The sequence below is a fragment of the Phoxinus phoxinus genome (genome assembly GCF_949152265.1).
Source record: "Phoxinus phoxinus genome assembly, chromosome: 11".
In the NCBI taxonomy this organism is placed as follows: Eukaryota; Metazoa; Chordata; class Actinopteri; order Cypriniformes; family Leuciscidae; genus Phoxinus; species Phoxinus phoxinus.
In genome coordinates, this window is record NC_136886.1 from 7,921,756 (window position 1) to 8,065,934 (window position 144,179).

At 37.6% G+C, this 144,179-nt stretch overlaps 1 protein-coding gene across 1 annotated transcript; it reads left to right on the plus strand.

Moving 5' to 3' along the window:
* The first annotated feature begins 39,090 nt into the window (after positions 1–39,090).
* cntn3b (contactin 3b) lies at positions 39,091–105,828 on the plus strand. The gene is made up of 23 exons (XM_079629351.1): positions 39,091–39,675; positions 50,911–51,050; positions 53,082–53,217; positions 60,612–60,787; positions 66,246–66,341; positions 70,893–71,096; positions 72,797–72,899; positions 74,398–74,582; positions 77,260–77,396; positions 78,649–78,778; positions 79,239–79,389; positions 79,476–79,603; positions 81,833–82,008; positions 88,284–88,401; positions 89,060–89,218; positions 89,832–89,981; positions 90,326–90,396; positions 91,607–91,841; positions 96,089–96,198; positions 98,235–98,421; positions 99,164–99,276; positions 100,121–100,286; positions 101,446–105,828. Exons 2-23 carry the CDS (start codon positions 50,996–50,998, stop codon positions 101,538–101,540), a joined length of 3,081 nt encoding a protein of 1,026 aa, XP_079485477.1. The 5' UTR covers positions 39,091–39,675; positions 50,911–50,995; the 3' UTR covers positions 101,541–105,828.
* The last annotated feature ends 38,351 nt before the right edge of the window (positions 105,829–144,179 follow it).

The following is a 144,179-nucleotide window of genomic DNA, read 5'->3' on the forward strand; positions in this document are numbered from 1 at the left end:
CTTGAGAAAACAGAAGCCGCACTCGACTCAGCCATCAAACGAATCGTTTACCTCGAATCAAAGACTGATGACTTGGAGAACCGGGGCAGAAGGAAGAACCTGCGGCTCTATGGTATTCGAGAGGGCGCCGAGGGTCAGAAAACTCTCCTCGAATTTATAAGCGAGAGGTTGACACAATGGCTGGGACCAGACAAATCATTCACCCTAGAGCGGGTTCATCGCACGCTTGCATCTGGGAAGCCCAACCAAAGCAGAGCAATACTCATCCGCTTCTTAAAGTTTCAGGAGAAAGAATTTGTCTACCGTGAATCAAGGCGGCGAGACATAACGCACGACGGGGTCAAGATATCCTTTGCACAGGATCTCTCAGCGGAGACGGTACGGATTCGACGGGGATTTAATCCAGTCACGAAATTGTTTGTTGATATCAACGCTTTCCGTGGATTTCAGCATAACCCTTGCAAGCTTCGAGTGCTACATAACGGCAAGATACATCTCTTCTCAACGCCGCAAGAAGCTGAAAAGTTCTACAAAAGCATCCCAGTCAACGTAGAACCTAACGTTTCAGTTGGGTGATCTACGTATTAAACCAACAAGTAAAAAATTTTAAGCAGCTGAGCTGTGGATAACCGCGGACAATCGAGATGTACAGCAGGCGTGAGTTTAAATAACTCGAAGTATGCTTCAGTTGGAGTGTGCGAAGTTTTAAGTATGCCTATTGTAATAATTTTCAGCGCGACGCGTCGGGTACAACTGTGTTAACGTTGTGTTATAGTTCGCATGTTATGGATATTAGATAAATAAGTATTGTTTTGAAATGGCCAAATTACATAGTCTATTCTTATAGTTAAAAGGGGGAGATTAATATACTAAATTGATGTGCATGGTTGATAGGCACTGATTGTTTTGTTGGGATCTTGGGCTGAGCTACGCTGGCTAGTTGCTCCTCAAATATTGTGGATCAGCGTCCCTCAGATTCTCATTTAAGGGGAGGGGGGGTAGGCACTTCAGTTGGAAGTACCGGGGTTAAAACTCGAACAGTTCGATGTTCTGAGTGTGTGTGTGTGGGATGGGAGGGAGGGAGGGGGGGGGGGGGGGGGGTATTCGTGTACACTTGCATCCTTTTTTTATATATATATATTTTTTTCTTCTTCTCTCTTTCTTTTTTTCTTTCTATTTTTTTCTTTTTTTTTCTTTCATTTATATTTCAAAATATGCTATAATAATTAATGGAAAAAACAAACAGTCTGGATATTAAAATTACAAGTTGGAATGTCCGTGGAATGAGAAAATTGACCAAACTGAAGCAAATATTGAATAGGGTAAAATATCTAAAATCTAAAATAGTCTTTCTACAAGAATCGCACTTGGTTGCAACAGATATACACGACTTAAATAAAAGATGGCCAGGCCAAGTATTTCACGCTACTTTTAATAGTCATGCAAGGGGCGTAGTTATCCTCATTCATAGATCATTGTCATTTCAAGTTATAAAAACTATACAGGACCATTCAGGAAGATATATTATTGTTCAGGGGAGTATTTTGACACAAAAGCTAAATCTTATTAATATTTACGGTCCAAACGATGACAGCCCACTATTTTTTGAGAAATTATTTTTAACTATATCTTCTTTGGAGGGATTTAATATTATCGGTGGAGATTTTAACTGTACCCTCGACCCTGTTTTGGACAGATCCACCCAAATTGATACAACCCATATACAAACTAGAAAAACGATAATTGATTATATGAAGGATCTAAGATTAATCGAAGTTTGGAGAATGCTAAACCCAAATAGAAGAGAATATTCCTGTTACTCAAGTTCCTATAAAACTCACTCGCGCATAGATTATTTTATAATATCAATGGAACTATTGTCTAATGTGAAAAAATGCTGGTATAATAGTATAGTAATTAGCGATCATGCTGCAGTATCTATGGATATACATTGGGGTAGATTTCAGCATTGTTCTAGATGGAGGTTGCAAACTTATTTGTTACAAGACTCAGCGTTTATTACATTTGTGGGGAATTGTATTGATAAATATTTTGATCTAAATACGAATGAAACTACGGCAAGTATTAGATGGGAAGCGTTTAAGGCGTACATAAGAGGAGAAATTATTAGTTATACAAGTGCTAAAGCCAAACAAAATAATCAGGAATTACAAAAACTAGAGGATCAAATTAAAAAAGTTGAAATTGAAATAAGTATTGATAATAACCCTGAAAAATTACATAACCTGTCTGTCATGAGAGCTAACTATGATAAATTAACAACCGACAAAGTGGCTAAAAGCTTAATGTGGACTAGGCAAACATACTATGATCAGGGGGAAAAAGCAGGTAAGCTATTGGCCTGGAGGATAAAGAAAATGCAATCTGAAAGAACAATTAACTCTATAAAGCTGAAATCTGGTAATTTAACTATGGACTCAATAGAGATAAATAATAATTTTAGAGACTTTTACCAGCAGTTATATAAATCAGAATATAAAGCAAAAAATAAAACAGTTCAGAAATCTTTTCTAGATCAGCTGCAATTTGAGACCATATCAGAAGATGAGAAAACAGCATTAGATAGTCCATTAACAATAGAAGATCTTAGTGAAGCTATAGGGGATATTAACAGCGGTAAAGCGCCAGGGCCGGATGGGATTCCAATAGAATTCTACAAAATATTTAAAAAACAGCTTATAAGACCATTACTTGACATGTATGAGGAATCATTTATTACTGGAAGGCTCCCAGATTCATTAAGACTGGCTATAATAACTATAATATTAAAACCAAATAAACCCCCAACTGAATGCTCATCGTACAGACCAATTAGTTTAATGGGATGCGATACAAAAATACTTTGTAAAGCACTTGCTAGAAAATTAGACAAATACCTTCCCCAATTAATTATTGACGATCAACAAGGCTTTGTTCAAAAAAGACAAGGTTATCACAATATCAGAAGAGTCTTGAATGTACTATATGAGAGACACAATGAAAAAGACACCGCAATGTTATCAGTAGATGCATGCCAAGCATTCGACAGAATAGAATGGGACTATCTCTTTGATGTTCTTCCAAGATTTGGATTAGGTGAAACTTTTCTGAAGTGGATTCGGCTGTTATATACGGACCCAGCTGTTGAGATACTAACTAATAACACCATCTCAAGATCATTCAATCTGCAGCGATCCACCCGTCAGGGGTGTCCTCTGTCCCCACTGTTGTTCGTGTTGGCAATCGAACCCCTAGCTATGGCAGTGAGAGAACATACAGGAATATCAGGCATTACAATTGGGGAGAAGGATCATCGTATCTCCTTATTTGCAGATGATATTATATTTTTTCTCACTAATGTGAAAAGTAGTATTTCCAATTTGATGAGATTAATCGAAAATTTTGGAGAGTTTTCTGGATATAAAATTAACAACTCTAAATCAGTATTATTATTTCTAAATAAGGAAGAAAGACATAGACCCGTAATAAATACCCCCTTTATGACAACTACGGAAGGCTTTAAGTATTTAGGTGTCAAAATTACTCCCGACCTTAGTGAAATCCTCTCAATAAATTACGATCCCCTGGTGGAAAGAACCACTGAAGCATTGAAAAAGTGGTCAAATTTACCAATATCCATGATCGGACGAATTAACATAATTAAAATGTCTATTCTACCCAAATTCTTATACTTTTTTCAAACACTCCCATTGCCATTACCAAACATGTTTTATGAGAAACTTAACAAACTAATTGCTCAATTTATCTGGAATGATAGAAAAGCTAGACTTCGCCTTAAGCTATTACACCTGCCCTATGAAAGGGGAGGGCTTCAACTTCCGAATTTTAGATGGTACTATATGGCTGCCCAGCTGACTTCAGCATTAAACTATTTTTCTACAACAGTGCCTCCAGCTTGGGTAGACATTGAACAAGAGTCCATCCCAGATATGCCATTAAAAATATATCTATACTCCTCAGATATTAAGTCATTGAAGAAAAAAACAAAAAACCCTTTCCTTAAAAATACTGTTTCAATCTGGCACGCTGCACATAAGCATATTGGTGATATGCCGAGATTATCCCAATTTACTCCTATTTGGGGTAATAAACAATTTATACCTGGTAATAAAGATGGTGGATTTAAGTTATGGAATATAAGAGGCATTCAGAAAATTATGGATCTATATGAAGATGGTGTTTTACTTTCATTTGATCAGCTGTGCCAGAAATATACAATCCCCAAAAAGCATTTTTTTAAGTATTTGCAGTTGAAAAGTTACATGTTATCAAAAGAAGAACAGATAATCTGTATGCCATCTTTATCAAAATTAGAAGAAATAACTCTTGTAAATCTAGAAGGCAAGGGTCACGTATCTGTGTACTATAATTTAATGGCCAAACACAGTACTGAATCAACATTGGACAAATTAAATGCCTGGAAAATGGATATAAATGAAGATATAGATGAGGCGGACTGGAAATATGCATGTCTTAAAGCACAAACACAGACAATAAATACAAGGTTTAAATTACTTCAATATAAATGGTTAATGAGAACTTATATAACACCTGTCAAACTTCATCAAATGTCCTGTAATATTCCAGATGTGTGTTCTAAATGCTTGGATAATAAAGGTACATTATATCATTGCCTCTGGGAATGTCCAAAAATACAAAACTTCTGGAAGGAGATTATAAAATGTATGTCAAACATGTTTAACATTATAATTCCTTTGAATGTAAAACTTTGTATTCTTGGAATATATCCAATGGACTTTATACAAACACCAAGACAGATTAAACTTATTGACTTTGGTCTGCTTCAAGCCAGAAGAGCTATTGCATTATGCTGGAAGAGTATGGATGCTCCATCCATGAAAATGTGGATAAAGGAGATATCAAACTGTATCGGACTGGAAAGGCTAACTTATATTGCTAAATGCAAGAGGAAAGACTTTGATCAGCTGTGGGAGCCATACATAAATATCATGTAAACTGGGAATGTAGATCGTACGGAAAAAGACTCTGTAAACACTGTTTGTAACAAATTCATGTTTTATTATTTACTTATCTCTTTTTATTATTATTATTTTTATATTTTATTTTTATTTATTATTATATATATATATATATATATATTTTTTTTTTTTAAGATTTTTTTTCTTTCTTTTAAGAAGTGTAAATTGAAGATGTATATGTGAAAGGGTGTAAGCATGTGTACTTGTTCTGTGGTTATAAAATGAGAAAAGAACAATAAACATATTGAAAAAAACTTTGGACCTCAAAATATGCAAAAACATGCTGCAGGTCACACTCATACATAAAATTAGCCATTTGGTGCAGTGACCACTGAAGCACTTTTACACAGCATGTGGCCTAATTTTCGACCTTCGTGGATAGACAACCTCCACAACCCCCCTTATTTGAACATTTATGGCAAGCATGCTGTTAGATCTAGTAACACATTTGATGTCACTGGTAATTTAGAAAAAGTAGGAAATATAGAAGAGGCCATCTCCCTATCAAATATCAATGATGCCACCTGTCAACGTTTGGGTAGTCTCATGCCAAGAACCATCTGCTAGCAATTTGCCAAATTTAGAAGCCATTGTTCTTGAGGGAAAATATTTAATTATGTGGAGTTCATTAAGCACAAACAGAATGGGTATTGTCTACATCTACACTGCATACAATCCTACCCTTAATGAGTATCTCATTTTAAAGATCAAATTTACTTCAAAAAAAAAAATTTACTTGTCAAGACTAATTAAATATTATATGGCTTTTTTTTTTTCAATAACCAAGTTTTTGAATATTTCTATTAGCTTTTTATTGGATTTTTACACCTAAAGCACCACACTATGTTGTTTTAGTGGAACCAATGTTGTTTCCACAGCTTTGAAATGTCACAAACCCTTAAAGGGGCAGTTCGCCCAAAAATGACAAGTCTGCCATACTGCCCGTCAAGTTGTTTAAAGTTGTTTATCTGTAATCTCTATTTGAGTCAAAATCTGCGAAGGAGTAATAATGGAACAACAGCTTTACAAAGTGATTTTTTTTCTGCTATTATTTACAAAACGATCTGCATTTTCATGGGTTTCAATAAAAGATGTTTGTTATAAGAGACAATAAAAAAAAACTTTGTGCATCAAAACCACTCCTTTTCTGGTATTTTATAGATTTTTTTGGCAAAGGCTGAGTGTAACATTTTTAACAAGCGAATCATGTCAGTCTCTGAATAAAACATTTTATACCTTAAATAACACTTTACAGGTGATTGTTATAAAATATAGTTTGATCACTATTTTCTAAGATTCATAACATATTCAAGGCAATTATCAAAGTTTGATAAAATTTTGTTTCATTTTCCAATAAAAGATTATCAACTTTTACATGATTTGTTAATTACCCCTTAGCATATTTGACTCATATTTCTTTCTTCTAAAAATAGAGTTGAAAGATGTAATTTGCCCACTAATCATTTTTTTCCACTTTGCTCCCTGCATTTGCCCACTAAATGTTGTTTTGGACCCGATTTACATTTTATATAGATGTAAATTCATACTCCATTTGATTTTTATACGGATTAACCAAGAAAATGTTCATCAGGCTTGATTTGCGGAGTGAATTTTAACCATCATAGTTGGGCAATATCACACGGACACAGTAAATAGCCAGTCAAAGTGACATGGAGTCTCTGCCTCCTCTCACATGACTGTATTTTGCAGTCTATGTCACGATTCAGGACCTCTATAAACGTAATGAGCTGAAAGATTTAACCTTCATTTATATAATGCTTTATACAATACAGATTGTTTCAAATCAGATTTACAGTGATAACAGGAAAATGTTTCAATGATGCAAACAGAGTTCATTTCGGCAGTTCAGCAGCTCTAAGAGAAAATAATCCCATTGTTCAGCTAAAGTTAATTCAGTGTTGATTTAGTTCCGTTCTAAAGATCACCAATCATTAAATGTGTTGATATCATCTATAAAGCAGTTCAGCAGAAAACAGTGTCATCATCCAGCTCAGTTCAGTTCAGTTCTCATCCAATAGTGTCAGTGCCATCAAATCAATAATATCGTTGAATATTAGGTGTCCGCAACTAAGCAAGCAAAAGCCGACAGTGGCGAGGAACCCGAACTCCACCAGGTGACAGAATGGAGAAAAAAAACCTTGGGAGAAAACAGGCAATGAACAAACATGGTGTGAAAAGAGATGATATGCCTCCCTCTAAAACTTTATCCGTTGCTGTTAGACAGTTTTGCTTTAGAAACATAAATGGTTTAAACGCTTTTTGATTTCTTATGTTGTAATATTAATTTGCCTCCTCGTGGAAAATGGCCATGCTGAGAATGCATCTTGGCCCACTTCAGCAGTCCTAACAAGACCATCCATGACGCCAGTTACAACAGTAATGGGTCCAAAATTGGTCTTGTTTTGAACAGGGTGAAAATGAGAGTGCAGTTGAGGGTAGTTCAGAGGGCATTTGATTAATCTGTGAAGTCAGTGTGAATGGCAGGCAAGGCCTACGGGGAATTGGGATCCCATGGGGAGCGAGAAGGAGAAGGAAACGGAACGAATCAGGGAGTGAGGCTTGGCTAGGGAGCAAGAGAAGCGACTGTTGACAGTCCCTCTCCTCATTAGAGGGGCAGTGGCAGGGCTTGGCGGTGCATTCTGCTGGAATATGTCTCTTCTGCAGCCCTTGAAGCTCTCTGAAGCCTGCTGGCGCACTGCGACCATGTCAGGCTCAAATTGAAGCCACTGGTGCCCGATACCACTGCACTGTTTTGACATTAATTATCAACACTGACAAAAGTTTGCGCAAAACTTTGTTATTTCCATTTTTATACTCTATGACACTCTATGCTTCTCTTGCTACGACCCCTCTAGAGTTTTAGTTTATTGACTGCAGCGAGGACACAAAGATAAAAGTAGAAGCGAGTGTCGGGAGTTGACGAAAGAAACTGTGGGATTAAGGGAGATGCATCAAAAGTCACAAAAAAAACCTAACCAAAACGAGTGGAAAAAAATCTAAAAGTGTCCAAGTAAGAGGTTGCGAATGTCCAGGGGGGTCTAACAAAAGAGGATGCAGTTATTTTGTGATCCTACAAGGTTTTTCCGATTCACTCTCCGCGTGAGCTCAGCTTGTGCAGGGAATCGTAGGATTGGTGGTGGAGTAGAGCAAACACAAAAGTTGAGAAACGCTGAACCTAATGCAAATGAGAGGCAAAAAATGCCAGAAGGCAGCCGATCGCTATGAAGTGAATGCAAGCCAAGGTCACCATAAACGACCTTGTCAGTCATAAGCATTTCAGAATCTGTTGCTCTGAGCATGCCAAAGCATGGTGGTGGTGGTGGAGGAGAGACCCCTGATATGATTATAAAACACTTTGGATGTAAAGTAGCACATAATAAAGCACTATATAAATGCCGTAATTCATTTCAAAGAAAAAGTTTTATAACTGCATAAATGATGACTTTCATGGCAATGTATTGAAATTAATCATGGACCACGCTAAGCACAACTATACTTCCTGTATATTTTACAAACACACCCATAGCAACAGACTCTGGCCTTTTTGGGGTAGTGTTAATGGGATTGTCATCATTTAGTCACCCTAATGTCATTCCAAATCTGTATACTGTATCTGACTTGAAAATAAGATATTTTGAGAAATGTCTTTTCTGTTTATAAAATAAATGTCAATGGGCTCCAATGTTTTCTTTTTGTTGTTGGTGTTATTTTTTTTTCACAGATGAAAGAAAGTAATAGAGGTTTGGAATGCCATGAGGGTGAGTTTCATGTTTGGATGAATTATCCCTGGATCTGGAGGACATTGTGTATGAACGTAAGGAACTTGGTTCGTTTGTGACTACGCTGATGCAATAAAGACCAGACCGATGCTGACTGAAGGGAAAACGGAGAGAGAAAGGATAAGATTTATAGATGTGTAGAAGTAGGATGATGACATGTGAGAGAGAAGTAGCAAAAATAGATAAATAATATACAGCATAGGGTTCAAAACCAGCCTGCAGATACAAAAAAAAAAAAAAGAAGCATGTTTGCTATTGCATATCAATGAATACATATCAGAATCGGGGGGCGTATGGTTGCATTTTATTTTGTTTCACTGGGACGAAGAGAAGAAGTGTTTGACCTCTCAAGACAATGGCTATGCTCAGAAAAGCATATTACCAAACTCTAATATTTGCTGCTGTATCCAATATGTATACTGTGCAGAGTATGAAAATATATATATATATATATATATTCAGCAAGAACATGCTCCATCAGTACGGTTCAATTTCTATAAAATAAATACAAATATCCCGCTAACTGTCACTAATTTAGCAGACTGTTTGAAAGAAAGCTATAAAAAAAAATAAAACACAGAACAAACAGCAATGTTGTCTAAATTTTGGGCGAGATATTACATTTGATTTATAGATCAGACTGCGGCTCAGATCTTATTTGTGATCAAAATGACCTGACATAGGTAATAAAAACATTTTCTGCCCATGGCCACTGATATGCATCAACTGATTATTGCTCAAAATAAAACCATGGCAAGATTGACCACAAGTTTAAGGCTGGTTTATTAAGACCCATTAGTTACATTTATAGGGCCTGCAATCGGCTAAATAAATACATACCCAAGCATATCCTGCCAATCTCGTCAAGTGGTGCCACTTTCTGTGCCGCCTCCATTCTCCCACCTGCAGTCTTCTGGTTTCTGGGAGTAGCCTAGAAGGGATAGTTCACCCAAAAATGAAAATTAGCCCATGATTTGACCCAAAACGTAATGACGAACGCGGTTGCCCAGCCCTATATGTTTGAACTACGAGAGGCGTCAAAGCTAACGCTACTCCTACATCTACGCCATACATCGTCAAGTCAACTTGCAATATTTTTCTTACACGAACGCATCACGTCACTTCAGAAGGCCTTCATTACTACATTGTTGTAGACCTTTTCTTTAAAAGCAAATATCTTCCTTTGCTTTGAACTTTGAGCATTGTAACTTTGCAGATGTTGTTTATGCTCAAACAGCAACATTACACACTAAAGTTAGAAAAGTGAAATCATACTTTACCACCCCTTTAACATGCTTTCAATGCTAAACTGTACCTTTATAACCACAAAAAAATAGTTTTAACAATTATGTTGTTTTCATAGCTTAATGGGAATTTTAGCAAAATTATATTATTACTTATTTTGTTAGCTGTTGAAAATGTATCGCTATACTGCATCCTGCTTATGCTTTATAGCATTTGAAATCAAGCAATACAAATGAAAATTTGAGGGATATATTGTACATCAGAGACTGCAATGAATAACACATAATTCCACTTAAATGACGTTTTCATTTGCTTAGATGCCAAGAGAACAATATAGAAGGGTTTACATTGTATCCTCAAGGCCCTTAATATAGAACAAAAACAGCCAGAAAATTGCTTTTCTCATATTAAGAGCATTTAGACTACGTGAGTGTGCTTCTTTGCAAAAAATACTCTATATATGCACCACGACAAGGTCCTCTAATGTTTTATATTGAGTTTTGGCAGATGTCAAGGGCCTCAGAATCAAATATGGCCATGGTTTGTTGTGATCATCCAGTAATTTTATCATTTGAACGTCTCTTGAAGCAGACTACCCTGTTAATTGGCTTTTCCAGTACAGTCATACTGCACCTGCGTCCTGTTACACAGGGAGCACTGCTGGTTTGAAGGGTGCTTCACTGGCTGGTTGAGAGCTTTAAATAGTCTGATGTTTCTTCTTAGCGCTGAGTGAAGAGACCGGTGCCGGCTCACAGATCTAGGGTGCTATGCTGCAGTATCAGCCATTATTGAAAAGGAAAAGAGCCACATAAGAGTCACTCGCACAACTCTATACAAGCTGCGCTCATAGCAGATGTTCCTCAAGTAGTCATCAATCATAATGCAGACGTTTTACATTTGAATATTAGTGTTTAAAGACTTTTTCATTGAAAGGTTCAAAGCATCCTATATATGATTAATGGTGAACTAAGACTTTTTCTTTCTTAATTTGCAAATGTGATTGATTCGTTTTGGCGGTCTGTAACAGGATGCGTTCTCCTGCTGGAAGTAGCCATCAGAAGATGGGCACAACTGTGGTCATAAATGGATGGACATGGTCAGCAACAATACTCCGGCTGTGGCGTTTAAATGATGCTCAATTGGTACTAAGGGGCCCAAAGTGTACCAAGAAAATATCCCCCACACTATTACACCACCAGCAGCAGCCTGAACCGTTGATACAAGGCAGGATGGATCATGGATCATAATGGTGTTTACGCCAAATTCTGACCCTACCATCTGAATGTCGCAGCAGAAATCGAGACTCCTCAGACGAGGCTATGTTTTCCAATCTTCTGTTGTCTAATTTTAATGAGCCTGTGCAAACTGTAGCCTCGGTTTCATGTTCTTATCTGACAGGAGTGGCATCCGACGTGATCTTCTGCCGCTGTAGCCCTTCTGCTTCAAGATTCTTCGACATGTCGTGCATTCAGAAATGCTCTTCTGCAGACCTCGGCTGTAAGTGGGTTCCTGTTGCATTTACATCAGCTTGAACTATTCACCTCTGACTTATGGCAACAACAAGGATTTTTTTACCCACAGAACTCCCGGTCACTGAACCATTCTCTGTAAACCCTATGGTTATGCATGAAAATTCCAGTAGATCAGCAGTTTCTGAAATACTCAGACAAGCCTGGCTGGCACCAACAACCATGCCACGTTCAGAGTCACTTAAATCACCTTTCTTCGCCATTATGATGCTCAGTTTGAACTTCAGCAGACCGTCTTGATCATGTCAACATGCCCAAATGCATTGACTTGCTGCCATGTGATTTGCTGATTACGGTAGATGTTTGCATTGGTCAGTAAGTGTATATTGTGCCATATAGGGAACAGTGAATAGGTAAAAAAAAAAAAAAAAAAAAAACAAGTCATACGGTTTGGAATGGCAAGAGGGGTGAATAAATTACATTTTAATTTTTGCCAAATTTTTGCCAAACTACATACTTTTGCCAAACATTCAAAAAAAAATTTGCTAAAAATTGACTCAACCCGATGTCATCCAAGATATCCATGTCTTTCTTTCTTCAGTCGAAAAGAAATTAAGGTTGTTGAGGAAAACATTCCAGGCTTTTTCTACACAGAATGGACTTCAATGGCAACCATCTATCCCAATGTTCAAAAGAAGGTTCAAATGTCCGTCTCAATGCAGCTTCAAAGTCTCTGCAGCGAAACGATCATTGTCATTTTCTAAAAAAAAAAAATACATTTATATACTTTTTAACCACAATTGTTCATCTTGTGCTGGTGTGCGACACGCCACGCATTACGTAATCACGTTGGAAAGGTCACGTTCACGTCATCTATCCAAGATATTTGTCTGTGTACTCCGGTTTAAAAAAGTAGGGGAGGGCGAAAAACTCCATCTCATTTTCTCATCCAACTTCAAAATCGTCCGACATCTTTGTTTTAATTTATGTTTATTTATTTTTTTTCTTGACCTTTCCAACGTGATGACGTAATATGTGGCGCGTCGCAGGCTAGCACAAGATGAACAATTGTGGTTAAAAAGTATATATAATTTTTATTTTATTTTTTTAAATAACAATGATAGTTTCGCTAGATAAGACCCTTATTTCTCAACTGGGATCGTGTAGAGACTTTGAAGCTGCATTGAGACGGATTTGAACCTTCTTTTGAACATTGGTATAGATGGTTGGTGTGTTGACAAATCCTGGAATGTTTTCCTCAAAAACCTAAATTTATTTTCGACTGAAGAAAGAAAGACATGGACATCTTGGATGACATCGGGGTGAATAAATTATCAGCAAACATTTTTTTTAAAGTGAACTAATCCTAACTGCACTTTAATCGCCAAAAAAATGGGTCCTTATCCGTTCTATTCCTGTTTTAACACAAGACAGATACCTCAGCAGGTTCAGGCTTGCTTTGGATTTGGGCATCTCAGGTGAACCCACTGATGTCCATTTCCAGAGTTCAGTCTCAAGCTACTGCAGCTGCAGTCTAAAAACACAAAGAGAATATGGAAGCAGAAGCAAGGTCTTACATGTGAGCAGTATTGCTTACTGATGCTGCGGATTGTTTGAAGATTTTGCTAGACTCAGGCAAGGTACACTGAGGTAAACTGTTAAACAATTTTCTGACTTTCCTGAACCTGGTGTAATGAAGAAATTTCTCATGTCACATAATTAAAGCGAGTCATAAGAAAGACAAGTGACATAAATTACATGCTCCAGAGATCATAAGTGGGGCTTTGAACTATTCAAGAAAACATCAGGAAAATAGGGATTTAAACTTTCCCAGAGCTGCAAACATGAAAGTTATCACTGACACCGTAGCCATGGTGACTATGAACAAAACAATGCTGTGTTGAAACCCACAGGAAAGCAGTGAGATGTCTATAATCTCTCAATTGTTCTCCTGATAACAAAAGTAACATTTTAAGATTTCAAATATTAAAGCAGCACTAGGTTACTTTTCAACCTTAATGATATATTTCCAAGTCTCTTGTGATGGTACATCGACTTACAATAGGTTGAATGACACGTCTGCCATAGCCCGACGGGGTCTGTAGCGTTTTTAATCGTACTTTTAAACTTCGGGTTTCGGGTAGTAACCGGCGAACAAAGAGAACTACAAAATTCGACTGCTTTACGGCATATACGTCACTTCCACCACCACCCCCACTTCCTTAAAATCGGACGTGCGAGCCAAACTAGCGTTTGTTTGCCAAATGTTATAGTCATAGCCGAAGCAGACAGAAAAGCAAGAAAGCAAAGGTTTTGTCGGAGGAAAGCAACAAGAGGAAACAAGAAAGTGATCGTATTAAAGGCAGAACAAGGATCAACATTGGGCCAGCGTTTCCTCGCTGGCGTGAGCTGAAGGAGGAGGAGGGGTGCTCGATGTTTTCCAGTGATTATTCGTTTTTTTTGTGAAAATATACTTCTAAAGTAGAATTTCCTGGTTTCAAATTAAACCGTTTCCATCTACCGCTACTGTGTTTTCTTCATAGTTGTATACAGTACATCCAATCCTGTGTCCGTAAACGGGTAAAAACCATGGTAAAAACGGGTAAAACAGTGGATTGGCCAATGCCAGGCGTTTACTTTTATTTGATTAGAAGCTCAACTTATCGCCTAGCAACTGCCTGTGCTGTCGGTCGGTTGCGCGCGCGCATCAACACACATCCAAGATGATACAGTGTGAGTTTAGTTGCTAGCTAGCTTTTTAAAAACTGTCTATTTACATCTATTGTGTTAAAATGGGGAGAGAGACGGACGAGGAGGATAACCACTGTCTATGAGGATAACACAACAAAGTCGGATGAGCCACCAGTGTCAAAGAAAATACTATTTACAACCTACAACTCCGACTCGGACCCCAAAAAATAATAATAATCTGAATGTCCCGGTTTTTCACAAATCAAAGGTGGCAACCCTATGCTCGACCGATGCGGACTTTCAAATATCAAATGAAAGCCTATGTCTAAACGGCGTGTACAAGTTTGATAGGGGCTACATTCTTGCAAGTAAATATATAAGATGTACAAAATAATATTTTAGGATACCTAACATGTCTGTGATATTTGTTTATTTGTAAACAAATAAACAAGCTATAATGCAAATCGATTTGTAAAATTTGCAGATTCATCTATGGTAGCTTGATATTATAATATTTACGATATATGGTTATTATCTACCACTCAAACATTGCATTGAAGTATCATATAGATTCAGTAAAACGGTAACGAATAGACTAGGCTACTATAATGACGCTGGCTTGTAAACGTGAGCATCGCGATAATTTGTCGTTTGAAAAAAAAATAAAACCCATGAAATTATATTCATATCATGACATGCTGAAATATATGCCACTGTACCTGGATGAAGACATTTCACACGCGACGCAAGCAGAACACCTGCATGTGAACTCCTACAGTGTTCAGGGCTATCATGGTTGTCAACAAATGCACGTGCATGTATGACAGAGTTTACGACAGTAGTAGAGGACAATACTGTTTCCCAACTGTAGGGGGACCCCGAGAGCAAAAAAAAGAAAAGTAACCTAGTGCTGCTTTAACAGCGTTTCTCAGAAATTGCTCACTGCACCTTTAATGAAACAAAACTTCATTAACATTCCTGAGCTACAAAGAAATAACTTCTGCGCGATATTCTTCGCTGAAGACGAAAACAAGGGTTTGTGATGCCACATGCAGAAAATGTAATCTGTGAAATTGCAGTGTGTGTATCCATCTAATCTGAAATGTAGGAGGCAGTCGCATCCTTTAATATTCTTTTATTAAGGGTTTCCTGTCACCTCATGTTACTTTATGACAATGTTTGGAGACCGGTGTAAGTTGCAGCCTCACTCAATCAAATCTGGCTTCTATCCACCCACAATGCTGTGGAAATGATTTAGCAGCTGTTTCACCACTTCAGTAGAGAACAATAATAGTTTGCCATCAACCACCAAAGAATTATTTCACTTAAACAAGCCTACCTGTGTGAGAAGAAAAACATTACCGTGATTTTTAAAAATGAAATGTGTGTCGCCTGGATAGATGGATTGCTTATATATAATGCTTGTGTATAATGATTGGTATGCCATCACTTTTCAGATATGTGGAAATTTTCAGAGCAGTATGAATGAACTTGAGTGGCAATAACTGCCCCCAGGACAAATGTTTTTCAACTGCATCCAAACCTGTCAAGATATTTACCCGTACAACTACAACATTTGTCATTCAAGACGTCGACAAAAAGGGGAAAACTTTATTTAATGCTATTTGAATAGAAGTTGCTTGTGATGGACTTCTGAAATAAGCAGGAAATTCTCATCTTTGGGTATTTTTAGTCCAATGAAAATTAATTTTCCAATTTAATTCGATGTGTACTCTGTTGCCATTTGCCCAATAAATTGGAGTATATACACTGTATACTCCAATTTGATCCTGATTTGATTTAGTCTGGAAATAATTATATTGGTGGATCAAAAATAGACAAGGTACCTGGCAATGTTGTGCATTAAATGCAAGTTGCTTTTGTTTAAAAGCATTATCACACTCGCAATCGTGCTATTCTGACTATCTATATAAATATTAAATGCTATTATAAAATAAGAAGCTGTAATAGTAGTATGTTTATACGTATATGCACATATGTTTATTAAAACCAAGTCAATGAATATAAAGTTTATTTTTTTTTATTTAATCTATTAGCTCACACACAGTTCAGCATTTAAAAAAAGCATTAATTTATATAATAAATTATACGGTGTGATGTTACTTTCATCTGAAGCTGCCTTCCTTGGTCCTTTTGAATAAAGCTTTGCATACCACATGCATTCTCTACTCACACATATATGCACCCAGCCAGCTGGCTATTTCCCATGATGAATTGTAGGGTTATTTTCAGCCCTTTCTCTTGGCAGAAACACCTGGCACTGATTAAGGATCAGGTCACATTGGCACCCTAGATCAACTCATGAAGCAGGAGTCCGGGTGAGACCGGGTGCTCTGGCACTGGGCAGGCCCGCTAAGGGTGCTTGTCTAGGACACCAGATGGAGAGATCTGCATATTTCTAGCACAAGTGACTGTTTGGAAACTGAGAATGGATCAATAGGATGGCTCAACTGATCATTGATGTGAAAGTGTGTGGCTTTTTTTATTATACCATTTTAATATTATATACATACACAATACAAGCTATTATCCTCACCAAGGCTACATTTATTAAAATATACGTTTTAAATATATTTAAATAGTACTGTCAATCGATTCAAATCAACTAATTAAATCACACTTAATAGTTTATATATATATTTTTATATTGTAATCATTTCACATTTAATTTCCATATTAATGTAGAAGCAACAAAGACAGAAGACTATATTTTAAATATTTAAATCTTTAATGAAAGATGGCCAATATCACCATGCTGATGAGGTCTATAAAATAGATTTTTTTTGTCTCAATTTTAGACATTAATTATAGCCATTCAACATTACAGTATAATTGAGAGCTATATACATTTAATGGGCTTTCAAAAAATATAACAACTTATAATTTAAGTGAACTTAAAACAATCTTCACATAAACCCTTTAATAATGTCAAATTTACTTGCCCTTCAATATATCAGAGCTAATTTTTTTTCTAATGGCTCAGTCAGAACAATTCATATTTTTACTTGCTCTGTCAAAATGCACACAACATTATTGTTTCCGTTGTTTTTCACCCATGTGACCTTGTAAACAGTGCTTTTTCAGGTAGGTCTAACATGACACGGAAATGTAATTAAGATATCAAGCACTTCAAAGTCTGCACTGCATAAATAAGTTAAATATAGATTAATCCTTATTAAAGCTACAAATGTTGTTCAGTCAAGAGAAAGATTTTCTCTTTTTTTCTTTGATAATCTTTAAATGACAGACAGCAGAATATTTATTAGTCTGCTGACACTTTAAGACCTGCCACACATTTTCTCAACTCTTTCCGACGGGAAAAATGGTTGGCGCGCCCAGCGTGTCCCTATTCTCTTAATGAGTAATGGGCCCGTAATGAGTATGAGTAATGAGTGTTTTGGGCGTTACGTGAAATAAACCAACCAGAGTCTCATCTCCAATCTTTTACATTCTAATCCTTTTATTTTTAATATTTGGCATGTGTGTGTGCTGCTGCGCTGTGTGTGTAATAAGCAGTGTACGCGCATTGTGGACAAGGCTCTAGGGTCTCTTTTGAGCCAGTAAGAAACTACCAAAACACCTAAGAAGCTATATTGCAAAACCCTGGCATCATGGCAGCGAGTATACAACACTCAAATTTCCTTTAAAAAAAAGAAGATTATAAGCTATTACTAGACCAATCACAACCCTACAATACACTTTTTCAGCATTTTTCTGAGGACCAGGGTTATAGATTTTCAGACAGTTTATGGCCTACCCTAAGAATAGCAAAATCACACACAATCGTCTGGCAGTTTTAAATTCTGCTACCAGCTTATATAGTGTATAATTTAACACCCACCAAAGTGTGTGCTTGTATGTGTGTGTGGCCACACATGTGAGAGTGAAGTGTTCCTGACAGTGCGCCCACTTTTAATGAGAAACACCTGGCCCTCATTCATAATGGAGGGCGGATTTCAAATTAATTTGGTGGCACTTCTGTCTGTCCTGGGTGATGTTCAACAGCTGTACAACTCCACTCTCAACTGCATAATGAATCACGCTTCCCTCTCGTTTGAACCCAGAGGCGGGCTTTTCATTGTTCATCTTCTCTGGGTATTGAGGGCGGCCACCTCTATAATGCCTCTGACATTATTGTCAGAAAAGTTGCTAAACTTGGAGTCTGATTTCAGCCATGATGTCTGGAATAAATGATGTATGTCTGTGGAAATCTGTCAATCTAGAGTGAATATTGGAAAACCTGTCAAGGAATGAAGATGATGAAGAAAGCGAAGGAGAAGGAGAGGGAGAGGGAGAGGGAGAGGGAGGAGAAGATTATCATATTTTGCTTTAACAAAATGTGTAACACTACAATAAGTTTCAAAATCAGTTATTTATAATTAGTTAAAATTAAGTAATAAATTAAATTAATAAATTATAAAATTAAGTTATATCTCTTTTTTTTTCTTTTTTTTTCAGTGTTGCCAAAAACAAACAAAAGAAGAAGTTAATCTACTATTAGGACACTTTGTTTTTGCTATTTTGCATTATTTTAAGGACAAATTAGTAGCCAACAGTTCTAAATATTTCAATGATGATTTTCATTAATGTAATCGTTATTTTACATCAATTGTTTTTAAATCAATTAAATTATAAGAAAAGGCAGTACACTTAATGCCTTTATGATGCAGAATTCTTTCAAATGTATATATGAATCATTTTATTCTACTACAGTAATAATATGATTCCATATTTTGAATTACAGTAAAGACAATTGTCACAAAATATGTCAATGCAAAAAAACAACAACAACTAATAATAGGACTTTTTCATTATGCTAAAGTTATTTAAATATTTATAAATACAAATATTTCATTTTTAGAAGGTTAAATGGTGACCTGCACACTGTCTGGAATCGGTCTTAACATCTAGACTAGAGCATGACATCTTATTCAGCAAGCTTCTGTTTTTTAGTAAATGATAAATAAAAAAATAATAAATAAAATCTACTCCAATATACTGCAATACTTCCTTGCACTTTTCTGTCTCCTAATAGAAATTCTTCACAGTCGATGTTCCCTGATTGTAAGAAACTACATGGGATGATTAATGAAATGCGAACGCTGCTGATGTTACATGGCCTTTCCATCAAACGCCTGTCACCTATGACTTCACAACTGTCTTTCAGTATGTGCACGACAATTAAGTCAGAAAAGTAAAACGGCTGCTGTGCCTCTGCCCCGTGTGTCCTTGTTCTCTGAAATACAATATCATCAAGAACTCAAGCCTTGAGTTTAATTCCACATTCACAACTTCCTAACCAAACCAGACTCTAATCAAACTAACTGAGAGTGAGACTTAAGTAAAAAAATAAACACGTGACTAATAGCATTAAGGGCACCATCGTGTTTTAACCAAACGTGAAGAAGATTCCTAAGAACAAGGATTGTATCAAAAGCCTTTCATTATAGTATCAGTACACCCACCTCGCTAACAGTCACATACACATACGTACATACTGTAGCTGCTTGTCAAGTGCTGCATTTCTGACATAAAAGTATTTCTGTGGACATGGATTGCAATTCCACTTCAACTTCCCACATCGTATACCCTCTCTGATCTCCCTAAGCAGCTTGCTTTTGATGTCACAATGGTTATAGGTTTAAGGAGCAGGATGTCACATCTCCTTTGAGGATTTTGATGTGCTCTGCTTATCTGCTCGGCATATTTGCATCCAATCTTTTACTGGTAATGGAAGATGTGTCATGTCCTGATGATGCATGCTGATCATGTGATCCGCAAGTGCGTATTTCTTTGAATTAGGAGGGGGTCAAGGTTTGGCTGGTTAGCATTGGCTGAGTTAGCTGCTGGAGGATGTTGTAACTATTGTATAACATTGACTGCATACAGCATTTTTTGCCCATAACCCATTGCAAGGACTTATTATGTTTGAATACTTCCACTTGTGTCTTATTATCTTGTTAATGCCTGCCTATTTAAGCCCTGTGTGTTCATGGCCTAATGGTTAGAGAGTCGGACTGGTAACCCGAAGTGTGTGGGTTCGATTCTCAAAACCGGCAGGAAATGACTGAGTTGCCGTTGAGCAAGGCACCTAACACCCAATTGCTCCCCAGGCGCCAGAGTGAACTTGGATGGGTTAAATTAAGAGGACAAATTCAGAGTATGGGTTACCATACTTGGCCTTCACTTGACAATTATAATTAAATGTCTTTACTTGTTTGTTTTTTAATGCCATGCCAGCTTTATTGGCTATTTTCATTTTGGAAACCACCTAAGTTATTAATATTTTTAAAATAGATTTTAAGATATTTAAGACCCATTTTCCTAAAACTAAATTTGGTTTAACTAGATTAAAACCATTTTTAATGTATCGACATAATTTTCTCAAAGGAGTAGGAATTTTACAATCCGATAAAATATTTTCATAGACAATGAGCTCTGACATGATGTACATCATGATGTGTTTTCTTCTGATAATACATATGTCTTGATAATAGTATTGTGTGTCCTGTCTTACTGAAAATAGTGGAATTAAATGTATTGTAAAAGTGCCATATTAATCACAAACATTTCATTATAAAATAGTAGTTGTTTGTTCAGCGCTTGTTTTTTTTAAGTGTAAAATAAATTTTTATTTTACCCTGCTCAGGCTTAATTTGTGCTTTGGAAAAAAAATGTCTATGTACAGAGACTATTATCACAGAGACTTGGAAGTGGTTATTTTGAATTAGGACAGTAAAGAAGAATAACCTAGCAACCACATAGAAACACCCTAGCAGTCACCCAGAACACCCTAGCAACACACTAGCCTCAGAACAACTGCATACCAATGTGCTAGAAACCACTGAGGCACACCTTATAGAAACCACATTGAAAAGCAAGAACATTTTCGTTACAAGTAAATTCTTTACAAAATTACAAGTTTGTTATCTCCGTTTGATTTTTACTGGAAAACAATATTGTACAAGTACACATCAACACAGTGTCACTGTCTCTGAAATGTATTATTGGCGGATAAATATTGGTCAACAAGGAACAAATGTTTTTATTTTGTCTATGGTCTATGTCAACCAATGGTCTATGTCAACCGTAGTGATAATGGAGACATTGGCCCTGTTTACACTTGTTATCAAGATGCATTAGCTTTCATAGACCATGCCGGATGCTGTGAGTGTGTGTTGGAAATCAGGAATGATGAGAAAACATTGTGCTTGGTATGTTTTTCGTCTTCAAACCAAGCTTGGGTCTTCAGCTGACAAAGTTTAAATCACATCTGTATAGCGCACTTCCCATAATGTTTATGCATTAAGTCAGTAGGCAGAAAGTAGGTGGTCTTTTGTGGCTGTTTGAATGCATTTGACCACATGAGCGTTTACACAACGAAAGCAATCCAGTCGAATGTGATTTGACTACCTCTGGAAGTGGTTGGAAGTTGACAATCTCAAAACGTGTTTGACCCCGTTTACACTTGTATTTAGCATTGTCTATAGTTGTGATCTGATCGACTAAAACGCATTTTTAAACAGTAAAATGACTTTCATACCTTAATGTAACGTCCCTTCTGGCTTCATGTTTGAGAACGGTCTCATATGATCTGCATATTTTTTGGAACTGTATTAATGCAGGTGCATTAATAGTGGTTTAGATGTCTGAATCACAGAGATTTGAAGACCAAAGCCTTGATGTCAGAAGTCTTATTCTGAATATCTATATTCTAGGATGTAAACAGGATATTATAAACATGAGCCAGAATTTTTGAAACCAATGCAATCACAGATGGGCAGAGAACATACAGACTGAGTTAACAGATCTTTATATGAAGCCAGATCCATCTGCACACTGCATTTCAGAAAAGGCAAATCTAGATGTGGATTGAACAGTGTTTTACTGCATATTCCAAATTCTATGAGCCCCTTCCTTATCCTTTTACCTGCCTATAACTTATATGCCTATAATTTTTCACCCAAAATTTATAGCATTCTGTCATCAATTATTCACCCTCATGTCATTACAAAACCGAATGAATTTCTTTCACCTGTGGAACACAAAAGGAGACATTTTGAAGAATTGTACTGGTCACTCTTGTACATGCATTTAAATAGGGACTAAGATTTTCAAGCTTAAAGGAACTGTTAACAGTTCTAAAAAAAAAAAAAAAAAACATATTTAAGCTATATGTAAAATTATTGATACGATTGTACTAATGACATGTATTTGCTCACGGGTGATATTTTGTATATTGTAGACCTTTTTAAAATCCTAGTGCAAATGACTTTACCTTTCCTAAACATCCTACCTGAATTTCATTTATAAATAAATTTACTTGTGAACAAGCTCAGGTGTCTTGATAAAGAGAGAGGAAGCTGATTGGTGTTTCATGGTGTTTTTATTTTGTGTTTGGCCACTTCCGAAAAGGATTTTATTTTCCCATTAATGCTAGATGTAATTGTTATTGCACTGGACTAAAACTTACTGACTTTGCTCACACAGTGTATAACTTCCCAGAAATCAGGCTTTTATTCTCCCACCTTCTTACATTTGTGGTGTTCCCAGTCAAATAGGACTGGCCTCCAAAAAAAAAAGCTTGTAAATCTCTCGTTATGCTGTTATTGCCTAACAGGCTATCAGATTTGATATCTTTTTATCAACTTGTTTTCTTTCAATTGGTACAGGTTTTGTATTTCTTTTTGGAAATGATTGATCGTAGGACTCATCGATCTGATCTTACGCCTCACTTTTTTTGGGTGAATAAGCTTGAGTTAACTTAGAGTTAGCATAGAGTAAAGGATTTTCAACAGCACAAGGGTTAACACCAACTTCATGATAACAGCATTAATGCTAACTCCCTGGTAAGCTGTTGATAAAGGGGTATTTGAGCCATACTGATGGAGTTCTGAGGGTATACAAGACAACAATATAATGAATATAACGCTGTTTTTTTCTCATAGAAGCTTATTAAAGCTTAAAGCTTTGATTTTCAGTGCCATAGCAGACAAACTTTGTAATGCTTTGTAACTAAATCTCTGTGATTAAATGGCCACATTGAAGGTCAACACAGCTTTAAGTTATTGCACACAATCATTTCCAGGCCTTTAAATACATTTGATGTGCCTTTCTCAACCCTCCCCACCCCACAATGCTGATAAAATAACAATTTCGAACCATTTCTTCACGTCCACAATGGTTATTTATCCAGTATGTCTTAGAAATGACCTCCCCAATTCAGCCACTAGTACCTCCAAAATAAAATTTCCACCTATTGGCCTGAGATACCAATCAGAGCTTTGTTCCTTTGTCGTTATTTCAGCTAGCAGAGTGCAGTAATCCCAAACACTACTCGAAAAAGCTGTAATGACAGCAAAAGCGTGATTCCGTAAGTTCCTCAAAATCCTGGTTTTGTGATGAAATGACGTTGTGAAAGTACTTACAAGAAGCTTACACCAAGCAAAGCATCAATGAAGCACTAAACACAACCCCATTGTCTCTATAAAGGATTACACAAGCCAGTGATCTCAGCCCAGAATGTTCCTGAGATGCCTGGAGAGGCTCTGGGTAACTGCTGCTTTCCTCAGTCTCTATAGCATCAATGTTCATGTTACACCCACTACAGATGTTTTTGAAGCCTGTTGTTTTACTGTCTGAAAATGTGATAAAATGCCTATAGCCAAGTTCAGTGTTGCCTAGTGGTGCAATACTACAAAATATAGGCTAGTTGTTTTATATAAAAAGTTTGATTTTACATTTCTCATTTAATAAAACTACTGTGTATCTAAGATTTCTGAAATTTTGTGGGATGAAAACAGGTAAGGTGTTGAGCATAGTCACGTTTATATATGTTATTGTGAAATATTGATATTAATCCAAATATAAAATCAAGAAATAAAAAAATATTGATATTTATGGAACATATATCTCAGTCCTTAAAGCAGGGCTATGCAGTTTCGGGAATTTCTTCGCTGTATTCTCGCTTTTTGCTCGCAGGTTACTCTACAGAGCTCCTCCTACAGCTTCGGAATAGATATTTGAGAACACTGTCGAAAAACTTGTTGGCGACTCTCAGATACCAGAGGCTAGTAGATCAACGACATCAAAGCACACGTGACATTCTTTAAAACGTGGTCTTTATTCGGGTTCGAACATCGTGAAGGAGCGGAATAATGATAGAATTTAGCAGATTTCTTTTTGCCATAAAGCAATTCTTTACATCGCGAGACCTGATATCACGCGATACTTCCTGACGCCGCATCCTTAAAGTTTAGGCTTAAAGTTGCAAGTGTGTTTTTTCCGCTCACAGGCGATAGGGGGGTGCGAAACGACCACCATTCAACCCGAAAAAAAAATATTATAACCATTCCAATGACTCCGAAGCTGTTCAGTTAAGGTAAAAAAACCTGCGTAGTTCACCTTTAAAGGGATAGTTTACCCAAAAATTAAAACTCTGGCATCTACCCACCCTCTTTCTTTCTTCTACTGGACACAGAAGAATATACGTTTTTGAGAATGTGGGTGAATCAAACCATTTTGTTATACCATCAACTTCTACTGTATATGGGCAAAAACAGTTTCTTAAAATATCTAATTTTAGAAAAGTCACTGGGAACATGGATGTCATGGAAGACTGTCTTTTAAATTCAAATGTAATGTCTGAATTGTAAATGAATTTGAATTGAGGAAGCAAAAGGGATTTAAAGAATGTAAAGAAATTCAAAAAAATAAAAATATCCATGCAAAGTGCATGGCCTAAAAAGGTTTGAGAACCATTAGCCTAGTTAGAAAATAAACAGCATGTGCATTTTACCAAAGTCGTCGCTGAGTGAACTGACTTGCCTAAAAGTACTTTGGTTTGTTTCATGGACATGCAATATTTAAATACTAATGGTTATACTTTTGAAAAAGTGCAACAATGGCTGTGACAAATATTTCAGTTACGGTCAGAACTTCGTTGCAGACTAAAATTCATTGCAAAGGTATCGAACTGTCCATGTGAACAAGTGAATTAAGCCTGATTATTGCAATAAGAAATATTTACGATCACTGAAATTGTGTGCGCAAGATTTTTGAGTTTATACCACTATACACAGCCACACTGATTGAATTGCTCACACCTTTATTGTATACTCCATCAAGCAACACATTCTCCATCAGAGATAATCCAAATCAGATTGAGAAATTATGTGATTAACTGCAACATGAAAGTCCCCATTCTCATATAATGTACAAGGGTGGTGAGAGGGTTTATTCGGATTCCCACATGCAGCAAAGCAGAAAAATACAGATGAAGGACAAGAACAATGTGTTTGTGTTCGTCATAGAGAGCAGGTGTAATTTCTTAGCTTTTAGACAGCTCGTAAGAGCATGCATTGAAGAATTTGCACACTATCTTGATCAATCAGAGAAATGAAGAAATGACTGCAGCTAATTACAATCCTCCTATTCCTTTCATTTCCACAATGGCTTTACTTAAGGTAAATGCATTGCAGAATAGCACACACATGAATGCAGAATACTAAACAACAACTTCACAGTGCAAGTCAATACAGCATAGCAATTCTTCAGCAGCTTTAATGTATGCAGGGCTTGTCATAATGCAGTCCAAGGCATTAACCAACCTTTTAGTCATAGTCACGAGCACATTTTATGGATTCTGTGGGGAAGTGTTCACAGAACAACACATATGCATTTTTTTTCTAAGCTTTTAAGCAAGTGTTGAACTTCATGATCAATTTTAAATGAGAGCTTTTGAAAAAGTTTGAAGCACTGAAGTGCTGGCAGAGAAAGCCTTTCTCATTTGCCTCTGGTATATATTGCACATATTCTGTTTTTAAAGGCGAGTAGGTGTGTGGCTGAGGATGCTTAACATGTTTTAGGAGAAACTTTCTGTCCCTCGGGTCTTATTCAACCCAGAAAGGAATTCAATTCTGCAAAGGCTATTCTGCATACATCTAAAACAAGACAACTGCTTTGGAGAGTCTGAACCAAATTTCATTTGAGAGAGAGGTGTGGAGAAATCTGCTTAAATTGACTGGCCTTGGTGATGCTAGCACTTCCTCAGCAAACACCGAAATACAATTAAGAACTCTAGACTTCACACAACTCTCAGGCTACGGAGAGCCTTGCAGGCATAAACACACAACACTGCTTCATTTCATGTTTCATGGATTTTAGGTTTAAATCAATGTGCTACTGTAGATAAACAAATACATAGTGACACACCATACCACAGAATGGAAAATAGTATAATATTAGTCACTATAGTCACCCCTGCTATGCATTTGCATTTAAATGGAAACAACAATAAAAATACACCAGATAGATTTTCCACTGTCTGACTTATGCTACCTAATTCACATGCCACCCATGGATAAATATGGACCCATATAAATAAATAATTGCACTAAAATAATCTCTGAAATTGACAACTCTAATAATATATTTAATAAAATAAATAAATAAATAAATACACATTTTTATTATTATTACATTTTCATGTTTTATTATTATTCTCAATTTAACAGATTACTTTGGTGCAATATTATTATTATTTTTAAATCTGTTATATTTGTATGGGTTTGCATATGCATTTCACTTTAAAGTGCTCAGAAAGTGATACAAAATGAATATATATTTGTATTATGTGAAGGAAACGACATTGCAAAGAGTTAATATCTGCTTTATTTCTTTAAAGAAATCACTCATTCAACAGTTTGAGGTCAGTAAGATTTAAAAAATGTATATAATGTTTTTAAAAGTCTTCTAGGCTGCCTTTATTTGATCAACTGTACTGTAAAACTGCAATATTGTGAAATATTATGTGATGTTCTCTATTTTAATATATTGTAAAATGTAATTTATTCCTGTGATGACAAATATGATTTTCAGTAGCCATTATTCCAGTCTTCAGTGTCACATGATCCTTCAGAAACCATTATATTATGTTTATTTGGTGCTCAAGAAATATTTCTTATTATAATCAATGTTGAAAACAGTTGGCTGCTTATTATTTTTGTGAAAGCCACAATACATTTAGTTTCATGTCTTTACTGTCACGTTTGATCAATTTAATGCTTCTTTGCTGAATAAAATATGAATTTATTTATTTATTTTAAATCCTGCTTACCACAAACATTTGAGTAATATAAATTGCACAGTACATTATTGTAAATTATTGTGATAAAAACTAAAAGGAAAGGCCCATTTGATAGTGACTAGTATCATCATTAATGTAACTGAATAGAAATGCTCCTTATTCTCAATACTGCTCTACTTACTATATATAATAATATATTGATATGTAAATTAATTCAAGTTAAGCCTCATGGGTGCAGATGTATAGCTGATGTTACTGATTATACCTTACATCTTATGTTCATTTGGGAATGAGGGCTGACACACTGTTTAAGCATGAACGTCACAAGATTTATTTAAAGACATGGAAAAAGTAAAAAAAAAAAAAACAACTATCCGTACAACCTCTGGGTTACTACTAAGTGACCCAGCAGCAACGCTTTACTACTCGGGATAATTTCCACAAGATTCCATTGAAAACTAACCAAACACACAGGACTTTCAAAGACTTCCTTTAAGATCAAAAACTTGTCTGGTATTAGTGCGAATAGCCACAGTTGCTAAGGTAGGACTGGCCATTAATGTTGCCAGGCGGCAGCAAAATGCATGCTAGGCAGAAAAGCACAACTGACAGAGATTAAACAAATAATAGGCCAAGAGAGAAAAGAAACAAACAAATAGACAAAATTCTTTGTGATCACAGCTAACTTTTACAGTCAAGACTATAATGAAGTCCCCCCGCGCCGTGTTGCCGCACTGCTGTGGGGACGGATTGTGCCTCGGTCCTGTAGCATCTTTTCCACTCAAAAGATGCATCATCTTTTGTATAGGCAAAACACAATTCCTCTCTGTGGCGAGACTTTCTACTGTCTGTTCTTCGATCCCCATGTGCACTTGCAACCCTAGACCTCCGATTTTCTGCATTGCCTCCAGTCTCCATGCTAGCAGTTATCTCTGCACAGTTGTAGCTACGTTCTGTACCCTTTGTAAATTCAAAAGCCATCACCCGAACCCTGGCTAAGCTTTGCTATTCACAGCTGCGATGTGGATAAAGCCCTCCTCCGAGCTTCTCTCAGCAGCCTGTGGGCTGCATAATGAGCAAAATACAGTGACTGATTGCTGTTAGGATGCCAGCGGCTATTTGGCTAACCACAAGGCTTTTTCTAGTTTGAAAACGATGTGTAGACGTTAACATCATCCACACAGTGAATTTGTGTAATGTAGTGCAAGGTGCTTTCTTATCTACACTCAATTTTGTCATTTCGGGTTGTTACCATAGCATAAATCTTCCGCCAATCATCTTTAGATGTGCAACAATATCTAGAGCAAAATAAAATATGCAGAGGAAGTTGCATCCCTGGGCTCAGTAACTTGATGATGGTAACAAATGCCACCTTTCAGCCAGTAAATCTGGTATAAAAACAAGCAGCATGTGCCCTATTATTCATTCTCAATAGCCTTTTACCATGACGCACAATGATGAGCCAGTCAGAAGATGCAGAGGGGATGTTGGGATCAGTCCTGGGCCCGAGTGTGAAGTGTATATGACCTGATTGATTGTGTTGTTATTGTTAAGGACTCTTAACAAACGGGATTTTCCCTCGCTATTCATCCACTCGTCTGTTTGCTCTGGCTCTCATAAATTTCACAGGCAGAGCCGAGCTCTGCTGGGAGCTTAAACAATTGCCTTATTGATGGATGCCCACGTATGAGTGGAGAGAGAATCTTTACAGGAGCTGCTCCTTGAGGTCTTGTGGATCGTCTAGTTTGCTGGCTGTACATACCCTCGATATTTGTTCATTTTTAATATATATATGTTTAAAAAAAAGGATGGAATGTTTCACAGTGAGACCAACACAAACACCACATAAATGATAAAAACCATTGCTGATATTTATCGAGAATTGATTAGCTGCGTTCCCTTCAAAATGATGTGTGAGTGAAAAGGTTGACTGAAATAAATACACTGATTTTCAGTATGTGCGAGCGTTTGAATGCGCGCCTAATTGTTTCATTAATGAAGCGATAGACGACCTAAATGCTCCTCTCCTTAATGTCTCACCTCAGCAATGCCCTGCTTGTTGTGTTCCCTTTTTCAAGAACAAATACTGCTATAACATGTTTAATTCTTGCATGCATCAGCTCGAGGCACACAGTGAGTCAGTGGGGGAGCTGGCGAAATGGAGTGCTGAAATATTTATCAAGGCGTTGCATATTCAGCCTGAGGTCCTTTGTGAGTGCTCTTGTGATCTTCTGCAACACGTTCGCAAATTAAATATTGATGGCGTTTAAATAAATAGGCGAATGGCGCGCCCCGGCTCGAAAGGATGCCACGCTGAATAAGTGAAGATATCGGTGGCTGGGGTACTTTTTTTCATGAGGCACAGGAGTGATAAGGGGAGATTCGCTACTGTATTCATGGCCTGTCTTCCCTCTTCACATTGAGTAAAAGTATCGGTTCGGAGATAATTTTCGCAAGTGATTTGATCAAATACGGCCATGACAAAAAAAAAAAAAAAAGGTCAACTGTCCATAGGTTCGACTCATGTTTTAAATTCGGCGGATGAAAACAAGGCTGTGCGGAATTGATGTCTGCTCAATAGGTTGTAATGTTGTGATCACAGCAAGGCCGTAACCATGAGTGCTTCTCCTTTCTTATTGTGCATTCTCGTTTCCTTTCCTCGCTCTTAGCTCCACCCCCTATGCCTGTGTATCCTCGCTCAAGGAAGCTTCTTAACTCCTTATTCCTCACCTCAAAATGGCTGAGTTTGATAGGTTTCAGGGCCACGGGCTGGAGGACAGTGGAGTGAGGAAACGAGGAAGCATCAATTTGAGTCTCAGGCTACGTCTACATTAATACATTTGAAAACGGCGTTTTTCGTTTAAAAACAGTCTCCGTCCACACTAGCGTTTTCCAAAAGTTTCTCATCCACACGGAAACGTCTGAAAACGCTAAATCCACCTTACTGCGTATGTGTAAACCCTCACAAAAGATAGTGTGCAAAGTAACATATTTTAGCATCTGTGTGAAAGTGAATAGCACATAATAGGCACAATACCAGTATAAACATGAATATCTATTGGTACAATATGAGTCACGTGATTAAACTTACATCATTGGTTTCAAATACCTCCGGTTTCACAGTCCACACTACAACACGAAAACAGCGTTTTCAAATTTATCCACTTTGGAGAGCGTTTTCAAAAATCTTTATTTTCGTTAATAAAAACGCAGTCTCAGTGTGGACGGAAGGCCAAACCGGAGAGAAAAAGACGCATTTTCAAACGAAAACGTATTAGTGTGAACAAGGCCTCAGCCATCTTGAAAGTGTTGTGGGTTGTTACCACCTAAACAAGTGCATTGCTATTGATACATGTTTATTAGGGTTTTTAGTGGTTGGTTGCTATGGACAAAGTAAAAAAAAAACTTGGTATATTATTGCTCTTTGGTTCCTATGGTGTCTCTATAATATTGTTTCATATAGATATGATTTGGGTCCCTCATTCAATGTAATTCTATTGGATTTTGTTTGCCTCTTTTACTGTCCAACAGGCAAAACCCAAATTACACCTTTCCTTAACAAGCCACAATTTCAGGTAGCATGTATGATGTGTCAATGTTTACTACTTATGGTTAGGCGTTTTAAAAAGATCTATAGCCAAAATAATGACTTTTGAAAAGCACATTTCATAAACACTCCCAGTCGGATTTGCAGCAGACAGATGCATTTCAGTGATCTGATACATGTAATTAAACATTTGAAATAAATAAATACGGTCATATGCATAAACGCTAAAGAGCAACCAACTGTAATTTCTAATTAGAACTGCCATCAGAGATAGAAAGAAAAAGAGAAAAGGATATGAGAAATAAAACCCTGCATCCTGTTTCTTCCATGTTTGGAACGCAGCCAAAAGTTTAACACATGCACACATACAATTGTGCATAAATTTGGTGGTTCCATATTGCATTCCCTTTCAAAGGCGTAAACAAAAGACATGCCACACTATAATATGTATTGGTTCAGACAATGCTCTTCGAATCACACACACACCACCTGGGCCTCACACTTATTCTAACCTACATTGAGAAAGATAAGCAAGAAAACATCTGAAGCTCACTCACTTCCTGTTTTCCATAGAACAGCAGCACCATGGGAATACAGCATCATTTATAACACTTCATATTACAAACAGAGCAGGGTAAGGAGATGAATTCAAAGTGCTAGTTTGCATTAAGGTCTTGCTTTTCTGGATTCTATGTGCATATGATTTGTTGTTGAGCATATAAATGTAGTGATCTTTTAGCTGTCAGATGCAGGCTAGCAGGGGTCTCCTGGGGTATGATCCAGTTTTAAAGATCCCCTTAGGAAACTCAGAATCCCTAGTGATGATACACATGCTATAAATACGCATGTGTCAAAATATGTAGAATACTGTACACTAATATTTGACAGTTACTTTGTACCAATCCAGAAAAAGAGACTGAAAAAAGGCAAGCTGTTTATTTGCATAGTGTTTCAACAATATTTGAATAATGATAAATGAATAGTGGTTATCCTCAGCTATTAAGGAATAGGCCCATTACTCTCTGATAATCAGTTTAGTGAGGGATAAGTCAGCTCAATATCACATATATCACAAAATAATAGTGCTAGTCAAATAAATAAATGAAATGAATAAAACCCCTACTCATATGGAATATTTATATAATTATATTATCTTAAAACATGTAAAACAGATGTAAAACTCATCTCTGAATGCCATGAAGGACCAATTTGAATCAGTAGGTGTGTCCCAAGGGGATACACTTTTGTTATTGGATTTACAGTATGGATATACATAGTCTTGTATACATAGTCCTGCAACAGTATCGTTCACAAGATTGGGACAAAATATTCTCCATCACTTACAAACGATTTACACGTTTTGTTTCCAGTCAATGGACTGTAGGTAAATCCAGCATCTTATAAAGTAGGCTATCCCATCATTATTTCGGTGTGAGAAATCAGTGTCAGAATGAATCAAACTGAATCACAAATGATTTTAGACATTTTTGCAAACTTGTTTGGCCATTTAAATCAGGGGCAACTCAAGCCCTCAAGATCCATTTTTTTCTGGTTTGTTCCATCCCTAATAAAACACACCTGAACAAGCTAAGGAAGGTTTTTGGGATTACTAGACCGTAACAGGCAGGTGAGTTTGATCAAGGTTGGAGATACATTTTGGGGCCAGATCTCGAGGGACAGAGTTGCCCAGCCCAGGTTAAGATCAAAAGTGAATCCTTTACGAATGTGGTATCACTGCTGGTTCTGATTCTAAACAGCTGACAGTAACACACACATGCATATTTCTGAAATATTACCAAGGAAAATGATTATCAGGTCAGTATAGATTTATCTCCATCATCAGTCAAGGATTGATTATCAGTAATATTTTACCAGGGTACAGCTGGCACTAAATGACATATTGCTGAAGTATTTCAGTAAAAAAGGGTCTAGCGATTGTTTTATCACAAGATGAAGTGAGATGCAATGGATTGAATAGCTGGCACTGGATTTTTGAATGTTGCAAACATGCTCAGTCAAGGGGAAAATTCTTCTATCTGCCAAAAGAACCAAACACAGACACTAAACAAGCTCAGACTGTGCAGAGATAAGATTGATATTGACAAATGCGACACTCAAAAGGCACAATAGATATTTACGTTCTAAAGAACTCAACAGATGTTTTATGTGGCTTTGCTTATTGAGAGTCTGGGCCTATTTATTTATTTTTTTGTATTTATTTATTTAATAGTCCACCCAAAAATGAATGTTCTGTCATAATTTACTCACCATTGTGTTTTAAACCTGTATGGCTTTCTTTGTTCTGAGAAACATATACACACTTTTATTCTTGAGAATAGATTGGAATACAGTGTATTTTTTATTATTTTCAGCACTCGGGTCGATACTACGTCCGCGTGACCGCGTCTGATGAGTCAGATGACGGTGTCGGAAGGTAAACAAATAATTCCGATTTTCCATACTGGCTTTTACGGGACTAATGAATAAAACAAGTAAGAATTTTATTTTTGCTGAGATAAATGATCGTGATTTTAACGGTAAAAGACTACAAGTGAAAAACTGTTAATTGGTTAACAGAAAGTTTCCTTACTATATATACGGTAAATAACTGTGATCGATCTAATGGTACATTTAATGTAATTTTACTGTAAAATACCTTTAAATTGACAGTTTTTGAAAGTGAAAAAGAAAAATGTAGTGAAAACAGTGAAAAATGTAAATTGACATTCCCACAATTCCCTGCGTGACACTTCACATTTGATGTATTTTTGTTGAAATAACCTAAAATGTTGCTACCGTATTTAATACGGTAAATTACCGGCAACTGTTAATTTGACAGATTTTTTTTTACATGGCTACAGTGAAATAAGTTACTCTTGGGGGGGGGGGGGGGTATAAAACATTTGTTAATCATCAATGACCAATCACTCAGTAAAAGCTTGAAAGATTCAGTTCTCATTCATTTTAATTGCATGCAAAAGAGAGACAATCTTTAGAATTTCTCCTTTTGTCTAAATGGAAAAAAAGTGTATATTTGAACATCATTTTTTTTTTAAGTATGGAAGCAATTTTCTATAGTCAAGGGGGTTTGGAACAAAATAATTAATTTTAAACAACTCAGCAAGACTTTATTGGGGTAGAGTGTAAGACATTTCAAGAGAGTCCATGACCACAGCCGTGCTATAATTTACAACCTCAAATCATCACTTGGAAAACCATGTTGCCAAAAAGCCTTAGCGGGAGAGACTTAGGAGGGCACCTAATTGGGAGCAATGTCTGTCGTGGGTCAGAGCTACAGAGATCTCCCTCTCTTTTTAATTAATACCAGTGGGCTGTCACAGCCTCCAAATGAGCAGTCATAAAAGATGAGTGTGCAGTCAACCATTCAGCTTTTTTTTTTAAATTTGTTTTAAGGCACTACATGTGTTTGTACTGATGCCTTGTTCGTTTCTGTTCTTGCTTCTCCGTTCACTGTTGTGGATCAAACAATAGTCAATAGGGCTGTTTGGTGAGCTGGACACGTTCAGAAATGTTCCAGCAGCCCTTAGTTATGACATATACTGTACAATAACACACGCAATATGAGTCAGTATTGCATCGTAACTAAACATTGACCATCATGTCACTTCTTCATCACACCTGCGTCATTAAAGATCAGTGCATAACAGCAAAACACAAAGGGTTACCGACCGTTTGATCACAATATGAAACCCCAGCTAATTTTGCTTGACATTGTGTCAATGCACTTAATATGCACTACATTTTAATGACAAGGCGATGTAGCGGTTCAGGAAAACAACTAATAAAGGATACCAGCCACAGCAGCAATCGTTCTCCCCTCCACCATGCATGTTTAAGATTTGTGGCCCACCCCAGGAACTCGGGTATCAAAATTATCCCCGAACTTCCCAGTGGTAAATACTACTTGAGAGGGAGTTCATGTCCTAGGAAACTCGTATTTCTGATAATTCTGTTAGCAAGTGAAGGCAGCATAAGAACCTGATAAGCTGGTTAAGCTGTTTACGTAAACGGCTGATTGGCTGTTTATAGGGTTGAAGCTGAACTATCCAGGGGTGCGTTTCCCGTACAACTATATAGCTCACTGCTTAACTACCATAGTACGATGCATCGTTGGAGAAATCAACTAGCTCGTCACGACTGTTTCCCGAAACCGTATGTCGCAAAGTATCGTTCAACCACGTTGGTTTATGACGTCTCGCACGTGGTGGACTAATAACTTGTTTTAATTAATCTGTTTGAGATCGAATTAACGCTAGATTTTGTCATATAAGTTACAGACATGGCATCTGAAGATTTCTCAGTTATTTTGCTTTATTACCAGACTCAATATTTGGCTCGTTCGCACATGCGCAGTCTTCAAAAACGGTGCTTTAAATCTCTTGACAAACTAGAAGACGTAAATTACATTTGTATGTATTCTAAATAAATAACATGGGTTGTACTGAATATCAGCTTGCTTATTTTGCTAAAGATAAGGATTTATTCAGTCTACATCTCATGTAAACTAGAAACTATGCTTCTAACCACAGCTCGAGAGCTGTCGTTCCAACCACACAAGTTTGTGATGCTGTTTGCGAACGTTCGTTGGAACGATGGTTTCGGGAAACACCAAATCGTTGAACTGTGCTGCTAACGACAGAACTTGCGACCATAGTTGGCTAACGATGCTTTCGGGAAACGCACCCCAGGACAGTGGCCCTCTAGTCGCATGATTAGACACCCCTGACCTACAGTATGATATAGATTGAAAGCATGAATAGGTACACAGCACTCTGGAAATCAATGTTATTTACTTCAGTGGCCGCAGCCAACACGTGACACACTAATGATTAAGTTTTTTTGCTGATATTTTCACTGCATTTCATCAAATTTAGCCTGGAAGAAAATGTGGTCATAGGCGAAAACCATATATTAAATGGTTAAGACAAAATGGCATTTTACAGGTTTTAAATAATTTTTGCTAATGCAAATGCTAGTTTTTACAACATTTTTAAATAAGATTTTTTTTTAACTAACCAAATAAATAAATAAATATATATATACAGTATAGAGAGAGAGGTCAAGAATTCAGTTTAATTAAGTTTCCCTCAACAGTTTGATTATGATTGATGCTTATGGAATTCATGATTGATGACAAGTCATTAAAAGTTTCCCCAACTATTTGGTTATGATTAATGATGAGCCATGATTGACAGGTCATTCAGGAGTTCCATTACCAAATATATTTTTTAAAAACAGAAATAACGATTTTCTTGGAATTCAGGGCATTGTAAAATGGCACTGTAAACAAATTAGCAGATGGAGATTAATGGATCCATCAATAAAAAACATCAAACCTAACACCCCACTTCTTTGCTTTGATTTGGGACTTTATTTACCTAATTTAAACCCAATCCATGCATATGTGCTTTAAGAATATACAATTGTATCAATCAATCAATCAATATATTCTAACAGTAACAAGGAAACAATGTATTATAACAGTAAGATTGAGCTGTGGATACCAGAAGAGAAATTAGAGAAAACATATCTCAAGATATAACAGCTCATCTGTGTCTCAAGAATGCCCACGTAAGACATGCTGCACTGTCTAGAGAATAAAATGAAAAAAACGTCATGCTGAATAAGCAGCGAGGTGCCCTTGATTTACACAAAGCCTATAGGGGAACCAGATGGATCTGTGTCACCTGCCCAGCTTTGAAGTTCACAAACCCCTGCAGGATATCCACCAAATGAGGGATCAAATTCTGTTTGATGCCATTTTTCCCTCTGTATTGGAAGATGAAATAACGTGAGAAGATTTGTCTTTATTGCACATAGCCAGTGTCTTATCATCAAGATTGGATAATGAAATCTGAGGTTATGGCTGCATTTCATAATAATGTTTGCTTAGACCTTTAGATTGCTGATTCATATAGGAGCGCCAACCTGAAGTTATTTGTCTATTAAAGACTAAATTGTATAAATAGAATAAATAGTTCAGGGTGACAGTAATATTAATTCACTACATGCACTTTTAGAGTTACGGGTAGGGTTTGGTTTAGGGTTAGTTACTTATAATTAATAATCTTTGTTTACTTGAACTTTTTTACAGTGTAGTGACCAAATCTGTCAAGCTCCAAAAAAGCACCATAAAAGTATGTGACCAGTAGACAATATTCCAAATCTTTAAAACCATTTGATAACTTTGTAAGGGCAAGTCTTTATTCAATGATAACCCCACTTGAAATGAGAACTGCTTACATAATCTATTGAAAATGACGTAACATGAGGTTGGGTGAGTTAAACAGAATTTTATTTATGGGTGAATTATTCCTTTAATGTTTATGCGCTGCAAAATATCAGCTCATGCTCACCTCAAGCTAAATGTCGCGAGTGACATGCCATAACACTAGCCGATGCAGTCGACCATTCGGCTTCACTGACTTTTTCACAAAGCAGCGGGTCATGCGGTTGTCAACCGAACATGTTTTCTCCCCTAGATGAGGTGCTCCTCAAGGTCCAGTGCACATAATTAAATGAAAAACTGTGCTATTATTTACCAGACATTTCTCAAAGACCTTTTGCTCCATCTCTCATCACGGTCTCCTCTATTTTTCTTTGATTCTTAGAAATCACACTGACCTTTGACAAAGGGTCAAAGAAAAAACTACACCTCTGTGCCACAATACCATGCCATGAATGAATCCAATCTTCAGATACCTCATGCTTTATTGATTGACACTGTTAAGTGTTTGGTTCACTCTGAAAAATTATACGGAGGTATTTTCAGTTAAATATTTTTTTTGCAAAGACTATAAGAGCAGTAGTTGGGTGAATTAAATTGATTTGCTGAAAAATAACACCTTAAACCAGCCTTAGACCAAATTGCAGAAAAAAGTCTGGACAAGACCGGACTCAGACGCAAGTCCATATTTCAGGACCATTTAGACTCAGCCTCGAATAAACTGGTTTGATAGCCACAGAAAATTAGGCCGTGTACTCTGAACTTAAGCCGAACTTGATTCTAAGTCTGGACTTGTTCAAACTCAAGTACTATAACACTGCTTAGTTGGTTTTCAGTCTGGTTTAAGTTTGTTTAGCAGGTCTCTCAGCCTGACAAGGTGGCCAAAACCCTCCAAAACCATCAAACCAGAGTGGACAGCAGAAATTAGCCAGCTTGAACCAGCAAACCACCTTACTCTGGAATAAGCTATTTTTTTTCAGTGGTGTACAGCATTGAAGGACAAAGGTTGTGTAAGGTTCAGAAGAGGAAAAGTGACTGTGTTATGGTGGCATTCAGCAGTAGGGTGTGCTGTTTTGTAGCTGAATTCCAAATGACCTGGAATCGTAGGGTTATCTGACATTCACTAGTTTCCTGGTCAGTTTAAATCATGGGAGACTGGGGCTAATTGTCACACATGGAAGTTCGCAAGGGCTATATGTCAGTAGCTATAAGGTTCTGAGGCAAAAGTCCAATTGCATATTTTCTCTATAGCTGTGGCCTTGCATGTTGGTTACACAATCTTACTAATACTTATCTTACTAATACTTAAACAATTATGTCCTCCAAATTAAAAATCCAATATCATCTTATTTCAATAGTTAGTTGTTTCCTTTTCAAATTAACACAAAATGACAGTTTAAAAGTACGTTTTAATTTTATTGGGGCAAGTTGTCACATGTTTTACAGGTTGCAATTGTATTTGTAAATTACCTTTATTCATTAAAATGATAACGTATTGATAATGATAATATTCTGTTTTTCATAATTTTGCCGTTTCATGAATTTTGTTATAATGTGACAACATGCCCCATCGGGTTGATTGATGTGTGTTCAATGAACTGTTTAATTGCTTTTTTTTTTTAAACCAAGACTTGAAGGTTTGTGCCTATAATTGATTTTCAAAAATAAACCTGCCCTGAGAAATATTCACAGGAGTAAAAAGTGTGACAACTAGCACCCATCTCGTTCGAGCTGTGAACAAACCGAAAATGCTACAGGGAGGAAGCTTTCGTGGAACAAATGAATCTTCTTACATTTTAGGTTTATCCTGAGCTGCCCTTCATATCTCAGCATAGCACAGATAAGCTTTATGCAAATGTAAGTGGAATTAAAGCAGAGCCATTATGTTATTACAGTTCTAATATTGCAAATGAAATTGTTAAGGGTCCAGTTTATGACATCCCAATTTTTAATTACAATATCACAAACCAGAAATAGCACGGAGAGGTCAGGAGTTAGACAAGTGATGCAAATGATCACTATCACATACAAATCTTCCCTTTGAGGCACTTTGCTCATTGAATTTGGGGCGTGCTTACAGAGACACTCTTAGCTGGAGGGGCAGCAGCATGTTAGGTACCACAACTGCGCATTTTATCCACTGAGAGACTGCTGGAGGAGGGGATACGCATCATATATACCTAACCAACCGTCTTTTGGATCACTCTGCTGGTCGGAACCGATCACGGGGCACGTGTGTGCGGTGGATACGCCAGAGCGCTGTGATTCGTGGACTAATTGCGGGGCGCTTGCGGGAATACGAGGAGCATCTCTGTGCGCGAGAGGGAATAAATCTCGTTCTCCTGACCGTCTCCACACAGTCTTCGATTTAGAGGGCATTTATTTTGTACTAAAAGTGAGAGAACGATATCGGGAAAGATGTTGGCGGCGACATTATGGGGTTAGAGGTGCCGAGATTCATCCCATCACTGGATATGGAGTAAATTCCCACGTCTTCTCTAATTTTGACTCGGAATACAGTGAACGGGAGCCCATCACGGTGACTCGGTGAGTTGATTCATTAGCTAGTATGCACTGCAAGATTATTCAAAGTTAAACTGTTGGCCCAAGTTTTTTTCGAGATGCAAAATAATGTAAATTATGAATAATGAATTATATTAAATACGAAAATCAAGACCAGTTTTACACATGGAAAGCTGGCAACGACCCCTATGACTTCTAGAATGCAATGAACTGATAATTGATGGGAATTGAATTGAACGAATTAACGTTTCTTACGATTCCTCGTGTGATAAGCCTACTTTTAAGGAAGGAATATGAGGAAATAAAAAGAAATGCAATTATTAATTAATTTCGCCAACTAGCCTACTCGGCAGTCGATGCAATCATTGATTTAAATTGAATTATTTCAAAAGGCGTTTGAACAGAGATCAACTTTACAGACTTTTTTTTTTTAGCCTATTATAAAAAACACACAATGTGACATTCCATTAATTCAGTCATTTTATGCATAGTAACATAACTCATATCGTTCATGTGTCAACACTGACATTTGTGTCTAGCTGTAGCATAGGCTTCAACATAGACTCAGTTCCTGGTTTGTTTAGCTGACATAAAACGAATAACTTACGATTCAGCGATTAGTTCAACTCACAACAAAAATCAGATCAAGTCAGCCTATTCATTGCGAGCGGGTTACCCTCTATTGTATTTACTGAAAAGAATCATCACAAAAATAAATCGCTCTTTTTTACCATAAAAAGAGAATCAGGAATGTATTAGGATCATCACACGTTTTTTGATTCGCTCGAGAATCAGTCAGACTAAACAAATCTAAACAAACTTGATCGTGCGCGTGCTGCACAGTGTTTGGCTGAAGAATAGCCGGGGAATGGTATATTTACTGCAGGAAAATCTGTGTCCGAAACCTTGTAAGCTAGGCCTACTTTGAAAGCACTGAATTTAATTGAGGACTTACTTCTGGATCGATGATGGCCGTACTTCAGGTATGCGCGTGTGGTAGCGATAGTCTACATCAGCCATCTTGGCATGATTACCCTTATGTTCTGACCTATGACATATCAAATACAGTGCAAAACTATTTAATCAGCCGTTGTTAAACAAATTTAAACAGCTTTCTTTGGGGGATATAGAAAGAGAACACTTAAAACAAGCGCATTTTTGGCCATTTTATATACTGTAATTAGGCTATATGTTAATTCTGACAGCGCCTTATGCTTTTGTAGCAGCGGCACATGTGATTTATTAGGTGAACTGCACACTGATCTCAGTCATGTAGGGCAGAAGATCACATAGGGCACACACATCACTCTTACTGCAGATAACCATATTTCCTCAGACTCAAGATACAAGTGATAAAAATTAAAACTGGCAGGTGCTGTTCTTCAGCATCTCCATTCTGACACTAGTCGCCCGTAACACAATTCTCTTATAATGCATCCCACACAATAGAAGCTACATGTAGATGGAATTCCATGAAGAGAAATTTCAAGGGTTAGTTCTTCCATGCTCTGTTCTAAATATATAATTGGCTAGATATTGTTTTTTTTGTTTTTTTTGTAAACAGGATATTACGTGTCAGCATGAAAAATCATTCTGTCTGTTGATGGTCCTGTTGGAGCCATTTGTAGTTGTTTAATATAATTCCATACAGTAACCAGGGATGACTGGGAACACCATGGAAATTAATTTGTCAAAAAATCTGAGAACCCCACAATTGTCAGTGAGAGGGTAAAAACACATACGGTACTTGTAATACTTTTATGATAGTGATCTGATCTGGGTTGGTTTCTTTTGAAGTAAACCCTCAAACAAGTGTTAGGTGGATCAATAAACTATCAGCCTCTCCTCAGATCAGCCAACACTCCTTCTATCGCCTGGTTTATAATCTCACAAAGGTGTGACTAAGCTTTGAGAACTTTAGTGCCATTATGCATTGCAGGAGTGAGACAGAGAGAGGAAGGACTCACAGGAGAAAATACACATTCGGCTCTCTATCCGCACCACATCTGCTATTCAAATAGGAATGGGATCCTTCTCTCGTGTGTTCATGTTTATTTATGGATGCATCTGGGATGCATGTCTCATCCCATTTTGTTGCTAACAAGCACAGCCAAATTAGAGGTGAGAACACTGAGAAACAGCAATGTGCAGAATTCAGTCGAACCACTCCACAGCACAGCTTGGCTTCCTCCGAGACTATTTATTTCTCTCATTGTGGCGTATAAAGTTTATTTAAAGACAGACTAAAGATAAATTTGAACATGTGGGAGGAATCCATTAGAGATGAAAGTAATGTTAGTTTATATAAGTTTTTTTCCCTCTTTCTTAATATTCATCTTTCGAATTCGCTTTTTGCAGTCTGGATCACAAACTTATTTTTTTCTCTCTTGTTATCTTTGTGCGGTTTCCCTATCTTTTTTTTATTTTTATTTTTTATCTTTTATTGAGGCCTAAAGGAAAAGTTCACCCCAAAATGAACAAATTGTCATCATGTTCTTCTAAACCCATGACTTCCATACTTTTTTTGGAAGAGAAACCGAGAAGAAAGTCCATGGAGGAATTTACTTGGTGATGCTGTATTTTAAGTCTTCTGAATTTAAGTTGGTAATTTTTTCACCAATAATCTTCCCCTCTAGTGAACATATATATGGTGATGGTACAAACAGTAACAAAAAACAGGAGCAAGGTGAAGATATTGTAAAGTGCTGTCAGGTTATCCTTCCTCTTTAAATTATTTGGGTGTCAGATATCCACAAAGTCTTGAATCTTGACAAAAGGATGGTAGCTGCGATAAGCTCAGGCCTCCATTCTCCTCAGTTTTGCCCTTAGTGCAACACAGTTTGGGAGCAAACATCCCATGTGGGTGTTGCTCCCAGACTGTAAGACAGTGAGTTCTAATGTAACAGGCTTCATCACTGCTACAGTAAATACTGAGCCAGAAATGCAATCTCAGCTGGATTCAACCTGAAATATATTGTATATTTATATGCAAATCAAGCTTTAGTAATAACTTTGATTTACAAATGCTAAATATTCAGTTAAATAACTACAGAGATTAGTTACATGTTTACTTTGAAGGCTCCACACACATTCCGAATCGCCTCCTCAACATGGTCTTTAATTAAATGGACCACCCTTTTCGACAGCCAGGTGTAGTGAACACCACTGAGTTTGGTTTGTCTTACAAACTGCAGGTGGCACTCACCGTCTACTACCTCAGAAGCTTCCAAAGATCTTGCATTTTCATTCCACATAGCATTGCACTTAGAAAAAGCAGAGCATTATAGCTTTCTGTAGATCACATTCTGAGTTTCAGCTGCAGAAGCATAGCTGTTGCCACTAGGTTTAACAGTTGGCATGCACATTGCTGGTGTTTTGGAGGATGATATTCTAAACCAGAATCAGCTGCCAAAATGATACTCTACTTCCTCTTCATGTTCAGTGTCATCATCAGCCTCAGTGTCAGCTGCTGTCACGTCAGTCTCTTCCTGCACCCCAAAGACTCTGAAGGCCTTCAAAAAATTAGACCTACTGTCTGTAGTTGTTCTTGTCAGGGATGTGAGATTGGCTGTGGATATCATCAAGGGTAGATGCGAGTACGTCGAATGTGTGGCTCTCGCTGAGACGTTTGCTAGCTAAAGCAGCAGATCTCCGGTCTACAGTCTCATCAATCCAGTGAGCAGTGACCCTGATGTAGCTTCTCTGCCTCACACTCCAACAGTCTGTTGTTGTTGACACAATCTCCACGTTTCTAAGCTTAGCTGTTATGTTCTGACATGCAAGCTTCTTGAATACTCAAACGCACCAGTTAACCAGGGCCTTGACGGCAGGTTGTTCAACTACTGAGAATGGCTGAAGGCCTTCACAAATAAAGCTGATGACCAGCTTATCTGGCGTGCTCCGATAATGAAACGATCTGGTCAATTCTGCATTGCTTACTTGAAGATGTAGAAGATAGAGTGTCCTTTTTTCTTTTAATTCGCTGGGCAATGCAGTTTTCATAATCTTTCATTTTTTGTGGGTGCTTTCTCTTTAATGACACATTTAACTTCATTAAATATTAGTATGTACATTTTATAGCATTTTTCTCAATCAAGCTGATAATTTGCAGGGAAACATTTACAATCTAGCCAACTTGTTGAAAGTTTTATTCCTCTGATTGATAACTAATAATAGTGCAGGATATGCAGGTGCTTAAACTATGCTAGCTATGTAGTTTTTCAAGGCTTTTTTTTCATGATGATGAAATGTAATTAAAAAGCCCTATTTCAACATTTTTAACACAAAATTAGTACTTAAGAGTAATGCATGCCCTGTTTGATTTTGCCCTAAAGGCTCTAGGTAAAGTGGCACATACTGTACAGTAAGCACGGCGAACATCACATGCAGTTTTTATCCAATTATATAATGAATTTGCAGCCCAGTCGCACTAAGTCATGTTGGATTTGCCAATGTAATTTTTCACTGCAGGACAACCCCTGACAAAGATTGTTTATAAGCAATTAACAAATAAACGGGTTCGGATCTACCAATTTTATAAATATAATTTTACATTTTTGCAATTACTAACTTATTTTGCATATTTAACTTCAGCTTGCCAGTTTGCTAGTGACTTTCCTCAATTTGTTTGTGCAATTTCAGAGAGGAGTTGTGAAAGGCTGTTATTTCCAGATGCTTCGGCAGACAGAGTTTGCAGCTCATGAGGATGCTTTTATCCTTACTGCTTCGGAAACTGAATAGCGGAGAAAGATGCGTCCATTATCATCATCATAGGATCTGTTGGTCTCCTCTGCAGACATAGCCATTTCGCTGAATCTTTTTTTCTCTCTTTTTTTTTTTTTTTTTGTGCAAAGCCATACCTTATCGTTGGCTAGTGCCTTGATTGGCTCATGAATAGGATTAGAGCAATGAGGGATGTTTTTTGGTGAGAGATAAATGTGGGAAAGTTGAATACTTAGCTAGATAATTTCATGTTCATAGTCACCCTGGTGTTCTAACAAAATGTAATATTAATAGGGATATACTTCAGATATATTTTACTCATAAACAATTATAGGGGTGCCAATAATTTGAATGCAGATGAGCCAGTGGCAGTTGAATATCAGTTGCACAGGGACCGGAACTCGGCCATCTTTAGGTTTCAGCGCCATAGAGAAACATTGGAAGATCCAATACTCTCATTGTTTTGATGGTATTTATGCTACAAAAATGGTAAAACGATGTGGCTGGGGTACTTGTAACACTGATTCCAGGTATCCTGAGAGGATGGGCATGGGTATTCATGTTTTGAACCACCGTTCTGTGCATGCGTTGACCAGCTCGTTTCAAAAGTGTGATAAGATTTGCGCAAACGGACCAATTATCTGCGCAATACGACTGAAGCCCAGTGTATTTATAAAATCAAAGATATGAGCGCAGTAAAATGGTTCCCTAAAGATTGATTCCCAATCCCCAAAAAAGACGAAAACTTTCATTTTCTGGTTGTCATACTCTTATTAAGTTACAATTCAAGTTAGTGAGCCCATGCTAACGTACAAACCTAAATAGGTGTTCTCACGAACTGGTTAAATGTAAATGAATTGAATCTTACCCTGCGGTACACGAACAGTGTTGATCCTGAATGTTGTCATCTGCGATCGTGACGACCGTAACATAAGGCTTCTCTCGCTTGCATTGTAATCTGTAAACCCTCACTTCCAAATTAATCTTGTGAACCACCATATTTATTTTTAAATCTTTTATATATTCATATATTCCTCCATGCCATATTTAAGTCCCACTTGAATGCTCCTCGACGAGAGGTTGTCATTCTGTGTCTAAAATGTATCAAAAGCATCTTGGGACAAGGTTTTTACACTGACAGCTGTCATTGTAAGACAGTTAGCAAACCATTTTTAAATAACACGCAAATGAATTTGATGAAGAGCACACCAGAATCAACTTGAGGCTTTATCTCTGCAATGCTTTAACATATTCAGACCAAAATTGGTGTGTGTTATGATAACTAGCCTATGCCCTGATAATACCTGCACAGTTTCGGCATAGTGCCTCTTAGTGGTGAGGAGAAAACCAGAAACTGGTTTCTTTAGATTCGGTGCAGCATGCCAAGTCAAACAATACCCAATTGTGTGTGTCGGCCATTTTGAAATTAGTCGTAAAATCTGTCATGAACGTATCATTACTGATTTGTCTCAAAATGAAGGTGCTCAAATGGTTTCGAGACCACCATCTTGTCATCAAAAATTATAATGAAATAAAAAAAAAATGAATACAAAATTAGCTTTTGATTAATTTTGCCAATTGTAATGAAACTGGTCTTAATAGATTCCTTTGGTCATGCCGAGAACACAGATGCCAATTCTGCCGTAGTCGGCTGAACTTCCTGTCCACCCTTTTAATTTTCTTTGAAAAAAATACTTCCTAGACCATTTGTCCGATTTTCACCAAATGTGAGTCAGATCATCTTCAAACCATGCTGGCAGCAGATGGTCTTTCTACCTTGAATTGCAATGGTTTGATGGTTTGTTGAACATGATTTATTACCATTGGCTAAAACACAATATACAGTCAACTTCAGCATATTGTTACAAAAGCTGATGATTTATAGCAGGAGTATGAAACCAGCTCCTACACCAAATGTTACTACCAAGCAGTTGATCTACAGTAATTATAGTCTAAAAGTACACATAATGCTCAGGTTAAACTGACATTTTTCCCCAAAGCATCTTAAAGCACTTATTAAAGAGAAAATCCCCCTGGAGTAAACTAGGGTTAAGTGGCTTGCTCAAGAGCATGACGGGGGTGGTTTTAGGGCCTGTTCCCTCTAGAACTTCAGCTTGTCAAGAGATGACTGAGTTTGCCAAGTAGGATGTGTTCATTAATCAACATTAGTTTTTGGTTTTGGAACAACAATCCAGCCAAAAAAAAAACATTTTTCAGGGCTGTCTGGGTTGCAACTCAACAGATGAGAACCACTAGCCTACACCTAACCCTAAAATCTAATTGACTAAAAATAATCTGGTTTATAACAAATATGATGTTGATCTAGGAACACATTAGGGCTTGTTGGGTAGTCGATTACTTTAACCACTAGTCAGCGCTGTCGGAAGTCATTGAGTACTTGAGCACGCAATAACCATTCTGCATCCTTCACATGTTGACAAGCTTGTTTTTCTTAATGCAAACCACTGAGGCATGACAATGACCTAAGAGCGTATGTGGCAGGAGGACGATGACAGCAATTAGACTACATGGAAGGATTTTGTCTTTGTCTCTATTATGAACTATTTTTAACCGGTTGAGTGAAGATCTGATGAGAGTACAGATCCATTCTTTTTATACTGAAGACCTGTGAAATGTTATATGACGAGGCTAATGTTACATAATAGGCTAACTGGGCTAACCTTCAAAATTTTAATAATGTTTGCACATACAAAAAAGACGCGGATGTTAAGGTTAGAATGTTGCACAATGTTACAAACCCGTTATGTTTTTACAATACATGTAAGACAAATAATTGAGGCAAATATTGGGCTGAGAATTAATAAACACTCGTTGACACAAACTATTACTTTTTATGTCTTTTTTAAACGGTAACATAAACCATTAATTTACTAGATAAGTAATCTACTAACTGAGGAATCAGTAGACATCCTACTTGACAATATCGCCTAACAATGTTAGAATCAGATTGATGTAGAATTTATTGCATAACCAACCACAAAATCACCGTCTATCGTGGAATCTAATTTTATACTGTAGCTTCAAGTGGGAGATTTACTCAATGATTGGCTCAATATATCGTTTTCATCATCAACCAGTGGGCTGCTGGCCTATCATGCACCATAATGAGACCAACAGTGCTTGGCATGTTGATCATGTAATACATTGTGTTAGTGGATTATAATTACATGTAGACCTCATGTTGCATATTGGTCCAGTCCTCAGATCTTGACATGTATAAAATCAGCATGAATACCCACCTTTGATTCTTTAAAATAATTTATTGGGGCTAAACATCCTATGCCTTTAACCACTTCTTATATCAAATATATATGCCAAAACAATGTTCATGCTAACTAATACTGATCTTATTTACTGGTGCAATAGATGCATGCAATGGTGCATAGCACTGTTGCTGAGGTGATGCCACACTGCCTCATTATGTTTGCCAGTCAAATGCTCATAATTTTGCTTAATACGTTGGTTGGAAGCTTGTGGAAAAATCACACCTCAGCTCAGTTTTTTTGGGAGGATCATGAGAGATTAATTGTAATTGCAATTCATGCCCTGTCTCTCGTGTTGCTGGATGTGACATGCAAGCTATTTGAAAACTACATCTATTTTTGTTAACCCACATTTTTTTCAACAGAAATCTGCCCTTGAAAGCCTTGCTGTCAGGTGTGAGTTGTCCTTTATTTTGTTGATGTGCCTGTTAGTGTACTTTTTGGGGGGTTGCATGCAGGCATAAGCGTAATTTGCGGCTTGGACACCCCACCACTTTTTTGCCATTGGTTGATATTGTCCCCACCACTTTTTTTTAAAACATCTCGCAGCACTGAAGTACATAATACAAAATAAACATCTCTACTTGATTAGCAATTTGTTCGTTAGTGTTATATAATAGGCGCTCTGGCGATGGAATGTGTTGTTTTTGAAATCATGCTGAGTGCTTGTTGCCGCTGTTATCAGTGGCGGAAGGCAACAGTGTTCTCTTGGCACTCATGCAATGCATGTCTTCACACAGACGAGCTCTTCAATATATCGCTTAACTCTCCATTCATTCCGGTGAAATCACAAAACAAAATGCACAAAAAACGTTACCCTGCTCTTGATATATAATCACTGATGAACATCTTTGGTTTTAATGAGAATGTGACCCCAGAACCTCTGGCACTCTTAACAAAAATGCAACTACCGGTCCATTTGGACAAACAAATCTATAATCTACATATTTATTCACTAATGTAAATATTCTCGAGACTAACAGTATATTGTATTATAGTAGATGTAAGGATGGAACTATGACATTAAACATGGGTTTTATGTCAAATAATTAATTTAATAATTTATTCACATAGAAAAAATTAGCCCCCACACCGCATACACACACACACTACTGTCCCACATACTTCTAAAAACAAAGTTACGCCACTGCATTCAGGTTACATACAGAGGTCACAATGAGAAACAATGACAACTGAAATGCTTTTCATGGGAGGACTGTAGCTACAGTTCCTCTTCCCTCTTGTCCTGTGTAAAAAGCCGAGCTGTGTAATCCAATCTGACAGAGTTTCCTGCGGCATAATGCTCCCCCAAACTTAAAAGACGCCAGGCAAATCCTCCCAGAGACCCCCTGTCCCTGCAATTATGACAGACACCCAGCAGTTATCCCCACTAGGATACAGCGCTAAACAAGGGGCTCCTCTGAAGATTATGCAATTATAATGCAAAGATAGCAGATTACCCTTCCTCTAAGCCTTCATGCGTTTATTGATTTAAAGGGCCAGTATCCCAGAAATGAGTAAGCTTTATGAATTTGAACTGAGAAAAGAGTGTATACAAATGGTTTTAAACTTCAGGGTGTTTAAAAAAAGGCTGACTAACTGGCTCTGTAGACAGAAAAAAAATCACATTGCCTCAGGCCATAGAGCTGGAACTGTGACAGTTAGGGATTTTCAAAGCAAAATAAAGAAAATCAAAGAAAATCTCAAATACTAACAGGAGCGAGCTCCTCATGAAATGTTATAAAAATCCCAAAGTGCATTCCAGTCTGTCAAGAAAACATCTGGGCATTAATTAAATACTAGTAAATGTAGCTTTTTGATCCAAGATGCCCATATGATAGCATATTAAAGAGCAACATATAAAGGTTTATAGTGAATAATAAGTGAAATAGATGATCTATTATCTTTCTTTGGGTATCTATGGTTCCATATAGAACCTTTAACATCCTGGAACCTTTCCATTTTACAGAAAGATTGTTATAGAGGTAACCGGTTATTTTCTTTAGATATTAAAATGTTCTTCACACTAAGAAAACATAGCCGAATAGCCACAAAAGACTAATGCGAGGAACATTATGGGATTTAAACTTTGTCAGCTGAAGACCCAAATTTGGTTTGAAGACAAAAAACATACCAAGCACAATGTTCTTTCACCATTCCTGATTTCTAACACACTCAAAGCGTCCGCCATGGTCTTGAGGCTATCTGAGCAGAAACAAAAGCAGATGCTCTCAATATGTTTTGCTTACCGTATTATGTCCAATAGATCGAAAGATCTGGAAAAAACAACAACATACATTTACAACATACACACAACAACCCATGGACCCTCCTAGAAGAAATGAGGACAGATGAAAAGAGACGGATTAAAATACTAGTTTCAAATGGGTATTTTGAGGATGTGTTAAGTTTAAAGTTTTTCAACTTTAAAAAAACAACAACACTTTGAGGCCTTGAAGAATATTTCCTGCAAGATGGCAGCACATTGTAATTGAAATCTGCATAAACCTCATATGTAAATGGCTACATTTCTGGTAATCAAAATGAAAGGTCCTCCGAGAAGTCATTGCGAATTATTGTGTCAGATTCAACCCTACGCAGGGCCTCCGAAGATGTCATTTTGTCTGTATATGTGGGTGGAATTCTATGTGCTAGTGAAAGCGACTAACAGTATTTAGGTTGGCTTCTAGCTCCTATTAATAGTCAAGAGAAAGTAGCTTTTGAGGTCAACAAATTCCAGCCCCCTGAATTCTCTGATGTTGCAGGTTTCTGTTTGTTTCTTTGGTATTGTGAATAATAATGCATAATTTAGACTGCATCAGGCTTCACAACAAAAGCAGTTGTTATTTTCTTTTAAATGCGCAATGAATATTTTTTAAGGAGTTAACAGTTGGGGGAGTCTAACTGTCTGCTTTCTTGTTTTATTCTTCCATCGAAGCGACACTTCCATCTGTCATTTACACTCAAAATATCATTGCATTGATTTTCTGCACATTTTTGACTCTAGTCTCCCGGGGCTTTTGTTTGTAGTGCTTTAATATTTTAGTTGCCGTCACATTGAAAAAAACTCAGTTGTTAACTTTCTCTTTGATCCAACAACATTTCACCAGCATTTGTCCGTACAGTCAAGGTGATCACTTTTAAACAGGAGTGTAATATTTCAGATCTGTCGATAGAAGCAACGCGCCTGTCATATACTGTATGAATCAAAATGTCTTATTTTAATTATTTCTGTAATTACTTTCCCCCACAGATTATACTTCTCACATTCAAGGGAGAAATCATTCCATTCACAAGCAATTGGATGAGAGTCATACTTTTGCCCTTGGCAACTAAAGATGACGTTACTATGGAAACGACTTGTGGTGCTATCAATCATTGGCTGCCTCACAGGTAAATTATTGTCCTGCTGTTTTTTCTTTTTTTTCTTTTCTGAATGTGTTGCAATGGACTGTCATGCAAGAAACAATTTCATTATGATCTTAAGCCTTCGATTCATTCAGTCCTCGGTGGAGGTTTGAGACAAGGTGATGAGTTGATACACGCATTCATCTTGAGAATATTGTTGTTTTGAATATCGTTGAATTGAATTATCATATTATATCCAGAAAATAAATATATTGAGAAAGTAATCGTTTATTTTTAAGTATACTACAATTTAACAGGAAATCACCATTCACACACACAATATAAATAAATAGCACCTAACCCTAATTTTGATCCTCAAGTTATTTTTCATTATATATCTATATCTATAGTACTGGTCAAAAGTTTGGGGTTGTTAAGAAATGTATTGTATCTTTTTCTCACTTATTTAATTAAACATACAGTAATAAGAGTAATATTGAGAAAAATGTTTACCATTTTAAAGTCACTGTTTTTTTAAAATACATTTTAAAATGCAATTTATTTCTATGATAGCTAAACTGAATGTTGAGCAGCCATTACTCCAGTCTTCAGTATCACATGCTCCTTCAGAAATCATCAATTATTCCTCAATGCGGAAAACAGTTGTGAAACGAAAGTTGTGCTTACGAACAATGTGACAATATCCGAAACGAGTCGTCCTCAGAGCTTGGTTTCAATAAAAGCTGTTTTTAAACTAACAAGGAAGTTTTGAGTTTCAGGATGTTTTTAAAGTACAATGACCTCTTTCATGTCTAAATTTTAATTGTATTTCTCAATTCAGGACCCTTTTAATTTCTTTCAAAAAGCGAAAATCTTACTGAACCCAAACATGTGAACAGTAGGGTATCTATATTATATATATTTCTTTATTCTGTCCTTTTATACATCTATTTATGGCGCCACAAAGGCTGCAGGTAGGTTGTGGCCCAATACCCATGTTTGTCAAAGATGATTATGGGATAGGATGGAGGCTTGTCTGTATCTTATTATAAACTGCTGCCTCTCTGGATGCAGTGGATTGCAAATGGAACACAGAGGCCACTTATTTTTGTTCATTGGTGGCAGTATTTATAACAGAAGTAACATTTGATTAATGAGAGTGCGGATGCTATTGTGTGGAGAAATAAAGACTTCATCATTTTCTTTTCATCTTGTATTCATGAAACCAAAACACAGAACAATTATAAGCAGTACATGCATCAAATAACGTATAGTAATGGTGTGTAATTTCAGAAATGAAACGCACAACTTTTTTCTGTTGATATTTCCTCAACGGCAGCTGACACAGGAGTGTATTTTCCTGTAGTGTGGGGTTTCAGCATGGTTGCAGAATTCTCTGGCTCTCTCACAAATATGGCTGCAGGGTGGATCCCTGTATAATGTTAATGAATACAGAGAAAATATTGGCTGCTGGTGTTTTGAATTTATTTAGATAAATTATTACAAATGGAGCTGCAAAATATGTGTAAATAATGGTATTTATTGTAGGTCTGGATGTGTTCAGCTTTTCTTAAAATTAAAGCAGCTGTCATATGCACAATATAATCAAACAATATTGCCGTTTTGCATCAGTTTATCTTTTTTATCCATTCAAGCACTATATTTTATAATATAAGCACTATACTCTTTTGTAATATAGTATAATGCTTTGATCCCTGTTTTGTCTTTGTGGTTAAAGACTTATCGCAACAAACACCAGATTTGGATATTAAATGGATCATTGAGATACATTTATGCATCCAATCCTTAAAGGATATTAATGTCCTTCTTCTGTGGAATGCAAAAGAAGATATGTTGAAGAAAATGTGTAACCAAAAAGATGATGGGCCCCATTGACTTCCATAGTATGGAAAACATACTAGTCAATGGGGCCTATCAACTGTTTGGTTACCCATATTCTTCAAAACATCTTCTTTTGTGTTCAGCAGAAGAAAGAAAGTCATACATTGGATTCTAAAAAAATGTGTTTTACTTAAATGTAAAACAAATGTGATTCCTCTGTCTCTGTCTCATCAGCACAAGCAGAAGACACAAAGTTTATCGGTCCAAGCTGGAAAACGGAACCATATAACCTGATACTGCCCATCCATTCCCCTGAGCAGGAGGCTGTTTTAACCTGTGAGGCATCCGGAGTCCCTTCCCCTCACTACAGGTAGGAATGCTAGCAGTTTATGCATCCTTTCATTGCTATTACAAACCATTTAAGCAGTTGGTTTTGGCAAATTGGCAGCTTATTCCCGTAAGGATCAACTTGAAAAGGATTGGCACTGATTGCTATTGATTTTCCAGGTGAGAGGCAATTTATCTGTCCTCCGGGTTTGCCATTGCATAAATCCAGTAAACTACTGTATTCCTAGCAGCCTATCCCAGTGGCATCCGACTGTGACCCATTTCCATTTGCTTTCCAGAGTTTCACCAGTGTCAACAATTTTAAATGCGCATCAACTAGCTTCGCTAAAGACTGATCTAAAAAAATTACAAAAAGGCAATTTAGCCTACTTCCGAAGATATGTTCAACAATCCATTACTCTGTGTACACATCTCAGCAAGAGCTTTAGGAATTAGCATTCCAAATTTATCTTTCTGAGAGGGGTATGCATGCTACTGTAAGGACGAAAATTGGCTTTGAAATTGGGAGGGATCTAAATGACTAATTTGTGCTAGAGATTCTAAGATACTGTCCCGCATATTCCCTTGTGAGGCGTCTGCTCTGAAAATAGCAGTGTGCTCTAGCTCTGTGGTATATTGTGTTTCGTAGCTTGGGTCAGCATCATGTAAATGCTCAGGCAAGCACTAGGGAGGGAAATAATAACCTTGTGAGTGACATTCGATTTAAACGCTTACATTTCCTTTTAGTGCATCTTTGCGGAAAACACCAATTTAACTGAACATTACGAGAGTATCAATGTTCAAAAAGAAGAAGAGCACACTGACAGTTTAAGTCATGATGCTACCTTTACTTTTGAACAAACAATACAGCTGGAGTCTCCAAGGTCGAATGAGTTTGACTTTCGACCCAGATCCTGGGTTTTTTTATGCAGATATGTAACCATAAATAAACTCTGATGGAAAGGAAATGAAGAGACTTATTATGCATATATTCAACAACATGCAAAATAGTCATTTTCAGCTTTGTCACACTGAAATACACTGCACTCCCTTAATTCTTTAATTCTTTTCTCACAGATATTAGGTATATATTTGGTTTTGGATTGTCATAAAAATAATTTTCCTGAACCAGCTGGGTGTGTGATTGCTTTTAAACATTTTGTACATATAAATGTGTCATTTTTGCAAAGTAAAAGAGAGGAAACTGTCTAGCAACCAGTGTCGGGAGCAGCTAAAAGTAGCGGCACTATAACTACATTTGTCAGTAGCATAGTTCAGTTGTTTTTAAAATAAAATCCTTTCTGGTAACAAACTACTTTTTTTTAATAAGTAATAATGTTGCATGACCAAACAGCCATTTCTGATGGAAAATTCGATTTATTCGAAAATTTTAAGTATTGGAAAGTTCGTACAGTTCTTGTAAACGAACAAACAAAAAATCACAGATTTTCTGTGCAAAATTTTAATTCTTTAATTAAAAATGTTATTTAAATATTTTTCAATAAATGTTAAATATATTTTCTTAATAAATCCTCAATTTAATTATTTTTAGTTCCATCTATTCAAATTTCACATTTAAAAAAAATCTGTGCTTAGAGTAAATGTATCTGTTCAAGTTTAACGTGCCACCCTTATTGAGATTTTTTTTTTGCTTCCATTTTTTTATTAAATCATACATTTTCACTTGATAATTATATATTTTTAGTAGTTTGTATAACTGATTTAAATAAAAAATTTAAAAACGTGTTACTATACTTCAACTACTGTACTTGTGAAAATGTACTCCCTTAATTATGGCAAGCTACAGTTTCAAAGAAGTTTCCCCAACACTTGCACCAGCTGTGTATTGTCTTGCTTTCTGGGAACATTTTCTCTTTCTGTCTCTGATCAAATCTACACCAATCATTCAATGAACTTTACAACAATACACCCAGACACTGATAAGATTGAAGACACTCTAAAGATAATTTCTTGACCTTAAAAAGGAGACATTTGCTGAGTTCTCTCTGACATTAAATTCTTAAAGGCTTGTCTTATAACATCCAATCTGGTCAAGAGGCACCAGAAAAGTTCAGTCCTCCCCAGCAGTCATTTCAAGTGTGTTAGCAAAGAACAGTTGAGGCAGCTAATGTTGTCTGAAGGTTGGCCAATTCTGCTGCAAAACAGTAAGAGGAAGAAGAGTCTCCAATGAGCATCCCGCTACTTTCTTTGTCAAAAGAAATTGTCAGTGTTCCAACAGAGACTGGTGGTATTTCAGTGTCTGCAGGGGCCGGTGTGAACTTTGAGAACACAACGCGCCAGGCTATTTTGCATCTCAGTTTCAGATTCCATAGAAAAGTAACTCAGCTGAGTCAGAGAAGTGCACTTGGCTGGCTTCGGCTCTTCTCTCAAGAAAGCTTTTTAAAGAAAATTGAGTTGCTGTAGTCTTTTGCACTCACAGGATTAAAACCAAGAAATGATATACCAAATCAAAAGTTTTTTTTTATTTTTTATAAATTACTTTATGCTCACCAAGGTTGCATTTATTTGATCAAAAAACTGAATTGTTTTTTTTTTTTTTAAACCAATTTGTGATTCTTTGATGACTAGAAAGAACAGCATTTATTTGATATAGAAATGTTTGTAACAATGTAAAAGTATTTACTGTCACTTTTGATCATTTTAGAGCTTTTTAAAGCTAAAATTTATTTTTAAAAACTCTTACCGAACTTTTGAACGGTAGTGTATATTAGTGAATGTTAATTAAGTTAAATCTAGTTCTGACTTTACCTTTGACTAGACCACAACTGATAGCTTCTAATGAAAATGTATGTTTTCCTGAAGGCCACAAACCCTTCCTCCTAAATCTCGCCGTTGTAGAATCACAGATGTAATAACAATTTAATTGATTTCCTCCTCCTAATATACATTTCTGTGAAAATAGCCCGGCTACTGTTACTAAGGTTTAACCATGATAAGTTGTTGTAAGGGTGGTGATGTGCAGTTTGAAAAGCCTTCATTTCTGTTGGTGTTTCTGCAATTTTGTCAATGCTGTTTACCAAGGCTGTCTAGCTGTTTAAGTGTTTAGCAGAGTTGTTTGACTTCCACGGTAACGCTTTAAAGATAAAACATTCTCAGTAGAGCTCAAATGTCTCACACAGGTTTAGTGTCCTGTGATGTGTTGCTAAGGCGATAATATTTTAGCATATCTACAGAACTCGCTGCTGTGCTTTATGCGACACTTGCATGTAACAAGGCTTCATTCGCCCCACTTAGATAATTGATCCGCGCTGTGAAGAACATTTAGCGCTTATCGTATAAAAGCACAGAGCATGCCAACATTTAGCCGGAAATGTACAATGCAGTAAAAACACTGACCTTTGTATCTCGCTAGTATTCTGTGGTTTGTTCTTTTTGGTCCAGCAAAAGTGAAGTTGCATTAATGTGGTAGTGTGGGTCCACAGGGAGGGATAAGGCAAGCTGTGAAGCAAATTGAGGCCATAGGACAACCATGACTCCATGACACAATCCTTTGTGGGGTATTGTGGTCGACAAGCACTCACACAGCAATCATTTACATGTAAGTTTTACATTAGTTTTAACTACTTGCATTCAGACTATACATTTTTTTATCAGCGTATGCTTTTCTTGGGAATCAAACCCATGACCTTGGCGTTGTTAGTGCCGAAAAGTTCTGTTTTACTCACATTAAGCCTCCCTTTGGTGCTGTTTTAAATCCTTTTAAAAAGCCAAGAATCTGTTTTCCCAACCTACACTTAACCTGACAGGTTGTTCAACTTGCCTAGCATGCTTTCGCGATTGTACGGATATGAAACCTGGTCCATGGAGCAGGCAGTCATCAGAGACGAGAATGTGAAGGAGAGCTGGTTAAAATGCAGAGATTACACTGAGAAAGTCAGAGGTGCTCCTGTGTCGGCCCTCATTAGCTCGGCTCTACCGTGATCTTTGTTGAATGCAGGTTGCTTTCCCGGTTGTAAGAAGAAGTGCGGAGCATTCTTTTGGAAAGATAATTGGAGCTGACTGTTTTTATTTTTTGCACTTTTCACATCCATTTCTCGTGATCCTTTTTTCTAATGACCAGGTGTAGGCTTTGTCTCTGGGCAGTTTGTTAATGTAGTCTGAAATAACATAGAGATTATAATGATAATTATTATGAGGGGACGTTAATAGTGACAGTAATAATAGCGGTGAGGATCATAACGACAGTGATGCTGATGGAGGCTTGGACAGTTTGCTGTGCGGGGGTAGCATAATTGTCCATTAAACTTCTCAGAGAACTTTTTTATACTCATTATCTGAAAATACTTTGGCTCCCTGTCACTACTAAGCCTTTTTGATTCTTGTTAAGGGGCTCCTTGGAGACTGGATTGTTTGTAATTATTTGTCTAGCCTTTAAAAACGATCCTTCATGCACCAATTACCATCAGGATGAATTCTGTTACCTTAACCTACCACTGTGATTTTTGACCATTGCGGTCCTTTAGTATGACTTCAAATAGAACTGAATTCAAAAAGACTACTTTATCCATGGAAAATAAATAAATAATCTTTGAGACTCAGAGTATGATATTAGGGTCTTTTGAATCGTTTAAGATAAACAGACTCAATGTGCTTGTCACTGGTGCTGTGCATTCTGATTTGTACCGGTAATGTTTACATGCAACTGTTAGTCTCCAAAAGTGTTCGAACCAGGTAAACACTCAACAGGAGCACAGATAAAGCCATAGGTGTCATCATGGAAACAACAATATGCACCCTTAAGGTAATACCCTGTATAGGTAGATATGGTACATCCCCAGTAACTGCCCCGCCCTACATTTTATTATTTTCGATAAACCATTTCACTCGGGATACACATTACAATACGGAAGAAAATATCTGACTCTTCATTGCATTGCAACTTTAAAGGGGTGGTAAAATGCCATTTTTACAAGATGTAGCACAAAATACCCCACAGATATTTTTATAAAGCATGGTAAAGTTGTCACTTTTTGAGGATTTGCAAAAACGCACCGTTTTGTGCATGGCCCTTTAAATGCAAATGAGCTGCTGCAGAGGGTGGGGTTTCAAGAGCTTGCGTGTATTAGCAGCTGCGATTACCTCACGCAGACACACTAAAATGACAGAAACTGTTCTGCCTTTAATGTTAAAACGGAGTCAGACAAAGATGGAGAGACTCAAGATGAAGTGACAACATGTAGAATGCAACAGGACGTCTCTGAAAGGTTAGTTGATGAATTTATGTTGCTGATGTGGAGTTAATTAACTGTCTTCAATTAGGACATTCTGTCATGATAATCTATAAATCGGTCGTATAGGAACTGTTGTGAGATGCACACAGAGTGACTTTCTATTGCATGTGAAAAGATGGATGCTAAAGTTTGAGCTGACTAACAAATGTACTCTAATACAACAACTCTTCCTCATCTCAACATGGACTGCGTGTTCAGGGGGCGGGGTTTATGTACATTTTAGACTTGCTGGTGTCACTAAACCCGGAGGAATGTCGTGTAGTCATTACCAGCTGTTTGTTGTAGTCCTTTTCTTTAAAAGCAAATATCTTCCTTTGCTTAGAACTTTGAGCGTTGTAACTTTGCAGATGTTGTTTATGCTCAAACAGCAACATTACACACTAACTAAAGTTAGAAAAGTGAAATCATACTTTAACACCCCTTTAAAGATACACATTTTTTTTTTTCAAATTATAGGTACACTAAGTACCTATAACAAAAATTTGTATAGTATAAGTATAGTTAATAAAATGAGTTTAACTTAAAAAAAAAAAAGATTTATATGATCGCTTGGATAATATGAAGAGAAGGGGAGAAGAAAGGTTGGAAGAGGACATGATATTTTTATTCGCATTCAATTATTTGTCATCATTGAAGAGTGACTGTATATACTCGTATAACTTTTCAGCATGTGTTAGAAATCAATAATTCCTACTTCCATATTTTTCTATGGGTATTGATCTTTCAGAAGTAGCCCCCAACCGAGGGCTGTGATATATCCAATCCTCTTGTTGAAACTGACAAGAAGAAAAAAAAATCTAAAAGTTATAGCTTAGCCAATGAAACAAACAGAACCAAGACTATACCGTGGACAAAGAGTGGAAAATCTGCATATTAACTCATCTGTTTTTCAGATGCTGCTCTTAGTGTTCTTGCATAGATCTGCAAAATGTCCGGTCAGGAAAAAAATGACGGTTTTACAGCATCATGATTCACCTTAAATACATTAGTTGAAATAAGGTGTTTTGGTAACAGTATTTCTCAAGTATGCAATCACAAGCATTACGTTTGTGAAAAAAATTGAGAAAGTGTTGTTGTGTTCAGGTGGTCTGTGGATGTCCTGGTCTGATTAAAGTTGCCTAAATTGTTTGAGAACCAAAAAAAAATAGATGTCAACATCATTTTGTGCAGGCGAATATGTACCAACACAGATGATATTAGATTCTTTCAGGATAATAGACCGGTTATTTCATTCATTTTATATACACAAGACCCCACCCTATGTTAGATGTAGGAGCTTTGTTGATTTATCACGCTATTGAAAGTGTAATGGAAAACTAGATTAGTTTGATGTTGTAATGTAATATTTGACTACTTTGTGAGAACACAAATATTGTCTGTATTTACAGCAAGCAGCCTCGCAGTAATCAACTGTGTAACCCTGCAGGCCGAATGTCACAGTAAATGATATCAAATACAGTGGGCTGGCTATGATATTAGACTCACAAATGATGACTAAAGGAGTCAGATTAACTCGACTGCCACACTGAGATCAATAAATAATGCAGTAGAAATGGGCTTCGAAGAGCTGCAGTAGATCTATTGTTGTCTGTCAGATCTGGGAGAAACCGCGTTGTCCACCCCACTGTTTTTTTTGTTTTTTTGTTTTTTTTCACACAAGTGGAATAATGTAGATCCTGCTACAATTGAGGGTGAACTTACTTCATACTTCCTTTAATAGTTGGGATCAGGTGTTTATACATTTTGTATAAAAAGAAATCCTAGCAACCATCAATGATTACTCCATGTTGAAAAGTTTCTATAGTACACATGCAAGTGTAGATAAATAACTGAAATCACTCTGAAAAATAATGAACCTTTCATAGTTGAGTGTGAAAGCTTTTATTCTAATTAGAACGTAAAACCAACCTACTCACAACTACAGTACACATTGCATATCTTCAGGGTCAATAAATAATTAGGCATTTCTGATTCTTGAGTGCTGTTTTGCTTTCTTTCATCAGTTATTAGTCAGACTGTACTGCAGAAGAACAAAGACGGAAAACAAATGTCAGCAATGAGCTTTGTTTCATGCTGAATCTGGCTGTATAATGAAGCTGGCTTCATCAGATCGATGCATGTGATGAATATTGGTTAGTTAGCTTCTCTGGAGACCACACTCCTGATTGTGTTTGTGTCTCTCCAGATGGTCTCTAAACGGAACGTTCATTGATCTTCATGGTGACGAGAGGCATCGCCTGTCTGGAGGTAACCTGATCATTACTGGCCTGGATCGAGACCAAGACAGTGGTGTCTACCAATGCACTGCGTCCAACACCCGGGGAACCATTCTCAGCAAGAGAGCCACACTACAATTTGCATGTGAGTAATGTAAATGCATACATTTTTAAAGATGTCATTTTATGTATTCAACAATGCATTTTTCCAAAACCACAATACATGCATACACATACATAGACTACCATTTAAAAGATTGGGATCAGTTTTTTGACCAAAACGTGAATAAATGCTGATAAATAAATTAATATATTCATCAAGGAATCCTGACAAAATTCTAGAAAAATTGTAAGCACCAAAACTGTATGCAAATGTTTCTTCATGATTCCTGAAGGATCATGTGACTGAAGAGTGGAGAAATGATGCTGAAAATTCATCTTTGCCATCACAGGAATATATTAAAATGCTTCACATTATTACTGTTTTTACTGTACTTTTGATCAAATAAATTCAGCCTTATTGGGCTTAGTGACTTTCAAAAACTTTTCAAACCCAAACTTTTGAATAGTAGTTTATAGCCCCTTTCCCACAGCAATCCCAGTAATTACCGTAAAAATTACTAGAATTACTTTTCCGGAAAATACACAAGCGTGCTGTTCACACAAGCGTTTTTACCAGAAAGATACCATTCACGGCAACTGTACTTTACCGGTAATTTACCAGTAAAGACTGTATGGGCCCTATTTTAACGATCTGAAACGCAAGTATCAAACACGAAACACAAGTAACTTTGTGGGCGGATCTCGACGCAAATCTAAAATGGGTTGGTCTGAAATAGCTACATTACTCATTGGTGTGGTTTGGGCGTAACGTGCAATAAACCAATCAGTGTCATCTCACATTCCCTTTAATAGCAGGCGCGCTTGTTCCATGGCGGATTGCTATTATAAGGACGGATTTTCCAGGCGCACGCAACTTACATGATGGTAAAGGTGATTTTGCAGTCTTCAGAATTTTGTTTCCCGGTTCTTGACGGACTTTGTCAGATGTCCTTATATACCTATGTGTGATAAAAGAGGTTTGGTCCATCATTACTACAATTACCGGTAGCCTGAATAATTTGGGTAAATGTGTAAGCTAGATTTATGACTATTTTTTCACATCTTCATGGACACCACAATGATTTCCCTCGTTTGGTAATATTTTTCCTTGTAATTATGTATGGTTTGCAAAAATATGAACTGCTGCGTCTGTGTAGATCAGGGTTCCCGCGGGGTCTTAAAAAGTCTTAAAAAGTCTAAAATTCTGAACTTTAAATTTAAGGCCTTAAAACGTCTTAAAAATGGCCAGATTTTCAGCCGAGGTCTTAAATTTAATTTAGTCAGGTCTTAAAAAGGTTTTACCCTCGTTCATTTCCTGAAATGCTGGCCACAGAAAGTTATTACAAAGTAGTAAAAAAGTATCGAGTCGTAGCCTTCAAAGCGGAGCTGTAGCGGGGGTCTCCGACACGTCGCTCTCGAGCTCCAGCAGCTCGTGGCCTGATTGGCGGTAGCTCGCCAAGAGGCCGTTCACATATTGCGTCTTTTGCGCGCTCAAGTTCGTTATTTCAAATTTAGGCGCGTGCCAAGCGCACTCATATTAGAAGCAATGCGCCATTTTTTCCAGGCGGAGTGAGATAAAAAAAAAAAAAGCTCAAGTTTTCAGAATTCTGCAAGCGCACCGCAGGTCATGTGACAACAACGAACCAATCCGCTTCACCCTTTCCGTAACAACATTGAAAGCTCAGTCAACATGAAGGATGGGGGTGCACCGTGCACCCAAACACTGCAGGTGTTTTTCTCTTCTCCGTAAATAATGGCTACAGCAAGCGTTTATGGGTGGAAATCATTAGCTACTAAAACTTATTTGTCGTTGTGGAGAGGGCAGTGCATGGTTGCATAGCAACGACAGACGCAACGGGAAAATCGGACCAAATCTTACTATTAATAATAAAAGAAAAGCTAATATGCATTGTAAATGTCAGTCATTTATCTTTTTTTGACATTAATTCTATAAAAGATTATTTAAAGGCTGAGATACGTGAGGTTTATCTTTTTATAAAACCTTTTTTGTCAAAACGTTATTTGAACTTGTACATTAGTAGATAACATGTTGCAAGACACTCTTAAAATCTAGCCATCATTTTTTACGTTATTATTTTAATGTTTATGTAAACAAAAAGTGCATATTGATGCTAATTGTATTTGTTATTTGCTGGTTAATGCGTCATGTAGGTCTTAAATTTAAATCTTTATGGTCTTAAAATGTCTTAAAAAGGTCTTAAATTTGACTTACTGAAACCTGCAAGAACCCTGGTAGATGAGAGAAGCAAAGTGTATGCATGTTGTGCACACGCTACATTATGGCCAAGCATGTGCCTTTAAAATAGCATCTGAATAACGCGCCACTGACTTTAGACTAGGTTTTTTCTGGTCTGTGGCGGAATTGTTTTCTCAAACTGCAAAATAGCACCAGGGAACGTTTGTGCCGGAACACGCCTCATCTTTTCGCTGAACCGCCCCAGGGAACGCAAGTTCATTCCCTAATTTACCGATGTGTATCTGTGGACGGAAAAGTGCGCTGTGCGTCGGGTGAAAAATAGGAATGATACATGCGTCGGTGTGCAAGATAGGGCCCTTGGTGTGAAAGGGGCTTATGTGTGTATATACATTAGCTCAACCAATGCCATTGAGTTTGGGGCAGGATTAAAAATGTGTCCAAACAATGGCATCTGGAAGGAGCGCTTGGATGTATATAAGCGACATTGTAAAAGCACCAGCTTTGGTATTTGGTATTCACATGGCATTGCTTAAGAAAGAGCAATCAAACGAGCTGTCAAATGTGACAATTTCACAGGGTGAAGCACCATTTCATCGACTTCAAACTCCATCACTCATTCTCATTAGTCACCAGCTTCAACAGCGTCTTTGTACGCTACGAATTGACTCGCAATATTAATACCCGTACTGTCTGCTCCTCAAAGTAAACTGCCAAGTGTGAGAATAGCCATCTATCCACCTGGCCTCTGTGCCTTTGATTTAAAATGCTGTCCTTGTGCATGCTTAAAGAAATCAGATGCTCAAATCATCTTTTCTCAAAGACGGGATTGTTTGAGATGAGAACACACCTGGCCACGGACTTCTTTTGTCTGTCACAAAGACTCCTCACTCTCATGCCGTCTACCTATTGATCCACACAGAGCATCATACGTCCCCCCTAGGAGACAGATTATCATCTTTATGGGTGGGGTAATGAATCTCACTTTAGGGGATTCGTTAACAGGACTTGCTTGACATTTATTTCCTATATTGATCATTGGTTAGTCAAAGGGGAATTATGATTTTAATAAGATGATAATGCCGCTGGCTTTGATAATATGTCATTGTGGCATTTCTTATCTTTCAGACAGCTGTTGAAAACTGCATCCCGTTGCGTTTGCAAGCCAGTGTGAAATACATGCTGTAAAATTTGTCATTGGGAGATTTATTCCATGGTGGCTTTCTATTGGCTGTGTATTGGGGTAATCCTCTCCTGGGGCGAGTTTGAAATGAGTACCTTTCTCAAGGGTGCAATAGCAGCAGAGCAGATTTGTGACCTGACAAACCGTGGCTCACACAAGCGCTCTAGAATTCAAAGCCTAGTTGTGACAACTGGGATTAGTCGGATCATTAACCAGTAGACTCTCTTATATATTGTGATGGGGTGATCACATGCATGTTTAATTTGTGTTTTTATATATTATACCCCCTCAATACCCCAGCATCCACCTAGAAAACCTAGCAATGCACTACCCACTCCACTTAGCAATCACATAATAATGTTTAGAACATCAACCACAATGCCCTAGCAACTATGGTTATTATTGGTTTAATCTATTTCAATTTAATTCATTTTTAATTTGTTTTACAATTTTCCATTTCAATTTAGTTTTCGTTAGTTTCCAATTTATCATTGTTTGTTTAGTTTTCTCATAACATATACATTGCACATAATTATTTCTCAGAGTCTGAAAAGATCGAAGATTCAGTCTCTCTAAACTCCTCCTTTCCACGACCCTACTCTGCTCTGATTGGTCAGACGGCCCAGTCTGTAGTGATTGGCCTACCGTTTGCAGCTCATGTTTGAAACAAAATGCCCATTACCATATCTAAATTTCAGCTCCGGAAGCTTCCCCAGGGCATGATAACACAGTGATACGAATGACGGCGTCGATTTTTCTGTATTACTTCCAACACGAGTACTTAACCTTTTGAAGTGCATGCAAAGTGGATTTGCAGCACTGAAAACAGCATCTTCTCGACATGTCGACAACACGAACCAAACTTTTCCAGGTCTTTAACAACTACAGTGTTTGAGGGCTGGTCAGAGTAGACATCTTACGTGGGCAGCCAATGAAGACCATAGGCTGGCATTATGCATATTTGTTACATTGTTACAACTGGAATTACTGATGACTCATTTCAGCAGTTCAGGATTGATTCTTTCTTTTAGGAGACAATAACTTTACTTGCCGTGAACTTTGATCTTTAAAACTTTGCAGACTTTGTACATTCACAAACAGCTATATTACACACTGCATGAAAGGTAATATTCGAAATAGCATAATAGGGGCAATTTAGCAGAATCTTAAAGTTGAATGTTCCGCCATCTTATTAGAAGAAATCAATAAAAGTAATCAAAAATGAATCCATAAACGCTCACATCTTGACCCTCACATATTAATGTTTTCCATTTATGAAGCAACGGCATTCACTGTGAAGATGTCTGACTTACCACCCAGTCTACAGCCTTCACATGAGTCCAGCCTTATAGATTTTAACACAAGAGACCATTAATCAGCATCTGTGGCTCTGCCGCTCAGGCTCTAAAGCCATTCATCCTGTTACCATGAGCCGAGCAAGTCCTGCTCTTTCCACTTCCACCACGGCTCAGTACTTTGTGGGACTTCTTTTCAGTCAGCAGGGAATCTCTCATTAATTTTTCCCACTGTTTTCCACCACCTCTCCCTAATCCTGATGTTTTCTTCTGCTTGTTTTGTTTTTCTGTTTTTTCCCCCCCTACAATGTAATTTGTCTTATCGGTCACATTGACTCTATATTCTTTGTGTTGGGGAGCCTGGCTCTTGGCTTGTTTGCTTAAGGGTGTGGAATTGGCACAGCAGGCCACAGTTACAGAAGGCCTTCTCTGTCACGATACAATGAGAAGGTTTTTATCATGCCAGGTATACGAGCAGGCTGCCAACTTCCTCTCCTCCTGTTAATTTGCGAGGATGAATCGTGTGGACATGTATTGACAGGGAAGCTGCTGGCTCAGTGGGTGAGATTAAGATATCTCTGGTAATGATGCTGGTAGGTGGAGGCAATGTTAGCATTGCTTTTTTCATACAGCCTCACACTGTTTCACTAGACTGCATTGTCAGACACCCACTGTATGCTTTGGACTTTTCTCAGTCACTGATTCCGTTTCCTTCTTTTTACTTTCTCAAATATGAGCACTACTAAACGATTGCAGTTAACTTTGCTTTTCCATTGCTTACTTTTTTTTCACATTTAATCTGTTACAGATCTGGAAAACTTCAAAACGCAGACAAGAAGTGCTGTCAATGTCAGGGAAGGCCAAGGGGTTGTTTTGTTATGTGGCACACCTTTGCATTCTGGAGGTAAGTCTGTCTATCTCGCCATTTAAAGCAATTTGAACAATTTGTCATATAGTGAATAATTAATTGGTTAGTCAAGCAAAAGATCTGTTTTCATAATCTTTAATAACAACACTGGGTTGCACAAGTTGTTAGATAATGTTAACCAATTGCCAAATAGATATTTAGGCAATTTTTTATTATTATTATTATTTATTTATTTTTTATTCAGTCTGGCTACACTCTGGTATGGGGGACACACTTCTCACCATCCAATCAGTTCCTTATGGATACAATTTCTGTCCTACATTTCTTTTCTTGTTGAATATCCTACTTTACTTGAAAATGTCAAATTATGGAAGTTAAATGGGTTTCAAATGGCGATTCACTTTTGACTTAAATAAAAAAAGTCTGAATCTGTCAAGCGTTGCATACAGACTGTACATGTACTTGCTCTTAAAACCATAAAATGCTTCCTTTTATCCCATTGCATAACATGAAGCCATTTTTTTCCTTGTTTCATAATCCCTGGGAAATTATATGAAACTTGCATAGAGCTTTTTTAGATGAACTGATGGTGAATAAGTTGGTGGGAAAAAAAAAACCCCAGCAACAACAACAAAACTAATGTTCATGTTGCCTCCATTGAAACTTCGAAGTATAATAAATAACACTCCAATGTTATTTCCAGGGGCGGATCTACCGGGGTGGCACTCTAAGAAAAAGCATTGCCACCCCATCTGCTACCTCAGATTCATCCCAGTATAAAATATAAATGTAAATAGTGTTTTCTGTACTTCATTTTTAGCAGCTGCGCTTTAATGTGATGACATAAAAAAGATGTACTCTGTAAAAATGGCATGAAAACACGTCTGATCCACGGCTGCTCACAATGTGTGTAGTCAACTTCATTAACAGGTGACTCTTATGAACAGGTTATTTTTGTGAGTCAAAAACACACAACAAAACCAGTGTAGCTCAATTCACAAACAAATTTGACTGTTTTTCCATTTGTTCGTGAATCCAATCCAATCCCATTCATATAGTCTGGTATTGCGGTATTATTTTCCGCAACGCTTCTCGCTTTATTGAAGTTGTTAGTAGTTGAAAGTCTCAGAAGTGTCATTTCTGCTTTGATATTTTTGCCGTTCTAGCGAATTCAAACGTTTTTGTTGCTCTTAAACTTGATGTACTAAAACTTGATTTTTTATGTCATCCAAGTAGTCTACATAATATTAGTAAACTCTTTAATGACAGACCTATACTTTAACAAGCTCAGATACATTTAGAATGTTTTTTTTTATTTTTTATTAATTTATATTGCTAACTGCAAATTCTAATCTAACTGAAAGATGAAGGCTGCAATATTAATGTTGTCCACTAGATAAGGAATCTTGTTAGCCTAATTTTCTATAATATTTGATCCCTTTGAAAGGAAATAAATTCATTGATAGTTCATTTGTATAGCTATTGTGTACTGGCAGTATAATTGTATATAATTAGTGTACATAGAAATTTGTGAAATGCTTATAGATCATTAAATATTTAACTTTTATTGATTTCAGTGGGATCATTAATCATTTACATGGGACATTGGTGCTTGCACCCCGATGATTGCCGCTTGCGGCTGAATTCTGTTTTTAATTATAGTATAGATGTAGTATATGATATAGATTGAGTATAGATGACTGAATGCTTGCTTGCTTTCGTGTTTCTCCCCCCACTCTCTCACAGTCCTCATGTCACCCCCAATAAATAATTTTCTAGATCCACCCTATAGTTGTTTCAGAGGCTGGAACCAGGAGTGTCAGAAATGCATGTTCGCATGGTAATTGTGCTTCTTTTAGGCATACATGTCCCTATCCTTAGACAAGACTGAGGTTGTAATTCAACCAGCTGTAATTGGACAGAAGTCATTAGACCCCAAGTGCAAACAAGAACCAGGCAGTGAGAAACATCAATATCAATTAGAGGTCGTGACTATTACCGCGACAAATGAGATGTCAGAAATTAGAAGATGTGAATTTGTTTGATAGGCTGGCAATTATAGTTTGCTGAGATACATCTGTAATTAACCATTTGTTTAATTAGAGAACCCAGCATTTCATATGAGAATACTCTAATGTTTGGCTTTAATGTCACAAGCGATTGAAAACATAGGCTAACTATGACGAAAATGCCAGAAATAAATAATTCAAAAGAGCTCGAGAAGGCAGAAAATTAATCAAAATACTTTGTTGTGAAGCAGACCCGTTTCTGAACCACTGATGGTCATTTTACTGGGTGTAAGCATGCTGGTTAGCATTAGACCTTCTAAAGAAACTCATTTACTATGGATCGCAGATCCTTCCATCGTTTGTTTGGCTTCAATTTGTTTTCTCATTTGGATCACTTTCTTTTCAATCAGACCTGAATCTGGAGGCAAATGGAAATAAAGACCTGAAATTGAAATCTCAACCCAATTAGTAGGAAATATGTTTTTTTTAGACAAATGCTTTTTTTTGTTTTGTGCTGAGTAGGTAATCAATTGTTTATCACTGAAAAATGCAAACAAGAATGCTAAGCTTTGCAAATTTCAAACTGATTACATTATAAAAGTTTTTGCTGTGCATAAGTTGAGGAATTACAATATAGTTTAGATCTAGGCTGCATATTGAACTCAAAAGACAAATGGGTTATTATTGCCAACCTGTTTTATTGTGGAAGAAGCTATATTGTTTTACACTAGTAATATTTAAAGCATCTAAGCTATTTTCCCTATGAGCAATGCTGAAGATTTGCATTGTTGTAAAACTGCATGTGATCAAACATTTTAAAAGCAAGTTTTCACTGCTCCACATTTGCAGTTTCCTGCTAGATCAAAATGTCTTGTTATCAAAGTACCCATGATCTAGCTGTCTATTGAGATTGCTGAACTAAAAAAAAAACAAATTGGTTATTATTACCAACCTGTTTTGTCATAGTGGAGGAAGCTATTATTCTACACTAGTAATATTTAAATAACTTTTTCCCAGGGCAACTGTTTTGTCTGTTGAAAATATTGTGTGTTATCAAACCATTTTCTCTGCTCTCTGATAAATCAAATGGCACAAGATCAATGATCCACATACACTACCGTTCAAATGCTCAAGGTCAGTACGTGTTTTCTTAAAGAAATTGATCATTCATTCAACAATTGATCAAAAGTGGCAGTTAAAACAATGTAAGATTTTGATTTTAAATAAATGCTGTTTTTAGAACCTTTGGGGGTGGAAAAACTATCATGGTTTCCACAGACAACTGTTTTTTTTTACATTGATAATAATAATAATAATTTATTGAGCATCAAATCAGCATATCGGAATGATTTCTGAAGGATCGTGATCATGTGACACTGAAGACTGGAGTAATGATGCTGACAATGCAGCTTGGACATCACAGCTGTAAATTGCATTTTTAAATATATTCACATTGAAAACAGTTATTTTAAATTGTAATACTATTCTATAATATTGCTGTTCTTACTGTATATTTGGTCAAATAAATTCAGCCTTCTTTCCAAAAGCATTCTACCCCAAACTTTTGAATGTAGCATTCAATTTAGCTATTCATGAATTGAGCAGTTACAGGCTAACTTAGAGTATGATTTTGTGGCTCTTTTTGTTGGTGAATATATGTTCTATGAATTACATTTATGGACATACATATTTTTAATGAATTGCATTCAGAGCATTTATCTCTTGACTTTGACCTTATTTTAACGCTGTATAGGCCACTGTCTGGCATCACTAAGCATTAAGCATCACTTCCTTACATTTCAATAATAAAGCATAGACAGCTCTTATATTGTATATCACAATGCCGAGGAAATGTACTTTCCCAGTGGTGGACTCTTTCATTGTAGTTCTGAACAGCAGGTTTGTTAGTGTTTTTAGTAACAATTCTCTCTTTTCGATTGTCGATCAGCGCATTTGCCAAAGAGCTCTGATGCAAGGAATCCTGGGCCAACCTGATCATAAAGAATTGCTTTTAACTTCACGACATCCAGCCTGCCAGCGTGTTTCCCATTCGTTTAATAGGCGGTGCGGTCTTGGGGGACACTTTTTGAGTGGCAGCCATCCCGTACACCTTTCCAACAGTTGCATCATGTGCACGAGCCTCTCTTTCCCGTTCCCTTCCCCCTCTTAGTCTCCTGTAGATGACACGCTAATGCACTGTGGCAGGGCCTTCGGTCTTCTCTGGTTCAGCCTTTTTCAGTAAGAGCCAGCCATGCATGAATGACGCCAGCAGAGAAGCCTTCGTCCCTAGCCACGGTGAAGCCGGACAGGGCATGTGTCATAAGAGTGCCAGTGAGGCGCTTTAATCTAGTTTGTTTCGCTCCCTTTCCTGCCGCCTCACAAAGGAAGAGTCACTCTGTTTACTGAACCTCACCTGCCCTAAGGAGGTCAGCCCGAGGCAAAGCGAGTGGTGTAATACAGACACTTTGTACGCTTTGTACTCAAGATTATAGTTTACCAAACAAAGTGACTCTACACCTTTCTGAAAGTATAAATGTCTGTGTCAGAATATAACTCTGTGTTTCTGACATCTTTCTAGACCTCACATTCACCTGGGTCTTCAACGAGTACCCTCACTTCGTCCTGCAAGACAGCCGGCGCTTTGTGTCCCAGGAGACGGGGAATCTCTACATAGCTAAAGTGGAACCATCTGACGTAGGGAATTACACCTGCGTGGTTAATAACACTATTACCAAGGAGAGGGTGTTCAGTTCGCCGACACCTTTAGTGCTGAGAAACGATGGTAAGAGGGTTGTCTGTCAAATACTGTACAGTTTATGCACTGTAAAAAGATAAAAGACTGTAAAAATGTTACTCAAAAAACCTGTTAATGGTAAAGGCCCCGATATACTTCAAACAATATCTAAAGACAAACTGAAGTCATTACGAACTAATCAGACAAAAACAAAGGACGTTTGGAGTTGGCAAAGCAACCTTTTTAAGAAAAGTTAACTTGTTTGTTTTGTACTACCATTGGTCCATGGCTCTGTTGGTTCATTAGTTCATTTGTTCTGTTCAGCCCCTTGAGGTTGGACATCCTGCTTTATACGAAAGCTGCTTTATAGTAGAAAATAAAGTTGTAATTCTAACTGAAAGCGACACTGTCACTGTTTTTCATGTTTAATACTGTAAAGCTGCTTGCTTTAAAGCAATATATTGTATGGAGTGCTATACAAGTAAATGTGACGTGACGCTAAATTGCAGAGCTGGTGCATATACTGTATATTCACATCGCTATGTTCAGATGTTTTCTGAACTCTTATTTTTACACTGCTGTCATTTTTGTTGTCTGTTAATTTGGTTGTTGGGAGGAAATCGCACAGCACGTATTAACATATTCATCTAAATGGCGCTCTCAGCAGCTTGGGCAGCATCATTAACAGTATACCGCAGTATATATTACCAGTATAGTTCATTAACAGTATACCGCTGCTCATATATTTCTTTTTATATAACAAAGAAGACATATTCCCTATGTATCGGGGCCTTAAGAAACCTTACTCTATATTGTGAAAAACTTGAATAGATATAATGGGACATTTCATCTAATTTTACAGTAAAATACAGTTAAATCTACAGTTTTTGGAAGTGCAAATCATCTTATAATTTACAGTGAAAAATCGTAAATAGACTTTCCCAGAATTCTCGGTGTGACAGCTCACGTTTTTCAATGAAATATCTGTTTCTTCTTAGTTTCAGTTATGCAAATTAAGGTTTTATGTTACATCTTATGCTGGTAAATTAATGTTTATTACATTATTTTAGTGTGTTACCATGATGGTGGTTTGTTTTAGAGTGCGTGAACTTTCTATATATTAGTACTTACCTCAGCTTGTCGAAAAGCTACTTGTCGTGAAGCTTTCTCTTTACCACCTCTGTGTTTTAAGGTGGTTGTCAGTATTTCATTAAGCTCTAAAACATATTTTAGTATTGGTATATCAACATTATTTCAGTTAATGAAATTTACTATTTTTTAACGTATATTTGTTTAGTCTGTAAAACTTAATGTTGCTGCCATTTTTTAAAATGGTAATTGTCTGGCAAACACAGATTTCACAGATTTTTCAGTTGGGTCAAAAGAGCATGTGTCATTTTTTTTGAGAGATCTTCATTCGTAAATGTCAGAGATGTATTTATGCCGCTGTCTTGAAAGCTAAACTGCCTCTTTTAAGAACACTAACCTGCATTCTTGACAATGTCTCAAAGGAGGCCACATTTCCATTTGAGATGGATCCTGTTTTTATTATGTGTGTTCCATAAATCTTTAATAACGTGTCTCTGTATTTTTGGCACAATCTTCTCGGTTCCCCAGCTCATTGACAGGTCTTTGTGTTTTGCCATTTGTTGTTGTTTTGCTTGTATTCTGTAGTACAAAGCTTGTATGTTATAAATCATGAATGACAAAGCCGTTTGCATCTGTGGTGTATTGTCTGCCCATGGCAGGAGCGATGGGAGAGTACGAGCCCAAAATAGAGCTTCATTTCCCAGACACCATTCCAGCTGCTAAAGGATCCACGCTGAAGCTAGAATGCTTCGCCCTGGGAAAGTAAGTCCGACATGCACACACCTGGGTCTGTCTGGGTCCTCTCTGTACAAACTGTTGCCCGAGTTCACACCATTGCTTAGCGCTGTTTCATTTGATCCTGCGTTATTAAATACACCAAATTTGTGATCAGCACTTCAGGTTCTTTCTTAATGCGATTTGCAATCTGTCACGGAAGCTTTTTACAGAGGCCTTTTCACTATAATGGCCTGCTTTGCAGAGAGCAATGGCCTGCAAGATTTCCTCCTTAAATAGTGTGAAAATAGAGCTGCAAGCTTCTTTTCAAAAGAAGAGCAGAAGGGTTGTCGTTTAGAAAGGGGGTAATGCAGGTTTTCAAAGAGCGGAAGATGGTGGTTTTCACACTATACAAGGAGTGCGTCTGCCTAGATTCAATTCTGAATAAGATCCATTCACACTCCGATTATCTTAATGGGTATATATTTGACGAAATAAGGAGGAAATGGATTTTCTTTTGCCAAACATTATGGAATTTCAGTTCCTCTGTCAACGTTCCTGTAGATAGTGCTGGCAACGCCGGTGTCATGGATTGTTCCTGAAATACATGAACTGATCAAATTGAATGAAATTTAAATCAATTTGGATAAAAGCATCAACCAAATGCATATGTACACTACCACTTTCAAAAGTTTGGGTTCTGTAAGATCTGTTAACATTTTTTGAAAGAAGTCTCATGCTTATGGCTTTATTTATCTGATCACAATTAGAGTAGAAACCATAATATTGTCCAATTGTATTACCATTTAAATTCATTGCTTTCTATTTTAATATATTAACGTGTAGTTTATTCCTGTGATGGCAAAGCTGAAATTTCCTTCAGAAATCATTCTAAAATGCTGATTTGGTGCTTAAGAGATTTTGTGCTGCTTTAGTTTATTCTAAATAGAAATATTTTATAACAATACAGAAGTCTTAACTGTTACTTTTGATCAATTGAATGCATACTTGCTGAATAAACCCTGAACTTATACATTAATAATTATTAATAATTATTAAAAATGATCAAATGCATAGCTAGAATTAATTGTATTACACTTTAGATAAAAGCATCTGCTAAATGAATTTCCACTCACCAAACCATAATTCATAATTCTGGAATTAGACTATTTAATACCTCAAATGGAATTGTGTGAATGAAAAAAAGTTCCTGTAGCTGGTAGAAAATGAAGCTCGCAATGCCAAGGTCGTAAGTTTGATTCCTACGGAATACATTAATGATTAAAAACCTTAAATGCTTTGAATAAAAGGTTTTTCCAAATGCATAAATGTAAATGCAAAATGTATGCATAATAAAATGCGTTGCTTGGATGCAATGTATGTCGCTTTGTATACAAGCTTGTATACCGTAGCAATGCCAAGGTCATGGATTTGTTTTCCAGGCAATTAACATTCTAATTTAAAAAAAATATATTTGCTTTAGGTGAAAGTATCTTTCATATGAATTTGACTAACTACTAATGGTGTCTTCACTTCGGTTTCACAGTCCAGTTCCTAAGATCAGCTGGAGAAGAACCAGTGACGTTTCATTCCCAAACAAAGTCAAACTGAAAAATTCTAACGCCATTCTGGAGATTCCGAGTTTTCAACAAGAGGACACAGGGACGTATGAGTGCATTGCGGAAAACAGTCGTGGAAAGAATGCTGCAAGGGGTCGCGTGTCTTTCCATGGTGAGTTGTTTTCTTATAGTCATATGTATTTGTAATTTAATACCTCTTTCTCTTTCCATCTTATATAAAAAACCTTGTCAACATAATTTACCCTAAACCTATTGTTATACATTTTTGTGTATTTTTTTCTACCTTTTGAATTTGTTATTTGATATGTATAGATAGATGCTTCTGTTGAGAGATCAACTTTGTCTCATCAAGATTTACAGTCATTTGAAAAAAATATGACTGTTGCCATATGGCAGTTCTGTCCCGCCTTGAAACTGCAGTAATAAATCAGTAGACAGTGGCATCAGTTATACTGCAGTTATTTATTAGTTTTATAGAAATATAATTATATTTTTGCAGTAAGAACATTATGATTTATGTTTTATCTTTTGAGAAAAATGAACACAGGGTAAAAAATTATGGTTGACTTAATTTGAGTTTGTAGGAGATCCAACTGCCTCCATATCAATTTATTAAAAAGACATGAATTTAATCCATAAAAACATTTTATATTAAGAGAGCACAGAATGCCACTGTATATTGTTAACTTTATTTATTTATTTAAAATAATTTATGTATTTTACTTATGAAAAATATTTTTACTTTTGTAACTGAAGCTATTTCAGTCGTACTGTTTACCAGAAAGAAAGCAAAGACATGATTCTATAACAGTTTTATGAGGTTCTACTACCTGGAGTGGCATAATTATGACATTGTCTACTGTCATTATGGCACGTTAAACTGCACACAACCTCGCTATGCCATATATGTCATAACTCACAGTGAGGACATGTCATAACAAGTGTCTCGATTGACTTGTGTCCTTGAGAGACATGACATTTCATGATTCACGTGATTGTGACCTTCTGCAATGAGCACCTCATTGTAGAAGGTCACAGTGGCATTCCATGAAAAGTCAAGCTTAATTTGAAATGTATGGCATTGTTGTATTAATAATTGTATACCCTTTACCTTTATCCTCTCCTCAAATTATTTTTCTTTTCATTTTCAAAAATTGAGTGTTCATCAGAGTCGTACTAAACTTTGTCAGTTTTGAAATTGATATTGGAACACACACAAAAACATTTACTGGATTCAAGGAGTTTTTGTAGTTGTTGTAATAATAATAGTAACATACACACACAAACACACACCTTTTCTCAGAATTGGTCAATATAAACTTGGAATTGCGAGTTATGAGGTCCAACTCTAATGGGAGAAAGTCAGCTCACGAGTTTTTATTGAGATTTTAAATCTTGCAATTAGCATAAAAAAGTTGGAATTACCATTATAAAGTCTGAATTGTGAGATATAAACTCGCAATTCTGAGAAATAAAGTCAGAATTGCGAGTTTATATCTTGCAATTCAGACTTTATAATTTGCAATTGAGAGTGTGAGTCTTGCAATTCTGAGAAAAAAGTCATAATTGTGTGATAAAAAGTCGCTATTACCTTTTTGTATTTTTTTATTCTGTGGCGGAAACCAGCTTCCATATATCTAACACACACTCTGAAATCTTTTTGGATTATCTGTCTTTGCAAGGACTTATGAATGCATCTGTATGCTTGCGAAACTGAAATACAATTCTGTAGGATAAAGGAAAACGGGAGTTTGCCTTGCCAAAGTAGATTGTCGGTTCCACTATTTGACTTTGTGCAGAAAACAAGCAGTTTGAAAAGCACTGGATTGGTGTCGGTCTTAAAGGATTCATAGGTCTTATCCTAGGTTTTTTAAATTAACATTTGTGAAGAGAAATGCAATCATACGAATGTGTTAATTGATCTCAAGACTCTGTACGTGGCGCTGGAGTGTTTGCCAGCCAAAAGGATAATAAAGCTTCCAGAAGGAGGTCAAAGGATTTGTAGCTCGGAACGGGGCACGTGCCGCAGTGTGATTGAATTGATTTATTCATTGAACATCTTACTTCAGTAGTTAGATTCATATTCAGATGGCTCCTTGTGAAATGGTTCGTCTATTGTTTGTTGTTATAGGAGTGTCAAGCATGCAGTCAACATTATACAGGCTAGCGAATGAGTGTATGGCGAGCCTTTTTAGAGGTGGTGAAGCGGCTTATGCGATTCTCATATTGCAGCCTTTTCTGATAATGATAATTAATAATTCAAGGGTTAACACTGTGTGATTAGAGCAATTTAATTGAATGTGGGATTTGCTGTCTGTATGTCAACTTAACTTTGAAGGAATAGTACAATTTTGTCACCATTGGCTCAACCTCGTGAATCTGATGTATGGCACACAAAAGGAGTCATGTCCTTGTACATTGATAAATTATACACATTACCATTTAAAAGTTTAAGGATAAGTAGAGATAATATTTTACTTTTTTTAAGTAAAATGTATGGGGGGGAAATGTATGTAAATGTATTTAAATGTATGGGGAAAAAGCAACCAAGAGAAGCATAGCATCTCCTTTAGTTTGGCATAGATGAATGAAAGTCATATAAGTTTGAAATGACCTGTAGGGTGAAAAAACAATGATGGATTTTTCATTATTGGGTGAACTTTTACTTTAATTGTTTCTGTCATCAAGGCATTTGAATCTATTAGCCTTGGGTAATGTGGCTGGTTTTAATATGCAAGTGTAACATTTCATTTATGTGTATAATTTAATGTGTCAATCATCGACCCTTTATCCATTGTTTGATTGATCAATGTGCTTCCTTTCCACAGCCACACCTCATTGGCTGCAAACAACGACAGACACTGCATTGTCCATTGAGGAGAATCTGTTTTGGGAGTGCAAAGCCAATGGGAAACCAAAGCCCTCTTATAGCTGGCTGAAGAACGGAGAAACTCTTATATCTGAGGTACTTTAGGGCTTTATCTGCTCTTACTGTACTATAGTTCAAGGTTAATGCAAACATATTCTCATTGCTGACATAAAAGCGAGAAAAGAAAAAAAAAGCCAACATCTGTTTAAGTAGGAGAGACTCCCATCAACAAACAAAAGCAGTTATAAGGCAGCAGAAAGACTCCATTAGATGTGACCTGCATTCAAGCCGAGAGTGACCCGCACCTCCTCCCCTCCCTTCCATCACACATCACGTCAATCTCTCCTTGTGACTCTTTGTGCTGAGGTCAGCCCTTAAAAACAGCCGATAGGCTTAAATGTCTGCTATGCCATTAGCAGAACCATCAACTCAACACCTCCCTTCCTGTCTCGTATACTTTTCCGACTGGGCGCCCATTCCAAATGAATTGGCCATTAGTATTTTACTGTTATGTTCCACGTTTCTTTTCTGTTCATCGGAGCAGAGGGTCAGCATTTTTTTTTCCTCTTTCTCCTTTGTAACCTCCTCCACCCTCTCCAAACCCATCCTTAGATGTTCAATTGACAGACCTCCAGTGTTAAAGTGTGCTTATTGGTTGATATTGGATATACATTGGCTGATATTGGATATTTCATTTTTCAGTTCCCGTATTTTTACATTTAAATAATTGAATAACACTGTCAAATGTATCATGTGTGGCAAGTCTTAAAATAAATATAAATTTTCATAGTTTTAATGTTCAAGTTGAAATGGGTGAATTCACTTCTAGTTTTTAAAATGATTGATTTTAGTTTTAAATGTTTTATTTTTAATTGTATTTAGACAAAATCCCATAGACGCAGTAAATCAGTGTTATATAAGTATCATTGAGATACTATTATAGTTTTTATTAATAATTTTACATTTGTTTTTTTTTATAATTTCTGTTTTTTTTGTTTTTTTTCATTTATTTTATTTATCATTATTTTAATTTGTTTTTAAGCCTATAGTTGTTTCTTAGTTTTTATTTTAGTCTTAGTTACTTTAGTACATCAAGTTAAACTAAATGAGAGGTTTCATTGGCAACTATAGCTGAAATAAAATAAGTTTAAGTTTTCTTTCTTTATATATTTTTTTATGGTTTTAGTTAACTATAATAACCCTGTTTTGAAGGAGGGACCCAAACCATATCTAGCGACCAGAATATCATAATCTTTTGACTTTTGACCAGTAAGCAACCATGAAATCAAGCAACCCAGCAACCGCATAGCAACCATTTTCCTGTGATTGTTTGTGTATGTGTCTACAGGGCCGAGTGCAAATAGAGAACGGCGCTCTCTCCATCTCTTCGCTAAACCTCTCAGATGGCGGGATGTATCAGTGTGTAGCGGAGAACAAGCATGGCATCATTTATTCCAGCGCCGAACTGATGGTGCTTGGTACGACTTCTGCGTTTCCACAGCCTGCTCTCCATCCTTCATTTGAATGATAAAACCTTGAGTAGTCACAGCCCAAGCTCAAATTACAAGGCAGCACTGAAAACATCCATGTGATTAAGTGCTCCATTGTAACACTCATATTTCCTCTTTATTGATTCTGAAATGTATTAATTTTAATCAGAACACATTGGTCAGTATTGCTGGGACGAGGCCAGTGTCAAATAAATGGCGTCTTTTGAAGATACAGCACAGAATGGCACAGCAAAATGTAGGTTTAGTTAAAGACAAATGGCCTGGAAGCAGCCAGTGGAAGCGGACAGCTTTATTTGTTAAGTCCTTTAGACTTTTCTAAAAGGCTTTCTTCCTTTTTTTCGCCAGAGGCTGTTTGAACGTCAATTGCTGTTCATCACAGATTCCATTGAGTGTGAGTCTGAGGACTAAATCTCTCTGTCTCCTACAGCCTCTGCTCCCAGCTTCTCCCAGAATCCTTTGAGCCGAGTGCTTAAGGCTCGCTCGGGTAGTGACGTTAGCCTAGATTGCAGACCACATGCTTCGCCCAGAGCCATTAGCCTGTGGAAAAAAGGGACCGAGATACTGCAAAGAAGCGAAAGGTATTTAGCTTTTGAGTTTATGTTTTATCACATTGAAGATTTTTTTAGTTTTTTGTGATGTTTATTAATTATCTATTACTCTCAAGGATTTCCCTCTTCCCCAATGGAACTCTTAAGATTGCCAACGTAACTAAGCGAGATGGAGGTAGTTACACGTGCATCGCTAAAAATCAGTTTGGCACAGCTAGCACAACAGGAAGACTGATAATCACAGGTGAGTCATTGTGTGTTATATTCTCGATCAAAGTGTTTTAGTGCATATTGCGATTCGAATTCTGCTTGCAAGATTTTTCTTGCACTGTTTCTCTCACCTCACTATTTACTGTGCCCCTTTTCTATGTTCCTTTACAATTTAAAAAAAAATAAAGCCAAGGAAAAATAAAAAAATATTGTTCTCCAAGCAAAGAGAACAATATCTAATTATATTTATTGTAAAAAAAAATCAGATTCTTTTCTCTCAAAAATGTTTTGGGATTCTTTTGATAATGATACATTTAGCTTTAGACTCTAAAGTAGCTTTGGATGAATAACAGCTTTATTTTTGCCGTGCAGAAAATACACAGCCCAGTTCACTCTTATTGTTGACTCAGATACTGTACTCTTGATGGTTTAACTATGATTAGCTTTGAATGAAATGCCACATCTGGCACGTATCATAATGCATTGCTTCAGCTGTTTCAAGAAATGTATTAGCCAACTGACATCTTCATTCTTCTAAGTTTCTGTTGTCATCACTGTCAGCCTTTCAAGTAAAAAAAAATCACAAAGCATAAGATTTGTTTTATATAATCAAGCAGACTGAGAAGTCTCACACAATGCCTCTACTCGGTTTCAAGACAAATAGCTTTGGTTGTCAAGTCTCTCTATGTCTAAAAGTTTTAAGAGATCTTTTCAAACTCTTGTTTAAGTAATAGTTAACCCAAAAATGTTAAGTCTGTCATCATTTACTCATCCTCATGTTGTTCAGAACTCAGAACACAAAAGGAGAAAATATGAAGAATGGACTTAATTTCTGTCTTCATTTCTCGTTTTGTGATTCACTGAAGAAATAGTTTTGGACAGCTTTGGAACTACATGAAGTTGAGTAAAATAAATATTATCTTTGGGTGAACTGGCCCTTTAAGTTAGCCGCCTACATTGTGGCCGTATAAAACATTCTCTTCTCAAGTTTAGTTCATATGCCCTCTTGCATGCTTCAATCTTCCACACAGCGCTAATTACTCATTGTTAAGGTCATCCTTAATTGCTGTGGCCATTATCCATGCGGATTGTTATATCCTCGTTAAGCTATAGGATGAATGTTATTCCTCACTTTTGTTCTTCATTACATAGGTTACGGGTTTAATCAGCAGTATTTTCATGGCAAATCAGAAGAAACTCATTAGCTATGTACCATTGAGACCTCTGTGTGAGCCCATACGTCTTTTGCAGGGTTTCTCTTTCTTCTCTTCCTTGTATTTTTCTCTCATTATGTTTTTGTCATGCACCGGCAGTTGACCTCCTTAATGTAATTTAATTAAAATGACCTTTCCATCACAAAGTACCTTCACCCAACTGTATTCTGCTCACAGTAGACATGCTGCCAATTCATTTGGCTCTTATTAAAATCCACTTTATGTTCTTCTCAAATTAATAGTCCCCATATGGAAAGACAGCAGCCAAAAATCTAAGTATAGCACCTAGAAATTATGATTATTTATTACAGCAATAAACCACCGCAGGCTGTGGTAAAACTGCTAACCCACAGCCTCGAGTGCATGGCCTACTGCTCAGGACCATAGCAATGTAATACACTGATGTTCAATACATACATTAATAATAATAATCACAATAGGGTCATTCATGCAGATAATTTTATGTCCCAATCATACAGAATTTGAATTAATATATTATATAGGTAAAATATTGTAAAAACATTTGAATTAATTTATAAACAATGTATAAATAACATTGGTGTCTCATTTTTAAAATTCTAAGTGATTCATTTATATATTTTTTTCCTCATGTCCTCAATATAATAATTTTAGTCTTTTGTTTACTTTTTAACAGTTCAAATGTGGCTCATCCAATCATGCTTTGCATTATAAATAAATGAATATATTGATGTATTACTTGCTTAAATTGTTGGGTTAAAATGTGACTTAACTATTTTGAAATATTTGTTATTGATGCATTTAATTATTTAGTGAAATATAAGTGTATTTATAATTTACATTTGTCTGTTGCGGTGGATTTTACAGTAGAATAAAGTATGCAGCCTACCCTTCTGGAACAGCCTTTGGGTCGGGAGCATTATGCCTTAAAATGCTTTCAGAGACAGCTCGCTAGGTTTTTGGAACAGAGTGATTGTCTTGTTGTTTGCCTGGTCACAGAAGAAGTTCTCTCGCTTTAGTTTGTGTCCCAGAGCTAAACTGACAGACTGTGTTGGCACTGTAACTAACAGAGCCCACGAGGATCAGCCAAGGCCCCAGCAGCACTGAAATCACTGTGGGGGAGAGCATCGTGCTTCTCTGCCAGGTGACTGCCGATCCAGCCTTGGACGTGGCCTTCTCCTGGGCCTTCAACGGTCAGCCCATCGATTTCCATCAAGACGTGAACCACTTCGAGCGAGTGGGAGGGGTGAGTATTGTGGTTTTAGGGCAATATGGCAACCTCAGCACCCTCATCCCACACCACCACCAGGGAGCGTATCTTGGAAAACAGGATTTTCATTGCTGTTTTGGAAAAAAAAAAGGGTTTGATACTGTGTAGACATAATCTAACATTCACAAATCATTTATGGAGACTTGACTGCAACTGCAGGTCTGAAATGAATGACTAAATTGCAGTAAACACTAGTGCAAGTGTATTTCATAAAAAAATAAATATGCTCTGAATTTGTAGAATATTACGGAGCCCATAAAGGGACATGGTGGTGGAAAAAAATATGAGATGGTAAGAAAAATAATAAATCTATGTTTTTGCGTTCTCTCGCAAACGGTTTGCGTTCCCTTGAGACGTTTCTAGGGGGAACCTGAAACATTTGCGATTGAATGTAAAATCACTGGCAAATAAGTTTTCCTCCCACATCCTTTTAGGGGCTTCGTAGAATATGGTCCTTTTAATGAAGTACGAGAAATTTGTCATGAGAAATCTGTACAATAAATTGCGTGTTGTCATTTCTTAACAAATTCAAAGTAAGATGAGTTTATTTGAGTAATTTGTTTTTTTTTGTGCTCAGCATGTAATGCAGTTAATTGTATTGAATAGATCTCAAACACGAGCACTTGGACTACTGGAACTGGGTTTTAATCGAATCATTGTGCTGGACAGGAACAAGCTATTTGGACTTTGAATGCTCTCTCTCAAAGAGATTTGCCAGCTGTTATGTCTGTCGTTTGAAATTCATCCCATTCTTGCGATGCATTTTACCTTCTTGTTCTGGGTCATTCTGTTGCTGACTTGCATTGAATGTGAATGATTCAACATGTATACCAAACAGATGTTCTTTACAAACTCAACCAGGGAAATAGGCCAGATCAATTAGGAGTCTTGTTCCCATTTTACCCCTCCAGTTTCACGGGACGTTTTAAATCTCAGGGGAGACAATTCCTTATTGCAGCAGGACTCCAATGAATTAAAATCCTGCCTTATAAGAAATGCTCTGTGTTGTCACATTCCATTTTGCTGTTTTAGTTTAGATTTTTCCTTGGTTGGCTATAGGGGTTTGAACAGAATAATAAACAGCTCTTGATCATTTACTATCAAGGATTTGTCTGAGAGGGCCTTTAAATGGTTCATTTAATAGGCAAATCATAACTTCCTAAATTGTATTGAGCTGAAAATGGATATTATATTATATTATGGTTCTATAACTTATTTATTTTAAAAAAATATTAGTAGAATATTATTTATTCTAAAATAAATGCAAATAATAGCATTTTCCCCCTCTCCCTTGGGCCTTGATTCGGGCCACTCGAACCCACGGCCAAGCCCTGCCTTTTATTGTCATGTGATGGTGGCTGCGTAAAGTTCATACATGGGCTTCTCTCAAGGGCAATTACAAATGACATTGACGTATGCAGATGGGGGTTATAATGAGATATGGCTTTCACGGATTCACACTTTCTCTGCTCCCAAAGATTACGCCTTCCGTCTCAGCAGCCTCTGATGAGTGCATTACCATAATTAAACATCACCCGCTCCACGGTCTTCCCTGTCCAACCCTGAAATTTCGGAGTCCATTGAACCATTGAATAGGCTATCTTATTGATATTGATTGAGTTTAAAGCATTTTTTGCGGGGGAATTGAACTTGATTGAGAGGAAACCACAGTCAAACATAAGTGCTGGTCCTGTTTTGAGAGCATGGAGGGCATCAGACACTTTTATGCACTATTACAGTAGAGAAGTGGTTTGGGGATGGTAGACCACTAGAGACATCAATGTGATATGTAGGATTTAGCTTTTATGAACTTGGGCATACTTTATTTATAAGCCAGGGAGAAACACAGAGATAAATTGTGTCTGCACTCTTGGAGTTTCATCATTAAAAAAAAAAAAAATTGTTTATTTTATTTTTAAATATTTAGTTATCATCTTAATAGGAAAAATAGATTACTTTTTTAATTGTATTATTTATTTTTAGAAAGTCAATGTCGGTTCATCAAACCAACAGCATTTAATCAGAAAACCCTTTCAATTAAATTATTTAAGTTTAATTTAATTTGCTTCTTTCGCACGCTGTGCTGTCTTATGCTTAGCTATTAATTTAAAATGAAGTCTGTACCAGAAATGCAGAGTCTTTGAGTTATCTGCTTATGCTTATCTGGAACAATATTCACTCTCACTCTGCATGTTCTTAGTTCATTTACCTGGTCCTGGCTCATGTAATTGTGGAATAATTAGTATCGTCTTACCAATTAGCCGCAGTGTGTGTGTTTTACTGAGCTCCTGTGTGTCTGAGAGAGCTAATTCTGAGTGAATCCCTGAGGCTAGTCACCGAGGCTGTTTATGAAGGTCCACACATATCTCAAGAGCACAGGAGCCATTTTAAAGTGATGGATGAGTGTCTGAGTATGTCCAAATCTGCAGATAGCATGACAGGGGACAGCACCTGCCTTTATTTTGGTGATAATTACATAGTAAAATGGTAGCACATATTGTTGTTGAAAACAGGTTCTTTGTTACTCAAGCTATAATAACTCTGCAGTTGCGAGTGTCCCAAATATGTGTGTGACACAGATCTGGTTTGTTGGATGACCACGTCTGAATTATTAGGGGCCAAGCACTGAAAGTGCGGAGGCACCTATTGTTTTTGTTGGCGTTCTTATTATTATTAGGGGCCAAGCACTGAAAGTGCGGAGGCACCTATTGTTTTTGTTGGCGTTCTTATTATTATTCTTCCGTTTCTTCTTCTTCTTCCGCCATTGAAGTCTATGGCAGCCCTATGAACCGCTTGCGGGAAAGTTGATTTTATTTGACATTCTGATAGAGGACAGTCCCAACATTAAATACACCAATTTTGGTGTCTCCAACTCATTCCCTCTAGCGCCACCAACAGTCCAAAGTTTCACTCATGTCTATGCTGATAACTTTTGAACCGTAAGGGCTAGAATCAAAATTCTTTTTTCCTCTGATTCCTGAGCTCACGACGATTCGATTGCACCCTATGACGTCATTTTCCGTCATAATAGTTTTCCCGCCATTTTGAATTTTCCAAAAAACCTACTTTTTCGAACTCCTCCTAGGCCGTTGCTCTGAATTTCACGAAAATTGAACCAGATCAACTCCAGACCATGACGACAAAAAGTTATGGAATTCAAGTTAATTCGAATTACTGTTCTCGAATACCGCGCAAATAAATTTTACGTAGCGCTTGCAAAAACAGACGTAAGGCCGTATCTCCACAACGCTTTATCGGATTCAGACCAAATTTGGTACATGTCATCACAAGCATGACCTGAGGCTACATGCTGCGTTTCGGCGCAGTGCCACCTACTGGTCCGGAGATATGAAGAATTTATATTTTTGCTTATAACTTCTGAACGGTTTGTCCAAAAATCACAAAAGTGGTCTCGTTAGATTCAGGGCATCGTGCTGAGTCGACTGATATCCAATTTTCCCATATCGGCCATTTTGGCTGTCGGCCATTTTGAATTATGTGCTAAAATGCTGTATTTTATGAACGCATGAACGTATCGTTACGAAACTCAGTATGGGTCATCAGTACAACGCCCTAAAAGTACTCAAAAATTTATGAGACAGCGCCACCTTTTGGTCAAAAGTTATAATGAAATTTCCAAAAATGCTAATAACTTTTGAATAAATTTGCCTATAGTAATGACACTGATCTCAATAGATTCCTTGGGTTATGCTGAAAACATAGATACCAATTTTGCCATAGTCAATCAAAGTTCCTGTCCGCCATCTTTATTTTCTTTTAAAACCTACTTTTTCGAACTCCTCCTAGACCGAACGTCCGATTTTCACCAAAATCGGATCGTGTCATCTCCAGACTGTGCCGAGTAAAAGTTATGGATTTCGTGTTGATAGACAAAACCGTTTTCGTATACCGCAGTGGCAAAGTTGAGGCATGATGCCAAAATGACTATTCAGGCTTTATATCTGCAATGCCTTGACATATTGACACCAAACTTTGTATGTGTCATTGTCACTTCACTCTGACCACATCACATCAGTTTCGTAACTGCGCCACCTATTGGTCGAAAGTGATAATCATATTTTTAGTTATTGTATGTGATTTTTCAACCATTTTGCCAAAATTCATCTTCAAATGTCTTTAATTGCTCCTTGCTGCAGTGGGTCTCACACTCCCAGCCACTTTGGCATGTCTTGTCGTCTTGCTTGCGCTTGGCCCCGGTGATTGCTGCTTGCAGCTATATTTATTCTTCCGTTTCTTCTTCTTCTTCTTCTTCTTCCGCCATTGAAGTCTATGGCAGCCCTATGAACCGCTTGCGGGAAAGTTGATTTTATTTGACATTCTGATAGAGGACAGTCCCAACATTAAATACACCAATTTTGGTGTCTCCAACTCATTCCCTCTAGCGCCACCAACAGTCCAAAGTTTCACTCATGTCTATGCTGATAACTTTTGAACCGTAAGGGCTAGAATCAAAATTCTTTTTTCCTCTGATTCCTGAGCTCAGGACGATTCGATTGCACCCTATGACGTCATTTTCCGTCATAATAGTTTTCCCGCCATTTTGAATTTTCCAAAAAACCTACTTTTTCGAACTCCTCCTAGGCCGTTGCTCCGAATTTCACGAAAATTGAACCAGATCAACTCCAGACCATGACGATAAAAAGTTATGGAATTCAAGTTGATTCGAATTACCGTTCTCGAATACCGCGCAAATAAATTTTACGTAGCGCTTGCGAAAACAGACGTAAGGCCGTATCTCCACAACGCTTTATCGGATTCAGACCAAATTTGGTACATGTCATCACAAGCATGACCTGAAGCTACATGCTGCGTTTCGGCGCAGCGCCACCTACTGGTCCGGAGATATGAAGAATTTATATTTTTGCTTATAACTTCTGAACGGTTTGTCCAAAAATCACAAAAGTGGTCTCGTTAGATTCAGGGCATCGTGCTGAGTCGACTGATATCCAATTTTCCCATATCGGCCATTTTGGCTGTCGGCCATTTTGAATTATGTGCTAAAATGCTGTATTTTATGAACGCATGAACGTATCGTTACGAAACTCAGTATGGGTCATCAGTACAACGCCCTAAAAGTACTCAAAAATTTATGAGACAGCGCCACCTTTTGGTCAAAAGTTATAATGAAATTTCCAAAAATGCTAATAACTTTTGAATAAATTTGCCTATAGTAATGACACTGATCTCAATAGATTCCTTGGGTTATGCTGAAAACATAGATACCAATTTTGCCATAGTCAATCAAAGTTCCTGTCCGCCATCTTTATTTTCTTTTAAAACCTACTTTTTCGAACTCCTCCTAGACCGAACGTCCGATTTTCACCAAAATCGGATCGTGTTATCTCCAGACTGTGCCGAGTAAAAGTTATGGATTTCGTGTCGATAGACAAAACCGTTTTCGTATACCGCAGTGGCAAAGTTGAGGCATGATGCCAAAATGACTATTCAGGCTTTATATCTGCACACCAAACTTTGTATGTGTCATTGTCACTTCACTCTGACCACATCACATCAGTTTCGTAACTGCGCCACCTATTGGTCGAAAGTGATAATCATATTTTTAGTTATTGTATGTGATTTTTCAACCATTTTGCCAAAATTCATCTTCAAATGTCTTTAATTGCTCCTTGCTGCAGTGGGTCTCACACTCCCAGCCACTTTGGCATGTCTTGTCGTCTTGCTTGCGCTTGGCCCCGGTGATTGCTGCTTGCAGCTATATTTCTTTTTGTTTTAGTAGTTTGACTTTTGAGTGAACACTTGGCTCATGCATTTTATTTGTTACTTTATTTTATGTTTTACATCAATCTAACACCAATTTCAACTTTATTTTATGCTTGGTTTACCTTTAGTGTGAATCATAAAATAATTTATATTGAATCCTGTTTAAGTTGTAGTACATGTTTGCGTCTCCCTTTCTGTAATTTTTTGGAAATAGTACCAGAATTGAGTTGCACGAGCCAAAAATGACAGTGCTTGAGGTTATGTATTGATTCATGAAATATGCCCAGACAGCGACAGTGTCGGCCCAGATCTGGCCCACATCTGGTACGTGTGGATTCCATGACCGACTCTATGTTGCTAACACCCAGGGTGTTATGAATGATAATGCATCACACTTACTATAAAACTAGTGTTTAGCATTAGAGATAGGGTTTGGTGTCTTGTGCTGTAACAACACGATAAATTATTAAAGCGGTAATCTTTATATTGTGTTTCCACTTTTCCAACAGAGCTTTTCCGGTGATCTTATGATTCGAAACATCCAGCTTAATCATGGTGGGAAATACGTTTGCCTTGTTGATACCGACGTCGAGAGTTTGTCTGCTGACGCAATATTAGTTGTTAAAGGTAGGAACAAATTGTCTTCGGTTTATGTCTACATGCACAATATTTGCCTTCTTCCACAGTGAAGAGTTTCCTGCGAGGTGTGTATTTCAATAAAAGGGCACTGCTAATGTAGCAAGAGTTCAGAGAGTGCTAAATGTGTCACTTGGGATGTTTTATGGGGCCTCGTCTTTGCTGCTGCGTTTTTGTGAGTCACATTGGTATTCATGGTCATTACACATCACGGTTCTGTCCCAGGTGTTTGGAGAGGAGCTGTTTATCATAGAGGATGTCTTTAATTGGCTCATTTACACATCGGCTAAGCAGCACGACGGGCCCCAGAATGCAGTGCAAATGAAGAGAAAACATTTAAATGGCAGAGAGTTATTTGGAGCAGAAATGTGAACCATTTAGTTGCACATATACAAGCGTACACACATTACACACAACTTGTCGCCCTTGCTAAAACTGATGCAAGCATACACAAACACAAGCTTGCCATGTCTAACACCTTAGAACACACACACTCCTAAACAATAGTCTTCTTTTAATCAGAGTGAGGCAGTTTCCAAGTCATCAATATGCACAGTGCATGGGCCAAATGTAACATTTGAGCAGGTGTGAAGTATAATCAAATGCTCCTAATTAATTCAATTCCTTATGGGCTATGTGATTGAGTCAGGTCCCCCCAGCCCCCCAGACTTGGTCGTGGTGGAGGAGGTCACAGACAGCACGGCCCAGCTGTCCTGGAGCCCAGGCCAGGACAACGGAAGTCCCATAACAGGATATGTCATCCAGGGCAGGACTCCCTTTACTGTCGGCTGGCAAGCTGTCGACACAGGTACATCACCCATCTCAGACACATGCCATTGTGTTTGTCTGTACATGGAAATAATATCCATGTGATCAGCACATGGAAATATTACATTAAAAAAAAAACAATCTCAATGAAAAAGCTGAATTATGATTTACTTTATAAAGTCATATATATATATATATATATATATATATATATATATATATATATATATATATATATATATATATATATATATAAGCCTACAATGTATGTAATATTAGTTTTTAGTATATTTGTTTTTTATATGGAAGCTTGTTTCTGCCACAGAATAAAAAACAAAAAGGAAATTGCAACTTTTTATCTCAGAATTGCATGATATAAACTTGCAATTGTGAGTTATAAAGTCAGAATTGTGAGATTAAACTCGCAATTGCGAGACAAAAGTGAGAATTGAAAGTTTATATCTCACAATTCTTACTTTTATCACGCAGTTCTGAGAAAAAAGTCAGAATTGCCTTTTTTATGTTTTATTCAGTGGCGGAAACAAGCTTCCTTCGTTATTTTATTTAGTTTTAATTTTATTTTCATTTCCGTTTTAATTTTAGTGCGTAAACTTACAATTGCTATTGTATTTTACTGTTCTTCTTATCCTCAGTTCCTGAGGTGATCAATGGGAATACTTTGACGGCAACCGTTGTGGGTTTAAACGCCTGGGTGGATTATGAGTTCAGAGTGCTGGCCAGTAACAGTGTCGGCATGGGAGAGCCCAGTCCCCCATCTACCAAGATCAGAACAGAAGATGCTGGTGAGTATGCTAGTGTGAGACTCCCCTGGATCTCTTTCTATTTCAGACAGGCTCTAAAATTGAAAGCACTGGAGCAAACCATACATCCTCAATTCTCCTGTCATCTGTCACATCCATCACTTTTACTCCACATGCAACACTCAAACCTATGCATTCTTTTATTCACAAAATTTCTAAAGGGGCTGGTTTAAAGAAGGTAGAATATCTGTGAGAGTGATAGTTTGGAGTCTTAATGTGATGAAAATTTAAATACACTTTTAATGCTCAAACTTGCAATGAAAAATCCCAATCAGAGCTCTGCCGGCAGCTTTTTAATCTCTTCTTCTTTGGGTTTTTGCCCGCAGTACCTGACACAGCTCCCACTGATGTTGGAGGCGGAGGAGGTACCAAATCGGAATTAGTGATAACATGGGAGGTAAGTCATTTGTCAGATTTTACTGCTACCTCGGCCAGCCTGGGCTAAATGCCGGTGCTTAATTGTGTAGAATGAAATGTAGCCATTTTATGATCGGTGTAGCCCTCCCTCCTGCCCTCTAGACTCCAGACTTTAATACTTCTCCAAATGGAAGTCAACTCAGGACCAGAGAGTTTCTTAGAAGTTTATTTCACTCACAAATAGGCTTGATTCTGTTCAGATGCATAATGGAAGAAGTAAGGGTTTAGCAAGGGAAAATTCTGACATTATTTTGCTGTTTGGCATAAGACATTCTGCAGAAATGTGCATTTGCATTTGACTTTCAAAGCCTTTTGTGAACTGTAGCAGTGATTTAGTGCATTTCAGCTAACCTAAAAACTACCACATTTTTGCATACTATTCTGTAACTGTCCTGGTTCAACAGTGAGTGGAGTGGCACAATAGCAATTTCAGCAAAAGTAGAGTAATAAAAACAGTAAAAGACATTTGCAATGCTGCTTATTCAACAACAGTTAGAAGTACCTTTCAAAAGTTCAGAAATATATATTTTATTCAGCAAGGATGCATTAAATTGATCAAAAGTGACTAATAAATTCATAATGTTAAACAATTATTTTTCAAATAAATGCTGTCTTTTGAGATCAAAACAATCATGTAACACAAAACAAATGTATCACGGTGTCCACCAAAATATTAAGCAGCACAACTGTTTTCAACATTGTTTATAATAAGAAAGGTTATCTTGAGCAGCAAATCAGCATAATATATTTATTTTTAAAGGACCACATGACACTGAAGACTGAAGTAATGATGTTGAAAATTCACAGGAATAAATTACATTTTAATGTATTGACCTAGAAAACAGATATTTTAATGAACAAAATGTAGCCTTTGTTAAAATAAAAGACTTTCGAAACCATTAAAAATCGTACCAACCCCAAACCTTTGAACAGCAGTGTAAGTATTGTTGTTTTTTAACCATATTTATTACCATATCACTTTTTTTAGGTGAGTTAAGTCCTTTAAATGTTCCATATAGTCTCTCTATGAGGTTATGAAACTTGCATGCATAACAATAAAAAAAAAGACAATTGAGAAAGAAAGCGGTCTTTAAACTAAGTGCTAATAAAGCCCTGTTGTCATGTGGGTCAGTTGGTGTGTTGACCTCAATTTGTTTTAATATCACTATAGTTTTGTGTTCCACTTTAAGCCTGTTCCAGAGGAGTTGCAGAACGGAGAGGGCTTTGGTTATATCATTGCTTTCCGGCCAGTGGGCATGGTAACTTGGACCCGCGCCGTAATCTCGGCACCCAGCGTCACCCGCTACGTTTTCCGCAATGACACCATTCCACCATTCTCGCCATTCAATGTCAAAGTGGGAGCGTTCAACAACCGCGGAGAAGGACCTTTCAGCACTATTGCAACAGTGTTCTCCGCAGAAGAAGGTAGAGCTGGATTTATGTACATCAACACTCACAAACACATGTGCATAATAACTTTCTTAACCTTATTTTTGGTACAGATGTTAAGTGATAAAAGTAACTGGTAACAACTTGTAAGGTCATTTAATTATATATTTATGACTGATAACAATGTGATGGCCATATTGTAATTTTTATTTTTCAAGCCACTTTTATAGACAATAGTGTTTACATTACATATAATTTAATTAAAGTGGTCCTATAATGCCCTTTTCACAAGATGTAAAATAAGTCTCTGATGTCCCCAGAGTATGTATGAGAAGTTTTAGCTCAAAATACTCCACAGATATGTTTTTATAGCATGTTAAAATTGTCACTTTTTGGAAGTGAGCAAAAACACGTCGTTTTTGTGTCCCTTTAAATGCAAATGAGCTGCTGCTCCCGGCACAGAGGGCGGAGCTTTAAGAGCTTGTGTGTTAGCAGCTCCGATTACCTCACACAGACACGCACTGAAAATTTCTGAAACTTTTAGCTTTCTATGTTCAAACCGGAGTCAGACAACAATGGAGAGACTCAAGAAAAAGTGACAACATGTAGAATGCAACAGGACATTTCTGAAAGGTTAGTTGATGAATTTATGTAGCTGATGTGGAGTTAACCATCTTCTAGTCATTGATTAGCATATTCTGTCATGATAATCTATCAATCCCGTTCCCGGGGGGGCAGGGTTTATGCAAATTTTAGGGTTAGTGATGTCACTAACCCATGAAGCTCTATGTAGTCCCTACCAGGTGTTTGTTGTAGTCCTTAAAAAACAATTTCTGTAAAAGAAAATATCTCCCTTTGCGTCGTAACTTTGCAGATGTTGCAAACAGCAACATTACACACTAACTAAAGTTAAAAAAGTGAAATCATAATCAACCACCCCTTGATACATTTACAAAAAGCAGTAAGTTAAGAGAGGAAGTGTGGCACTGTAACGCCGGTGCGGCTGAAGCAGAGAAGAGGCAGGATCCAGATGCAGCACACGTTTTATTAACACACTAGAAAACAGGATAACAGGACTCGGGAACGAGAACAACCAACATCAACGTTAAACATTAAACAAGAACTCACAAGGACAGGACAGAAACACAGGTCTTAAATAATCAGAGACAAACGAGCTAAACAGGATAACAAGGGGGCGTGGGAAAAATAAGAGACACCTGGGAAAACTAATAGACAAGACAGGGAACACTAATCATGACATAGCCCCCCCACAAAGGAGCGGCTTCCAGACGCTCCAAACACGAACCAGGCGGGGGGCAGAGCGAAAGCGATCCTGGGGGAGGGACGGAGGGCCAGGCCCGTGCAGGGGAACGGGACCAGGACACAGGCAAGGCGGGCCTGGGCCATGGAGCGTGGGAGACCAGGGCGGAGCATGACGTGACGGCGGCCAGGGCGGAGCATGACGTGACGGCGGCCAGGGCGGAGCATGACGTGACGGCGGCCAGGGCGGAGCATGACGTGACGGCGGCCAGGGCGGAGCATGACGTGACGGCGGCCAGGGCGGAGCATGACGTGACGGCGGCCAGGGCGGAGCATGACGTGACGGCGGCCAGGGCGGAGCATGACGTGACGGCGGCCAGGGCGAAGCATCCTTCATGGCCCTCCAGGGCGAAGCATCCTTCATGGCCCTCACAGGGCACCTCCTGCCCCCCCCCAAAAAATACTTGGGGAAATCCAAGACCTCCAGGCTGGGAACCGCCACCGGAAAAGGCTCCCGAAGCCCGAGATGCGCAGGTAAGGCAAGACGCAGAGGTGGGGCCGGCAGGGCGAGGCGCAGAGGCGGGGCCGGCAGGGCGAGGCGCAGAGGCGGGGCCGGCAGGGCGAGGCGCAGAGGCGGGGCCGGCAGGGCGAGGCGCAGAGGCGGGGCCGGCAGGGCGAGGCGCAGAGGCGGGGCCGGCAGGGCGAGGCGCAGAGGCGGGGCCGGCAGGGCGAGGCGCAGAGGCGGGGCCGGCAGGGCGAGGCGCAGAGGCGGGGCCGGCAGGGCGAGGCGCCTGGGAACGCCCTCCGGAGCCTGGCGAGCCCAACGAGTCCTCCTCCTCCTTCTGCGACGGCGCTTCACTGGGCCTGATTCATTACAGGATGCAGTAGACTCAGTAGAAACACAGGATGCAGTAGACTCCGTAGACTCACAGGATGCACTTGACTCCGTAGACTCACAGGATGCACTTGACTCCGTAGACTCACAGGATGCACTTGACTCCGTAGACTCACAGGATGCACTTGACTCAGTAGACTCACAGGATGCACTTGACTCAGTAGACTCACAGGATGCACTTGACTCAGTAGACTCACAGGATGCACTTGACTCAGTAGACTCACAGGATGCACTTGACTCAGTAGACTCACAGGATGCACTTGACTCAGTAGACTCACAGGATGCACTTGACTCAGTAGACTCACAGGATGCACTTGACTCAGTAGACTCACAGGATGCACTTGACTCAGTAGACTCACAGGATGCACTTGACTCAGTAGACTCACAGGATGCACTTGACTCAGTAGACTCACAGGATGCACTTGACTCAGTAGACTCACAGGATGCACTTGACTCAGTAGACTCACAGGATGCACTTGACTCAGTAGACTCACAGGATGCACTTGACTCAGTAGACTCACAGGATGCACTTGACTCAGTAGACTCACAGGATGCACTTGACTCAGTAGACTCACAGGATGCACTTGACTCAGTAGACTCACAGGATGCACTTGACTCAGTAGACTCACAGGATGCACTTGACTCAGTAGACTCACAGGATGCACTTGACTCAGTAGACTCACAGGATGCACTTGACTCAGTAGACTCACAGGATGCACTTGACTCAGTCGGCTCACTGGGTTCGTCGAGACTGACGTAAAGCTCTGGTCCGTCGAGCGCGGTCTCGGCTGGGTTGACGTGCAGCGCGGGTTCGGCTGGGCTGACGTGCAGCGCGGGTTCGGCTGGGCTGACGTGCAGCGCGGGTTCGGCTGGGCTGACGTGCAGCGCGGGTTCGGCTGGGCTGACGTGCAGCGCGGACTCGGTGGGAACCTCCCGCGGCGTAGGCTTGGCCGAGCACGTGAGAAGCACCGGTTGAATGTAGCCCACGTGAAGCACCCGTACCTCCTCCGCTAAGCCCACTGCGGACGACGAACCGCTCATAGAAAGAGCCCACTCGACATACTGGATCAGAGTCACGGAAGGATCAGGTCCGGGCATCTGTGACCGAAGTGGGTCTGATAATCCCCCGTGGAAGAATATCTTCAAGCACTGGGTGCTCATTTGCGCGAGAGGCGCAAGTCTCATGAACTCCGCGACGTACTCCTCTATGGAGCGATTCTCCTGATGGAGACGGAGAATCTGCACGTCTGGATTCCAGGAAGGCATGGCTGCTGGATCACGTTGCGGTGAGTTCTTCTGTAACGCCGGTGCGGCTGAAGCAGAGAAGAGGCAGGATCCAGATGCAGCACACGTTTTATTAACACACTAGAAAACAGGATAACAGGACTCGGGAACGAGAACAACCAACATCAACGTTAAACATTAAACAAGAACTCACAAGGACAGGACAGAAACACAGGTCTTAAATAATCAGAGACAAACGAGCTAAACAGGATAACAAGGGGGCGTGGGAAAAATAAGAGACACCTGGGAAAACTAATAGACAAGACAGGGAACACTAATCATGACAGGCACATTATTAGTAATATTTACTTTTAGCCTCATAGTCTAATTCCTGATGTTAGCTGCTTTCAATACTGGCCTAATCAACAGGAAATATTAATATAGGCCAATCAACGATACGTTGTGTGGGCCTGTGAAGCTAAAATATTAGGAACACATTCCGACTCAGCAATAGTCCCTTCACGTTCTCCAACACTCTCGGTTCCCTCCCTTCACGCATACAGGTGTGACCTTGAATGAGAATAATGGAATAAGTTGATTGAGACAGCTTTCGCCCCTCCTCCCTCGTTCAAGCTGCGAATGACAACCTCATATTAGTTATTGCTGCTATAGGTTACAGCAAATCCTGCTAGACACTTACAGGCCTATTCATGTGCTAGAGTGTTAATTGAATTTTCCCAGCAGATTGTCTCCTTCTCTGTCAGTCACAGTTCCCATTAAAATGAAGTAGGGCCTCTCTCAGGTGAGACCGGGGGCTTCATTCTCTGACTTAATCCAATTTTACCTCGTTGGCTTTGGAAAGGTTTTTGAATAAGAGCCTCAACATTTCTCTGTTCATTCGCAGTGCCGAGCGTACAGCCAGAGAGGGTGTCAGCAAAAAGTCTGTCGGCGGCCGACATCGAAGTTACCTGGGACCCGATTCCGGTCACCCCCGAAAGAGTTCTCGGATATGAGGTTTGATTCAATTGTCTTGCCGTTCACGGTAACGTTAAATGTCATGTTTTCCCTGTAATGATGCAATCCGGATCTCAAGCAATTATTAAAAGTGCTTCTCACCTCTCCCATGCCACCTCAAACACCGAGAATGCCAGTGTTTAGACAGTGCTTTGTTAAATGTCTGCGTCTCTCAGAAGCTGGATGAAAGCTCTCCGCTGGCCTTTCAAGAATGCAAAGAGAGTCTCGCTTTCTCACAAGCCACTCTCTCCATCTCTGTCACCCCTGCCCTGAGGCACAAAACAGCCACGTTGCCATGGTAGCTGCCGTATTGTCTGGAAAGAATAGAACTATCATGTGGATTCTAGATGAGGGGGAAAAAAGAAAACTTTCTAGGTTTTATTTTTGTCTCGTCTTTGGTTAGCAAGGACTGAAAGACCAAATCAAAGCTGCGTGGATCAAGGAACTGCGCTGTATGCCGTATATACCATTTATTTGTGCTCAAGGTCCTTTGAAGCACCTGCAATATTTGAAATGGAAAATTCCTGTTTAAACCATCACTGCATTTCCTCTTTCACAAAACCAAAATGTGAGCTCCAAAAGTCTGAGACCACTAATAAAAATGCATCTATTTTGAATTTTTCAATTCATGACTTCATTCTTTTCAGTCACACCCAAAGGAAGCTGAATTTTAATTAAATTTGGAATAATTTAAATAAGATTTTACTTTGCAAACTTTGATTTACTTTGAATTGCAAATCAAAGTATTTCAACACAGGTAATGCATTCTGGCAAAGTGTTCGTCTTCCCTGAACTACAAAAGTTTATGAAATATGATGAAATATATACTCCCCCGTTCCAAAGTTTGATTTCAGTTATTTTAAATAAATTAATATTTTTTTAAGCGAGGGTGCATTGAGTTGAACAAAAGTGACAGTCAAGACTTTTACTTCGTTACAAAACAATATATAATGCTGTTCTTTTAAACATTCTATTCATCAAAGAGTCATGAAAAATGGTTTTCACAAAAAATAAGTGATAATTTAAAATAAGTGAAGAAAAGTGATTTCAACATTGATAACAAAAATAAATACTTCTTAAGCACCAAATCAACATATACGAATCATACAGAATATTTTCTAAAATATTTTAAAATATTACCGACTCCCAACTTTTGAACAGTAGAGTGGTAAAATTTCCTTTAGAAAAATACAGTCACATGACTTTCTTTGAATTTGTTGATTTCTACTCCCTTACATTTAATTTTGAATTAAAATTCTGCAACCTGTTTACTGTCTCAGTTACAATGTAGGAACTGAATTGGGATGAATAACTGTCTGAATGGCACACAACCCTGCTGTATGGACAACATTTCTAAAAGTAGAAAAGAAATCATTTAGAAATATTCCTCCCTTGGCTGGATCTCATTATTATCTAATCAAATACTTAATGCCTCAATATTGATATTACATAGGACTCATGGTTAATAATTGATTATTTCATTTCCGCTATCTAATTGTTTTTCACCTAGCACACACAGCTAAAAGTTAATTGAAATTTCATATCCTTAAGGGAATCTCCATATAATTTTACAATGCATATTACCAGATAGCCAGAGATATGTTCTCAAGCTTGTAAGCTGCAGAAAAGACACAAATGATAAGCTGAATGAAGTGAATGGTGAAGTCAAATATCATGAAATCTCATAAAACCATGTCATGTTGAAAGACTCATCATAAATCTCATGACTGTAATGCATTTTGTGCATATCATGTCTCCCCTTCTTTGGCAGCAGATAACAAAAAAAAATGTATTCAGGATATTATCCTGATATTTAACACTGTAAACCCAGTTAACATATTTCAGTTTATAAGTTTTGAGTTAAATGAACATGCCAAATACTCTCATATGCGTAGTAGCACTTTGTGAAAAATATGCAATGTTTAGGGTCACAGTGGGTTGCAAGAGTGAGTAATTGTATTGGCAGAGAGCTATTTACATGTAAAAACAGAGTCAAGGATATATAAAATGCCCTTGTTGTGTGTCCTGGCGAACAGGTGGTGTACTGGGAAGATGACACCAAGCCGGACACAGTTGGTAAAGTGCGGATCACTGGAAACTACACTGCAGTGAATGTCAGTGGCCTGCAGGGGAACACCCAGTATTATTTAGCGGTGTGTGCCTTCAATACTGCAGGAACTGGACCCCAGTCCGTACCTGTCAATGTTACCACCAAAAAACCACGTGAGTCCATTTTTAGACATTTATGGAATGTATGGGTTTTTACTTGGAAGATATTGGTCAAATATTATTTGTCAGATGCAAGAAGAAGGTTCAATGGAAGCCTGTTTCGATCTCAGAATAAAAATAATAGTCACACTTCAGTTCAGGGTCCAATTCTCACTATTAACTAACTATTATCTACAACTTTTACCTCAATAAATTCCTAATAACTGCTTATTAATAGTTAGTAAGGTAGTTTTCTGAAAGAGGGGCTTCATCGATACAGGAACTAAATGGAGTGTTACTGACTGAAGGGGAAGAGAGGTGCAGCAACCATATAAAATATGTGAAAAATAAGGAGTGTGTTTTTTGCATGAAAACCTATTCTAGTAGACCCCAAAAACAAAATCAAGACTTTGAAAAAAAAGAAAAAGAAAAAAAAACTTCTCAATTAACTTTTTTATTTATTTACTCTGCTGAATGTTATGGGAGTTTATTTCTTATTTTTTAAGGATCATGAAATCTTTTAAAGTTGTCACAGACATTGTTGCTTGAGGCACTGAGTAGTAGATAAACTATCAGAATTGTGCTGTGAGTAATGTCTGTGAAATATTCATAACTTTTGAACAGATCTACCCCTGCTGACGGTACTAATGTGCTTGTCAAACTTTGTGTCATTGAATGCAATAACACAATTAATTGCACATTGTGAACCTTTTCTTTCTTCTTCTATCCATATCTTTCACACACACGCAAACCTCAGCGCCTGGACAGCCCCCTCAGAATGTAGAGTGGAATCTGATTGGCTCTCAGCTTTTGCTTCAGTGGGATCCCGTCATTGCTCTCGAAACTGAATCGGAGGTCACCGGATACATAGTGAGTGACATTATCTCTTTGCACCTGGAAAAATGCATTAGGATGTTTTTTGAGAGTTTTACTGGAGGCAATTCATTGTTTTCCCTTTAGCATGCAGGCATGTCCATTGCTACATTGTGAGCCAAACAATTATGGCAGGAACTACAATGCATTATTGCATCTGATACTATTGATATACATAAGGGTTGTCGGGTGCAGTAATTTAGCTACAAAGATATGGCAGTTACATGCCCGAAACCCATTCATTTGTGTGTTTTTATAGATAAGGGCACAGCATATGCTATTTCATGTCTCGTTCCACCTCTCTCTTAATTACACATGCATGCAATTAACAGCTCTCACAGTACTAATTTCCCCACAAGGGAAAACAGTCATGAAGCTCAGGGGGAAAGTACTAGCCATTAGCATCAGTAAACATTATCTAGAATAACAGGGCATCGCCTATGTTTAACTCCTTTCATGGCAAAACATAATCTATTGCATATGCTTAGGAATAGAGATTTTAATGAACCACTTTCTCTAAATCTTAAACTGCTACAGACACGAATGATGCCTCAAATCATGCAGCTTTTTGAGAAGAGGCATGTTATTATTTTTCAAAGCGATCTGACTTGGGTCAGTTCATAAAATAGGCTTGTATTGAAGGAGGAACGTGATTCATTTTGAGTTTTTATTAAAGCTGTCAATTTGATGCATTAATTCAGTGTAATTAATAAAATAAAATAAAACAATAAGCACTTTTACAATGTCTATTATAATGCCACAATAATGTATAATATATCTTTTTTAAATGATTAACAGCCCTAGTTTTAATTCTTTTGAATGGAACTTCAATCATCCGCAGGTGCTGTACAGAAGACACCGGAATAACGACATGTACTCTGTCATCACCAACAAAACCTCGGTGGAGTTGACCCTCAATCCAAATGACAACTACGTCATTCAGATCAAGACCCTCAGTGAAGGGGGCTTGGGGGAAGGAAGCGAGCCTATCCACATCCACCAACTCAGTAAGTCTCTCATTTCCTGTTGCCGTCTTTTATTTCATCTTCCGCTGGCATTGATGAGCTCTTAATGGGGATTCGGTCGGTTTGGACGCCTAAATATTTTGCTCTGTTCGCTTCAGTCTTTCAGTGAGTCATAGAATCCGACCTTTTAAGAAATGCACACTCCTCTGCTATCTATCTCTGTCACTGCGAAGCCCGAGTGGCATATAAATGAGTGAGAATCACCCCCAATTCCTTCATTCCCTCAAACGGGCGGCAATCAAAACATGCTCGACTTCCCTCCCCCTTCTTACAGAGATCTGCTTACAGATTCAACCCGAGCATTATCATCACGGGATACTTTCCTCAATAATAGCTCTTTCCAAGAACAGGGTCATATTGGTATGATGAGCATTAGAGGAACAAATCTATTTTTTTATTATTTTTTTTATTGTTGTGGTTAGAACTATTAGATATGCTAGATAAACTATCATCTATCTATAAAGTATCATGTTCCATTTCATTCGTCAAGTTCTACAATTCTACCCAGCTATATATATATATATATATATATATATATATATATATATATATATATATATATATATAGTTATATTTATATTTATATTTATATATATATATATATATATATATATATATATATATACATATACATATATACATTTTTCCAATTATTTAAAATTATGTAAATAATTCCTGCAAAAAATATATCGTTTTCAAATAAAATACGTAAACAAAAACGTACATTGTATTGTCCATTTCATCAGGTCAATGTAAGTTAATAATACATATAATGTATATATGTGTCTGTGCGTTTATATACATTTTAAAAATATAGGATTATATATATATATATTATATATGTATATATATAAATTCTAATATATGAATTGATATTGGCTTTGACTCCCTGAAACTGACAATTTTCTGACCATTTATTTGGAAAAGAAAAGAAAAAGTAATTTTTTTAAGACTTTCATAGTAAATTTTGTTCTTGGAAATTGCCTAATAATTTAGATTGTGGAGCTGACCTTATATACAATTGCTCTTTGATTCGGGAAAGAGCTGTCTGCGAATTGAAACCACAATGCTCTGTCTGTCTTTCTCTCCTTTGGGAGGTTAAATAGTGTTTCTTAATGGTTGTGTTTGCGTTTGCTTACAGGCATGGGTGCACGTGGATCCAGAGCGGGAAGGCTGTGCACACTTTCTCTCTCTCCGCTCCTCATCTGCGCTCTGTCGACGCTCAGTGCCTCCTGATGTTCACCTCCCATGAGCACCAGACCAGGCTTCACCAAGAAAAACATACTTTCTGCTCTTTGCTTATACAAGGCTTATGTTTCTCATTACAGTCTGACTTGATGGGATTCCCCAGCTCCGGCAACATGTTTGAAAGAGCCGGATATTGAAATGTCATGGGAATCTTGAGAAATTCATCTCTAGTAAACATGGCAAAGGCCTGCACAAGAGTAATTATGGGTTTTGGGATGGACAAGAACAAACTGCAAAAAAATATTTTCTTAAAGAGTTTTATTTTTTATTTTTTTGTGTGTGTTTTTTCCCCCGCCCACTGTAAACATATCTAAACATCCTTAAAAAAGATGAATTGACTTGAGTTTAAATTAACTTAAATTAAATGAACTTTTGTCATAAAAATTTTTTAATTAAATGAACTCTTTAAAAAATGCTATTTTTTATTTGCTATCATAATTTAGCAGGGTAAGAAAAATAAACTTACTTATTTTTAATTTAATTGTGTATTATATTATATTATATTATAGGTATTTAGGTTATCTAATAACTATATAACTAATATTATATTATACTTATTGTTTTACACAGCTAAAATTATCTTGTTTTCGTGGTGTTTAAATATTTTTATAATTGGAAAACAAGACAAACACACAGTTTAAGAAAATTATTTTTTTGCATATAATATGTTTCTTTGGCACTCTAAAACAAGGGGGGGAAAAAGCTTTTGTTTTTGTATAATACGCTTCTTTATGCAGTGTGCCAATGTGTGCAACATCTTTTCCTCTGATCTTTGAGAACAATCAATGCCTTAAATTCATGTACACACCAAAGTAGATATAGAAAATAGTTTTGCAGTTGAGGACAAGGGCTAAGAAACCAGTGTTGGTGGGAAGATGCTCTAATATAACGCAGATTTGTGGATCTGTTTGTGGCTTTTGTGCTGAACTAAGTTCTGGGTCTGGGTTAACAAAGCTGAGCATTGATTTGTCTTAATGGAAATCTTCCATTAGTTAAGAAATGAGCGTCGCTGTCCCGTCGCGATTACAGTGCCATCGACTCCAAAGGCTCCCTCTCAGTCTCTTTGATGGGTATTAGCATTTTGTTCGACACTTCCTGACAGTTAAATTATTGATGCATTAAGCATTAGACACTCTGCACAATTAAGGCTTACTTTTCCTGAGAGAATTTGCTCCTTATACGTCATCCAGCTGAACCAGTTTCACACTTTAATTTCCTTTTGTTAGTCCCGCCACACTATTTTGCTATTCGCAATCCATTCATGCCTTTTGAAGTGCCCCTATTATACTATTTTAAGGTTCCTAATTTAGTTTTGGAGGTCTCCTACAATAGGTTTACATCCAAGGTATAAAAAAAAAAAAACATTTTATTATTAAATTATAATTTTCTCATTGCAGCATCACCTCTTTTATCAGAGTGTCTGAAACGGTTCGATAAAGGATTCGGTCTCTCGCTCCTCTCCGTGAGCCTACTATGCCCTGATTGGTCAGACGGTCTAGTCTGTTGTGATTGATCTACAGTTTACAGCGTGTGTCAAAAATTAAACAACAATTACCCTATCTGAATTTCTGATCCGGAGGCTTTGTCGTCACTCTTTTTGAAGTGGATGTGCTTTCACAAAAAACTTTTCCAGGCCTCAGCTACAACTATAGTGTGTGAGGGTAGGTCAAAGTAGATGTTGTTCACGGGCAGCCAATGAAGACCGTAGGCTGGGATTATGCAAATGTTTTGCAAACCTACAGAGGTTTGTGCAGGAAGTCAGACTGGAATTACTGACGACTTGTTTCAGGCACTCATACATGTCTACGTGCATGTTAGTAAACTGGCATAAACTGCAAAACAAGTTGTCAAAAACTAAGTGACAAGATGTGGAACACAGCTGGAAGTGGGACTCGTATCAAATTTCTATAGCTCTAATGGCCTTGCGGATGTGAAAAGATTTGAAAGCTTTGCAAACAAGTACAATGTCGATAGCCCTCAGAGGTCTCTACCAAGGTGGTTCTCCTTCCTGATCCTGTATTACTGTGCAAAAAGTCACATTATGATATTGCATTACCAAAATATGGAGATCATATCTCATGTTGATGCCCATATAATGCGCCTTGAATTCTGAATTTCTCATTTGTACCTTCAATGAGACAAGAGGTCGGGACGCTTCGGGGGTGACCTTTTAATGCTGAGGTTCGCTGCCAAGTAATAGTGCCTTCACTGGACAATATGTTCCTGGCTCTGTCGTGGCAGCATCAGGCTGTAGAGTCCATAATTTGCACTTGTTCTTCTCAAAGTCATAAGAAAGCACAAGGTAGTGAACCACGGTGACACAGCCTTTCTGTCCAAGACTCCAGAACAGGTGCAGAACAGCCCATGAAGACATGTTTCAAAAGTTAGAGAGGGGAGATTAAAAAAGAGAGGCTGCAGAGTCCAAATCAGGACAGCCTATCTGTTCTCCTTCAAGCTTTCATAAAGGTCTGGGCACCTTGATTAGGCTGCAGTGGCCCAGTCAATGGGATATTGATTTTTCTGCTCTGTCACAGTGCAGACTCTTGATTGACTGATGTCGGTGTTTCTGTCAGCCATCTTGTGTGTGGAGTGTCTGAGATGTCCTTGCCCTCTTCTCCCATTCAGTTTTCGGATGGACTTGAATTTGGCAGAAAGATGCTGAGAACAATGAAACGTTTCTTGGAGAAGAATTAGATACATATGACAAGTCAGAGCAAGGATAAAAATATCTACATTTAGGATTTGCAGACACACTACCATTCAAAAGTTTGGGGTTGGTGAGATTTTTTTTACGTTTTTGAATGAAGGCTCGTATGCTCACCAAGGCTGCATTTATTTGACCAGACAATACAGTAAAAACAGTAATATTGTGAAATGTTATTATAATTTAAAATAACTTTATTACTGTAGATTTATTCCTGTGACAGCTGATGTTTTAGCATCATTACTCCAGTATTCACTGTCATGATTCTTCAGAAATCATTCTAATATGCTGATACATGTCTTATCTATGTTGAAAACAGTAGTCCTGCTTAACATTTTTGTTGAAACCTTGATACATTTTTTTCAGGATTTTTTGATGAATAAGAAAGTTCAAAAGAATAGAATGTATTCATCTTTTGATCAATGTAATTAATCCTTTCTGAATGGTATTTCTTTTTTTTTAAAACCTTACTGACACCAAAAGTTTGAATGGCAGTATGCATTTAAGCATCATTGAAGCATTTCTTAATACACATACCTGGTTTCATTGTGACTTATTTCAAATAGGCTCCGCCCCTTAAACAACTTTCCATTTCGGCTGATGTCACCAAGTTCTCTTATTCTTCAAGACCTTTAATATGAGATGGCTTTTGGTCTAAGTTATCCCTGATGGATAAATTACATACAATTATGCCCTATGTTACATTACAGATGTACAGTGGGTTGCAAAAACGTTTTATTTTAAAGCCAGTATCATGAATAGTTTTACATTTATTTTATGGTCAAGTGTTCTTTATAGTTCTATAGTTGAGTTTATCTCTTTGGAATTACAGTGGTCTATTATTTCATACACAGCATTCATTGTTCGTGTTTTTTTTTTTCAGCATAGGAAAGTGAAAATAGATATTTGATATGTACTATAAGTATTTCATATTACAGTAATTTAAAAAATAGTGCTGCTTGACGCCTTCTTTACAAATAACATGTTAGTTTTTCCATTTGCTGTTTTTCTCCAACTAATGTGCCCCATCAACCCTCAGTTACGGTCTCTGCGTAATGATGCATATAAACACTGAAACAATAATTGTTGTTTAATAGCAATGATTTCTTTGATACTCTTAAAATTGTGAAGTCTAATTTGCCTAATTTTGTGTATGCTGTATAATCAGTGAGTTTCATTTCTTCACATTATGGTTTCCCTTTGGCAAAACTTTGATATAATATGAAAATCAGAGCTGTTAATGACAGATCTTATCGCTTAAATCCAATTATGTTTCTAAGTAATCTGAAATGAAAAATGACGAGACCTTGGCCTGATGTAAATAGTGACTATATATTTTTAGAGTCGGCCAGCATTGATAACCTAACGTTTTCTACTGCACACGGCCCTAGGAATTTAATACTGATGTATTAGTGCATAATCTCTGTGAGATGACTTACATATAACACGACATTTTCACATTGAAAAGTAACTGTTTTGTCTTGTATACTAAAACTGTGCATGTGGATAAATGTTTGGTGCATATGTGTTGAATTTTATAATTCTGTTAAAAACTTAATAAAAATGTCAAAAGCCTGGCTCACTGCTTGCCGTATCTCATTGGGGGCTGTAAACGGCTAGAGTTACATTACAAGAATTGGTCTAATACAAAGTTATGTCATGAAACTCTAGATGGCGCAGGCTGATAGGTCCTTAACTGTGTATAGCAGCGCACTTCCAGAAACCCTCCACCTTCCCCAGCTCCACCTGTATAGATCTGCTACAGGTAATTCATGTACGCTATATTGCGCAGCAGCAGTATCATGTCTGTCTTGCTCACAGCAGCGTGTCATGTATACATTGCATTAGAAAGTCCCGTGCTTGCTCTGTATAAAAACAATGAGGATCGCAGGTGATGCCATTTGTTTTACACCAAATACTACCAATTAAACAGAAAACCAATTTACCTGAAACAGAAACTACAGGCATCATTTGATTTAATATTCTGCAATTTTGTTAAAAATATATATATATAAAAAAATGTTAATAATAAATTATAACGATAGAAAATATTTAAACAACTTTTTTTTAATGAATTTATATAATTAATAATTTTGATACATTTTTATTTTTAAATGATTTAGTACATTACTACACAAAAAAAAAAAACTTAAAATGTTGAGCATGCATAAAATTAAGAAAATTATTATTAATTGGGAAAAAGTACCACAACTTTTAAAACACTGTAACAAATTTGATCAAGGGAAACTCCTTTTAGGCGCGGATGTCATGTCTGTATTCGCCATATTTCCTGTGCAGGACAGAGAAATCGATGTCTAATTAGCTCATATGTAGCTTCTTAGATGTAATCTAATGCAAGATTGTTTAATTCAGAGCATCTTTCCTGGGCCAGTCTCAAACTGTACATGAATAATACACCGGCCGTTTTTAATCTGCAGGATTTAAACTGGATTAAGCTTTGCCATGGCTGCTTGTACAACAAAGTAGAACAAAGAGTCACGTGATCGCTTATATTCATTTTAAATGTCAAGAGTAGTTAAAGAGTTTAATAGCTCCTTTGAGAAGCGATATTATCCTGATAATAGTATAGCCTACTAATGGTAATTTAATTAGCTGGACTTGCTAATCAATATCTGAAGCAGTTTGGGAGCTGATGTCTGGACTCTAACCTTCGCTGCAGATAAAGCTGAGTCACACCAACTTATTTTTGGCCAGTTATCGCCGCTTTGTTTGATATGCAGTGATGTATCACTCCCCAAACAAGCCTAATTTCAGATGAGTGTGGAAAGGGTTGGTCTGGGTCATCTCCAGCAGCTGGATGAATGGTGTGTAATTAAAGGTTCAGCAGACCAGAGTGTTTTCCTAATTAAGTATAAATGCCAAGCTCGTCAGGAAGACGCCCAGGCTCCATCTTAATGCCAGCGAGAGATTTTATTACTGAACGGCATGTCTGGAGGAAGTCTGCATCTCTTCCCTAATTGCAAATACACACTGACGTGACACATACACATGCACTGCGGTTGGTCAAGACTGGCATTGAAAATAAATAGTGGTGGTGGTGGTAACTCATTCCTTACAAACTGTTTGTTTCAGTGAACCAGTTATTTTTGAATTAAATTTCATTATAACCAATACGTCACACTTTACTTTTCCTTCCTCATTTCAAGTCAAACATGATGGTCAGATCATTGATTATGAACTTGAACACTACAATGTCTGAACAAAGCATTGGTCTAATTTGCGAACCAGTTGAACTGATTCACAGAGCAGAATCTGAACAACAGAATGATTCATTCACAAATCAGACATCACTAATCAGATATGGGTGGCAAAATATATATTTTTCTCATCACATATACAAAAAGATGATAATAAAATGGTGGTAACCAAAAGTGTGTGAACTGTCTAAAAAATAGAAGGGCATTTAAAAGTTTCCTGTTATACATATAAAAGTTTCCTGAATATATTCAAAACCATAAAATAACTGCATTTGTGTAATTCCGCTAGGTGCCACAGAAACTACATACTGAACTTCACCATAAAAAAAAGAAAAAAAGAAAATGCATTTAAAATGTGCAGATGGATCAAAAATATTAATGACTCATCTTGCACAACAAAATGTTTTGTCCAGTAATGATCTCTACATCCCCTCCCCTTAAATTATAAATAGCCTATCAGCAAATCATAGTTTGTCGATGTGTCATATACATTAACACTTGGGGCCCTATTTTAATGATCTCAAACGCAAGTATCAAACGCGAAACGCAAGTAACTTTGTGGGCGGATCTCCCGACGCAAATCTAAATCTGTAAATCTGTGTAGAAGAGAGAATCAAAATGTATGCGCGGGTGCAAAATAGGATTGATAAATGCGTCGGTGTACAAAGTCAATTGCGCTGGGTGCAAGATAGGGCCCTTGGACTTTATTTCCCATCCATTGATCAGTTGCATAGGAAGTGGCAGGGATTTATTTAAACTTAAAGTGTATTTTAAATCCAGTTTAAATTTCTTTCTTAGACAGAACAAGCTGTCAAGTCCAGTTTTGACTAACTAACATTGTTAAAAATGTCAACAAAGAAAATGGTGATTGATAGCTAATTTCATAAGGTTTTTATGACTGCATATGATAATGGATGTTTCACTCAATGCTGATCTTACAATTACTCTACATGATATGTACACTTAATTTATTCATCTCAAAACTATAACAAGTTTGTGTTACGGAGTGAAAGCACATTGAGCGGTTCATCACGCTGCTGTCAAAGTGAGTTGCCCAAATGTCCTTATTATCCAGATAATATCTCTCTTGTAAGTCTCTCGCTGTCTGTCTCAACGGACAGATATATTCACTCATTAGCCTTAAGGTCTTCAGGCATGCACTCCGCTTGCAGTTTAAATTCAGCATATGATTCATGACAGATTCTATCTTATGCTGGCACCAGTTTCTCTTGGAAAAAGCCTGACATGTTGGCGTTTTGAGAGCTGCTTTAGGGCTCTGCTCGGGTGAGGGCTAACATTCTTAATCAACATGGTCTGCTGGCACAGACGTAGATCCTTTGAAGTAGTCGTATGAGTGAGGACGTGGGGCGATGCTCCTCATTATCATGGCTTACTGGTTCGTATCTGGCGCGAGAGACTCTTTAGTGTGGGTTTTAAGAGAACTACAGTACATCTTTAGTTTGACTCTGCAAGACAAGATCTGTTTGCGTTCATGATGTGCATTGAGACAATCGGCTGCCGTTTGCTCAGACGACCCATCACTCAAATTAATTACTTTAAATTATTGTCATGTTTGATTTTATTTCATGGCAAAAAGGATGGGTACTGCTGTCAAAGGTTAATTGGGATTTTGGACATGGGAACCCGTCAAGAGTCTATCTAGTCCACATTGTTCTGGTATTTTATGTAATATTTGTAAAAATATTGTACAAAAATGTATAATATACAGCACTGTAAAAAAAAATTACATCCCCAAGTCAAAATTTTCTAGTGACTGATAACATCTAAATTTTTCAATTAGTCTGACATATTATTTCTCATTGAGCCAATGTTAACAGACTATTGCAACAATTAATTCAATTTATTTTACAGAATTTCACTTGGGCCAATTAAAAAATTTAGATGTGACCAGTCACTAGAATATTTTGACTTGGAGAGGTTACATTTTTTTTACAGTAAGTATATTAATAGATAAAAAAGAGATACTGTTTTACAGGATGAATGGAATATTTTTTCTCAATAAAAATCCTGTCATTTACTGTACTCTATTGTTGAAGTAACAACTGCTCAAGTATGGTTTTGCTAATACAGCTAATTGTATTATTCAACCAGTATTATTATAATTGATATACTGTTATAATTTTGAATTAGATTTTGTTTATATATTTTCTGTTTTCATTTTCATTTTAGTTACCATTTTAGTAATTTTGTTGTAAGTTTTTGAAATTTGTATCATTTATTATTATTATTATTATTATGTCTATACTTACTAAATACTTACTTTAGTACTTCCAACTCTTTCTCCCCTTTGGCCAAATAGGAAAACTTCCAAGGCCACTCCCACCGGTCTGTTTTGGATTCACTTACCAGTAAAATACTACCTTGCTTTAGTAGGAAAAACTTCTTTAGCAAAGTTTTAGTCATAATGGTGTCAACTTGTGTTGTTCCCGGGTTCAAGAATTCAAAGAGTAAACGTTTAGCGGGAGTTTCGGTTTCCAGTGAAAAATCCAGCGTGTCGTAGGCAGCGGCTAAAGGCTGTAAAGGACTGGAGACAGAACGGAGAGAACACTACGATGGAAAATCCGATGGAAAAACCTTCATGTTTGTACTCAGCATTTCAAACTGTATTACCATGAACACAGTGTTTTAGGCCTAAAAGAGGGGGGAAACTGAAAGAAACTAGCATTCAGTCAGAAGCAAAATGTTGTTGCGAACAGATAAGGAAACTATTGCTATAGCATTAAATTATACCATAATGCTGTTTAAAGATATAGGATGATACAGTTTTAATTTTTTAAACCTACTCTTGCCACAACTGTTCTGTTAATAACCCTCTGTTTATCCGACTGTCCATGGGCGCTTGGGCCGGGAAACAAAAATGCAGAAATACTGTATAATCTGTAGCTTTCTTGAAAGACCTGGAGCTTTCTCGGTCCAGGTAACACAGAGAACAAGTAAATATAGTTCACTTACGTATACTACCGTAATTGTAACAATACAAAGCGGGTTGAAAATCGCTAAAGTCAAATTTTAAGTTCTAAATAAACCTTCCTACATTATGAGTCAAAGCACATGAGAGTGTCGTGTGGGGGTGTTAGAACATACAGAATCCCAAAGAGATCATTCAGATCCCTTTTTCATATTCAATATATTTTCTTTTCAAAGTGTCTTTTTGGGGATAGATTAAATCTTAATTAAGAACTTTCCTTAGAGCTACTCTGAGGAATCATTTACATGTGCCTCGGTTTGTGTGAATTCATCACAATTGTCTTTCTCATTGTTTACTGTCAAGCCTTTTATCACTGGGTTTTCATGATGCGACATGTATATAACAACAGCAAAGGCTTAATACAGATCATAGGTTTTTGTTTGAAGCATCAATAAATATACTGATTTAGCATTGCGCATGTTATGCTGGCTGACATGAAGGAGGCAGTTTACCATATTGAGTGTTGTAAGACTCCCCACCAGGGTAATTATCTTGCAGATTGCTTCTTGCTAGACATCCTGATACCCTTTCTTGACAACATGCTGGCACCATTAAATCAAGAGAGAGAACAATTCTCTCACATTGAACTCATACTGACAAGGATGAAAACTTGATATTGCTTAAGGTCGATACATGCTATGCATACATCTAAACGGGACCAGAACCAATTTTAGCCATTCAGATGCTGAACGTCTCTTTGAGTTAATTTTATCCCCTATGAAATCGCTCAGGGTCTGTTACAATCTGCTTAAGGGTAGATGTTATTTGAGGATGAAGGTCGTACGTGTGCACCACCTTAAAGAAGTGTACAAAATAGCAACACTCAAATAAATAAATAAATAATGCACAACAAATATTGTTTCCCAGGAAATAAGTATGACTGGAAAACACAGAACAGAAAAGCATTGAACAAGGGCAAACTTCCCGTCCTTAGCTATGACATGCTACGTAACTCAATAAAACAATCCAAGGACATTTCCCAAGTGAAAAAATGTACTTGGTACAAGTCATGGCATGTCTTCTTGTTCTCAGGGCATAAAGAGCTGCCTTGTTTTAAAAATGGTCGTGCCTGTTATCCCATTGAGTATTCTGTGATGTTAACCGCGGGGCGAAGTAAGCCACACACGGCACACAGGTGTAAGTACTGAGGTTAATAGGCTGCGAGCACCTCTCATCTCTTCTTTTGTATATGATTTAAGTGCACACCATTTTATTCTGATGTTCATGGATAATTCTAACTGAATTATACAGATAAACTACATGTTTTAATGAAGTGAATATCTTGTGAATATTTTCATAGTGAAAACAATAAACTCAATAAATGACTTGAGTCATTTATTAGCAGTTTTTTTAATGAATATTTCAAAAAGACAATGCCAGTTTGAATCAGTCCAAAATCCATTCAAGGCAAGTCATTTCACTTGGCGCAAGTTGGCGGCCATCAATGAGACGCGTCTATTTCAGTCATGCAAGTTCAGCTCCTATCTCTTTGAATGGGGACACATCAATTTCTCCAAATCTGTCCACCAAACTTACGAATAAATTTAATAAATGTAATAATGACCAATTATATCTGACAACAACTGTTTAATAAATGTTGTTTTTTATGCTCAAAAAAACTATAATTCAGACTGGTCCTGCCAATGCATATGTGCAGTCCTAAGCGTGCATCTCAGGAGATTGATGGTTTCTATAGCAAGCCTAGCTTCTAAAGGCAGCTGCAGTGACGCAATGACTTTACCAATTAGTGATTGGCTTTTTTATTTAGAAAGAGCGTTGCACTTTCTCCTATTCTTAGTAATATGAGTGCACTATCTTTGAATATCTAAATTCTTTGATCAGTCTAAAGCCCTGTTTACACCTATTATTAAGATAATAATAATATTATTATCTTTGGTCTTCTTGGTCAAACGGATCACAAGTGAAAGACACTAAATGTAAACGGGATCAAAACCATTTTGAGCTTGTCCAATTTTGACCAGAGGTCTCATAGGTCTCATTGCTTTCATAGTGTAGACGACTTGGTTGCGACTAACTGGTTCCCTGAGAAGGGAATGAGATGCTGCATCTGATGACGATGCTATGGGAATGCCTCTGCGTGATCTGAAGCACTTATACAAAGTTCTGTAATGAAACTCTAGTTGCCTAAAAGATCCTTAACTCTATCTGCTGGCAATCACGTCATTCTCTATAAGGCACAGCTGATTGGTTCTTGCTGTATCAGTAGCTAATGAGTTTGCTGCTCAACCTTTAAATACTCAGTCAGCATTTGCTACAGCAGTGCAGCGCACTTCCAGAAACCCTCCACCCTCCCCAGCTCCACCTGTATAGATCTGCTATGGGTAATTCTTGAATGTTATTTTGGATAGCAGCAGCATATCTTACTTGCTCACAGCAGCAGCGTAGCAAATCTATTCCGCCAAGACCAAACATATCAGCATTGTCATATCCATTACCAAGGAAAACACCCAGAGATTTGTCATGACAGAAGTGTACGGTAATCACTCATTGGTGGAACGCCATCCCATAGGGCATGACGTCTTTACCAGGAAGCTACCCGGACCAAACATTGCCAGCTTCTGTTTAACTGAAGTAAGTCACTCAACAGGCATGTCGGAAGTATGGCTAGGTGATGCAGCATCTGATGTTTTTATTTTATTTTATTTTAAGTTTTAGTAATTGTGTTATGGTCATCATGTTTATTATTTTTGTCTGTATGAAATCTACCAGATAGAAAAATGCAAGTCCAATTGCTAAGTAGAAAAAAATCTGACATTTTTGAAACATTACATATTTTTGTTCTGTGTACCTTTAGCTGATGTGGTAGAACATGGCACAAGTAGAGCCAAGCTTATGAGTTAATCTGAACTTAATGTTTACCTTCAAATTCACTGCAATTTGCTTTGCATAAAATAGTCAGCCAAATGAATAAATGTAAATGTAAGCAGTTAAATCTGTTTTAACAATATTCATACTGAGCCAGGGATAAAATGACCACTACACAGCAAGTCTGGTTTGGGCATGCATGAGACATTTTGCATTCTATTTGCAAGGTCAGTGCTGCTTGTCTCCTGTCATTTGTGTTAAACAAGACACAAAAGAAGTGATGACATTGGATTTTCAGCAAAGGGTCACAGACTACCAATATCTTTCAAAATTCTGTGACCCCAAAGGGACATAAACAAACACAGGATCGATAAAAAGGAAGGATTCTTGCTGGGGGGAACGCAAGTGTCAATAAGAAACAAATTGAATCACCTTCATAAATTTGGTCCCCATGGCGCTGATCATATTTAAAATTATTTATTCAGCCACTGTGGGGAAAGTACAACCTACAAACACATATTCCTCCCCTGCTGCTTAGCTGTACCAATAAAGACTGGATGGCACAGGTCAAAGAACAAAGGACAGTGTAATAAATTGAGGTGAGGCATAGCAAGATTATACATTAAAACAGTATAGTGTTGGTGTTTTGATCAATAGACAAATACTCCTGAAGGAAAGATGAATGCATAACTGATATGTGGTGTGATGAAGGGCTGTGGTATATAGCCAAGACTAGACTACAACAATTCAAGTTATTTTGCACAACAGTTTGTTTCGGTTCTGGAATTTGACAGGCTACCAGTCAGTGCATTAGTAATGGCAAATATTCAACATCCAAATATGTCCTATAGCAGCAGTGACGCCTCAAGATTTCAGCAACAATTTTTGTGATTTTGATATTTAACGATAACTTTACTGTGAGCTATGAGGTTGTTAATTGATACACTCTAAAAAATGCTGGTTTTTTTGCAACCCAATTTTGGGTAAAATATGGACAAACCCAAACTTTGGGTTAAAAATGTAAGGTAAAAATTTAACCCAACAGCTGGGTTTGTCCATATTTTACCCAAAATTGGGTTGAAACAACCCAGCATTTTTTAGAGTGTAGTATTTGCTTCTGTTGAAGCCGTTAACCCACATCATTTCAACTTAGTTTTAAAATAATCGTTTTAACAGTGGTGAATTTGTGGTAAACTACATTACCCATGATGCTGAAAATACTTAAATATTTAATATGCATATTTTGCAATAAACTTAAACTATGTTGTGTTTATATAGATAATTAAAAATTTTAAATGGGTAGATTTATATATTTATCCTCGTATATCTGTTGTTTTTAATTCAAGTATGCTGTTCGCAATTCTTGTTTGTAGTGATTGTAGTTCTTTCTATCACTAAAGCCATTAAGTACGCAGTCTTGTACCTTATAGATATTTTTGTCTGATTTTCAAATACTTTTTTGCTTCAAATCAAAGTTTTTAATGTTATGATTCACTTCGTAGCTTGGCTCATGGCTTGTAATGCTTTAGACTTGAAGACTTTTTAAAAAAATCCACATGGGAGAAATGAATGGATAAAGTGAAAAAGTGGGCGGCCACTTATGCCCTGGGATAGCAAGACAAAGTAACTAGCAAAATATAATGTCTAAAATGTAAATTACTCACTATATTGAATAGTGATTTGTCTTTATTATTTCATAGTGTTACAACGATAAAAAGCTTTTGTTTTGTTTGTTTGTTTCTTTGTGTGTATATTTCCCTATACTGCTTCCACGTACTTCTTTAAGGGAGGTATTTCGAAGCTTGTCTCTGTTTGAGTTTTTCCTCTTTCACGGCAGGTGGGCTCAACAGTGAGTAAGCTACAGTACCAACATATTTAAAGTAATGACATATTTTCAAAAAACATAACAGCATGTAAAAAATAAATCATATTGAAGTCCACCATAGATCAAAGCACACTGTAACTGTGTTGTACACTTGTTCTGTTTAACAAAGCACCCGTAACCCAGCTGCTGACTGAGAAACGGCTGGTTTTCATGATGCGTAGGAACATGTGGGTGGACAAAGAAGTTTACAGGGAGAGTGTTGTGCATATTTATTGTTTTTTTTCCATTGTGTTAGAGCTTTTACTGAAAACTGAGGATAATGATGGCGATGATGACATATATTAATGAACAAGACAATAGTGGAGCTTCCTAAATCGTTTGATGTGGACGTCAAAGTCTCAACGTAGCCAGTCAAACTCTAACAATAGCCAGCCTAATTTGGCAGATGCGCAACACATCTGCATATTGCATCACATGTGCTCATCAATGACCATGAACAAAACTACAAACCAGGAAAAACGCATATATAATATATAAATACCAAGAGATATTTAAATGCAGGTTCACTTGCAGCGAGGATAAACCGATAATCTGTACAGAATGCGATAGGTCACTGAAATCCTAAGAAAATCCGAATACATTTTGGGGGACATTTTTTAATTTTTTAATGAAACACATCCTGTGTTTTTTTTTAAAGTGCAACCACTGAGATATATCCTTAAAGTTCTTCTGGTTTGCTAGAAGACTGATAATTAACTTAACCTGGTCAGACAGATCAATACAGACTTCTGCTCTTGTTTAATTGGTCCACATCTTTTGGCACATGTCCACCATACATGTTAATGTTTCTGGGCATGATTTCAGAGTGTGAAGAAACACCAGCTGTTCATGCTAATAAAGACTGAGAGGGAAGAAAGACGTGATGCAGAGAGAGAGAGAGAGGGGAGGGAAAAAGAAATAGCTGCCATTTTACAGAAGCTATTTTAAGATTTTGTAACAAGGGATGTATTTTAATACTGCATGGCATTTCAGCAAATCATTCTGATTAATATTTTCACAACCTTTCTCATTGTGACAGTCCCTCAAGCACAGATGAGACATATTTATGAAGTCTTGTCAGAGGTCAGTGTTTTTATGCAATGCAATTATTTTCTCTTTCACTGGTCAGACAAGGGCACAGTGCACTACTTAGGTATCAAATGAGTCTGACAAAATCATGTACTTTATACTTCATGCACATTTTGATCATGAATCATTTTCATGTGTCCCCACAACATTTGCATTGTCACCGAACCTGAATAACAATGTTGTTCACTCACCTTTAGACATATGAAGTTCTCCATCAAATATTCACTCTCTTCCAAAACCTATTGAGCTTCTTACATGGACAGCATGTTATGCATCTCAGGCACAAATGGCAGCCCATATAAAACATTTTAGACTTTCATATATTATATTTTGTATAGAACATTTTAGACATATTTCAAATGCATATACTCCTCTTTAAATTACATGATAAACTTTATATGAATAGTTTAGTTTATAATTAGTTTGAATTCATATATTCAAGCTTGCATAGTTTTTGGGTTTAGTGTCCATCGTCAAATGTTGTGGACACAAATGGCACTCTTGTTGTTACTGTAGTTTAGATTACTGTAGTAAGTTAGGACGGCTATTTGTATGACACAGACCAATGTCCATACTGTCCATCCTAAATAGTATGAGATTAGAATAAGTGTGTCCCAAAGCATATGTTGAAAAGAGTGTAAAACTTCCCCGGATGGTCTATTTTCAGTAGATTTTCGAAGTGTGGATCTGTGCACACTATAAAGGCGAATATTGCTCACAACCCATTGAGCTGTGGGGGAGAATTCGGTTCAGAACTACAAACAAAAGTGATAAGTGTTAAAAACATGGCGGATGAGAGGTTTAGATACAGGATTTGAGTGACTAATAATCAAACCTGAAATATTTATTTAATGTTATCCGTTATATTTAATCTGCAATAACAATGTGGGCCTTTATAAAGATCAATTTGGCCAACATTTAAATGCATTATGCATTAATAAGAGGAGAATTCTCCGCTGCATTTCTCTGTAAACCCTAATGCTCAAAATAATTAATTGGTTTGAGTAGGACAAACTTAAATTAAACTAATTAGTTCAGTCAAATTAACTTTTATGAGTATTTGGCACTTTCTTTTTCTTTCAAGTTCACAGAACTGATATATTTTAAGAAAACTGAACTGTTTCATTGTTTTGAGTTTTATGAAATTATTTAGACGAACTTAAGTTTAACTGAAACGAATGGAATGTCTATTTCCCAGCATGCTTTGCCAATGGCACTCGAAAGGGAGAGTAAATGCTAAAATTAAGTGTAATGTAATGGGGTTTTTTTTTTGTGCAAGATTAATATTAAGTGGGAGATTTAGTGATTAATGTTTTGTTATGCTAATTTAGAAGAATTTCTGTTAATGTTGGTTTTAGGATAGTTACCATCATGGTAACAAGTGGTGCATGCAGCTTGATTTGAGAGCAAAAAAATACTTCTTTATTCTTGAACTCATACAGCAAGTGTATAACATTCTATTGCTAATATGTTAGCAAATTAGTATGTTAGCAGATTGGATTGTTAAAGCTGACTAAGTTTAAACTAATAAAAGTGTTCACATTGAGATTACATGAACATTTTAAGTTAATTGTATTAATTAGTGTACTCAAAAATGTCAAGTAAAAAACAATTAAAATGTACAATTAAAAGTACAAAATAAAAATCTGTTAGTTCTGCTTAAACTTTCAAACTTAAAATTGAGGCAATTGAAGCCTTAAATGTTTTGAGTTTTGCCAACTTATTCGGGTTTGCAGTGAATACGGTAGGAAATTAAATGAAATGTGGAGGATTTTAACAGTGACAATGTAATTGACAGGCCAGTTTACAGTGACAGGATGCGACAGAGAGCAACTGTTAAAGACGCAATTGAAAGCTTGTCTACTCTTTTGCTACACTCAGAAGTATGTACTTTTTCTTCACAAAAAGAGTACATAGTATACTTTTAGGGCATAGAATAAGTAGGCGAATTGGGACACAGCATGAGAGTTATACCGTAGTGTTCCAAATCAGTGACCATTTCAGTTTGGATGATGCCGTAGGGGCTGTTCACGCACATGACGCACTCTTGCATTGAAAAACAGCTTGACAGAGCGCAACAGCGTGGAACAGAATGCAGGTGTCACACGAAAGTTTCTAAAAACATGGTGTGCTTAAAAACAACCAAACGTTTAAAAACTGTTCGCAAACTTCATATAGAACAGTGGTTTGCTCAACCAGCAGAGGATGACGTTTCAAAAATATTCACAATCGATTCACAAATTTCAAAAAATGATTGAAAATTGTTTGAAAATGAACTAAAATATCTTAAACCAATATTGGACCTGCAAAACGTGGTAAAGTAAAACAAGTTATAGAACCACTGATCAAGTCCCAGATAGTGTCCGACACCATGTTTCTGCCTGGGGTGCATGTTTGCATAGTGTAGAAAAAGCAGATGTACACAAGCACGGATGTTCTGTAGGCAGTACACAAAAAGGCAGCTCGAGGTTTTAGGACCAAGCTTTCTGTGTGAGCTGAGATTGTTTTAATCGGGAGCCAGGACACTTTAATACAGGGAGGACAGCTGGCTGTCAAGTTTGGTGGACACACCGATGGCTAGCAGTGTGATTAGTTCCATTGTGTTAATCATGGCTCTCAGAGCATCTGTCTGATGACCGTCAAAGCAGAAAAAAAAGGAAAGCCCTTCAGTGAGTCGCAACAACAACACAGAAAATAACAGGACCAGGCCAAGCATTCTTTGAGTGTTTCTTTTTCAATCATACTCATAGCAAAGCCTTGAGTAGTGATCAGACATCCTTGTCCCAGTTTTTATTTTATTGACCCCTAACACACACTGAGCCATGAGGAACAGATTTACATTAAATGTACTTAAAATGTACAAACCCTTTATACACATTTGAATAGGCCTGCATAATGTCACATGTTAAATGCATAAAACATGTTTAATGTAATGCAAATGTCATTTTATGAAGCTTTGAGTTATGATCATTGATCATTAGGTCTATTAAATAAATGCACGTTCACTAAGCAAACTGATGGGTAAACATATCAGCCATGAACACAACACTGAACACAAATCTATTAAACGCTGTGGTTGTATTCACAGGCAACATAATTATATTGTTTGCTCATAAATTAAAAATGGCTTTTAACATTTAAGAGGGGCACTGGAAGGGGTTTGCATTGAAATGAATGGCACAAACCCAGATCCCATGGGTTGACATATGTTAATATGTTCTTTGGCTACACTCTAATTCGCTGTTCTGCACATAAGCCTCAAGCGAACAAAACTCAAGACGTGAATTATACATGAATTATACATATTCAACACAAAAAAAATGCAAAGTCATTGGCATTCAAGTCACAGACACTAAAATGCTGGATTTTATGAATCTGTTTGAATTCAGAGACAAAAATGTTAGAGTGTACACACTACACAGAGCATGCTTATTGGAGTGATCGCAAAAGGTCACACGTGTCCACTACAAAATACCATCCTGCCAGCATGCCATGAATTTAATCAAATTCAGTTAGAAATAAATATTATTTAGCTGCCACGGTGGATGGTGCAAAAACTAGAAAAGAATACAAAGATTCTGAGAATGTCTTATAAATGTGCCATGTGTGTTTCAGTATTTGGGTTTCCGTTTTCTATTGATCAGTTTAGGACATGTCAGGGAACGTAAAACAGAACTGACAAGTGGTTAAAATATGTATGGAAAGTAGTAAATAAAAATGTACATAAAATAAATAAATATTTGTGAGTGAATCACTGAATCATTCATTCATCGATTTATTCAAACATAGGCTACTATCGTGTTTCATTCAGGAATGAAGCTTGACAGACTTAGTGACTCATTGCATCATTTATTACACCAGTTAATTCACAAATGAATTAATTCAGAAACTAAATGATTCATTGACTCAAATGATTTGTTCCAAACAACTAGTGTGTTGCAGTGGTTCTGTTGCTTTGTTTCTAACTATTCTTGTTGACAGAGTATTGTGTCAAAAATGTTAGATACACACACACACGCACACGCACACGCACACGCACACACGTCACTTATTCAACCTGTTAACACAAGTATTTAATCAGCCAATCACATGGCAGCAACTCAATGCATTTAGGTATGTAGAAATGGGCTGTTCCCTCGCTGCCCTATCAGAAAATGACTTTGCATGCAGCGTTTGCACATTAACCTCACAAAACTAGCTAAATAAAGCAAGCTTTGGTGATAACTGAGCGAATATTCAATTACTACAATATAAATTTCTCGCTAGAAATGACATCAAAAGTGGAAAATGTTAGTCAAAAAGTTTTTGACCACACACTAACTGACCACCATCCGCAACTTTCAGACACAATCTTTATTTTTTAGCTCAACTGTCACAGAATGAAAAGCACAGGATTGTGGAATATCAAAGGCAGTGAAGGATATATCCATGCTGCCTTCAAAAACCGATCAGATGAAGGGATCTCAGGAGACAGGAAGTGACGCTAACATTGTATTCGGACATGCCTTGATGTCTTACCTTCGAAGGCAGCATTTTTCAGTTTTTGAATGCACCCATGGTCAAGACAATTGGCTGAAGTTCAAACTGAGCTTCATAATGGGGAAGAAATGTAATTTAAGTGAATATAATATAGTATGGTTGTTGGCGTGTAATTCAGAATACAATGATCTACTGATTTCACGCACAAACTTCTCTCATTAAAATTAGACAACAGAAGATTGGAAAAGCATTGCCTGGTCTGATGAGTCTCAATTTCTGCTGCGAAATTCAGATGATAGGGTCGGGTCAGAATTTGGCACAAACAACATTAAAGCATGATCCATCCTGCCTTGTATCAACAGTTCAGGCTGCTGGTGGTGTAATGATGTGGGGGGTATTTTCTTGGTACACTTTGGGCCCCTTAGTACCAATTGAGCATCATTTAAACTCCACAGCCTACCGGAGTATTGTTGCTTACCATGTCCATCTCTTTATAACCACTGTCTCTGATGGCTACTTCCAGCAGGATAATACGGCATGTCACAAAGCTCAAAACTGGTTTCTTGAACATGACATTGAGCTCACTTTACTCAAATGGCCTCCAAAGTCACCAGAACTCAATCCAATAGAGCATCTTTGGGATGTGGTGGGACGGGAGATCTGCATCATGGATGCGCAGCCGACAAATCTGCAGGAACCAAAATCTCTGAGGAATGTTTCCAGATTTTTTTCTTGTGTTTTCTATTTTAATATATTTTATTTATTACTGTGATGGCAAAGCTGAATTTTCACCAGCCATTACTCCAATATCAATATCATTCAGTTTTCAGTGTCACATGACCCTTCAGAAATGATTCTAATATGCAGATTTGATGCTCTTATCATCAATGTTGAAAACAGTTGTGCTGCTTAATATACTCAGCACAAAAAAAAAGAGATATGTCCTTCCAATTTTAAAAATAAGCTGTACAAACATAAGCTTCAACAACTGAGAAAAGACATTTGATGAACAGAAATGGAATAATGAGTCCGTGATCAGAGCGGGGTCAATAGTGGCCACTATAGTCCATCTCATCTTAATGGACTGAGCCACATTTGCCAGTTCTTGCTATGATATGTTACTCCTTTCTGAATAAAAGTGTGTGTGTGTGTGTGTGTGTGTGTGTGTGTGTGTGTGTGTGTGTGTGTGTGTGTGTGTGTATATATATATATATATATATATATATATATATATATATATACACATCAGACGGTCAGTGAAAGTGTGTGGGTGGTCCGAGTGCGTGCCTTTTTATGATCTGACAAAGGTCTCAGACACAAAACAAGATATTTAACAAGTGGACAGCCATGAAAGCATGAGACTGGGTAGCTTTTGAAGGTATGCACGGGTAGCTATAGCAACAGAAAATGTCTTGCAGTGGCTGAGACCTCTTGTGACAGGCCCACTGTTTATTGGGTGATTGGATAACCTGTGATGCTTGTTTGTTTGGAAAGCAGCAAAGGCTGCAAAACTCCTGAGCAAAAAGAATGCAGTTCAGCTGTAAACCTTGTACTATATTATTTATTTTTTTAATCCCTTTGTCCACATCATTGCATGTGCATTTTGCTCTAATTTGAGCAGGCATTTCAGTCATTTAGACTTGAATTCTGTAGCAGGTTAATGATGAAAGCAAGAAAACAAGAAAAAAAATTCACGGCAAGCAGTGTTGGCAACCTATTACCGGACAGCATAACTGACAAGAAAAAAAAAACTTAAAGCTATCCGTTCAAAACACCATTATAACATCTCACAGATTGAATGCAGTCATTGTTAGCTGTAAGTGGCATCATTACCCGGCGTAAGGCACGAGAGAGCTTGGGATCAGAAGTGTCTATCATGATCCAGAGCTCCAGGGCGCCAAGCGCGCTGTGACTCAGAAAAGATCAGTACTCTAAGCTGACTGTAGCACTGCGGCCTGCTCATAACATGCTAATTAACCCACTCCGAACGGCCGCGTATGCAAGCGTTGATAATGAGGATGCACATGCCTTCCCCTTTCGGGCCCATGGGACTGCTGTTTTTCCCAGGCAACAGGCGAGACATCATTAGAGTCAATGTGCATGGTTACACATGCCGAGGTCATGATGAATCTTTAATGGAGCAACGTTTACGGCATAAGACACGCAGCACAAGACATGTACTGCTCACGACATGCAGCAGGTGAAGGTTTCATTGTAATTTTATGAGGAAATGCATTCCTTTTCACCCAATATTTTTTTATACTCCACACACTTCAGCTGCACTGCAATCACAAGCTGTCCGCAGTTCATCGCGAAGCCTGATTTCATAGTTTCTGATTGGTAATGATGGTGTCTGATAAGTTCTAATGAGGATGTAGTGAGATTCATATATGGTATTTTCAACGATGAACACTTCTGACCAGATCACAAAACGCTTTGGACCCCTTTTACACCTCGAATTAGAGCTGATGGTTGTGTTGCGATGTTAATACCAGGTCCAAAAGGGGCCAAAGGTAATGGAGCACCACAAAATCTTTGTTGTTTGACAAATGGTTAGCGGTTCAAAAGATTGCAGTGTGCAAGGGAAACTAAATTATCTGAGCCTTGTAAACTCTCACAATGCCTCTTAATTTCAGAGCATCTTATCTTTAAATGGTTTTCTTTATCTCACCACAATGTCAGAGCTAAGATTTCATACTCCACCTGAACATTGTTTTGGCTGCAGTGCTTGGCTCTTAAAGTCATCATGGATGCGGTTGGGTGTATCTGTGCAGACAGTGCAGGGATTCATCCCCAGTGACAGGTGTTTGATTGCAGGCCATGATTAGAAGCAGCTCTGCCTTGGAGAGAGCTCTCCCTTCTCAGCTGACAATATGAATTAGGAAGTCCAGCACCTCTGAGCCTCTGAACACTAAACGCACACACATAAACCTGAGCTTTAGTGGGAACACACCTGCATGCAGATCCATAAGTGTCCGCATACTCAGAGACTCTTCACTGCCACTGTCAAAGCTCTCAACATCATAATCACGAGCTAAACTCATGAAACTAAGGCTTCACTGTGTATGAGTAAAAAAGTTAATTAATTCATGACTTTTTTCTTTTAAATTGATGTGATGTACTAGTGAGCATTTTTTTATATAAAAAGTTTAGATATACATATATAAATGTTTAAAATAGTAATCTATTACAGTACATAATTTTTCTTTCATTTAATTCACTGCTCCAAAAATTAAATCCACTTCCTTCATAGGTATTTTCTGTGCTCTAAAGTGTCCCGTTACAAGAGTTCATTTCATGAGTGAACTGTCAAGGTGATTAAGACTGAATCACTAACCTATTAAGAGTGTTTTACTGTGTCCTGACTCCTGAATCTGGAAAAAAATATATAAGTTCTCATAAAAAAAAAAAAAGATTTGCTATTGCTAGACAGAACAGTAACCAGGGAAATAATATTTCTATTAGCATATGCCCCTTTGATACAAGTATTTGATATTTGATACATCAATATTTTTGGTTCATTGAAAGACTAAGTCTTAAATACAGATCTGCAATGCTTGAATGCATTGACTGAAAACCACTGCATTCCAAGGTTGATTTAATGGGGTATCAAAATCACTGTACAATACAATTCAGTTCAAAATGATTTGATTATCACTTCACAATACAAACGATTCAAAAGCAGATTTACAAAGAACAAAATCCAAACCAAAGTAAGCGAAGCCAAAGTCAACTATAGCAAGACCAAACTCCAGAAAACTTGTAATGAACCGCTGTAGAATCTTTCTCACCTTAATGTAAGTGCTTTATTATAGAGGATTTCATATTTCTAATATCACTTACAGATTTTGTATATAATATGACTTTTTTTTCTCAAATTCTGGTCATTAGTTTGGCACAGCAGCGTCCTCCCGCAACCTCCCGCAGTTATATTTTCTGCTTTCAAGGCATCCTCAATTTGCCTCAGAAGACACTGATGAATTCTGACATGTTTATGTTTGTGGTTCAGTGTCAGGCAGGCAGCATTTTACCTCCACCTGACAGTGTTGCATCACTTGTCTTCCAAAAACACATCTGAGAATATTCCTTTGGGAGACACCGCTCCATCAAAAGATGGAACAACATTTCAGATGTTTGGAGGAAGTGAGTAATGCTCCCCTGCATCTCTGATACAGTACTGCTGATGCTCTGCTAAAAGAAATTGGCAAGAAAAATGAACGGCTTTCTGTTTACACTGTCACTCCCAGTAGAGTTTTGGCAACATTTGAGGGGAACCTGACAGTCATCATGATCAGGAAATCTTCATTTCATGCACTGATTGAGAGATGACTGCTGAAATCCGTACATAAAAAGTACTCCCAGACAGTAGTGTCGGCCCAGATCCGGTCCACATGGAGCACATACCACACGTACCAGATGTGGCCCGGATCTGGGCCGACACCATGTTGCTGTCTGTGGCAATACTGTGGTACAGTGATATTATCAGATGGTGGTAGAACTTCTTTGGTACGTATTGTTTTGCAAGTAATCGGCATCTATGGTTCCATGAAGAACTTTTAACTTCCATGAAACCTTTCCCTTTCACTTTCACAAAAGGTTCTTTAGATTTCTATGATATTCTTTACACAAATGGTTATTTTAAGAACTGATCACTGAATGGTTCTTTGCGGAACCAAATATGGTTCTTCTGTTGCATTACTGCAAAAAACCCTTTTAAAAACAAAACAAATTTAAGAGTTTATAGCTACTGATTACCATGATAATGATTATTATATTAACATATGTTATTTGTATGGTACTTTAAGTTACTTAAATAATACTATGGTATTACAATACTTACAAAAAAACATGACCCTTACATTACAAAAAAGATAATATATAGATAACACTTTACAATAAGGTCTCATTTGTTAAAGGTGCAGTCTGTAAGAATGGTCGAATTAGGTTCTGCGGTCCAAATAAAAAATATCGGAGATCGTTGTTTCCCCCGCCCCCTCCTCCTCAGACTCGACGTTCACGTTCAGTTTGTGGACACGCAACATGAACAAGCGCAATTGACAATGAAAGCCAATGAGACTTAGTAAGTTGATGAGTGGATTAAACTGCATTTTAATATGCTCTCGTTCATAGAGATTTTTAGATGGATACGAAAGCTTTTTTGGATGGGTAGAATCTGCAATCTCTGACCCAGTTTGTTTGCTGGCTGCAATACGCTGTGTTTCCTGCCAACTGACATCCCGGGGTGTCGAAATACTATTGGGTGAACGGGCAGTGGGCGAGATCACACAGACCAAAACAAAAACAGACATTCCAACATGGAACGCACATTTCAAAGTAAAATAACTGGCTGTAGAAGTGTTTTACAGAGAAACGGTGTAAACTCAGCATGTTTCCTAAATTTCTGCAAACATATGGTATTTTTATGCTTTAGTAGAGTAAAAAAGTTACATATAGCACCTTTATCATTAGTTAATGCATTGAAAAATGATCTATATATTCTTACAATATTTATTATCCCTTGTTGATGGTAGTAAATAAAAATTGTCTTGTTTACAGTGAGTTAAGTTAACAGATACAACTTTTGATCTTAAATGTATTGGTAAATGTTGAGATTATCATGAACTTAGAATAGGCTAATAATAATAATAATAATAATAATTTGGAAATATTTTTCATTGTTAGTTCATGTTAACCAATGTAGTTAACTAATGTTAACAAATAAATCCTTGTTGCAAAGTGTTACTAATTATGGTAATTCTATGATACTTAAAAAAAAAGTCATGGTGCTAAAATTCCATCAAAGTACTATGGTACTTCCAGGAATACTGTGGTAAATCTGATATAATTTCTGTGTCATGGTACAACCACATTACTTTTATATATATTCATGTCCAAACAAACATGAAAAGGTCTAAAACAAAATCTCCAAAAAACATGAACCATGCTGGTCTGAAAAAGAAATAGATATATTTTTGTTAGCAATTTTCCAGCAGAAATCTGATGTAATTATTTACATATTTATTTGGTGGGGGTTGGAGGATGAAAGGGCTGATTTCTCTCCCATCCTTGCTGCTTACTCTGTTGTTTAATTGCCCTTTGATCATGATGTCTTGAGATTTAAAATACCACAAAGATCCATCATGCAATGAGCCATGTGAGCGATACTTAATATTTCCATTGATGTGCGAGATTTAGATGAGTTAGATTAATTATAAGCTTCATGTCATTTGAGAGCCTGTGATCATGCAGCTATTAATAAACAATAAACTACAACTATTTTAGAGGATTGTGCTTCAAAGTAGACAATGTTGAAATCTACACCCCAAAAGCTCATTTATCTCTTTTTGAGCTTTTTTTTTCTCACAAAACTATGCCTTGAATATTAATGTGTTTTTTTTTTATTCACAACCAAATAATCCAAACAATAGACTCACTGTAACTAAAAAAATCCAATTTGCATACTATCTGTGTTTGTGCAAGGCAGTTTGTGGTATAAAGACTCATTTTCAGACATTGCAGTGTTGAGCACATGCAGATTAGGACACAGCCAGTGTGTAACTGAGGTTAGATACTGAGGTTAGATTCAAACACTTATACACTTGAGTAAATGTTTTGTAACATCTTCCAGTCACACCAGGAGGTAATAGACCTCTGAGTATCAACCTAAACCACCAAATGTGAATGAGGACATGACCCTGTGTTATATCAGCTTTGCGATTGATTACCTGGCATACAGACTCTGACAGAGATATTTTCAGATTCAGAGATGTTGCTGCTTGTTTTTCCATAATCCTTGCTTTTTGAAAGACTCCAAATTCATTTAGAGTCAAACCTCCCTCTCCTTTTTCACAGCGCACTATCTTTCTCTCACACAGTGTTTCTGGGACACAGCAGACAGCTCAGATGAATGACCTCGGCCATGGCATTGATCCACGCATGGAGCATGCCAGTATACACACAGACTTGTCATGCCAGCAAGTCAAGAATTTGATAGAAAATGGCCCTATTAGCTTCAGATGCTTATCCTGAATCCATGTAGAAAACAATAATAAAAAAAGAGACATAAGCCCAAACCTTAAAGAGCTGTTCAACTGGGTGGGCTCTCAGATTGCAAAAAGACATTGCGATCATTGTCTGAATCCAAAGCTTCCTGTGAAAATGAAGATGTTGCATCACTGAACTACTAAACTACTTACTGGTACTTCTCCCACATAACACAATGTACAATAAACAGCAAGAAACATCGGTGAATGTGATTGAAGTACAAGTTCCTGGATCAACATCTTTGTTGATCCTGGAATAACATTTCAATCAACCAATCAGATTTGAGTGACAAGTTTACAGTTTAGGCTATGTCAAGTTTTGGCTTACAACCAGGGTTAGGTGCTTCTCTCAACGTTTTCACCTATCATTTCCCTCCGGGAAAAGTTATGGGTAGGGATAGAACAAAATGTTCGGACAGGAATTTTGTTCCAGGATCAACAAAATATGTTGATTCGGGAACGTGTCTTACTTGGCAAAACAACAGTGGCCAAGAAGGATCATTTTTAAAAGTAAGAAATAAATCAGACCACTGCAATTCAATCATTTCAGGTTTTGTATTATCCTCTTGTATATTATCAGCATAATTGCATCATATTTTGCCTGTCGAAAGAGTTTGATGTTAATGATTATATTGATATGGATTCAATTCATTGCCATAGTTACAGTCAGTAATACATTGGGGTTTTGGTTTACTGTGGTGGAAAAACAATTCCATTAGACTAAATTTAGCCGTTTTATTTTTAGCTGTACTTTGTTTTACCTGTTATAAAATATGCAAAATAATGAAACATTATGCCAGAACTGACCTACGCTTGATTTTTTTTAAAGGATTCTTTGAGGATGTCAAAAGAACAACATCTGTTTGAAATATAAATATTTTGTAACATTATAAATGTCTTAACTGTCCATTTTAATTGATTTAATATGTCCTTGCTGAATAGAAGTATAAAAAATATATATATATAAAAAAAAATCCATAGTGTGATTCCATAGTTGTCTTATTTCTGAATTGCTGATGTCCACTGCAGTCTAGCTTATCGTTTTACATTTTAACTGTAAAAAAATAAATCAAGGAATACCACAAAATTAACCATGATTTCCATTCTTAAAATACCCAAATCTATTGGAAATTTCTCTTCATGTCTCCCATAGAATTTATGCGTAACTATGATAACCGTGATGCATTGCCAACTAGATCTGTAACAGAGAACATTGTGTTTGTGTTGATTCTAATATCTCCATTACATGCTGTTTATGTAGATCACTACCCACGTAGGCATTAGGCAGCAGTGACACTGAAAAACTTGTAGTTGCAATTCAAATGAGGTTTAATAAAGAGAAAAGAACTGCAAGTATGTACAGTGCATGACATGTGCCTCACGGGCTGATATGCCTTAATCTCATTAGTTAAAAAATGAAGTCTTGATTATTTTCATGTTGTCAAGCATATCCACCTCCATTACTGGTGGCAGGCAGCCTGTTCATCTGTGCCTTTGACAGATTTAGTGTGCAGATAAGAAGGCAGCACTAGCTAATAAACGTCAACATGAATACCCGATATATCTCATTCACATCACAGTTAGAAAAGAGTAAAAGAGTGCATTTGTAATACATAGACAAGCTGCTATATTTGTGCATGTCACATCTCAGGTAATTAACCACCTAATGGCAGAATCACACAGGGAAAGAAAACATTAGCTCAGTTTGTTGTGATGGGCAATGGCACAACCCTTGTGAAAATATTTCTGTATTTTTACCACTTTATTTTATTGCGGGTTGATTTAAATACATTTAATCTGAGACACAAACACCTGTTGAATTACATTCAATGTTTTTGTTAAATTGCAAAGTAAACTAAAAAAAGATGTGAACCCATTCAACACAGTAGTTTTGAGTGGTACTGTAGCTATGCGGTTGCTAAGGTGCCCTGAGAGGTCTTAGTGCGTTGCTATGCAGTTGCTAAGGTGTTCTGATGCTATATTCGAAACTGAATACTTCCCTACATGCAATATCATATTATTACAAACTTTTATGTAAGATGTGATTCATCTCGATTAATCGATTTGACAGCACTAGTCCAAATACATAGTATTAGAAAAACAGTCTAATTCTGCAGAGATTCTGAAGTGTGCATTCGATGGACACTTTATTATCCCATGAGAACATGGAGAGGAGTTGTGAATGGCAGTGAACCAACTCAACTGATGCAATAGGTCACATGACAGTGACTGAATTTCATCTATACAACATGCATTCATAGAACATACCAAATGTAGTGCCTACTATACAGTATGCGATTTTGGATGCAGCGCGAGAGCGTGTTAGAACGTTGTTTACTAGCGCAAGTCTTAATACAGGGAAGAGATTATCTCTTCAATATGTATAATTTTATCGCAATTCATCGCAAATCGAAACTTGTTTTTTTTCCAGCAAGGACAAAGTTGTAAATCCAATCACTCTGAAAAGTAATAACACACATCTTTGCAACAAGCCACATTGTTTGAGGTAGCCTATCTGTAGCAAGACACCAAAGTTACATTTTTTGGACTAGATTTTTGTTCAATCCCTGAAATGTTACATAGGCTACGTAGATTCAAAATGGAAACGGGTATGCTTTTTGACCCTCTCTAGGGATTCCTTAAAGAATTTCTCATGTTTTTAACGCACATTTCATGTTTTATCCATCACAGATCATTTCCTAACTCATGTCATCTCTTGTGTGGCTGTCAGTAGAAACACTGCTGTGAAGCTCCCACCTGGGAAAATTCAGAATAATTTTTATGGCGAGACACTGAATTGCCTCCACTTACATCAGTCCTTCTATCCTTGAATGAGAGCACCTGTGAGAAAACGGTTAATTATCATCTAGACTAATCTAGACTAGTTCGTTCAAAATATTAGTCCTACTAATTCTTTTTTAATGTAATTTTGGCCTGAGAGTGGTGGTTATTCACGGAAAGAAGTCTTGAAAGAGGATTATTCAGGAGTGTAATGCATTCTGTAGATTACAGGCCAAGCAGACGCCTCAATCTCAGCCACACCATTCTTTGAGAATGTGTTCGTCTACCACCGGCTGCAATCTAACATACCGCACTTCTGCATTATTAACCACTTCGATGGGGAAAGAAAGACTTATGGTCAAGAATGAGGAATAGTCGCCCAGTGAAGCTGAACCCTGTCAAATATCGAATTTACAGTCTTGTTTTTGGAAGACAGCGGGCAATCATTTACATCTTTAAGCAACATTTTTATTGTGGCTGTAATTTAACACCCAAAAATAAATTCTCCAAGTGTTTCAAAATCTGAAGGCACCATGAAAGCGGCAGATATCCGGTGAACGCTAGATGAGCCAGTCTTAAATTATTCATTCTACACACTCTCTTCCATCAAAGCCTTCGAATAGATACACGCAACAAATGAGAAAGGAAAGGGCCTGGAATTGTCTCCCTTATAATAGTTCTGATGTGCGGCTCTTAATTGTTTGGGATTTTTGAGCAGGGGATGAACTTTTAAATGTTCATGGCACATTTCCCAGGTGCTACGTTGATTTTTTTTTTTCAGCCCATTGATTTGTTAGTCTTTTCTTCAAATTATTAAAATTCCAAACGGCTTCCACAGTCCTGCATCTGTTACTACCAGTGAGAAATTCATATCAGGAATCACACAGCTCACATTCTTTAAATTATTTGTAATACATAATTTTTTTTTAAAATAAAAAAAACACACACGCACGCACGATTATGCTATTTAGTTTTTTTTTTTTTTTTCAGCAAAATGCATTTGTATTCAGGGCAAACATTTTGAGATTGTATCAAATTGTGTGAAATCACCAATATTTCTTAGCAGTTTTCTTCATTAGACGGAGTGCACCATACATACCTCCCAACGTTGCTTGCATGTAGACTTTACAATCAGTTTCCTGACCCATATCCTACAGTTTTCAAGAAATGGGTCACACCCTTTTCCCTCCCATCTCTGATGAAAGCAAATAGAAAGACACTTGTGTGCACTGAGGTATAATGTGTACATTGTCAAAACGGAGTCTACAAAGTCTGCATCAGCCACTTCCCCAGATCTGCATCCTGGAAACTGACACAATGGGGCTGCAGTGCCGTCACTCCACTTAGAGCACGTTTAATTAAAGCAGAAACACAGGAGAATGCTTTGTCATTGTAACCAGCCCATCAGATTTCGACTACACCATCTGAGAAGAAACCAAAGAAATGGAAAGCCTTCAACAAAGTGCTCTGACACTGCTCTGGCAATGAGATTGCTTGTCGCATTGTAAGTTAATGGAGAAAATGGCTGTTAGGAGAGACAAAATGGCTGCTTGATCTGTTTTTATTTAGGGAATAAAAACTTATTTACGCAATAACAGCGATTTGGGGTCCTGAAAATGCTAACTTTTGAAACCGGCTTTCAAAATGCACTTTTTTTAAAATTATATCGTTATGGTCTCTGTGTAAAAACAACAAACGGCGATGTCATGCAGCGTTCAGTCTATAAGTGTGTATTTTTTCTTTACAAAGTGGTATCGCCATCTACTGGCCTGGCATGTTTAACAAAATGTTTTTAATCGTTATCGTGGATCCGTGATAACGGGATAGTTTTGAAAATTATGTCGTCTGTATGAGAAAAATCATAAAGCAAAAACGTTACCATTTTTATACATCATTGTCATGCAAGGATACCCTTAGTTAAAATAAAGCAACTCAAAATCTTGATTGTTTCGTCACAAAGTAATTTCATTGTTGACTGAAATTGGAAACTGGATTTGTAGTTTGAGGCATGCTTTGCATGGGACAGGATCAGGACCGTAAATGTTGAAATAATAGTAAAAAAATATATATTTAGCATAATATTATGTTTAACATTAATATTAAATAGTATACTTTTGCATTAATAATAGTTAATATTTAGCAGCACACAAAGATATGCTGCCATAGACGGTAGCTTCCTGTCTGGTTAGGAAAAAAGCAAAAATGTCCCCCATAGAACATTCTTCTAAAGGAAAAATCTCAGTTTATGTTAGTCAAGCAAGGCAATAAGAGAATGCAGGTTATTTTTGTCCTTTGGGCATTTGTCACATTTACCAACAAGCAATGTTTTCACCCAAGGTCAAATTTAGCTGCTTCCTAAGGAAGCTGACCTATGGTGGTCTGGTCACCTGCAAGAAATTCTGCCCCAGTCTCACTCACATTCATAATTTAATTCCTGATGCCCTTTTACCACAAGACCTTTAAAATTAGATTGTCCTCAGATAGGAATGCAATGTCTGGGGGGGGGGGGGGGTTCTTTATCAAAAGTATTTGCTCAAGTGTCCTCTCTAAAAAGCTTGATTCTCTCTTGCCTGTTGTCCTTGTCTGAAACAGATATGTAGAAGTATACGTAGATGCCACATTCCATCTTGGAACGCTCAGTATGTCATCACTTCTGGTTGTGAAACCGCTGAGATTATTCCTGAAGAAAAGGGGATAACCTTTCACATGTGAGGATGTTTTGGTTTTGGTTTGGTTGGTTTTTTTATGCATTAACTACAAATTACAGGTTTTTACTATGATACTTATTGTTAGAAATATCTGTTTTATATTCCTATATCCCTGCATGCTCTCAGACCTGCATATATGCAGCATAAGCATTCCTTTATGTTAATGTAATGGACACATCTGTTATACATTAAGAGGGTTCCCATTGCTCAAGTGGAGAGCTGTTTCGAGGGTCTCCTATTCTTTCCATTGGAGGGTCCCGTTCGGATACACATGTCTTTGTGGAGCTTTGACAGGAAACTGACCATATTTAGAATGTGTTATATAACTATGCTATATGATCCTATATGATGTAGTGTATGGTTTTATTGGTTGAAGGGGTAATACTCCCCTTATACTCCTTCTATATATTGTGCTAAACCATTGTCTGAGTTTAGAGAATCTTCTCTCCTCCAGCGCTGGAAGATTGTTTATTCATTTGCCTGAATAAAGACAGAGACTGGGGGGACACTTTTGTTGGAGTCAATTCATTTCTAACAATTTGGGGGCTCGTTCGAGATATCTCCAGACGGTAAGAATTTAAATTTTTTCTAAAGAGAAGGTTGATTCTTACTGTCTGCTGAGAAAACATTTTTTGATAATTATAGTGCCGTGATTTTTTGCCATATTTGGTAAACTCAGGTATCCTCGTGTTTTTAACTAAACAACGGGAAGAACGCAAAAGAGATTTGATCTCCTCTTTTGGTTACCTCGTAATCATTACGGGATGGTTATCCTCGCATTTTGAATAAATGTGGGAAGAGCGTGTAGGGAAATTGATCACTTTCCTCCGTTTGGTGAAATCCTTACGATAGGGCTGTACGTAAGAAGGAAATAGATTTGGAGCTGAGATTTTTTTTTTTTCTCTCTCGCAAAGCCTGTTTCAATGTGAAGTCTCTGTCTTTTGGGCTATGAATGAATAATACTTTTAATTTTTTTTTCTCTCTTTTCTCTGTCTCTTTATCTCTCTCCTTTTTGTCTAATGTACTAACACAATTAATCTGCAAAATCCAGATTTGTTTTCTTTGTTTTCTATTTGGCTATTTTGAAAGTTGTTTTAGTTTAATTGATTTAGAAGAGAAATCTTTGTGTGTTAACAATGGGGAATAAAATTAGTCCACCATTATTCGATGAATCGCCAAAAGATTTTATGATTAGAAATAATCAAGCGTTCTTCACAGAACCATATTTGTCAAATTTAGTGGGTTGGACGGCTGGCAAGTCACAATTGTCTCCGTTCCCCAGTGAAGGTTCATTTAAAGATGACGATTTGCGCGCAGCAAAAGATATGGTCTGTGGAAATTGGGGAGATCCAAATTGGGATTACGAATATATGAAACATTCTTATAAAATTTGGAATGACATGAAATCATATTGGAATCGGGGTCCAGCAAGAAATATTGAGAAAAACCTTTCTGCTTCTCCGGCTGCACGGTGTGAGACAGAGCAGATTGTCTCGTCCGCTGTGCACCCGGCTGAGCGAGAGGAAAAAAAAGGCAGAACAGCCTTCTGTGACTATGCCGCTCCCTCCCCAATACGAGAGCATACAGACTGCTGCAGTCTCTAAACCTGTAAAGAATAAATTGTATCCAGATTTAAAGACGGCGACTGCGTTTCCCTTTGTGGAAACATCAGATGGATTTAAAGTCCACGCTCTTAATATCACCGAAGTGATGGCAATTTGCAAAGAATTACCAGACCCTGCTAGATCTCCGCACCACTATGTGTCGGTATTAAAACGTCTAACAGCGTACAGTCAATTGACTGGTCGAGATTACCGCTTCATTCTGACTAAAACTTTGCCTGCTGAAATTACCGAAGAGGAGCTAATTGAAGGAGTGGAACTGTTAAACCCGCAAAATGACGCACCGCCTGCTCGCAACATTGTGATAAAAGATTCAGAACCGATTGATTTGTCTAGACCTTATCGCGAATTGAGATTGGTAGATGATGAAGATGATGAATTCTTCAATGAATGGGCGTGGGCCAGTCCGGGTAAGCTCAAACTTTTTTTCAAACAATTAACTGCATTTTTGCTGAAGTTGTCGTCTGCTAAACAAGACATTTCACATGCAGCTAATACTAAACAAAGAGCTGGCGAGAGTCCAGTTGCTTTCTTTAATCGATTTAAGCGTGCCTGGATCGAAGAGTCTGCCATTCCTGTTGATGACGATAATTGTCTGTTGTTTGTGAACACGTTTCTAAATAACATGCACAATGAAACTGCACAATTGATTAGAATTACAACAACGAACATTTCTAATATGAATATAGATGATCTGGGTAGGAGACTTCGGGAACTTTCCTCTGCCGGAGCTTTTGATTCCTCCAGAGGAAAAATTCCAGCAATGCTTCAGGTTAACGCCGTTCAAAACCGTCCGTTAGCGAATAATAAAAACCCTATAAAGTGTTATTGCTGTGGCCGTTCTGGGCACATCGCCAGGTTCTGTAGGAGCAAAGCTGAGATGCAGCAGCCTAATAGGAACCAGATGTTCCGGCGCTCGGATGGCTACGGGCCAAAAGCCCCCTCCTTGCGCTCTTCAGGCCAACAGTTTCCAACGGAATGGAGGAAACAATGACGTCACCCACAGGGTTCTGAGCCTGAGTTCTCAATGATTTCCATGAGTTATCCGAACAGAACAAATGTTTTGCCATTTATTGAATTAAACGTTGATCATAAACCATATGTCTTTTTGATCGATTCAGGTGCTTCTATATCTTCAATCTCATCTGTTAGGTACTCGGGCTCCATCACGGGGAAGAAAATCAACTCTGTGGGAATCGATAACGTCCCCGTGAAATGTGAAATGACACCAACTTTGCCGGTTACTTCTAATGACATACCGTCATTGTTCAAAATGCATGATTTTGCAATAATTCCAAATTCTCCTTTTTGCCTGCTAGGTAGAGATCTGATGCATAAATTGGGTATTACACTTGAATTTGACGCTGATTCTCTGACTCTTATGTTTCCTGCAGCCTTTTCCATTTTGACTGACACAGGAAGTGCTCTCCTCAACGATCTGCCTGCAACTGTGCTGACACAGGAAATACCTGATGTTAATCCCAAATTGTGGGCGGGACACAAGGATGACGTAGGATTCATTGATGTACCACCCTACAAGGCCAATTTGACAACGAATAGGCCTGTGTTTCAAAAGCAATATCCGCTTTCAAAGGAAAAAGAGGAGGGAATTAAACCCCTCATTGATCAATTACTGGCTCAAGGCATTCTGGTCCGCACTCATTCACCTTATAACACACCAATTAATCCAATCAGGAAGGCAAATGGTTCTTGGCGTTTAACGCAAGACCTGAGAAAAATTAATGATTTGATAAAACCACTTGCTCCTATTGTGCCAGATGTACAAACTATAATTAATTCTATCCCTTCGGAGCATACATTCTTTTCTGTCATTGATTTAAGCTCCGCCTTTTTCAGTGTTCCTGTTGATCGTGAGACTCAGCCACTGTTTGCATTTTGTTTTCAGAATTGTCAATACATGTGGACGAGACTGCCTCAGGGGTTAAAGGACGCGCCGGCCGTTTTTTCCGCGATCGTGCACGCGACTCTGAAAGATGCCAAGCTACCTCCTGACACCTGTCTTCTCCTGTACGCTGACGACATATTAGTCACTGGTGCCTCGGAGGACATGTGTGCTGCTGCCTCCACAATTGTCTGCAACATTCTAGCTGAGGCTGGTTTCAAGGCATCTAAAGAGAAACTCCAGTGGGTGAAAAGAAAAGTCACCTACCTGGGCCATGAACTGTCACAAGGCAAAGTCTGTCTGTCTGCGGACAGGGTCAAAGCCATTGCTGCCTTCAAGCATCCATCGACACGGAAGCAAATGCAAAGCTTTCTGGGACTGGTCAATTACTGTCGAGGATGGGTGCCTAATTGCTCCATGTATGACAAAATCCTGCGAGAAGCTACGCTGGGTGATAAAGAGGACATTGCATGGACAACTGAGATGGATCAAGCATTCAGACATTTGAAATCCTCCCTCTTGAGGCCTCCTGCCCTTGGCCTCCCATGCTACACAAAAGACTTCCATCTGTACGTGCACGAGGGTGGGGGAACGGCCGCCGCAATCCTGGCCCAAGATCATGGGGGTACATTTCGTCCTATAGCTTATCTATCTAAAACCCTTGATTCTGTGGCTAGGGGACTCCCTGCCTGTTTGCGTGCAGTGGCTGCGACTGCGATCATGGTACAGGACGCTGAAAGGGTTGTTTTATCACATCCACTCACAGTACACACTTCTCATCAGGTGGGAGCCATTATGCATAACATTTCAACTCAACACATGACTGCCCAACGCCGCTCAGGCTATGAGGCTATATTGTTAGCTACTGCTAATTTAACGTTGAAAGTAACTTCTGTTATTCATGGCCCTACTGTACATTTGCACAGGTTGCTGACACAGGGTGAATTTCAGAGTGACGACCACGACTGCCTGTCCAGAATCCAAACCTCGACTGCCTGCAGGCCAGATGTGTCTACATCTGTCCTGGAGGAGGGGAGACATTGGTACATCGATGGATCCTGCTTCAAGCCAAATGACAATTTATACTTGTGTGGTTACGCTATTGTTGAATTACCTGATCGTGTAATTGAGGCGTATTCTTTGCCATATAAATCAGCACAAGTAGCAGAGTTGATAGCTTTAACGAGAGCTTGTCAATTGGCAAAAGGTCAGTGCATCAATATATACACTGACTCCAAATATGCGTACGGCGTAGTCCATGATTTTGCTAAATTATGGGAAGAAAGAAACTTCAAAACCTCCGATGGAAAACCAATTGCACACCATAATATTGTTTCCGAGCTCATTAGTGCAGCACAGCAACCATCGAAACTTGCTGTCATTAAAGTAGCTGGTCACGCAACCGGTGAATCGAATGAGGCTAGAGGAAACAGATTTGCAGATGAAGTAGCGAAATGGGCCGCAAAAGATGTAATACTTAGTCCGCATGTAAAAGAAGAAAGCACCGAAGTGCCGATGATGAATTCATCACTGATTAATGATTTGGACATTAAAGTACTACAAGCTAATCCTACACAAGCTGATTTGACTCATTGGGCTGCCAATGAAGTAAAACCAGATCAATCTGGTATTTTACGAGATAAACAAGGTAGAATCGCACTACCAGCATCCGCCGTTGTAATGCTGTGCAGACATTATCACGGTGTATCACATGTGTCAAAAGAAAAAGTGATACAAAATTTGAATCAATCATACTGCATAGCAAATGTGCGAAGGAATACTTTGTTGATATTGGATGCTTGTCTGGTGTGCGCACAAACAAACAGGCACAAGGCAACCAGACATGACGCTCTTCCGCATCCTGAACTTCCTTTCCAATACTTGCAGATCGATTTTACACACATGCCACCATGTGGGAATCACAAATACTTGCTCGTGATTATTGATCGATTTACTAAGTGGCCTGAAGCTTTTCCGTGTGGTAAAGAAAACGCGCAGACGGTAGTAAAGGTTCTTGCAAAAGAAATTATACCGCGATTCGGCATTCCATCCGTTATAGCAAGTGATAATGGAACTCCGTTTGCGTCAAAAGTCACACAATTACTAGCTAAAGAGCTTAATATTAATTGGCACTTCCACATTCCTTACGCTCCGCAGTCATCGGCGAATGTCGAACGGTTGAACAAGACAATAAAAGAACGTCTTAATAAGGCGTGTCTAGATACGGGTCGAAATTGGGTTGATTTGTTGCCGGCCGTCTTAACAGAAATAAGGATGTCCCCATCAGCAACCACAAAAATGTCTCCATTTGAAATTCTTATGGGTAGACCTTTCCCGACCCCGTGGGTCAGAGGTCGCGCTGGCAATCTTTCCACAGGTGACACGGAGGTGATCATCGCGGATTACGTGGATTCCCTAGTTAGAACTTTGAATGGCATAAATGGTGATGTTTCTCTCTCTCTCCCTCTTCCATCAGAAAAGCCGACTCATCCTTTCGTTCCAGGACAACCAGTGTTGATCAGGTGTCTGAAACCCACGAAGCTCGGGGAACCAAATTATCTGGGGCCTGCCACGGTGATTGCTGTGACGAGGACCGGTGTGCTGACTGATTTCCAGCCGCAGTGGATCCATGCTAGCAGAGTGAAGGCAGCTCCATCCCTGGGGAACGCATAAGCCTATGCAGAGTGGACATCCAGCACTGAGCGGAAGGACAAAGAAACGTGGAAGAAGACGAGGAAAAGAAATTGCTAATTAAGAATCAGCCATAATTATCATTGAATCCAGTCAGCCATGCCTGCAAAATTGATCTTGTACCTGTTCGTGCTGACAAATGTACTTATGCACACACAAGCCCTTATTAGCAGTGGTAATGAAACTTGGCTGAAGTACGAAGAAGAGCCACATGCGTTTGCAACTAATATGTGGTGGAGATTAGCTAACTTCACTGCTAAAGCCGGAGGAAAAAAAGGTGACTGTTATGTGTGCACAAAAATGCCACAAAGTGCTTCTGGACCACACGTAAGTGTTAGATCACCAACAACGAATGAAGAATTGGAATGTCCTTTATTCGTTAGTATAACTGGATTGATTGCACCCAAAAACTCATCTGCAGTATGGAGCTGTGGTGGTAACAGGACAATGACTGTTGCAGTACAAGTACATGTTAAAGTGGCAACTGTAGGTTCAATTCCTGACTCATTGATATGTCTTGAAAGAAGAGTAGGAACTATGAAAATGGGTTTAATTCCTGAGAGTAAATGTAATCGAACATATTATCATTGTGAAATACGAAACAAACCCTGTTGTATGAGTTGTATTTCGGGAAAAGGACAATTTAACTCGGAAGAATGTATGAAACAATCTCCTGCCCCTCTATCCACTATGACTGCTTATGGATGGGCAACTCCCGAAGTTCAAGAACTGTGCGCCGAGTATTGTGAACTTTACTCGGGTAAAAATTGTCATAGGTATGTTCCAACTTTAAAAGGAACAAGAGCTGTACAAGATTGGTTTTGGTTGTGTGGACATATGGTCTATACCACCTTACCTTTTAATTGGAGTGGACGATGTGCTTTAGTAACTTTGGAAGAGTATTCTATGATTATTAGATCACCAAAAACCGATGATATGAAGAAGCAACGAAACACACGCTCCCTCTCTGATCGCAGTTCAGTTAGTAGTCTGGGTAGAGATAATCCAGTACCAAAAGAACATCGACTCTGGACTGGTACGGAAAAATTCTTTGAAGGTATTTTTCCAATAATTGGAATATCCAGTCTTCAAATAGAAGTAGAAGTTACAAGATATGAGTTGATTTCATTTATTAAAACTACTAGGGACACACTATCTGCTGTCCAAGAGGAACTTCGAGGACTCCGCTTAACTGCTCTACAGAATAGGTTGGTCTTAGATCAGCTGACTGCGGCAAGAGGAGGGGTGTGTGTTATTGTTGGAGCTTCCTGCTGTACTTTCATTCCGGAAAACGATTTAAATGGTCACATGATTTCCCAGGGGATAAACAACATGACAAGAATTGCTCAAGAGTTAGAAAGAAGAGAAGTGAGTGACAGAGGTGGTTTCGGTGATTGGATCACAAGTTGGAAACAAATGCTTGTATCTGCTTTGATCCCGATAGGGGTTATACTGTTAATCCTTACATTTATTATTTGTTGTATTATTCCATTTATCAGAATTTTGATTCATCGTGCTATGAATACTTTTGTATCTTCTCAATATGCTTTGATGAACAGAACTGTAAAGTGTTAATGCTTTGAAAGAAATGTTTGAAGGATGTTTATTGTATAAGAATAGGCATGCAGAATGATATGATATGATAGGATAATTATATTATATGATAATTCTCTATCAAAGGGGCCATTGTTAGAAATATCTGTTTTATATTCCTATATCCCTGCATGCTCTCAGACCTGCATATATGCAGCATAAGCATTCCTTTATGTTAATGTAATGGACACATCTGTTATACATTAAGAGGGTTCCCATTGCTCAAGTGGAGAGCTGTTTCGAGGGTCTCCTATTCTTTCCATTGGAGGGTCCCGTTCGGATACACATGTCTTTGTGGAGCTTTGACAGGAAACTGACCATATTTAGAATGTGTTATATAACTATGCTATATGATCCTATATGATGTAGTGTATGGTTTTATTGGTTGAAGGGGTAATACTCCCCTTATACTCCTTCTATATATTGTGCTAAACCATTGTCTGAGTTTAGAGAATCTTCTCTCCTCCAGCGCTGGAAGATTGTTTATTCATTTGCCTGAATAAAGACAGAGACTGGGGGGACACTTTTGTTGGAGTCAATTCATTTCTAACACTTATATATGTCGTGTTAGCTGACTCCTTCGTCTTGTTGTATTGTGTAAGTTTAGCAAAATCACCTGCTCAAGTGTCTAACTATACGGTTGCAGACGTTCAGTCAACTACACTCTAAAAAATGCTGGGTTGTTTCAACCCAATTTTGGGTCAAATATGGACAAACCCAGCCGTTGGGTTAACTTTTTAAATTACATTTTTAACTCAATGTTTGGGTTTGTCCATATTTAGTGTAATGTTTGCGGACCGGCTTTGACCGTTCCAATATGGCGGACGGCTTACGTATAGTATATATAAACCGCCGCTAATGAGGAATCTATGTATATGACTATGCATGGTCTCAAATTGTATTTGACAGATTAGTTTAAACAAAGCCCTTTCCCACAGTCACTGTTCTCAAGCACTCAGTATGTCAGTGTTTTATTTATTTATTTGTGTATGCCCTCTTTGAAAAAAATACCAGTGACAGGGTTCCCAGATCCCTCTGGAGGCCTGGCCTGGGACTCAGAGTGTCCACCACAGTAAAACGGTCAGCAGATTTTCAGACAACATGGAGCACTTTAGCTGGAGAATTAGCATGTTTAACTAAACTATCCCTTTAACACACATTGCATCAAGAAAATGGCTTTCTCTTTGTCTTCCAAAATCATCACGACCACACATAACAGCGAGCCAACTTTTTTTTATTCCGTAATAAGTAATCAGAGAAGCCAGAATGTTTCTCTGACAGCAAGCGGGTAATACTTCAAAACAACAGGCTCTGTCAGCTTTGAGAATGGCACTTTGAATTAAAGTCCAACTTCATCAGACAGAAATGAGCAGCTGGATCAAAATGGCATGAAATGCATGCAAAGCTTTTGTTACCAATTTCCCCCACCCCAGGGTACACATGCTGAAGTGGAGGTAGTCAAATTAGACAGTAAATTGCACACTGAATTGATGCATATTCTGAGGCTGGTGGGGAGAGAGAAAAAAAACATACCTTCATCAGGAGAGCATCATGAAATCTGCCAACCTCCAACAAGGCCTGATAATGACATCCACTTCTGTCCATATAGTGTCTAGTTCGTACGATGTGCCATCATGCACCAAGGGATATAAAATAAATGTAAAGAAAGCGTACTTGCTTATGGATGTGTAATTGTATGTGTCATTGCTGCTAAGATCATCAGTGAAAAGGTGACATATATTTCAGAGATTGATGTGCAACAGCATGGCCCGCTATAGTAAACATCATAACTCACAATTACCCAGCATTGAAAAGCATTGAATTTTTTGCCACTAAAATGTCTGCCATCCGTTGAGTAGTGTGATTTGTGTCTTACTTAAAGATGTGCTAATGGTTTCCACCGTCTATGAAGTCCAGTTGAATCATCGCCGCCTTATGCTCAAATCAATATCAGGATGTGAGACTTAGGCCTTTTTTCTCGCACCTGCTGATTTGAGACGGCCTTAATTGCTGAAAGCTATTCAATTGATAAGGAATCACTCCCATTAGTGTGCAGCTCATTAACTCACAACTAATTAAAGGGGTGAAATGAGAGACAGAACTGGCTAATTAATTGAGCTAGGCTCGCTTATATCCAAACACCATAGCAGTGATTGTCGTTTCAACAAAGTTAGATCCACTGTATACACATTCTGAACTGAGGCTGGCTGCGTAACAAATAAAAAAAATAGTGCTTTTCATCAGATTAATTAGTTGAATATCATTTTTTCTTACAAACACACACTTTAACAAGGTCTATCAGCAGAGACATGGTGGTGATTGTTCGACATCCTTAAACAGCCTTATGCTGTTTCAAACCCAACATGACAACTCTAAATGGGAATATTTGGTCTTGGCGCACTAGATCTGCTACGCTGCTGCTGTTGCAAGCAGAGCAAGTATAGACATGCTACTGCTAGATACACACACATGCTGCTGTGGGCACAGTGGCGGCGCTAGACTGGGGCTGTAGGCCGTCTTTGACCGTTATTGCATCTCTTCTGCTTTTTCAGTTTCTCGTGCCATGTTTTAAAACGCCTTGTCAAGTTAAAAGTTCAACTTTTGAAAACACGTCTTGACACCCACGCTCTTATCCATTTTGTTTGCATTTTAAAAGCACAAGCCTTAATTTAGTTTACTGCGGTTTTAAAGCCCTCACCATCTGTTATAATATAGGCTACACATGGACATAATACGAAGTACACCTATAGGCTATATGTTTATGGAACCGCAAGTTGAGAAGTTTCAATATACCGTTATTGATTCAAAGAGCTGATAAGGTAATAATAAAGGTGTTAAGCAAAAACTTAAAAAGTATATGCTCAGTAATACCTTTGGCTCAAATATTCCAAATTGCACACTTTGTCTTCAATAACAAATCCACAATAATAGACAAATATTACTTAGCTATACTTTGTACAATATACTACTGTGTATACTATAATGTATTTTGAAAGTATACTTCAATGCATTGTTACCTTTTTTTCTTCATTAGGGATTGTTTACTCTTAGCACCCCCTTTGAGCAGGAATTGAACCAGGCATGCTTCAAAAAGGACCAAAAAATAATAATGAATTT

Excerpts from the sequence above, each read along its gene's own strand:
- cntn3b (XM_079629351.1), top strand. The coding sequence starts at position 50,996 with ATGACGTTACTATGGAAACGACTTGTGGTGCTATCAATCATTGGCTGC. Across the intron at positions 90,397-91,606 it reads AATTAGTGATAACATGGGAG|CCTGTTCCAGAGGAGTTGCA; the intron begins GTAAGTCATTTG and ends TTCCACTTTAAG. Across the intron at positions 96,199-98,234 it reads AAAGAGTTCTCGGATATGAG|GTGGTGTACTGGGAAGATGA; the intron begins GTTTGATTCAAT and ends CCTGGCGAACAG.